At 38.3% G+C, this 144,179-nt stretch overlaps 2 protein-coding genes, 1 long non-coding RNA gene and 1 other non-coding gene across 6 annotated transcripts; 2 read left to right on the top strand and 2 right to left on the bottom strand.

Moving 5' to 3' along the window:
* Positions 1–47,172: 47,172 nt before the first annotated feature.
* Gpr180 (G protein-coupled receptor 180) lies at positions 47,173–76,406 on the bottom strand. 2 transcript variants are annotated; one of them, XM_005317043.3, is made up of 9 exons: positions 76,158–76,406; positions 73,703–73,861; positions 67,211–67,411; positions 59,446–59,626; positions 59,254–59,303; positions 56,091–56,248; positions 53,486–53,677; positions 51,396–51,473; positions 47,173–50,319 (listed from the first exon to the last, which is right to left on the bottom strand). In XM_005317043.3, exons 1-9 carry the CDS (start codon positions 76,300–76,302, stop codon positions 50,161–50,163), a joined length of 1,323 nt encoding a protein of 440 aa, XP_005317100.2. In that variant the 5' UTR covers positions 76,303–76,406; the 3' UTR covers positions 47,173–50,160. The 2 variants fall into 2 exon arrangements, with proteins under 2 accessions (XP_005317100.2, XP_077872336.1); XM_078016210.1 differs by lacking the exon at positions 47,173–50,319 and having other exon boundaries at positions 51,404–51,473; positions 53,474–53,677.
* Positions 76,407–80,571: 4,165 nt separating this feature from the next.
* On the top strand, positions 80,572–106,835 carry Tgds (TDP-glucose 4,6-dehydratase). 2 transcript variants are annotated; one of them, XR_005732183.2, is made up of 13 exons: positions 80,572–80,762; positions 82,861–82,927; positions 84,194–84,262; positions 85,473–85,563; positions 90,783–90,925; positions 94,712–94,810; positions 95,890–95,949; positions 97,385–97,428; positions 98,148–98,313; positions 98,925–98,983; positions 99,580–99,677; positions 101,292–101,426; positions 102,074–106,835. XR_005732183.2 is itself a non-coding variant. In XM_005317044.5 (12 exons), exons 1-12 carry the CDS (start codon positions 80,677–80,679, stop codon positions 101,360–101,362), a joined length of 1,053 nt encoding a protein of 350 aa, XP_005317101.2. In that variant the 5' UTR covers positions 80,572–80,676; the 3' UTR covers positions 101,363–106,835. The 2 variants fall into 2 exon arrangements, 1 of the variants encoding a protein (XP_005317101.2); XM_005317044.5 differs by having other exon boundaries at positions 101,292–106,835.
* Positions 106,836–115,986: 9,151 nt separating this feature from the next.
* LOC110598683 (uncharacterized) lies at positions 115,987–119,577 on the bottom strand. Its single transcript, XR_005732182.2, has 3 exons — positions 117,935–119,577; positions 117,091–117,220; positions 115,987–116,328 (listed from the first exon to the last, which is right to left on the bottom strand). It is a non-coding gene; the product is annotated as an uncharacterized LOC110598683 (long non-coding RNA).
* Positions 119,274–119,346, top strand: Trnaf-gaa (transfer RNA phenylalanine (anticodon GAA)). Its single transcript has one exon. It is a non-coding gene; the product is annotated as a tRNA-Phe (tRNA).
* Positions 119,578–144,179: the final 24,602 nt, after the last annotated feature.

Below are 144,179 nucleotides of genomic sequence, written 5' to 3'. Positions count from 1 at the left end.
AATCTCACTGGAGTGAGATGGTATCTTAGGGTGGTTTTGATTTGCATTTCTCTGACTGCTAGAGATGGTGAGCATTTTTTCATGTACTTGTTGATTGATTGTATGTCCTCCTCTGAGAAGTGTCTGTTCAGATCCTTGGCCCATTTGTTGATTGGGTTATTATCTTATTGTCTAATTTTTTGAGTTCTTTGTATACTCTGGATATTAGGGCTCTATGTGAAGTGTGAGGAGTAAAAATTTGTTCCCATGATGTAGGCTCCCTATTTACCTCTCTTATTGATTTCTCTTGCTGAGAAAAAACTTTTTAGTTTTAGTAAGTTCCATTTGTTGATTCTTGTTATTAACTCTTGTGCTATGGGTGTCCTATTAAGAAATTTGGAGCCCGATCCCACAGTCTGTAGATCGGAGCCAACTTTTTCTTCTATCAGACGCAGAGTCTCTGATTTGATATCAAGCTCCTTGATCCATTTTGAGTTAACTTTTGTGCATGGCGAGAGAAAGGGATTCAGTTTCATTTTGTGGCATATGGATTTCCAGTTTTCCCAGCACCATTTGTTGAAGATGCTATCCTTCCTCCATTGCATGCTTTTAGCCCCTTTATCAAATATAAGATAGTTGTAACTTTGTGGATTAGTCTCTGTGTCCTCTATTCTGTACCATTGGTCCACCTGCCTGTTTTGGTACCAGTACCATGCTGTTTTTGTTACTATTGCTCTGTAGTATAATTTGAAATCTGGTATCGCTATACTGCCTGATTCACACTTCCTGCTTAGAGTTGCTTTTGCTATTCTGGGTCTTTTATTGTTCTATATGAATTTTATGATTGCTTTATCTATTTCTACAAGAAATGTCATTGGGATTTTGATTGGCATTGCATTGAACCTATAGAGAACTTTTGGTAATATCGCCATTTTGATGATGTTAGTTCTGCTGATCCATGAACAGGGTATATTTTTCCAACTTCTAAGATCTTCTTCTATTTCTCTCTTTAGGGTTTTGTAGTTTTCATTGTATAAGTCTTTCACCTCTTTTGTTAGGTTGATTCCCAAGTATTTTTTTTTTTTTTGAGGATATTGTGAATGGGGTGTTTTTCCTCATTTCCATTTCAGAAGTTTTGTTGCTGAATCAAAGGAATGCCTTTGATTTATGCATGTTGATTTTATATCCTGCCACTTTGTTGAATTCATTTATTAATTCTAGTAGTTTCTTTGTAGACCCTTTTGGGTCTTCTAAGTATAGAATCATGTCACCTGCAAATAGTGATAATTTAAGTTCTTCTTTTCCTATTTTTATGCCTTTAATTTCTTTCGTCTGTCTAATTGCTCTGGCCAGTGTTTCGAGGACTATATTGAATAGAAGTGGTGATAGAGGGCATCCCTGTCTTGTTCCAGATTTTAGAGGGAATGCCTTCAATTTTTCTCCATTCAGAATGATGCTAGCCTGAGGCTTAGCATAGATAGCTTTTACATATCGAGGTAAGTTCCTGTTATCCCTAGTTTTTCTAGTGTTTTAAACATAAAGGGATGCTGTACTTTGTCGAATGATTTTTCTGCGTCTATCGAGATGATCATATGGTTCTTATCTTTGAGTCTATTGATGTGGTGAATAACATTTATTGATTTCTGTATATTGAACCATCCTTGCATCTCAGGGATGAATCCTACTTGATCATGGTGCACAATTTTTTTGATGTGTTTTTGTATCCGATTCACCAGAATTTTATTGAGGATTTTTGCATCCAGGTTCATTAGAGATATTGGTCTGTAGTTTTCTTTCTTTGAGGTGTCTTTGTCTGGTTTCAGAATCAGGGTGATGTTGGCCTCATAGAATGAATTTGGAAGGGCTTCCTCTTTTTCTATTTCCTGAAATAACTTGAAAAGTATTGGTTTTAATTCTTCTTTAAAGGTTTTGTAAAACTCTGCTGTATACCCATCCGGTCCTGGGCTTTTCTTGGTTGGTAGTCCTTTGATTGCTTCTTCTATTTAATTAATTGATATTGGTCTATTCAAATTGTGTGTATTCTCCTGATTCAATCTGGGCAGATCATATGACTTAAGAAATTTATCAATGTATTCTCCTGATTCAATCTGGGCAGATCATATGACTTAAGAAATTTATCGATGTCTTCACTGTCTTCTATTTTATTGGAATATAGGCTTTCAAAATAATTTCTAATTGTCTTCTGTATTTCTGTAGCATCTGTTGTGATATTTCCTTTTTCATCTCGTATGTTAGTAAATTGAGTTCTCTCTCTTCTTCTCTTTGTTAGCATGGCTAAGGGTCTGTTGATATTATTTATTTTTTCAAAGAACCAACTTTTAGTTTTGTCATTTTTTTCAATTGTTTCTTTTGTTTCAATTTTGTTGATTTCCACTCTAATTTTAATTATTTCTCGCCTTCTGCTATATTTGCTGTTGTTTTGTTCTTCCTTTTCTAGGGCTTTGAGATGAAGTGTGAGCTCATTTATTTGTTGTTTTTTTCTTTTTTTGAGGAATAACCTCCAGGCAATGAATTTCCTTCTTAAAACTGCTTTCATTGTGTCCCATGGATTCCGATATGTTGTGTCTGTATTTTCATTTGTCTCTAGGAATTTTTTTGATTTCCTCCTTTATGTCTTCTGTAACCCATTGATCATTCAGTAACATATTGTTCATTTTCCATGAGATGTATGATTTTTCCTTCCTTCTTTTATCATTGATTTCCAGTTTCATTCCATTATGATCAGATAAAATGCATGGTATTATCTCCACCCCTTTATATTTACTGAGGGTTGGCCTATGGCATAATATATGGTCTATTTTTGAGAAGGATCCATGTGCTACTGAGAAAAAAGTATATCCACTTGATGATGGTTGATATATTCTATATATGTCAGTTAAGTCTAGGTTATTGATTGTGATATTGAGTTCTATTGTTTCTTTATTCAACTTTTATTTAGAGGATCTGTCCAATGGTGAGAGAGGAGTGTTGACGTCACCCATAATTATTGTGTTGTGGTCTATTTGATTCTTGAACTTGAGGAGTGTTTGTTTTATGAATGTCGCAGCACCATTATTTGGTGCATAATTATTGATAATTGTTATGTCTTGTTGGTGAATGGTTCCTTTTAACAGTATATAATGTCCTTCCTTATCCCTTTTGATTAACTTAATTTTGAAGTCGATTTTATTCGATATGAGGATGGCCACCCCTGCTTGCTTACGAGGACCGTGTGCGTGGTATGTTTTTTCCCTACCTTTCACCTTCAGCCTGTGTATGTCTTTTCCAATCAGATGTGTCTCCTGGAGGCAGCATATTGTTGGATTTGTTTTTTTAATCCATGTTACCAGCCTATGTCGCTTTATTGGTGAGTTTAAGCCATTTACATTTAGAGTTACAATTGATATATGATTTGTATTTCCAGCCATGTTTGATTATTTATCTTTTTTTTAATTTGGTTTGTTTCTCCATGATTAGCTTTCCCCCGTTCTCTGGCTTGCTGAGGTACTTCCCACTGTTGATTTTGGTTATTGTTTTTCATTTCTTCCTCGTGTAGTGTTTTGCTCAAGATGCTTTGCAATGCTGGTTTTCTGGCTGCAAATTCTTTTAACTTTTGTTTATCATGAAAGATTTTTATTTCATTGTCAAACCTGAAGCTTAATTTTTCTGGGTACAAAATTCTTGGTTGGCATCCATTGTCTTTCAGAGTTTGAAATATGTTGTTCCAGGATCTTCTCGCTTTCAGCGTCTGTGATAAAAAATCTATTGTTAACCTTATTGGTTTACCCCTGAATGTAATCTGCCTCCTTTCTCTTGAAGCTTTTAATATTTTCTCTTTGTTCTGTATATTGGATATCTTCATAACAATGTGTCTTGGCGTTGGTCTACTGTGATTTTGTATGCTCGGTGTCCTGTATGCATCTACAATTTGTACATCCATTTCCTTTTTTATGTCTGGAAAGTTTTCTATAATTATTTCATTCAACAGGTTGTCCATTCCCTTGGTTTGAACCTGTATGCCTTCCTCTATCCCGATGACTCTTAAATTTGTTTTTTTTTTTAATGTTATCCCATATCTCTTGGATGTTTTTCTCATGATTTTTTACCTGCCTTCCTGAGTTGGCTAGACTCTTTTCAAGACGATATATTTTGTCTTCATTATCTGACGTTCTGGCTTCTACTTGCTCCACTCTGTTGGTGATACTCTCAATTGAGTTTTTAATTTGGGTTATAGTTTCCTTCATTTCTAAAATTATTGTTTGATTTTTTTATAACCTCTATCTTCTGATTTGCTTCTTTTATTTGCTTGTGTATTTCATTTTCAATGAGTTCTTTCATTCTTTGAATTTGCTGTCTCATATCCTCTCTAAGATTCTATTCCATCTGTCTAAAGTATTCTTTGAGTTCTTTATTTGGCCATTTTTCTGATGCCTCTAGGTCCTCCTGTATATTTAGACTGTCCTGCATTGTTTGTACTCCTTTTCTTCCTTGCTTTTTCATGGTGCTTATGTTACTTCTTGCTCTGTTTGACTGCTAAGTTACTGTTTACTCCTATAAATTTATTTGGTTTTGTGTGTCTCTAGGGTCTCTCTTTTGTGATGGGAGACTGTGACTAGAGATGATGAGTTTTGTTGCACTTTAATGTAGATTCATTTGTTTCCTAGACTGTGTATGGATTCTGATGGCATATAACGGTCTGCAGTTTGGTCTTAGGACTTATATTTAGGTGGAATGATGTGATGGTATTGAGGTTAGTATCTCTTGACAACCTTGGAGGGTTGCTCTACCGACGAGGGATATTAACAGGAGAATGGTCTGGAGTATTTGGGGGAAGTTAATGTCTTGGTAGCACTATATAACACCTTGGAACATTGACCTATACATATTTAGTAAATTACACATAAACAGCATTGTATTGCTTGGGAGGAAAGGTATTAGAAGGGAAGGGAAGAAGTCACTAAAGAGAATGAGAGTAAACAGATAGAATTCAAGAAAAGGGGAATAAGAAAATTGAAAAGAAATGAAAAGACAAAAGAAAAAAATAGAGAATAAAAAAGAAAAAATTTAAAAAAGTGATAGCAAAAAATAAATAAGTAATACAAAAAATATTTTAAAAAATTAAAAAAGAAAAACAATTAAAATTAAAAATTAAAAAAAAAATTAATAAATGCAGTCTTAGAGTTCGATTAACTTCTCTTCCAGTAGGTGGAGCTGTGCCCACCAGGCCAAGCTTCTCCTCTCGGTGCACGGGAACCAATCACTGTGCAGTTGCTCCTCCTCCCCGACTGGGCGAGTCTCCACTCCTGAGTGTCTGGGGCCATTTCTTGTGTCCTAATCACCTCGCCACTGGCCCCGTTCACAGGTGACGGTCACCACATTACTGGCTACACGCCAGGTCTGCTGCTCACAGGAGCCCTATCTTCTTGAACAACTGGGTACCCTATCCCTGCTTGCCAATCCCTCAGCCCCTAAGGATGTGGAGATTGGGGCTGAGAGCCCTCGGCATATTTTGCTTGCCCTCTGGTAGCCATGCCCCCAGGAGCTGGTGCAAGAGACCTCAGTTGTCTGCGCTGGTGGGAGTGGCAGCCCGGGGGTCCCGTGCGACTCCTGAATCCCTCGGTCTGACTATTGTGCTTACGGGAGAGCTGGGAGGGGCCCTTGAGGTTTCCCCGCTGTGTGTGTGGGGGGGACTAGGGGATTACACACCTGTCGCCGCTGGTATCGATGAAGTTATCTCCTCCACCGCTTTCTGATGACGTCAGATCTCTGCCGTGTTGGTATCCCATGTGAATGGCAGCATTGTGTTCCCTTTGCCGGGTGACCAAAGCAACGGGTGGGTCCTGTCCGGCCCTCTCAAGCCCCGTCTCAGTCCTGTTGCCACTGCCTATGAAGGCTCGGTTGGTATTGACCTCCACAGTATTCAGCAGGACCCGGACCGAGAAGCAGTTTCCATGGGTTCTTTAGCCCTGGGCCAGAGCAGCTCCGGGAGCCGGAATTCGGCCGCTCTGGGCTCGGTGTGTGTTCTGATAGGAGCAGGCTCCAAGAAGCAGTTTCCGCGGGTTCTTTAGCACTGAGCCTGAGTAATTTGTCTGCGAGACGCAGGCAAACGGCAGCCTGAAATTACCTGTTCTATAGCTGAATGAGCTGCGATCAGTCGAAAACAGGGCTGGTGACATCCGCTCTCCAAGATGGTGGCCACTGGCTTCCTCAGTGGTCTGACCGGTGTGGAGAACCGAATTGGACCACTTCCTCCCCCCGTCTCAAACCCAGAATTCAGCACTGAGCACAGTGAGGGCACAGCTGGCAGGAGCCCGCAGAATCCTCAGCACCGTATCTTTGCGTTGCTAGCTCCTCGTTTCCCAGTGCGCCGCAGTCTCTAGCCGCGCGGCGATTTGCTGAATAAGCAGCTTGACCCTCCGTGTGGACAAATCGCTTGCGTTTGAGCCCCCGTAGCTGATCCTTGGTTGATGGAAATCCTTCCTCTAGGTTTTGGAGTACCCCAATTTTGCTGGATATTCCTAACAAGATAGCTTTTAGCCGTTCTAACTCGTCATTCTCCTGCACAGTGACGCGGTACACGGGGGTGATGCACTCCCTTCGCCGCCATCTTCCTGCCCCTTCAGGCCAACATCATTCTAAATGGAGAAAAATTGAAGGCATTCCCTCTAAAAACGAACAAGACAGGGATGCCCTCTTTCACCACTTCTATTCAACATAGTTCTTGAAACACTGGCCAGAGCAACTAGACAGATGAAAGAAATTAAAGGAAAAGAAGAACTCAAATTGGCACTATTTGCTGATGGTATGATTCTATACCTAGAAGATCCTAAAAGTTCCACCAGAAAACTTCTAGAACTAGTAAATGAATTCAGCAAAGTAGCAGGATATAAAATCAACACCCATAAGAAAAAAGGTTTTATAGTACACAAAGTGGCAAAGTGGGGTGTCTTGAGAACTTACAGATAACAGATTCTGACCAGCATAATACAAAGGCAGATGGCAGGTTAACGATCTATATGGCATGATATCTTAAGGTAGGGAGTAAATTCAGATTCCAACATCAGAATTTATGAGACATAGTTGAGGTTTTAGAGAGGGTTGTTATCTGGTCAAAGAGACCCAGGCATGGGTGAGTTCAGAGCATGGGCGGGAATTCCAAACAAGTTTAAAATCTCATCAATTTATGGTAAATCAAAAGTTAAGTTTTCATCTCTTTGTGATGAGATGGCTCCTAGTCTTCAGATGGAATTAGGCTGGGTTCATCTAAAGGGCCTCATGAGGATTATGAGGACTCTTGCACCCTTCACCCAGAGTCACGTGGCAGTTACAGCCCTCTATGTAGACAGCACAGTCTCCACCATATCAAGGAGGAAGCGGTTCTGTAATTGAACTGAATTGGACACTAGGCTGAGCCTCCCCGAAGGAAGAAGTTCAAACATTTGGGAGTGTAATCTGGGAAATTTGGCTTTAAAAAATATTCATTTGAAATATTTGGGTGGTTTATCAAAAAGTTATTTTCCAGAGGTTTAAAATATTCTTCAAATGACCTGGATTCTTCCTTCCTGTTGATATGTGAGGACACATCCTAAAATATACACATTCTGTCATAATTGCTTAGTCAGTGAATTTCAATCCTCTCTGGGGAAAGAAGTCAGGGTGACTTTTACAAGAGAGAAGTCAGGTCCCTCCAGTGCTTTGGTCTTGCATGTCCACCCACCTACTGGACATTTGAACATGCGTGGCTCTCGTCACCCCAAAGTCCAGTCAGCCCAATGCTCTATCTGCCCTCCCCGACGAAGTCTCCCCTCCCCTCCCCATCCCCCTCTGTGGGTGTTACCCTCACTCACCACCACCCTTTTCTCTTTTGTTCCTCACAGCCTTGAGTCACCGAGGCTGGCCAGGCCTTCCCTGCACTCTCTCTCCCACCCCACCCTTCCTTTCTGTTCCCATGGCCCCCAGACCCTCCGCTGCTTCAAGCTTGGATAATTCTAATAGCATCCTAACGAATCGCTGACTTGTTTCTCTCCCTCCAATTCACTGCTGCCACAGTAATCTCCCTAAAACACCATTTAATCACGCCAAACCCTTAATTAAAAATCTTCATTATCTCTTCATTACCACCAGGATAAAGTCCAAGCGCGTTAGTTGCCTTCCACTATCTGGCCTCAATCCACATTTCCAGCTTAATGCCTACTAGTTTCCACCGTTTTCGTAGATTCCACCAAGACCCGTCTAGCCACACCATTCTCCCACCTGGAACGGTTCCTCCAGCTTCACTGAGATTTGTGTCTATTCTTTGAGGTCCCTGTCAAGTTCTTCTGCCTTGTGTGCCGCTTTGTCCCTGAATATCTGGGTCCCCCTCAGAGATCCTGGAACACTCAATGCTCTTTATCGTAGTCTGCCACGTGTCATTATTTCATTTTGAAGTTTTACTGTGTTTTCTGCCTACATAGATGATATGCGTCTTCAGATCAGAACATGTTCCAGATATATCTTTATATCTCCCTTTTGTTTACAAACACACTGCCACACTTTGCCTGCCCTCATCCTCAATAAATAACAGTGATGCTACGATTTGGTTATACGGGGTACGGAGTTTGATGGCCAAAGGAAATGACTGCTGTGGTTGTTCATGGTGGTCCTTTCATTTGAGACAATGTGTAGCAGTGATTGGCATGCCTGATTATAAAGGGAATTTTCTGGGTGTGAATGGGTGCTCAGTTAAATTTAGCCACCCCCAAAGACGTATAATTAAAGGAGAAATGCTAGGGAAAACTGTGTGTAGGGAAAGACTGTACAGATCTGAGGACAGCCTCGTGCCCAGCTGTGGAATGGCAGGGAGGCGGAGGGTGCAGTTGTGCTACCACCTGGATTAGCATTGCCATCACAGTGTTCACCCAGGTGTGGCTCTGCCCTCTTTGCACTTGGGCTGGACCATGCTGGATTGAAGCACATAGGCTGGGCATGGGGAAGCTTCAGACAGCTCTCCCAATTCTGTTTTGAATTTTAGTTCTGATTGGAATATGAGTGCCATGTCCTGAAGAGGCCTTGGTGGCTTAAAAACACAGCCAGGAACAGCTCCCTTCTCTCTGCTAGCCACGAGTGCATTTCATCTTGAGGGCCTATACTTCACCTCAACTCCCAGGACCCCTATATCTGAGGCCCTGCAGGAACTAGGAACTCTCATTGTCCCCAGGGATAGAGTGCTCATTATCTTACATCCCATGACTGTGGAGTGAGAACCTTCCTTAGTGCCATTTGAGTATAGAATACCTCCTTCCTATCTTACTCCACTTATCTTCCACTTTCTGGGGAAGAACTATGAAACAACTAAAAACTCTGTGTGTGTGTGTGTGTGTGTGTGTGTGTGTAGGCCACACCAGGTGGTTGAGAATGTTGGATTTCTTTCTTTCTTTCTGCATTTCCTCTGGGGAGCAGGAACCTGGGCCACATCTGCATTAGCACTGTCTCTGGAAGCCAGAAGTACAAACGCTTCCCTTTACAGCGCCAGGACCCTGGGCACCAGCTGGAGGCTTTCCTATGTTACTGGCGTCCCTACGAGACATTTGTCCTGTGAGGGGCCCCAGGGACTAGCAGATGTCCTCTGACTTGCTTGTCCTGTCTTTCCCAAAGGGTCTTCTGCAACAAACTATTCTTAGCTTTTTCCCAATTTAATGAGAACTGAGGTCACACTGTGCGAGACCCAGAAGATATCATGTCTAAGAGCTCCCGATGGTTCCAAGCAGGTGAATTCACACTCAAGTGACCTGAGGTTCTCTCCAGGCTAAGGCAACATAAAAATACGTACAAGCCATGCATTCTGAGTATCACAGGTGACTGAAGGAAGAAATCTGAGTTAGAAGTTGTCCTAGAAGTGGTAATCATGAGGAAAATTTAGATGCATATGAGAGAAAGTGAAGGAGAGTGGTCCACACAAACTGGGCTGGAGGGATGCCTATGAGGAGAGTGGGCTTTGACGGATACAGGTTTCTGGATGGAAGTTCATTTTCCCACCAGGCTCGAAATACAAATTTGGTCTAATCCATCTTTGCGTCAGTGGCAGCCAGCGCACAGTAGGCAGGAAATGACTGGTGAATTAAAGCATGAGAAGTTAAGTGTTGTAATGTCAAGTATGACCAATACAAGTTAATCAGCTCATTTCCTCTAATTTGGTTTAAACTTTTTCTTCTCCTACTGCCTTGGACTTGACTTTGTGATAGCCTCAAGTGGCAAGGAAGAGATGCCTAGATTATCTTAAATACACCTGTAATGCTGACCACAGGCGGGTGTAAGAGTCAGAGTGGATAAAGCTCTTGGGCTCCTTCAGAATAGAAAGACCAAGTTAATGACCAAGAAAAATATCACCAAAGGATTTAAAAGCTTTTTGCTCCTGGATGGCTGTTAAGGTCCTCCTAGGAAGGGCGACGGCACCTTCCCAATCGTTCAGGTGTGACAGGTAACTGTATACAAGAATTCAACTTTCCCTGGGTTTTCCCCAGGTCACAGCAGCAGTTCCCAGACTCCTTTCTTGCCTGGATATGAACCTTACGTAACTCTCCCGGAGTAACGAGGAAACTGCAACCATTTCACTCCCCTTGGAAGGTCATCTACAGCGCAGAGCAGAAGCCGAGTAGCACAGTCACTCTTTAGAGTGTGATCTTGGATGTCTCCATAGTGACCGCGCCTGATTGGTGATCTGCCGCCTCTGCCCACCCGGGACACTCACTCCGGGCCCTCTAGGCACTCGAGCGCCACCTAGTGAGGAAGTCCCTTTCAAAACTTTCCAACCTGAACACCACCAACTCCATTCCTTTCGCCTTCCCTTGGAAAATAATGACTTTTACTTCACACCGACGGTCCCATTGTTTTAAGTATTTTAACAAAGAGTACTGACTTTGCAGTCAGAAACTAGAGCAGACCAAATGAATTGAGAACCAAGAAATTCAAAGATTTGACCAACTCTTTGAATTATTTACAATGCGTTTCTGATTTCTTTTCAACCGTGTGTATTTTCAAAAGTTTGCTACCTTGTTTTTCAGATATAAACAAAATCTTCAAAACTCTGGAAGGAAATTCAAGAGGCAGAGGAGAGGAGTTGGGAATGGAATGGAAAGGACAAAAATGTGGACTTTTATTATATGCTGTATACTGTGTGTTTTGAACCCTATGAATGTATTACTAATAAAATAAATTTTAAAAAGAGATGCCAGCATATATTCATGTTGCAAGCAACCATTTAGTTTCAGCAAAATATAGTATCACCAGCCAGGTGTCAAGGACACATCTCTGTAATCCCAGCTGATGCAGGAGGATCACAGGTTCAAAGCCAGCCTGTGTCTCAGAATAAAAAGGGCTGGTGACATAGCTCAATGGTAGAGCATGTGAGGCCCTGGGTTCAATATCCATTACTACTACTACTACTAATAATAATAATAATGGTAATCAGTCACATTAAATTTATTTGCTAATTTGGAAAAAAAAAAAAAACAAAACTCCTTCCCATGAAACTGAGGAATTTTCTCCAAAAAAAGTACATGTCTTTAGGCTAGGGTTGTGGCTCACTGGTAAAGTGTGTGCCTAGCACATGTGAGGCACTGGGTTCAAGCCTCAGCACCACATAAAAATAAATAAATAAAACAAAGGTATTTTGTCCAATTTACAAATATTTTTTTTAAGAGAGAGAGAATTTGTTTTACTATTTATTTATTTATTTATTTATTTTTTAGTTTTCAGCAGACACATCATTTTTATTTGTATGTGGTGCTGAGGATTGAACCCAGCGCCAGGCGCATGCCAGGCAAGCACGCTACACTTGAGCCACATCCCCAGTCCCACAAATATTTTTTAAAAACTGGTTGTATTAAAAAATAATAATAAAGCAGTGCATGTCTCCTGAATGTAGACAGGTACACATATAGAATGTTCTCTCTCTCTCTCTCTCTCTCTCTCTCTCTCTCTCTCTCTCTCTCACACACACACACACACACACACACACACACACACACACCTCTCTATCTCTTCTCTGAGTTTCTTACATCGTGCATAGGTAAACATTTCAGTTATCGATTAAAAACAACACTTAAGCTAATGATACTCAACTTCTTTGAGCAAGCTCTACCAAGAACTTTACCTAATTTGATCCTTCAGTGTTCTAACAAAAAAAGCAAATGGTGTTACAAGTTACATAGAAAGCTCAAAGAATATGTCTTTGAGGTTGCCACAATTGCTGAAGGAGGACTTCCATTTATTTTCTGCAACTTGTAGAGAAGAAATGTGTGGAATCCTGTACCCAAGGTGGCATCTGTCATGACAAAGATGTGAACCCAGAAGCCATCAGCCTGGATGATACTGTCATTCCTGTGATATTCTGCCACCATAATTGAGTTCAGGAGTGGCAGACCATGTATTCCTATCTGGCACACCTCAGAAAATATGATCATTTGATCTGAGATTATTTTATAAAAAATAAAATTGTCTGATTAAAAATGGAGAGACTATCAGGTATTCTTGCAGATTTTTTTAGTCTATATTTATGGTCAAATTTTTTTCTGTCCACAGATTATTTTATGATTAGGCAAAAGACTCTGGAGACTCCAAAACTGGTTCCATTGAATAGAAATAAAACAATACACAAGCAAATGTGACAGCTTTTTATAAGCAGGTGGATACGATTTTTTTTTCAACTTGTTTTGGAACTTTTAGCCAGCTCTTCAGTGAATGAAAGCCACACCACCATCTCCATATTTTACTGCAATTTACATTTGGATGAATAGTGGAGAAATATTGCATTTCTACCACATTTAAGCATAATAACAAAAGATGAAAATATAGATTTGGGATTTTTGCATATGAACACAAATTATGATCTTAACATAATTTTACCTTAATAACACGAGTCGGTGTGCCGAATGCTAAATGTAAGTAACATCTTCTATCATATGCATGTGAATAAAACTGTAGAAAATGGTAAGTAAATTACTTCAACAATTAATGTATGACATGTGTTCGTGATTTTTCCTTAGTTACATTCCCTGAAAGTATTACATTGAATGGGAACTGACACCTAACTAATAAACAAACAAAAAGTTAAAATGAGGATGTTTGGAGATTTTAGATGTATACTGACCATGTAAGTTTGTGATTTTAGTCAAATGCTATAAAATGAGGTAGAACCAAGGAAAAGGCAGTTTATTCTACATGTAAGAGTGGACTAATGGGAGAGGACCATTGGTTTAGGTATTATTTTTAATAAAAGAAATGTATGATTAGTGTATTATTAATTAGTGTATTATGTTGATTAATATGCAGTATATAACTCTGGTTACATGACTAAAAGCTGAAAAGAAGTGAAATTAAACCATTCCCCAGTAAATTAAACTCATATAAGTGTACCACGTAAGCTGCTAATCGACCACTGTCTCTGGGTTCACCCGGCCCTAACCCACCTGTCCTAGCATTGTTCTCAGAGCAACAACAGTGATCTGACATTTAGTAATGGATCACTTAAGTAGAAAAAGAAAACCCCACAAGTCAAACAGAATTTGATACTGGGATCTCAATTCATATTGCTAGAGCTATAATCAGAAAAAAAAATCCTCTGTGGTTTTTGTAGGTATATAATTCTGAAGTTATTTTCTCTGAAAGTGGAAATTTTGTTTGCACTTTGTTGCTTGATTCTTTACAGGTGGGGAGAACTTAGCTCCTCCATGAAATATGACAACTATTTCCTGTTCTGGGTTGACTGTATGTTATGATAATACACATTTTAACAGATGCTAGATGGGTTCATATTTTTCCATGTGAATGAATTATTTGGAAGTCCTTCTCCACTTAATGGATGGGACTGCAGTTTTGTTTAATTCGACCATTGGTAGCAACTGAATTGGAGCTAATAAGCAGGAGATCCAAACAGCAGATCTATTAAGTTAGACAAAGCTATGGTTAATCTGTAATTCTTTGAACATCTACTATATAGGTGCTGCATGATCTAAGGTAGCACAACACTATCTCAGAATATTCTGTGAAAATTCCTTTAGCCCCCTGTGGAAGCTTATTTTTCTCTCAAGTCTATTTAATTCATTAGCTCTTCCATCAAATAAATTAACTAGAAATAAAGCGAGATATGGAATTTTCCTCCGTAAATCTTTCCCTGCTCCATTCATTCATTCATCCATCCAGTCAGTGAACACATATATATTATCTAATAAGTGCCAGACACTGAATATTTTAACAGCAAACAAGAGACATGATCCCTGTCTTCATAGGGAAGACAGACTTGAGTCAAACAAACACAAAAACAAAATAGAGTTATAAATCAGTGTGAGGGAGAAGGTGGAAAACAATGGTGTGGTCTGAAAAATAACAGAATAATTTACTTCGGAATAGGTCTTCTGAGAGATTTGTGTGAGGAAGTGCCATTCAATTGGCCTGAAGAATGAGCCTGAGGTAGCCAATTAATGAGCAAGGTAGGTGTAGGTAAGCAATTGATATTTTCTTAGTATAAATCTATGATATTTGAGACATACTTCCACATAAAAAATTTAGTTTGTTCCTCTGAAATTGGAATTTAATGGGGCATCCTGAATTGGATAGGCAATCTCAGGTGGACAGCTGAGCTAGAGGCCACTGGGAAGATTCTGAGGTGGGCCACGCCCAGCCACTCTGGAGGGCATGAGGCAGCTACCATGTAGTGATGGAAGAGGGGAGTAGGTGAGTTGAGGGTGGTGGCCCAGGAGCCCGAGGCTACTGCAGGGCTTACTGATGTTCTTCTTTCAGACCTTTGATTTTGCTTAATGCAAAAATTTACAGCACAATGGTCAGAGGCAAATTTCAATTTCATATGATAACTTTCCAATTCATATAAAAATCGGGGAAATATTCTCAGCAAATATAAGAACTGTAAATTCCTGCAAGATGTGCTAATTTTGTTGAAAGACAAGTTTCAACAAGGATTTAAGTAGACATAGGCCTCAACAGGTTTGCTGCTTTTCTGTTGGATCAAGGTACATGTAGGAGTCCTGGAGAATGCTCCTGTGGACTGGATGCTTGTATCCTCCCAAAACTCAGATGATGGAGCCCAAATCCTCAATATGATGGTGTTTGAAGTTGGGGCCTTTGGAAGGAATTAGGGCACAAGAGTTCCACCCTCATGAATGGAATTAGTGTCCTTCTAAGAAGAGACCTGAGACAGGAGACAGATGATCTCTCTCCTCACCAGGTGAGAACGCCATAAGAAGATGGCCTTCTGCAAACGAGGAAGGTGCTCCACCAGGCACCACAGCTCCCAAGACCTTGACCTTGGGAAATAAATTTCTGGGTTTGTTTGTTTGTTTGTTTTGTGGTGCTGGGGATTGAACCCAGGGCCTTGAGGCATGCGAGGCAAGCACTCTACCAACTGAGCTATACCCCTGGCCTAAATTTCTGATTTTGAAGTCAACCTGTCTGTTATATTCTGAATGGACGTAGCCACATGCTCTCTGGGAAAATGCACTGTACTGGCAGGCAGAGGGGCCCCACAGAGGCCTTTGACTCTGTCCATTTCAGCTCCCTCAGGTAGTCTCACATAAACCTCTCTGAGTAGCACATATAATTTAATTTTTTCAGATCTTGGAGTCAAGTAAACATACTAGCTTCTGTTGTATAATTTTCTAATCATGTAATTATATAACCCTCAAAAAAAAAGGATGTACGAGTGTCAAGTTTATTCAGGACATTTAGTTGGTAGCTTTTGGTTAATAAACAGCTAAATAATACCACAAGCCAGGCATGGAGGTACATGGTTGTAATCCCTGCTACCTGTAGGCAGAGGCAGAGGATGACAAGTTCAGGGCCAACCTGGGCAACTTAGAGAAACCCTGTCTTAAAATTAAAAAAAGAAAAAGAAAGAAAGAAAGGGACTGGGGATGTGGCTCAGTGGTAGAGTAACTCTAGGTTCAATATCTCTCTCTCTCTCTCTCTCTCTCACACACACACACACACACACACACTCACACACAAAATCTTTGATCCCACCCCTGGAATAATATAGAAAACAGTAGAAAAAGACCAAACTTTTTCTATTCTATAAAGTCCTTTTTTAAAAAATCTTTTTTTTTTTGTCTTTTTTTTTTATTTTTTATTTTTTGGAACTGGGGGTCGAACCCAGGGCTTTGCAAATGCAAGGCAGACGCTTTGCCACTGAGCTACATCCCAGCCCCTATAAAGTCCTTAAACAAAATGAATTCACTCTAGAAATCTCCCGATATGTTGTCTAGGCTCATGTGTGCCTCTAGCGTAACTCTTTTATTGACTATTTATAAAACTCTTATTTATGTGCCCTACGACATATTTTCTAGCACTTTCAAAAAGAAGGCTAACTAGGAACTTATTAAGTTTACTAAAAATATCATTCATTGAAAGTCTACTTAGATATTTATTAAATTGTATTTATTAAATTATATTTAGAAAAATAAATGAAATAATACTGGAAATTCAAAGAATCCCTGAAGCACAGAGTTGGAATTAGTACAAACTAATGGTAACAAACCTCACTGCCTTTCAGTCACCAAAGGTGCCTTCTCTAACGACATTTAAGCCTTTGACCTAAAAACTGCCCTCAACAAATGACAACGTGCATGAAGTAACACAAAAGGGAATCTGAGTTCCATATTCCTCGTTGGAGGTGTGCTTTCCTATGGCTGCTATAACAGAGAATCACAAACCAAGAGGCTTCCACCACACAAGGGTCTTGCCCCACCATTCTCGATGATGGAAGTCTGAAATCGAGGTGTTGGCAGCGTTAACTCCTTCTGCTGGCCCAGGAAGGCTCTGCTCTGTGCTCTTCCCCTGGCTGCTGGTGGTTTGCTGGAGATCACTGCTGACCCTTGGCTTGTAGATGAGCAGCCCAGTCTTCTGTCTTTGTGTGGCATTCTCCCTGTGTCCTGTCACATCTTCTTCCCTCTATGCGTGTGTGTCCAAATTTCTTCTTTTTCCAAGGCCACAGTCATACGGTGTTTGGGCTCACCCTAGTGACCTCATGTGAACTTGGTCACCTGCAAAGACCCTGTTTCCAAATCAGGTTACATTTGCAGGCAGTAGGGATCAGGACTTTAACATCTTTTAGAGCAACACAATTTAACCCCTAGCAGGGAAACCAAATAATAATCAAATTAACTCTTGTGATATATATTTTTTTTTTGAAAAAAGAAGAGAAGGAAATCATGCTAAACTGGTTTTCTTAAACTGATTCTCTTAACCTCTGTTTTGATAGTGAGGAGTCTATGTTTGAGTCCCAAAGCATCTTCATCTAAACAATTTCAGGAAGGCAAGATTCCTTATAAAGATGGGTCACCTAGACATGCAATAAAAATGATCATAAGGTTTAGAGGGAAACTGGAGCTCTGTTTTCCTGTTCTGGTTTCCCCGGGTTGTTGGTGTTTGGGGGCAGATATTAAGTTGTGTTGGTCTTAGTATCCTCGTGAGAGAGTTGGACAATGATCCCAAAGTTCCTTCTCAGGCCTGTATTAGTCACCGTGAAACACTGAAAGACCTGGTGAGGTGTGCTCAAGTGTGCCTGAGACGGGGACGAAGGAACTCTTTCTAATGCTCTCGAGTAAGATCTCCAGGGCCTCCTCCATGTGTCTACACTGTGTTCCATGTTGTCTTCACACGGGTGTTCCATTGATTTAAAAGGTATCCACCAATCGATTTGACTTTAGCTCTGACACAGTGCTACTATGGTGTGATAGAAATAACAATGCACCAGTTGCACTAAATGGAAAACCTTGGAACATCTCTTACTTGGCAGTGCATCTGTGTGCTCCTCTTTCCCCTGAATAACTTCCTCTCCACTCACTGGAGGACCTGGGGCGTCCCTGTCTGAACAGCATTATAAAGGAAATAGGAGCCAAGGACTTTGCCTTCGAAGAAGTTGGTTTGTGTGAAAGATTCAATGGTGGACATGAACTAAGAGGAGCATGAACACTCTGACAAGTATCATGCCACATGATGTTTTCTTGTGAATACGAACACCCTAATGGCAGCCATTAGCTGATCTACTTCTTTAGTATGTTCTCATAAGAACCTCAGCTCAGAGAGATTGGAAAGTGTTTTGAGAGCATCAGAAAAGACCCCAGATCTGGCTCCCTTTGAAACCTGTCTTCAAAACACACAGGACTGAACTGGACCATGGACATCTACAGATGCCTTGGTAAGTCCCTCTCCCTTCCTACGTGTGGCCAGCCTCATGCTGGGAACTTCATAAAATTGACTAGAAAACTGTTTCCTTACCTTTCTATTGACACACACCATGCTGGCAAAAGTCCATCAAGCTGCCTAATGGTCATTGCTCCAGTCGGGTGGGAGAGAGGGTAGCTTAGGTTTGGTGGTTTCTTTGAGTTATCAAGAAGTTATTTAAGGGCCTGTTTTCCTCTGGAAGTTTCTACTGGAAGATGAACCTTTTCTGAAGCCCTCTCTGATGAGAGCAGTGCCACATTTAAAGGGGCCTCTTGTTGGGCAACAGTCACGATGCTTCCAGCGTTCCCAAAAGGGAGATAATTCTTCTTTGGCTAATGTTGAGTCCGGCTTCCTGAACAGAAGGGTTTTTTGTTTTTGTTTTTGTTTTTGTTTTTTTTTCTGAGAACAAGTCATTGTCCCTGTTATAGTTTAGATTAATGTCCCCCAATAGCTCATGTGTGAGACAAAGCAAGAAAGTTTGGAGATGAAATGATTGGGTTAAAGAGGTTTGCGCTAATCAGTGCATTAAGCCCCTGATAGGGATTAACTTGGAGGTAACTGTAAGCCGGGTGTGGCGGGAGGAGGAGGGTTCCTGGGCCATGCCTTTGGGGTTTATACTTTGTCCTGGTGAGGAGAGCTCTCTCTCTCTCTCCCGCTTTCTCTGCTCCCTGGCACTATGTTCCCAGTTGTGTCCCTCCACCCCAACCTTCTGCCATGATGCTCTGCCTCACCTTGAGCCCTGAGGAATGGAGACAGCCTTCTATGGACTAAGACCTCTGAATCTGTGAGTCCCCAAATAAACTATTCCTTCTCCACAATGGTTCTTGTCAGGTCTCTTGGTTGCTGCAGTGAAAAAGCTGACATTAAAAGAGTCCCTGTTGGTTGGGCGGTTGGAATGGACAACCTCCTGTCACTCCTCTCATCAGCAAGGCTGAGGGCACCAAGTGATTTTCCCCGTCACTAATTAGTGTGCTTGCTGTGATAGAGGCTTTTCTGCACAAGGCACACTGTAGGGATCCCAGCGTTGAGTGCAGGTGTCTTCTTCCAAAAGGACATAACCTGTGTTGATAGGAAGGTGCATGGGGGAAGAGACTGCGGAGGAGCTCGCTGCAGCTCCTTCCTCAGTGGAGATCTTAAGCACATGCGAAGCAGCATGAGGTCAGGTGTGTTTTGGAATTGCAAGGGCACCTGGGCTCAATAGCCAAAAGATGGGGCCACCCCAGTGTACAGAGAAGTCCTTTACGAATCTCTGCAACTATAACTCCCTTAGCACTCTGTGAGAACAAGCTGGTGACTGTGCTTTCTTTTTCAGTTGTCATCAGCTAATTTCAGGTCCACGTGTGTACAAGCCACCATCTTTCTCCCTCAGTCACTCCGCTTATCATAGTGATGGCGGTCACTGATCATAGGTGCACTCTGGGAGTGTTTAGTCATAGAAATAGCAGCCTATAAATGTTGTTTTAGGGAGGAAGAACTCGTGGTCATTAGTGGCAAGGATAATAACCGTTGATGTAAAGAAATTCGGAGCTTATCTGAGTGAAATAGGAAATTGTCTTTTATTGCCAGCTGATCCATCCCATCAAAGACAAAGGGAGTCCTTTGGCCTGGAACATTAGAAGGGTTGTCATCTTGGCTGCCTCTCAACCCTTGCATGGCCCCATTTATCTCCTCGGCTGACATTGTCTGTGACATGAAGACTCCCCTTCACAATAGAGACTTCAAATAGGTAGGGAGGAGAATTAAGAGCTTATCAGACATCTGGGGATAGGCAACTTGGGTTTAGGCTTAGACGTTGTGGGATCTCCATTCTACAGCATCAAAATGTTCATTTTGTACAGTTTGAAATGTAACTTTCAAAGATGACCCTAATCTTAGGGGAGTAGATAGTCTATCCGACATATGGGAATTTCACTAGACAGCCAGTTTTTGCTTCCCTGTGAGGAATTAAAGTAGATATGCTAAAAGGTTGTACCTTTTTCAAAGCTAATTCTCCCTGGAAGAAAGTGTTAAACCACAGTCGGTGATGGAAATGGCTGATAAGGTGTCTAGTCGGTGCCACTGCTCCGTGGGTGGCTGCTCTTTTGACATATCTGAATTCCGAGTGAGCCACTGTCTGTAACAAAGTCTTATATACAAAATGTACGTGGTCAGAAAGGTCTGTAATATAACAAACACCCTTATCATCATGGGAATCTTTACAACAGCTTGGATGACTTTTTAATTGTGGCTTAATGCAGTTAATTATGGCAACTCGTCCCCATTTTTCAGGATGATGAATTAATATTGCAGATCATTAACATTACTAAATTGGCATAATGATACAGTAGATTTAACGTCCCAGTTACGTTAAGACCTGCTTTGTAATTTGGCTCTTTTGTTATTTGCCTTAAATAGGAAGAGCAGGCACACTGCGCTTGCTTCTTACATTAGGCTGCATATAACTACTCGTACTATTTTCCTTAATAAATTATTAATACAGAAAATCCCAAATGGAAGACTTCTTCATCTTCAGACTCTATATGAAGCCAACATTTTCTTTCTAATATCCACTTCATCAGTAATAAAAGTTAGAAAGCTCTGGCTCTTGAGCCAGGTTTTATAATTAGAGAAGGCTGTATTTTACATCTGCAAAATACTCATGCTTAGTGGGGAAAAAATGAGAAATGCGATATGTTCCATTCTGTTGCAATGGTTATACCATTTTAATCTCTTAAGTTCAATATATATCCTCTAGCAGGCTATACTTCTAGGATTTCATTTTTAGATCCTTAAGGCTGCATATATCTGTCAAACCGACATAATGAATTTAAAGTGCTAATGCCTAGAAGACCAGAAAAACATTGAAATATATCCTTGGTTGATTAAATTACCACCTCCAGCTACTTTACATCCTTATGTCCAAATAGATTTTCTTTTTACTTACCAAGTGCCGGATCTGGAAGATGTGGAAGATGTAATTTTATGGTGAAAACATGCACATGTCTTTAGACAAGAGCATTTTATTTAAGCATCTTTTTAAAGTCTGTTCAGCACCTCTGTGATAGGACTTGCAATTTGATTGTGGTTCTTTCAATTATGCTCAACCTGCAGGTTAACCTTAGGATCTAACAAGTAACTTTCAAGTGCATTCTTGGAATGGAATTTATGTTAAAAATCTGAAATGCTAATAACAATAATGAAAATATGTTAACTTGTTTTTGCAAAAATAAAGAGGCAACAGTGCATCCTAATCTTCGTGTAAAAGTTGTTCCTTTAGGAAAGGCTTAGGTTGACAGACTGACAACCCAAGGCAGCAAAAGGGACTCAGAGACACTCCTTGCTCCCAAGTGGGGTCACTTGGCCACTGAACTGTATAGTATGCCATGAGAGGGAGGTTTGGTGAAAACCTTTATTACCTCCTATAAAAGTGGTGGTCAAATTAACCCTAGAAATAAAATGCTATGGGCCCCAGTGGGGAGAATATTGGTTTTTCCATTCAACTTTTATTTTTAGAATTCAAGGTCGAATCAAAGCCAGAAGACTGTCACATCTTCCTATATACCTGTATTTGCAGGCTTATGCCACTTAACTCCACATACCTTTGTACACTTCCACCTCGTCTGGTTCATTCACTCAGAACACATGAACACTCAAGTACACAATCACAAATCTCAAATAGACACAGATTTCAATAATCATTCGAGAACAATATTTAACAGGAAGAGTAGCAGCCAACATGGTAGTAACTACATGGGACTCGGTTTCTGATGCAAGAGGGCCCATTACAAGCATCAGCTACGTGACACCCTGTCCCAAGCCATCAGGTAGAGGAAAGGACCAACTCCAACCCACTGAGAGGTTCACCGTCCACTCCAATCTGAACCCCACTAAGGGTCTGAGACAATGGTTCTGCCATGCCGCGGTCACATTTCTAGATCCTCGCAGGGCCAACATGCAATGCAAAGACAGGGAGCATCAGTGGTTAGACATCAGCATGATGCTGCGTCTGGGGGTGAAACTAAAGACTACGGTGAATGTGAAATGAAATGACAGGTATCAGAGGAAACAGGAGCAGGGAAGGAAAGCAAGAGAGCAGATTTGTAGTGCTTTGAAATGAAACGTTATAATCCTTCTGACAATCCTGTTGACTATGAGCTATAGCACTAGGAGTACAACACAGAAAAAAAGATACATTGTGGGATAAACAGCTTCTTATAAGGTAAAACTGAATGGCCCAAATAGATGAATAAGGAGACACAATGGAGGGAAAAAAGAATCGAGTCAGTAGCAATGTAAGAAAAAGGTAAAAGTGAACAGAGGACAGAAAGGCAGAAAAGAAAAAAAATGTAAATGAGTGAGACAAAAAAGCCAAAAGACGAAAAAGAAAAAGAGAACAAGAGGGGGAAAGAAGTAATATTTTCCTTGATAAAAATGCACAAAAGGGAAGATGAACTTTGTTCTTTTTCTCTTTCTACTCTCCTCTCTTTTTCTGCTTTTCGCCTCGCAGCACGCCAGCCTAAGCTGAGAGCTGTAATGTCATTAAATTGCAAATGCTTTTTCATTTCCGACACACACTGTTTACTTATCTGGCAAAAACATATGTTGGAAGGAATCCGTTAAATTCTGCCCATTGCCTTGGGTAAAAGTGCAATGGAAACGGACCCACAGAGCGTCCTCTTTCTTCTTCTTTAGCACTCCCCTTATCTACAAGACGGCTTCGCAGAAAACTGGCTAGTTCAATGAAAAATGAAGATACAGCGGGAGATTAGGGAAGAACACTGAGCACAAAATTCCTGGAGAGAGGGTCACTCCATTGCAAATGATTTCACTCCTCTAGATCTGCATAAATTACTATTTTTAAGGCATCTCCAAAGTCTGTATATTTTTCTCACTCTGTCAAACATTTAATTTCACGCCCCGTGTTCTGAATATGCTAAAATGCATATCTCTGATGCACCTTTAAGCCAGAAAAACGAATGCAAAATTGAAGATAAAATGATGTGATTTGCACTACAAGCCTATTACTTGAGGTATTTACATATAGTTTACCTCTGCAGTTCTGAGGATGATTTATTAAAAAAAAATCTGGATTAAGCTCATATAAATATGTATAAATCTTTGTTTAGAAAATAGATTTTGCAGCTGTTGTGTCAAAAAAAAAGTTCTTTAAGATTCTGTGAAGAATTTTCCTTTTAGCATGCTTTAAGAGGGGGAAAAAAAAGGGGGACAGAATTTGACATTCTGCTTGACGGGGAGGGAAAAAAGCCTATTGCACCATCCAGCAGTTATAAAGATTCCTTTTATTGCCCTTCTTTGCCCAAAGCAGCTGGCCCCTCCTTGCTTTTATTACACTTATTTAATTTTCTTTCTTTCTTTTTGTCTCCCCCACACCCCAACCTTTTCCTTGGGCCCAAACCATAGTGCCCTGGATTACTAAGCTCAAATTAAATATTGGTGTTTAATGACTGAAACAATCGTGAGCCTCTTGGATGTGTCCCCAGTTCCTTCCCTTTTCCAAGCATGCTGTCCTCCTCTGCATCCCACACGGATCCTCTCCACTGCCATCAAGCTTTGGAGCTGCCGAGGAGCTGTTGCTGTCTCCTACTTACTGATTTGAAAACAATGATTAACACAGGATAGGCAAGATGTCTCATCGTCTGGAGCAGCTGTTCTAAAAATACTGGCACTTTGTCTCAACCATCCCCACGTGTGCATTTCACCCTCTTCTTAAATTTTTGCATCTAGAATTTTGCTTTTGTCTGGGGGGGGGGGGAAACCCTTCATTTAGTCCAGTCCTTTGCATCCCCCTCTGATCCCAGTCCTTGCATAATCATTGTGGGGAAATTACTCTTTGCTATTTTCTTGTTAGGCTTTGGGTTTGGGAGAATTTAGATAACAAAAGTTGGCTAATTCCAGACTGAACACACATTGGACTCTGCAAATATAGCGCCCGCTACATGATAAGGGCAGGGCCCAGATCCTGGGCTGCACCTGCCGTGATGCTGTGGGAACAGCCGCCTCTGGAAGCAGGTAGTGAGAGCAGCTATTACTTCAAAGCCCACATTAATCCTTTCGCAATTAAAACAAGAAAGGGATGTTTACAGGCATTTGATCGCTTCAGGTGGAGATAGGCATTTGCTTACAGAGATTGAATTCCAGTTCTGGTGTGTTGGCGCCTGCTTAAAGTTGACTAATGACGATTTAAAATAACAAAATTCCAGTCATTTTCAAAAGTTAAGAGTCATTCTTTTCACACAAAATGGCTTAACAATCCCCCCTAGTGGTCTAATTCCTGTTAACGGTGATTTATGAACAATCCTTTCCAAAACTGCCCGCTCGGTTTGTTTATAGGTTCATTGCAGGAAGAAAAAAAAAAGTGCAGATAAAACCAAAGTCAGAGCATTTAGCATTGAGCAGTGGATTCCTCCTTCCTGCTTCTAGGCAGTGGCCATTCCTCCTGGAGTGGGCAGACCAACGCCTCCCATCGAGCCAGCTTTCTATCTCCGGGGTTTTCTTAAGACTAATAAACTGGGTTTCCAGTGCTCACACTCCCATCCCTGAAATCCCTGAATAGAAGGGGGGGGGGTGTGACGCACTCCATCTTTTCAATATTTCTGGTGGTGGATTTGGGTTTTTGAAGGGAAAAAAAGAGTAAATCGTAGAAACGGTCTATGCCTTTCTTTCAGGAAGATTTGGCCCAAACTGGATTATTTCAATCCTTTAGGATAGAATTACCTTTAAATGATTGAAAAACTCTATATGTTTTTCAAGTGCAACCACTAAGAAAATGCCTGGCCATCATTGCCATTCCAGTGTGTAATCCTTTCTTTTCCAAACAAAGGGTGGGCAGGGCTGTTTCCCTCAGGGTGTACAGGTGAGGTGAACTGTCCAGCATTGCCCTCTGCAGCATTCCAGGCCCCAGGCCTGCATCCCAGGCAGGCTGCATCTGAGCTGAAACCACCTATGCATTTCAAGTGGAGAATAGGCAACCGGGAGAGATCCTGTTCTCCTCAGAGCAAACTTCCCCTCCCATGGCCAAGCTCCCAGCCACATTCCTCTTCTGGAGTATTTAGTAACAGAATCTAGCACTTCCACTGATCATGGAAGAGGCTGTATAGTTGTGTCTCCTTGACAGCCCAGATAAGGACAGTATACAGATTTTTTATATTATTGGAATATGGGAGGAGATGAATATTTCCAAAATGTGCACCTCCAAAAACATGTGCAAAATAATCCGAAAGTCCTCAACCCTGACCCACAAGAAGCTTTTGATGTTAGAGAAAAGTCACATAAAATTGAATCCATTGCTAACCTCTTTGTACTACAGCCTTGAAAGCTTGAAGGTTTTTAAGTCCAGTTTCTTCCCAAATGTTTAGACTATTTGTTATCACTTGGACTTGGCTTCATTTTCTTCCTTTTAGTTTCTTCGGTCTCCATCCTGGTCCACAAAAATCATTATTTCTTGCTCAAAATATTTCCAGGTGCTCCAGTGCTTTCTTTTTATTTATTTATTTTAAACCCAGTGGCAAGAAGTATTTACCTAATCATGCAACTTTCCTTCTTACAAGTCTGCTCTAGTTCCCAGCTACATCATCATGAAACTTAATCTCCTCAGTTTTCAGGTGTCTTAAAAGGACTGAGCCTCTCCATTGAACATTTAGTTATGCAGTTATTGCCTTCCTCCATATGCTAGCTTTCATTTCCCACCCTAGTTAGTTAAACCTATCGGCTCTTCTTTGAGCCATGTCTTAGGTTTTGACACCTACATATACCTCTCCTGCAGTGGCAGATTCACCATGATACTCAAGCTTTGGAAACTTCGGGTCCCTTGCTTGCATGTGCCATTTCTAAGTCTTTACACCTACTTTTGCATTTGTTCTCTCAAGGAGGATGCTCCAAATTATAAGAGATTCAGGCCTTACAAAATCAGGACCTATACCAGCCTTTCTCCTGCATTAGTTCACTTACATGTGAGCATCTACTTAGTCCAGAATCTTCTTATGATATGCACCCATGCCTGTTCATTCTCCCTCCCTGAACTCTATATTGCACTTGTGTGTGTTGTCAGTTTTAGGAGCTTGAGAAATTTACCCCCCCCCCCGAAATTGTATTATCTTTTCCATTAGATGATATAGTAAGTCATTCTAAAATACAGAATATCTCTTATGAATATGCTGTGAGGATACTGAGGAGCAAAACAGAAGAGCACTGGTATAATGTTCTTAACATATTGAACAAAAATTCTTACCAAATTCTTCAGAGGAAATTTGAACATTATTAATTTCCTTAAACATCTCATTGAGGCTAAAATTGTAATTTCCAAATATCACGATCGTTTGCATAAAAATCAAAGCTAGCAAGTCATGGGGCGTGTTCATTGCTGAATCTTGAACCCACGCATGAGAGGGTAATAAATACTTCTTGAATAGTTCAGGACTGGGGTTAGGGATGGAGAGAGGTGCTTATTAGTTTATGTGAATGAAAAGCCAGGGGGATTTAGCTTTATCCTAAATTCTCCAGCTTGATCCAGAAATTGGTCTCTTCCCCTTTTGAGTTCTGCTTCTTTTTGCGTTAGATTCGCTCACTCAGGTCTAATTCATGCAGCTGCCTGATGACCTTAAGCACCTCTAAGCATAAATTCAATTAGATCAGAAGCTCCAGAATAAAACACAAAATGAACCTTCAGTTTCCTAAAATTTCCAGCAGAAATTGCAAAATTGTGTCTCATTGGGCAGACCTAAGACACAACGTAAGTGGTATGTCCCCTTGACTTGTGCCCAGGTACATCCAGAGCTGGGCCATGTGCAACTCTGGGGAGGGGCATGGGGCTAGATTGAGAAACTGCGGGGATTGAGAAAACACTAGGAGTCATTTCTCTAGAGGGAACTGAGGTGCTATTGCCAGTATGGAGAGCAGGTACTGGGTTGGCAGAGAGAGCTAGATGCAGTTTCCAGCCCTCACATGGTTTTTATCTATTTGGTAAGAAAAAGACACATACCTAAAACTACAAATGATAAGCTCACACAAATGAGGCTATCCTGGAGAGGTTCTGAAAAACAAATTAAAAGATACTTCAAAAGTGTAATTATACAAAGTATTTGTTATTCTAGGCTATTTCCATTTTTTATATAGAAAAATGTGAGGAATATCAGGACATGGTAGCACATGCCTATGATCCCAGTGACTCAGAAGGCTGGGGCAGAGGATCACAAGTTCAAGACCAGCTTCAGCAACTTAGATCCTAAGCAACTCAGCAAGGCTCTGTCTCAAAATGAAAAAATAATTAAAAGGGTTGGGAATATGGCTCAGTGGTAAAGCACCTGTAGTTTCAATCCCCAGTACCATCCCCCCAAAAATGTGAAGAATAATTATAAAGCAAAGGAAATCTTTACAAACTGCTGGTTGGAAAATAATTTGGTAGAACCACTACAGAAAAGAATTAGAGATCATCTTGTGAAGCTGAACACTTGTATTGTCTGTGGTCCTACCCCTCAGTGTATGCTGGAAAATTGTTTTCAAACGTGCACAAGACAGGTGAATGGTTAAATAAGTTATAGTATAATGACATGATGAAAAATGAAAGAGTTGTAGACATGCAACCGCAGGATGGATCTTGAAAATGTGACTGAAAAAGTCATTCAGGGTGACATCATGTATACAAAGCTCAAAATCACGACAAGACAGACAATATGTTGAGTAGGATGTATTTATAAAATATGACACGATAAAAGGATATAAGTGCTTTTAACCATAGCTTCAGGAATAAAAAAAAAGAAAGACAGAATATATAAACTTTAATATTTCTTTGTGCTTCCCAAATACCTGTTTATTGATTATTTTCTTTGAAAGGAAAAACTCTCTCACTTTGTTAGTCATTTAACATATTAAGAAAAGAACTAATAAAAAACAAAAAAATAATTATAATTAATTAATAAAATTTCAAAAAATGAAAAAAAAAGACTGAATAATTTTGAATATACAATGGTAGACAAACTAATACAGTAAATCACATGTGTCCATTAGCCGGCCCTAACAACGCTTGACCTATGGTAATCCTTCCCTATCCACACCTCCATCTACTACTTTACTTCCAGGTAAATTGGGGCAAATATCCATACACCATTATCATTTTGTGATATTCATAATGATATTGATATAAGGTTATTCAAAATAATATTCACCCATAACTATTTCAACATATACCTCTAAAATGACTCTTAAGGAACCCACAATACTGTTTTTACACTTTTTAAAAGTCACAATAATTCCATACTATCATAAAATATCTAGAATTCAAATGCCTCTTATGTATCAAAAGTTGTTTATATAGTTGTTTTAAAGCAGGATTCAAGCAAGGTCATACCTTTTGGTCCAGTTGATATATGTCTATTTGCTTTTTCACCCTGTCATCTTTTTCTATCTCTTTTATTTCCTTTGAATTTTTTTTGTTGAGGAAACTAGGTTCTTCTCTCCTGTAGAGTTTCTTGTATTCCACCTTTTGATGACTGTGTCCTGTGTTGAGTTTATCTGTTCCTCTGTCTTCTGGCTTTCTAATAAATTGATCAATGGAGCTAGAGACTTGGTCTTGATTCATGTTGTGTTCTTGATGCGTCAACTTTGAGTGGTTGTATCTTTCTATCAGGAGGCACACAATCGTGTGTGTGTGTGTGTGTGTGTGTGTGTGTGAGAGAGAGAGAGAGAGAGAGAGAGAGAGACACGTGAGCAGGCATTGGTGCTTAATGCCTGATCCATTTGTTTTTTGGAGCAAAATGGTGACAGCCTTTCACCCATCTCTTTCTCACTTATTTTTGTAATACGTACATAAAGAGAAACATTTCCTCATCTACTAAGAGTTTATGCAGGAAAGGCAGGGTACATGTTTGATCTGGAATTTAAAAATAGAGCGGAACCTCTATTTTTGAAATCATGGATTGATTTCCTTAAACAGCGACCCGTTTTTTGGTGTGATCATGAAGGAACATATTTAATCAGGTTTGCTGTATTTCAACCCACTGCACTTATCTCCAAGGTTTTCCACCTGGAGAACACCTTGGAGTTCCAGTTGGCTCCAGAGTCCATCAGAAAAGATTCTATTATTCTTTGATTGTTTTCTTTGCTTTCCATTTGACAAGATGCTCTTGCTTATTCTTAAATACCCGCTGCTGCTGCCAACCTGGAATCAGAGATGTCTCTTCAAGGAGCTCTGGTTCCTTCTGAGTGAGAAGTGACCCGTGAAGTTGACATGCTCCGTGCTGGAGATGCTCACGGTTCCTCGCCATTGTTTCTGGGTCTTTGCCAAAGCCAGCAATGGGAAGGCAAAGCACATCAAGAGGATGAGGATGTAGAGAGCGAGGCATGTGTATTATTCACAGGTATACCCAATGCCTACGTATGGCTGACACACTTTCTTCAGATAATGAGGTCACTGCTTACCACAGGTGTAAATGACTGGTCTTTGAAATACATGTGTAGCTTAGATCATAAATCTAAGGGCCTGATTCAATTGCTGCTCTTGAGCCTTTTTAAATATGCAGCTTGTGCTCAAGACATATTAGATTGGACCACAATGTTATAGAAAACAAAACGAACAATTCAAAATCAAAAGTCATCAAAAGAAAAATTAAACTGATCGTTTACGGAAAACTAAGCCAATGGTCATTCTGATCTCAACTCCAACAAAAATAGACTGTAAGAAAAAGAGCAATGTTCCAAGTAAATTATCCTGTACAGGCAGGAAGTGAACTGATTTCTTCTGTCATCTTTACTTACACAGATGTCTAATAGAGGAAAATCTGGCCCCTATGGAACACATTCCTAAGGCAGGATTGGGCAGCTCAATTCTAGCATTTCAACCATAACTATAAACTTGTTAGAATTCTAGTATCTACTGGAAACACTTTTGGGTAAATCTATTTTATAATATGTTATACCTCACACCTAGTGACTCTGATGACTCATTTGTTGCAATCTAGCAAAAGAAAGTGGCATTAAATTTTGTTTCTTGATAGGTGCAAGGAAAACAAACCATATATTTCTAACAAACCATTGCAAAAATGTGGAATCCAATAGTTGAACACAAAAGAAAATGAAATGAAACATATCTGAAAAGTAGCTGCTGTACTCACAAGCTAATCACACCTCAAAGCCTAACATTGTTTTTTTTTTTTAATAACAGAAGCAATAAAATCCTATTATGGATTAATCTTGTGCCAAATTTTGTTTTTTAATCAAATCTATTTTCAGCTAAAGAAAATACGAAAATGCAAATGAAGGGCCTGAGCCTCCAGATCTTGGGAACATGTAAGGGCTGATACACTTCAAAGATTTTTTTTTTAAGTCATAAATTAAGATCATCGTACAACACAGCAAAACATACTTGCAAACCTTTTAATTCTGTATTCCATGTAAAGTTTTAGCCTAATAAATACCTTTAAGAGGAGGGGGGTTTCAAGTCCTAAAATTAGGTGTTTAGTAAATAAATATTGATCTAATTCACTGTCTCGTGTATGTACATCGTCTGCAAGGTGTTTCGTGTGGCAGAGAAACACAAGCACCAACAGCAAAGCCCGTCTGTGAGAGGAGACAGTGTGTCAAATGAGCAGCCTGGTCCTTCCCAGATGCCCACATACTTGAACTCCAAGGGTGAGTGCATTCATGGAAGGGTTGTTTGTGCAGATTTCCCCTGGGTGCTTTCTCCAGCTGGAATGAAATATTCATTAGTAGACCTAAACAAACTCTTCAGAACACTTTTATCTCCAAGGGTGGAAACACTATTCAAACAGGCTGCTGATGAAGCCATCCACCATCTTGTTTGATGTGGTTCTGCAGCTGAAGAGTGCTCTAGAGGCCCCTGGCAGTGCCTGCTCTCAGCTGGCAACTGTCTTAACCTCAGGGCGGCGGGCAACTGTGCAGCTGAACAGACTTGTCCTATGAAACACCAGCCCACACGCTGGAAACGCAAAATATGACAATATTTACGGACATCCACTGTATGGCGTCGGGTATCCCATAAACCTCCTTTCCTGCTTCTTCTTAGAATTCAAAACCCGAAAGTGTTTTAGAAAGTGTGTTTAGTTTCTGTCCTGAAGCCAGAGAACCCAGAAAGCACTGGGGAAATACATACATAACTATTGATGAAATGTGTTTTTAAAAAATAGTTGGTGTGTATGCTTTCATGGAAATATCTCGCACATCACTTAGAAGCAAACATACCTACAATGGGAAGAATTTTATATATCAAGACATGTGTATTAATACAGACACGTAGAACTAGGAGGAAGATTAAAACATTCAAAATGGAAAAGTTTGCATTAAGGTTGCAATAATGCAAAGAAATTGTAAGATGCTTTTGTGATTCATCCAATCGCTACTTTTGTCCAGTTGGGTGAGTGAAATTAGGAAGATGACTTTGTAGTATTTTGCCACCATGGAATGTGTGGACAGCCTGTAGATGCTACGTAGAAAGTCACCAAATACAAAGGTTCCATCCAGATGACTCAGGCATTGCAAATCAATACCCCCCAAATTAAACTCAATACATAACCCCCATGAAATTGTCCCCCATCCTGTAATTTTCTGTTTCAATTCATGACACAGTATACATGGAAGGCAGAATTCTGACATGCCCCCCAATGACCCACACTCTTAAGTTTGGGCAGGACCTGTGAATATGATGGGCTGGCATGCTGGTGATTATTATACTACCTGGCAAAGAGGAAGGGATTTTTGCATATGTAAATGAAATCCCTAATCGTTTGATCTTAAGTTAATCAAAAGGGAGATAAACCTGGGTGGGCCTGGTCTCATCAAGTGAAACTTTTAAAGAAGATCCAGAGGTCAGACAGATTCTCCTGTTGGCACTGAAGTAAACTACAGCACTGAAAGGGGACCTATGAGAGGCAAGGATCTGGGAGCACCCTGGGAGCTAATTGTGGCCCGTGGCTGAGAACCAGCAAGTGAGGAGGGACCTCAATCTTACCACTAGAAGGAAGTAAATGCTGCCAACCAGCACTACACCTAAAAGAAGACTTCAGCTCCACCAAGGAACACGTCCCGGCTGACACCTTAGTTGTAAGGTGATGGGCAGAGGACAGGGAACCCGGGAAAACTGTGACATAACCAACGTGTGCTGTTTTAAACCATCACCAAATTTGTGGAAATTTGTTAGACAACAATAGAAAACGAACACATTATCAACGCAGCTTCTCAAAGCCAGGCAGAAATCATCCTTCCCTATTCTTCTGCTGTGACGGTCACTCATGTCAACTGCACTTCCAAAATACATTGTTCCTGCCCCCGTGGTGTTCTCAAGTCTGTTTACTTCTTACCTGGGTTTCCGTCGTAGACTCTGTAGACTCAACCCTCAACAGCCTGCATTTGAATCGGAGGCAGGATTCTCTTAGCTTCAAACTGTTCATGGCACGCCTCTCCTCAGATACTTCTGGGTAAAATCGTATCCCTTAGTCTGATATTCAAAGCACTTAGCTGGTGGCCGGTCATCTGGCTGCTCTCATTTTCTGGTGCTCTCCAACGCCTACCCTGCTCTCTGGCCTTACAGATGGCCAGATTTCCCCCCCACATGCCCATTCGGACCTCTGTGCATCGCAGCATGCTCACTTTGCATGCAATGCCCTTTGCTCATGGGCCACCTGGGAGACGGCAGCACTCACTCTCCAAGATTCCAGTGTCTTCACCTCACCCTTCATCCCCCCCATGAGCCCCTCCCTGACCACTCCAGCCTGCAGTTGCTTTCTCTGTTCAGGACTCCTTAGATACTCAACATAGCATCATTATTGGACTCAAGTCTCTTCTTTATCTGAAAGAGCTTCCTGAAGAAGACAGAACCTCCATCTCCATTTCCATTCCTGCAAATCTTCACCTCCAAGACTGCTTGGCACAGAGCAGGCAGTAAAACGTCAACACCGAAAGAAGACACAGCGGGGACTCGCCACCATGATCTAACATGACGTGAAACTTCCACGTAAGCTTGGCATTGCACCACACACTCGGCAAAGTCTAAGGGACACAGTGAGGAAAGATCATTCACTGATATCACCGATGCAGACAAACCCTACAACAAGAAGGAAACTAAAACACAAGACTAAAACAGGAATATTGTTGATTTATGCTATTAATAAATTAATACACTGGAAAGGAAGAAGATTAGTTTAGACATGAAATAGAATCCCAGAACTGGATAAGAAGGGTGGGACTCCAGGGGTTGCAGATGAAGGTCTGTGGGAGAGCACTTGCCTAGCGTGTGAGAGACCTTGGGCTCCATTCCCAGGAAGGAAGGAAAGAAGGAATGAAGGAAGGGAGGAAGGGAAGAAGAGAGGGAGGAGGGGAGGGAGGGGAAGGAAGAAGAACTTCACCAGCAGAGGAGAAAGACCATTGTCATGAAAACCAGTCCTTTCTCTCCTCATGCCTCTTCGCTGTCACTGAGGATGAGGGGTGGAAGGGTGTCCACTCCAGTGTGACAGAAGTTTTATTGAAGATTTGTTTCTGTATATACTACATTCTTTTTGGTTGAAAAAAAAGCTGCTTGCTTTTATAAACCTTTAAGAAATAAAAACTTAAGCATTGTTCATAATAATGAGAAACTGTGGAAAATTTACATACTGTTTTTGGAAGGAGTATTTTATAGCTCTTACTAATGACACATCTATTTTTTGAGGCCAAGAGCAATACCCTTTGGAGGAATTCGGGGTTATGATTGCTAAGGATTTTAAAAATATGAGAAAAAAATTAAACTTGCTAAGAATAAGATGAAGAAATATACAACTTAAAAAAATAGCTAAAGGTAAAGCAAGATTCTCATTTTCTTTGACATTCCTTCAGAAAAGTATAATACCTAATAAAAAATGAGTGATAATCTAGGTGCTGAGAAAGAGGCTGTGCTACCAATAAAAATCAGTCACATGGTGACCTGGGAGGTTTGTATACCCTCCCCCTCTCCCCCCCTTCCCAAATACAGCACAACAGCATCCCAGAAGATTCCTCCAGACCCTGTCTCCTTCCTGTTCCTTTCCCAGAGAGTCCCGCAGTGTTCTGGCAAGTCTGCCAAAGTATCTTGCAAACCTGACATGTTCTGGATATCTGTCTCTTATGCAGCACAAGACACTTCACCTGAAGTTCGTTTCAATCAAGAGAAGGAATTAGAATGTAGCAATGTCAAGCCTTAGAATCTGACACATTCTTCATTCTGTCACTTAATTGTGTAGCACTGGGTGGATTACTGAATCTACTCTACTTGAACTCATTTACTGTCAAGGTTGTTGAGAGGATAAATAATAATACGCTAAATAATCCATACTTGGCCACTGCCTCAAATTCTCAAAGTGATGAGTAAGTTGTCACTGCTAGTTTCTTAAGATTTTTCCCAAAGTTGGTAAAGTAAACATTTTTTTAAAATGCCCAAATAAGCACATAGTTAATAAATTCTGTGTACTTAATAATCACAATCGCAAATTATTTACCACTGGAGACTTTAGATTTCTTATCAGCAGAAACAATTATTTTTAGAGAATTTCTAAGACTGCTTTTTAGATCTAAGATGTTAATACTTGAATGCCAGTTCTTGCTCTGATCTCAGCCAAATGCTTAAGACAAAACATTTCACTTCCCCTCACTGCACCCTCGAGTCTGTCCAAACGAGGTGCCTGCGTAATTTCACTAATCAGAAAGCTTCTACCACACTCTCACTGCCCCGAGAAGAATATGTGACCAGTCAGAAAAAAACACCTCTGAATAGATCATTCAGAGTGTCACTCACATGACTAGGACATATGGCTTCTGAGACTTCTCAAGTTGGTCTTCTAACACATGTTCATATAAAACCATCTTCACTAGTCTCAGTCATAAGCCTTATGATTTGTTTGGTGTGTAACCATCTGGATATTAAGATTCAAGTCCTGGATACATAAGACAAGAAAACCGGGCTGGGGATGTGGCTCAAGCGGTAGCGCGCTTGCCTGGCATGTGTGCCGCCCGGGTTCGATCCTCAGCACCACATGCAAACAAAGATGTTGTGTCCGCCGAAAACTAAAGAATAAATATTAAAAAATTCTCTCTCTCTCTTTTAAAAAAGAAAACTGTCTTGTCTTTCTGTATTATCAGTTGAAGAGAATAAAGTCTTTGTTTTGTGGACTCTTAAGATGCATATATTTTTCAAATTTTAAAATCTCTGGAATTAGATGTGTCTAATGGCAAACGTTTGGAAAGCACTGTGTCATTATTTGATCAGAAGCACTTTTTCTTTCTTAGAAAGGTTAATGGTGATTCTTATCAGCAATGGAATCTTAGAACCAAATATAATAAAATTCTGTCTACCTCATACAGGATTTTTGTAGGGCTCTGGTGAAATAAATGGTCTTGGAAAAATTTTATCCATTGAACAGAGGAAAATGATTTAAATGCTGTCTTAAGTTCTTAGTCTCTGTATCTTTAGAAGTCTCATATGAATGCAAGGTCTTATGAAATTTCTTTCCTTATGCAAAATGAGTAATATGCAAAGACAAACTAAGATAAAACCATACTGGCCACTGTGGTTTGCTAGGGTTTATATGTAGTATCCTCGAAAAGCTCACGTGTGAGACAATGCAAGTTTTGGAGAAGAAATGATTGAGTTGTAGCCTTACTGTAATCAGTGAATTAATCCCTGATGGGGTTAACTGAGTGGTAACTAGAGGCAGGTGGAGTGTGGCTGGAGGAAATGGTTCACTGGAGGCGTGGCTATGGGATATATATTTGTACATGGTGAGTAGAGTCTCTCTCTGCTTCCTTATCCTCAAGTTGGCCGCTTCTGCCACAATTTTCTGCCATGTTATTCAGCCTCACCTGGAGCCCCAAGAATGGAGACTGCTGTCTGTGGATTGAGACCTCTGCAACTGTGAGCCCCCATATAAACTTTTCATCCCCTACAATTGTTCCGGTCAGGTCTTTTAATCATAGCAGCAAAATAGCTGACTAAAAGTTTCCCTATCCACCTAAGATTTCAAATGCTGAAATACATAGGTACCTTCAACCAACCTTCTCAGACAGAACAATATTTCAATCTAGGATAAGTTAATATTAAAAAGAAAGAAGTCTAGATGGCATGGTGACACACGCCTGTAATCCCAGCAGCTGGGGAGACTGAGGCAGGAGGATTGCGAGTTCAAAGCCTCAGCAAAAATGAGATGTTAAGCAACTCAGTGGGACCCTGTCTCTAAATAAAATACAAAATAGGGCTGGCAATGTGGCTCAGTGGTTGAGTGCCCCTGAGTCCAATCTGCAGTACTCCCCCCACACCACCTAAAGTCTAATAAAGTTATAGTTTAAATCAACATATGTATATAAATTGAGCATTTATTTAAAAAATGCTTATCTATTTATAAAAACATAAGCAATAAAATGGTAAAACCTATGTATGCAAGTACATGTTTTCATCTAGTAAGCTACCTTTGCAAGCTACAAATTTAATCTAATGATAATAGGCACTTCAGTATCCGATGTATTTTTTAAAATGATAACTAGAAATTAATCTGTTTTTTTAAAAAATTAACATTCTTTTTGTAACTATTTCTTCTCATTAAAAAGAGTATTACATGGTTCTTATAAAGAATTTGGAAAATGCAGAAAAGGATGAATGAGAAAATTTTTTTTTCAGTGTTTATTTACTCCTATATATAGTATGTACAGTTGGAGTTAGAGAGTATCAGCATATATAGTTTATATCCACAATGGCAGTTATGCTCACTTTATGATGACTAGTTTCATATCAGTAAATATTCTTCAAAAATATAAGGTGGATTAGAATGATTTTGAAAAAGCCAATGTTGGATTCTTGCCTGAATATTTACACAGAAGTTCTTGACTCTGTTATCACAAATTACCTGCAGAAATTCTGAAAAAAAATATAATGGTCAGACCCCATTCTCAAAGATTCTCAATGAATTATTCTGGGATGGAATTTAAGCACAATTTATTTTTTCTTATGTGATTTTAATTCATGCATCTGGATGAGACCTACTGTTTGGCTTCAAAATAAATTCCACATAGATTAAAATTAATTGAAACCATGGAATTAGTGAGAAAAAATATAAATGTAGATGTAATTTTGGAGTACTAAAGAAAGCCAAAGGCAGAAACCCTGAAGGAACATATTCATATACTTGACTACATGAAAACTTTAAAATTTCTGAATGTCAAAATGTATATTTTTATATTCACACACAAAACTGAAAAGCAAATCATAAAGTGTGGCAAATATGTCTAATATGTATTATAGACAGAGCTCTTAGAGAGTATAAAGGAAAAGATGAAGGACAAATGAAAAAGGCCAAGTGTAGGCAAATCACCTAGAAAAATAAGTCACTATATATATGGAGATAAAATGCATTTCCTTTTTAAATGACAAATGAGCTGAGCTCCACATCAGGATGTATTTCCCCTCTCCTGACTTCTGCCCTGCCCCTTCCCTGCCACCCATAACTCAGGGACTCTCCAGCAGTGTTTACATTCATGACTGTAAGCTTTACCTCATTTAAAAAGAAAAATCAAACTCAAAGCAAATATATTTAAACTAAAACATGAATACATAAAGAGGAAAGTCACTCTGACACATAAAGATCTCATAAAATCAGATTCAAAGAAACATAGCCTCACTTTATTGCTGCCAGAGTCGAGCTCTGCACAGGTTCAACTTGCAATAAAAGGAAGTCTTTTCAATCTGCTCTAGTGACTTTACCCTTATTAGAATGCATACTCATTATTTTCTGATTACCCCTCTACATAAAACACACAATTTTGTACCTGGTTTCCACACCCCCTTGTACAGTATTCATATTTTATCTCTAAAGATTGTAATAAATCACTTCAAACACAATAATCCGTTTGAGAATGGATTTTATAGGCAAAAAGGCACACCCTTAGTGATGTGATTGCAATCATCAGATGCTCCAATTCTCCTCAAGCGTGCATTACCCAGGGTGTACACAATGATGCGGCAGTGTAGAAGAGGCTATTACTGGCTGAATGAGTCAACTCAACCCTGTGTGTACTTCCTGGTTTCAGGAGGTATCCATAGGAACCCTTTGAAATGTTTTGTTTTAGTAATTTGGCTCCTTTCTAGTTTTCACTAGAGCCAACACTTTTAAGATAATGCGGTTTAGACGTGTCGTGTAGCAGCTGTGGAAACTCAGCATGAGCTTGAGCTGACAGTGGTGTATCATCAAAAACTAGAAACACCAAAACAACATTATGATAAAGAGTATACATGTGAAAAAGAAGACAATGAAGGGCAGGAAACCTTGCCTTACAGTCTTCACAGCCCTGGGGGAAAACATCTGGTTGGGAGCAAACAGTGATTCTTTTAACCTAGGGAAAGGGTCTCACTGTTAGAGTGAGTGGTCAGATCTGAGGGATAGGTTCCTGGAAGGGGAAGATCAGGCAGTGAAAGTCTACTTTTTAAAAAGTGAGCCATAAAGACCTCTAAATCTGGATGAGAGTCATAATCTGCGATTTTTGCTCTGTGTTTAAAACCTGACCTTCCTACACCAGGAGCATTTTTCCATCTTGAATTCTCAGGCTAACTTTATGAACCATCTATATGTTTTGAGGACCCATCAAAGGTAGAATTTATAGGGCTTAAAAAGATCATTAATTTGAAAATATTAAATTGTAACCACTATGGAACATCATTTATTTCCACAGACTCAATATCTTTACAAAATAAAATCAAGAATATCTGTTTGCTAGTTTGGAGAGAAACATAAATTATAACATTTTGGGGTGTTTCCAAGAAGAAACAACTTTCTACCTAAAAAAAAAATCCACCTCTCTCTTGACCACACCCCCCCCAAAACTTCTACAAATATTGAGTTCTGGGTAGTCTTAAAAACTAATCTTCTGAAGGATCTGTAAGGCTCACAGGCTAGGCAAGAGATGTAAAAGTTTATTTTGTGTGGGAGTGAGTTGGAATGCAGTTGTGTGTGAATTAGATAGAATCTTGAACATATTCCAATCACACCTACTTTCTGTTCTAACCACATATGTATGATTATTTAAAATAAACATTTCATCTCAGGGGCATTTAAATATTATCTCCATGAATGGAGAGATTAGAAATAACCTCAAGTTCACTGAAAATTTTACACACAACCCTCAGGTCTATAAATAAGAAGCATTAATTGCACTGAGTAGGCAAAAACACCATCTGTCATCTCTGCCACAATCCTGAGGTGGTAATATTAGAACCTGTCTCTCAGATTGGGCCACTGCTCTAACCTGCAGTTAACACTGGGATTCCTGTCCCCCTTTTTATTCCTGATATCTATCCCAAAGCACTCTGTACTCAAAGAATCTGTTTGCTCTGAACCAGATTCAAGATGGGAAAGTCACTGAAAACTGGCAGAGGCCGGTTTTGAAATCAGGTCTGTTGCCACAAAGTCCACGTTCTTTCCAGTACATTATAATATCTTCTAATCATGAAAAAATTTCAGTAACTTTTATTCCTCACCAGCCATCCACTGAAGCATCTGAAGTAGAAGTGATGTTATCCAGCAAAATTTCAAAATAATACAAGTGATTTTAAATATATCTTTCAAACACAAATGAGTTTTTCAACAGACCTTCTCAAGGAGTGAATTTAAATGTTCTCCAGTTGCTAAAGTTTAGACTCTACTCACATACCCCGGAGAGTTGTTTTAATTTCCTCAGTTTGAAATGGTAAAACTTCGAAGAATGGATTGAATGATACATTGGATATCAAGAAATCTATGACTACTACTTATATTACTAAAACAAAAAAAGAAAAATCATATTCTATTCTTAGGTGTTGAGGGCAGATTTAAAAACACTTTTGTGATAATGGCATTGATCTCTTGAGGAGGTTCTGCCTCATGGCCTGGTTATCTCTTAAAAGGCCCCACCCTTAAGCTAGCTACGCTGGGGATCAAGCTTCCCACAGATGAATCTGGGGGACACGTCCAAATATAGCAACTTTTCAGCTTATAAGTAGGGTAAAATCTCAAACCCCTCAGATTCTGGATATACAGTTGTTTTTAGGAGATCAGTCATTTCACCTAAATTGGCATGTACACGTTAGAAGATTTTTACTCCCTCCCCTGAACTTTTTTTGCAGTATTCCGCTGAGTTTGATATTTCCTTTGTAATTCTTAATATCAGTAATTTGTATTTTCTCTTTTTTCCTGTGTCAATCTTGCTAAAGGTTTATATAAATTTTATTGATCTTTTCAAAGAACCAGCTTTTGGTTCCATTGATCTTCCTATGGTTTTCTGTGATTAAGTTCATTAATATCTGCTCTTATCTTTATTATTACCGTCCCCTGCTTGCCTTTGAGTTTTTAGTTTTTTTATTTCCTTAAGTTGAAAGCTTATTAAGATCTTCTTTTTGATTAAAGTATTTAATGCTATAAATGTTCTCCTAAGAAATACTGTAGCTGCCCCCCCCCCGCCCAATTTTGATATGCTCTATTTTCATTTTTAGTCCATTCAAATTGTATTTGTTAAGCCACAAATACTTTTTTTTTTTTTTAAGACAGGGTCTCACTATGTTGCCCAGGCTGGCCTCCCACTCCAGTGTTCACAGGATTGTTCTACCCCAGCCTCCTGAGTAGCTGGGATTACAGATGTGTGCCACACAACTGGGTCAAGTCATGGACAATTTTTAGGTATTTGATTCTCAAGTGCTTGTAGATTTTCCAGTTTACTGATTATGAGCACAGTGCATCTTTTTATTATGATTTTGAGTTTAGATTTGTATGGTCTTTCTTGGTACTGGTTCATGTACACCTGAGCAGAATGTATATTTCCTGCTGTGGGTTGAGTGATCTTTAAATGTCAAAATACCCAGTTGATTCATAGTGCTGTTCAGTTGTTCTATATTCTAGCTGATTTTCAGTCTTTTAGTTCTACTGATTACTGAGAGAAGAGTATTGACATCTCCAATTATAATTATGGATTTGTCTATTTCTCTTTCAGTTCTGTCAGTTTTTACTGAATGTATTTTGAGGATCTGTTTGGCGTGTACATTTAACATTATTAACATCTTGGTAAATTGATGACCCTTTTATTTTTTCTTTATTGATTGTAATTTTTGTTACTCTGAACTCTACTTTGATATCAGTATAGCCATTCCAGCTTTCAGAGATCAAGCCCTCACCTGATACTGAATATGCTGGTTCCTTGATCCTGTACTTCACAGCCTCTAGAATCATAATAAATTTTTGTTTTCTATAAGTTATTTTGCTATAGCAACGTGAACAGACTGACACATAGCTACATCTTTTCCCATAATTTTATTTTTCATTTACCTACAACATATTTCAAGTGTGTGTGTGTGTGTGTGTGTGTGTGTGTGTGTCTGTGTGTGTGTGTTGGGGGGGAAATAGCATATAATTGGGTCATTTAAAAATTTTTAATTAGTGTGTTTATAACATTTACACTTAATATAATTACTGATGTATTTGGATTTAGGTGTACTGTTTTATTATTTTCTCCTTTTTTTTTTTAATTTTGTTTTACTTTAACTCAGCTCTACTTTCCTCTTTTTGGGGGGTCATTTTGATTTTTTATTAGTACATTTTGATTTTCCTATTGCAGTTTTGACAATCCCTAGTTGTACAGGTTTTTTGTTTATTTAGTTGCTGATCCAGAGAATGCAGTATACATATTTAACTTTTCAGTCCACTTGGAACCACTACATGTGGAATGTAGAAATCTTACCACCATGTACACTTATCAAAATTACTTAACATAATTATAAAGATACCAGCAATAAGGAGGAAAAATGATATAAAATGGAAAGAAAACAAAAATGATCATTATTTGAAGAGGACATAATTGTTTATCTAGAAAAGACAAGAAAACCAACTAAAAATGTCTTAAAGATATTAGGAGAATTTAGGTGATTGGGAGCAAATTAGGATATAGAAATCAATAGTATTCATGTGTAAAACAACCATATGCAAAATATAATGAAAGAAAACATTAAAATATTTAGGGGCATCAAGAAATGCACAAAATCCATAAAAAGATATCTTTAAAAGATGACTGACAAATACAAAATTACATTAAAGAAATAGGTATTTTCTATTGGTTTCTTGGATCACCATGAGAACTACCATACTTTCAGACAGTTGATATGTTTCGCCAATGGGATTAAGCTACCATCTTAAAATCTCAAAGAGGTAAATTGCTGAGGCTGGCTAGTGAGACTTTTCTATTTGGGAGATAGGTAGAACACAGGGTTTAATACCCACCATGTTAAGAAAGCCAAATCTCCTTAAATTAAAATGGAAATTTAATTCATTGCCTTAAAAATACTAAACAAGATTTTTCTTTTGAAAATCAGAAAAAAATAAATCCAAAGTTCATATGAAAAGACTATCAAAAATGACTGGAAAAGTTATGAAAAAGACGAGCACTTACAGGAAATTATCCCCAACCATAGAGTAAAGCCTATTTTAAAACTACAATAATTGAAAGACTATAGTACTAGAGCATGAATCAATGGTTTACTGGACAGCCTTAAAAGTACAGAAATGATTAGTATCAAATCAGTGAAGAAAATATGGATTACATAATACATAATGTTGTAATAAGTGGACAACCATTTGAAAAAATTAAATTGGATCTGTAATTTATATTTTATAGGAAAATTCCAGGTGGGTAAAACATAAAACATATAAAATAAAACTATAAATCTACTAGAAGAAAATATGAGGGATTTAGTCAGAATCTCAAAGAGGTAAATTGCTGAGGCTGGCTAGTGGGACTTTTCTATTTGGGAGATAGGTAGAACACAGGAATTAGAAAAAAAGAAAAAATCTGATAATTTCACTTATATTAGAAAAAAATCTACAAGGAAAAATATATCATTAGCATAGTAGAAAGATTAATGGAAAACACATTTTAAATTTATATCACAAGTGACCAATTTCTTTTATAAAGAGCTTTAATAAACCAGTAAGAAACAGACAACCAGCTCCATAGAAGAGTGGGCAAAAAACATGAAGAGATAACACACCTAGAAAGAAAATGTTTTTTAAAAATAAATTAATAGGGCTGGGGGTTTAGCTCAGTGGTAAAGTGCTTGCCTACCATGAGTGAGGTCCTGGGTTCAATTCTCAGCACCACATAAAAACAAATAAAAAATAATAATAATGCAAAGAACTATAATGAAATATTATTATTTGTCATACGGGCATCTAATATTGCACAAGGACACTTGCAATGGTTTCTATCTAACACCAACTACCTGAAATTAAAGCAAATATCAGTTTAATCCTCCATAGGACTGTCTTCACTTCAGAAACTAGCAGAATTCTGGGCATTCTAGGGCCATCCTCACTTCTGACCAATTGGCCACATGTTTGAAATTCCCACAACCCCCTCAAGTTCAAATATTCACTAGAATAAAAGGCAGTGTTATAATGCAAGAATATCTATGGCCCTTAAGTGACCACAGATATCCTCTCATTAGTTCTTGTGATCATACCAGGAAGTTTTTAGACCATCATATGTGGTAGCAGATGTGAGTTAATTAGAAGGCATAGGAAAAAGGGGAAAAGGAGCTGGCACTAAGAGAGGGGTAGTATACCCCTCCTGCCCTCCAGTTGTATTAGGGGTCCCAGGGAAGTTTCCAGAGAGTCCCAGCCAAGTCCACCTCTTGATTTTTGGCTGAGAGCAAACATGCATCAGAATTCCCAGTCCCCACTACACCTAGTCTTTCCAGGTGGAGAAGAAATTTTACTATTATAATGATATGCTAAAGATCTGAAGGCAACTCTAGGTCACTTCAGCCCACATTGATGGGTTCCTATAGATTAGAATTTGTTCCTATCGATTTTATCCTTACAGGGCTTTGCTGCTACTTCCCAGAGTTCTGGAATCTAGTCTTTCCAAGGGTCACAAAAGTCCCCCACTTCAGGGTAATTTGTTTTCTTATTACATGACAGGAACTTTTGGGCCTGCATTTCTCTTGCAGAAAACAGGTTGTTTGCTAAGGAATGAATGTAAAATATCCTATTGACTTAAGTCAGGCTGCAGGTAAATTGCTTTTAAAAAGAAAGTATGTGGGGGTCCGCACAGGAGGCCCAGTTTATGGAATTATCCCCTTAACCCCATGTTCCCATTGCTTACGTCTGTTACCTATCAACAGAACTCAGGAAAAAGCTATATGTGCAATTATAGTTTATTATAGCAAAAGAATACAAATCAAAATAACTGAAAGAAGATGTGCATAGGGTGAGGTCTGGAGGATCCAAACACAGTTTTTGTGTCTTCAGAGGCATGTTACCTTCCTAGAACATTGATGTATGACTATGCAAGTATTGCCAACCAACCTGAGAAACTCACCTGAGTTGAACTGTTGTCTATATTGGGATTCCATTATGTGCTGAGAGCCATAGCCAAGTTGGAATGCCTGGAATGCCGCATGGCATTTTTGCCAGAACCAGTGGTTGAGAGGTGACACCAGCAAGCCATTGAGATGATAATGGTTATGTTAAGCTGTGTATTCAATTGTATATTAGACCCCTGCTGTCCTCCTCAGCCTGCTACTTTGGAGTTCTCACAAGGATTCCCGGAGAGTTCCCATTGGTTGGGGAAGTGCTGGAGGAGGGATTTCCGGTTGGTGTGGGTGTGTCCTGGGAAAAGGCCACCTGTGTGGCATCCTGTTTTGAACCTACAAGGCTGTGTGGCGGCTCGGTTATTTTGTGCCCAGCCAGACTGCGGCAATTATGTAGGCAGGATTCACTGAATCACTGACCATAAAGTTCAATTCAATCTCCAGTTTCTCCCTGCTTCCTAGAGGTTGGGTTGTAATCATGTGACTCAATGCCCCAAACCTCTAATCAGATGGTTAGTATTTCTGATGTGGCTAACCCTCATCCTGTGTCATCTTACTAGTAAAAACTGTCAGGACCCACTGTGAATCACAAAGACATTCAATAATTCAGAAAATTCCAAGAAATTAGACCTGGGAACTAGATTGGAGGAAGGCTAGGAAAATTCTTGATTACATAGTCTTAAATTCAGCCTTATTGATAATAGAAGACTAAAAACACCAAAGTCCAGTAAGAGAGAACTGATACAAATGTATAATATATACAATTTAATGGAGTTCTGTGTAAATGGCCTAAGAGTCTATTGGGATACACAGGGCTGTTTTCACTCAAACTAAATGACCCCAGGTTGCTGTGATGGTATTGTCATTTTTAGTTTTCTGTCTTCTTCCAGCGACCTCCAACTTCTGTCAATATTCTTTCCTCTAGATGACTCAAAAACTTTCTTTTAAATTAGTGCTTCTAGTTGTGATGGGCAAAAAAGCCAGCCATAATGGTCCATGGAGTATTACAGAAAAATGGAAACTCCCTCGTGACAACCTGTGTCATCCTCTTATAACTGGAGAGTTTTACAGTTGAGTCTTTATAACTACTTGACTATTCCAGACTTACACACTTCCAAGTTCCATGATTTAATGGAGAACAGGTAGAATATTACTAAAGTCACTATGGACATTTCTATTATTTAACTAATGCCACATTATAAGTACATCTAGAACTTCAGGATTGTTTTCATTCATTCATTCAAATGAGTACCTGGTGTGTACCAGGGGATGTTCTAGGTGTTAGGCATACAGAGATGGACAAAACAATGGGCAAACTCCCTTAGAATTTATATTCTAATTGGAAAGAGACAACAAAGAAAAAAAAAAGGATAATATGAGAATAATTAGGATGGGAGAGCAGCATTAGATAGGATGGTGTTTTCAGGATCTGATTAGGAGAACCGTTAGAATGTAACACATACCTTTAATATTTAAAACAAAGCAATTATATGGATTTTAGGAAAGCTGTTTCTCTTTTTCTGGCACTTGGGTACGAAAGATGATATAAAATGGAAGAATCCAGGAACTTTCTAGGAAGAATAAAACCCATGGGGACTAAACAGAACTTATAAGAATGGACTGGAACTCACACCAATCTCACTTCCTTCAGTTGTCCAAAGTTAAGCACAGTGTTGTTTTGCAGAAACTAATACTGTCTGTCACAGAGTAATATACACACTTGGCCCAGGAATCACAGGCTTAAGGGGATGATCCAGCCGGAAGCTGTGTTCCTTGCTATTGTCCCATAGGCCAAGAAGATGAGTCAACAATGTGGGGTAAGCTGCAACAGTGCCTAGTGCCTTGCTTGGACCTTCTAATTACAGAGAGTCTGGACCTGACTGCTGCTTTACTTCCACCTTCTAAATCTCCTCTATCAATTGCTTTTTGTGGACTGTATTGTCTTAGAGTTACATAGGGACAAAAACTCGGGAACTTAATTGGCCCCATCAAATCTATCACAGATGGTTGAGGTGTCTGAAAAGGCATTTGTACAGAGAATTTGAAGGATGAGGATTTGGTCATGCAACCAGGATTTGGAAGAGAATATCCTAGGCAGAAGAAATGGCTAGTGCCAATTTAGGGACATAAGAGGGGTGCTTTTAGATGAAGAACAATGAGGTTGAGGTATGGTGGAAGGGAGAGTGATACAAATTAATAAAATCACATATAGAGGTAGGGATTAACTAGACCCTATGGGGACTTGCAGAAAACATGGTAATACATGGGCACTTCTTTTTTCTAAGTACAATGAGAGGCAAATAGAGTTATCAGGGCTGTAGTAGTTGGATCTGATTTAAATATTTTTTAAATGTTTTATTTTGAAATAATTTCAAATTTCCAAAAAAGTCATAAGATTAGCACAAAGAATTCCTGGATGCCCGCTGTATGGCTGATTTGTCTTTAAGAGGGTATTTTGGCTGCACAGTGGAGAATGCCTACAGTGGCAGGGCTGTCTTCCCACACCTCCAGGCTTCACTGCATTCCTGCAGCCCAGTGTGCACAAAGCTTTTGGAGCTAGCAGAAGGCTGCCCAGGTGTGGAGGCAGCAATGTTACTCACAAGCCACTACAAAAGTTCAAGCTATAGGGCTTCCACACTGGTGTCCAGACCTCATAGGAAAATCAATCCTTTATTGTCTCAATTCAGAAATCCATTCTGGAAGACAAAGTGGCACTAACCCTTCCGATCTGACCTCTAACCAACTGGATGTTTCTAATGAGCATGACAATTCTCAAAACAAAAACAAAATCCCCAATGATTTGACACCACAGAAGCTATGTAAAAGAGTGGGTTTTACAAGTAATTTCAGGTTTCTAAAAAATTTCCAGAGAATGTGCAGTCTCCCAAGGGAGAGAAGGGGTTCATGTTCTTGCTGATATACAGATTCTAGGCTTATTGGAGGTGACCTTAGACTTGTATCACTTCTAGCTTCATGAGAATTGGCTTAACTTTACTTGAGATTATGAAAAATTTCCCTCAAGTAAGCTCTTCTGCCTGGATTAATTCTCCCTGCTAGCAATACAGTCTGGCTGAAAGCCAGGTTCAAATTCTGAAGTACTGAGTTCTTTTCATTTCAGATTTCAGCACAATTCTGGATTTAATGTTCAAATCAACAGTAAAATTAACATGGATAACCATTCATTCTCACTAAAACCATACACACTGAATACATGCTCATTAAATCGTGAGGGTAGAGTAGAAAAACTCAATGGATGGATGACCTTAGAGGAAACAGTCTCCTACTCAGTTCATTGGGAGCTTGGGTATTGCAACAGGGCTTAGTGATAATGAAGGTTAAGTGCCTGATGCAGGCATTCTTACTATTATGCATGTCAATAAGGAAAGAATTTTTTCTTCCCAAAGAAAAAAAAATTTGCTTCCCAAAAGGGGCAGGAGTGGCAGAACATTTATCCCAAGAAAAATTGTAAAAGTGGATAAAAAAGAATTATCTGACAGAGGAAAAGAAGTTTTTATATTTCATTAGAGTTTGCACTATATGCTTATCTTCCTGTAATCTGTAGTGAAGAATCTCCATGTAAACATTCAGAAAGAAAAAGAGATGCTGTGTCATGACTTACAAACTATAAATTTTGTCCCTGATTACTAACCAAGGACAGTTTTATATATTTATTAAAAACTGTTTTCCTTCATTTAACAATGGCTTTTGAATAACAAAATAAATTATCTGCAATTTCAGCTACACTTAAAAAAAATAAACAAAAACTTTTGAAGTTAAATAAATGCAAGTATAGTAATACATTTCACATGTTGATTATAGTTACTGTGTTCTTTATATAAAATAATACAAATAATTATTCCTTTCCCATTGTTGCAATTTCACAAATTATATGAAAAAATTTTTCTCACTCTTTTAGATTAATTAACTGTGACTCAGTTGAACATAGCAGACATTAACTGGTTGTTATTAGTGATATGATAAAAGAAAAAGTTATGACCACTCAGCAGATCCTGTAAACCTAAAACATTCTTCAGACTTTCTAGTCTTAACCTGCAGCACTCATTTATTAAATGATAGACAAAGAACTATTAGGGAGATGATTTAATCAGTGGGTTGAGCTTTGTTACTGTGCCATTTTGCTAGTCACACACAAAAATATTTTGCCTTTAGAATAAAGTAGAATACTATTCATTTCCAGTGAGACTATGTGCCAGGGAAAAACACAGACAAAGCCATAGATATTCTTAAGTTGAGCTACATCATTTTAACTAATTTACAAGTTTAATTATTAGATCATTGCACCATTTCCTGTTTTAAAATGTAATAAGCAGATAAAAATATTTTTAAATAACCAGAAATAAAAATAAAAAGGCCTGAACAACTTGACAAACAGCAACAGAATTATTTCCAGTCAGTTACTATGAATGGGAATATTCACTTTATACAGCAGACAGTGACAACCATCTAGCAATTCTTTAATCAGGCACTTGATGGAGTATTTTTAAACTAGTGTACTCAACAGAAGGGCATCTTTCTTTCTCTCTCTCTCTCTCTCTCTCACACACACACACACACACACCAAAACACAAATATGGCTTTATTACAAAGGATTCAAGATGGCAACTACTTAGAATCCAGTGCCAACACGGATTATAACAAACCCAGTGAGTATTTTGTTTTTCAATTATTCATAGAAAATTTAATCCTGATTAAGTATCCTTGGGCAGGAATTCATGGGTAGTTGATGACTGAAACCAACATTTATGTGAAATGCTTCTGTTAATTTAATCTGGGTATATGGCTTAATTATGACTGAGGATTCAATGTAAGAGAAATGAATTATATCAGGATTAAAATTTTAGTACCATATCACATAGTACCTTTTCCTTTTTTCTTTTCAGACACATAAACCTTTTTGTCCCTTTACCTAAGTGCTCAAATTTTAAAATCCTTTGTCCTTAAAACCTATGTAAAGTGTCTAGGTTTTATTTTTCATAAATTTGTCAAAAATCCTTTGCTAATCAAGCTAAACCTGAACTAGAGCCAAAAATGAAAGAATTGGCAAATAAACCCACCCACAAGTAAACAAAATCTTATTTAGGTAGCTGAATATATTTTATATTCATTTCCTGAAGTAATCTCATTTTCAAATTCTTTAAACTCTAACATGAAATACATTTTCTTTAAAGCATTAAAATGAAGCAGTTTTTTCAATCAATGTATTACACTGATTTCATAACTGGACTAGTTTAGATATGTATATGCAAGTAATCATTTAACTGATTACTTTTTAAAATACTATCAAACCTGAGTTAACTATTGATATGAGGCATTATAATTGGTGAATATCTTACCAAACTATCATATAGTTCTTTTTCACATTTATTCCATATGGAAATTGCTTTAATCACCTTATAACAACACTCTTTCTTGAAAGTTTATTGTTTAAGTTTCTTCCAAAACATTTGACTTATTACCTTTTTGATTTTGGTACTGCTTAAATGCAGTTATATAAATAACATGCTCTGGTTTCAAAGTTCAATTTTTCATACCAAATGTATGAAAAAAGAGTCACTGTATTTGGATCCTTATTGCACTCCTTTAACCAATTCACTTTTTCTTTCAACAAAAATCAAGTATCAGAAATGAGGGCGACTTTTGTGTCCAGATGATATGGTCAGTGGTAGTGTTACTGAGGAAAGAGAAGAGACTTCCCAGTATAGACTGTGGGATAGGAAAAGTCTGTAGAGAATAACCATGGAAACAGACTGGCAAAGGATAACACCTATTGTAATAACCTGAAAAGAAAGGAAAGAATGCTTTTACTGCAAGCAGAAACAGAAAATATATTCTATTTATCATGAACACGTATATGCTTTTTATATACAGTACTCTATCCTTCATCTTTACCACATGTACATTTTATCAAAGAAATCTTCAACAGGAAAATATGACTTATGTTATGAACTGTAATTGTTCAAGGGAAAAATCCCTCCAACAGTTTACAGATGCCAAGTAAGACACAAAAGAAAAACTTGCTAAAACATTCTCTCCTAAGGGTGTGCACATAAGAGTATAGACAAGAGTAGTAACTCACAGGAAAAACCAGGTTCCTGGCTAATAGGAATTAAGCATGCCACTACCAAATGCCAGAGTGCTCTAAAGCCCTTTCAGAGATTTTCAAGTCACTTCCCTATTTCTATATACTACCTTCCTACTTATTTACCCTAGTGAATACCTCAGGCTCAATAAACATTTGTGCATTCAAGCACATAGTGCACTGCTTTGTAAGGGGCTCCTGGCAGAACTCCACTCTCAAGTGATGGAGCAGTTCGTCCAGGAGGGGAGGAATCAACACAATCAAGACTCGGCATACTTGAGCATGGCACTCCAGACTGTAGTCTGTTACAGAAACTAGACTGATTTTTATGAATCTATCATGATTTTTACCATTATGGAGCAAAAAATTTAATCTTTTTTTTTTTAACAAAGATGTATTATAAATTCTATACTATGTGGCTGGGTATGTAGTTCAAAGTAAAACACTTGCCCAGCATACACAAGGCCCTGGGTTTGACGCCTAGCACTGGGGGCGGGAGGAGATATATATATATATATATTACATATTTAATATATATAACATTATTTTGAAGAAGGCTGAATTAAGAACAAAAGATATTTCCATCATTTTGCTTATAAACTAAATTTCTAAAAATCATTTTATATTTTAAACAATCACAAGTTCAATATTTTGTCAGCTGTAAAGAACTAATAAGAAACTTCTGAATCAACAGGCCTCTCCTACCTCAATATTTTTCAAAAAAAAAAGGACTACATTTTCATTTAAAACGACTAGTTTGATTATATTACTTACCTTATCTCTTTGGTAGTCACTGAAAAGGATAGAAATGCATGTAAGAACAGGATGGCATAAAAACCACAGGATACAACCCTGAAACAAATGAATAATAAGTCAATAAGTACAGCTTTGTCTTTATTTACAGATTGTACCAGATAAAAACATTGTTACTAGCACTGAATTCCCGATTGGCCTCAACTGGCCTTTAGGATAAAGCTTGCAATAAAATGTAGAAAAAATTTACTGTTGCTGTCATATTAATACTGTTCCTAACCAAATGTGTTTTAAAAGAGTATTTATAACCTTCTATTTGTAAATCTGTTATCTATACAAATTTTGATAATACTTATAAATACATTAATATAAGCAACAATAATTGAGAAAAAGCAAGGTACAAATGTAGAATATTTCTGTAAAAAAACATAAAAATGCACATTCATATGTGAATGTAGATACACAAAGAAACTTTGTAAAAATACACACCAAAAACTGATTAATAGTGGTTACCTATTTGGAGGTAATATGGAGGAGGGGGAACTGGGCAGGTAAGAATGGAAAACTGTTTATATTATACTTTCCAAACATCTTTTTCTGGTTTTCCTTGAACTATTTCAGCATATTCGGTTTTCCAAAAATTAAATTTGAAACAAGTAAGTTAATATATAGCTGTTGTGGGGTACACTGAAGATTTAAGGATTAAAAAGATGTAGAAAAAGTTTTTGGTACACTTTTACATGAATGAAAATGGAGGAAACTATATGTAGAAATAAATAAAATTCTCTGGGAGGATAAATTAGGAACTCCTATCAATGATGATATGAGGAGATGGTGGTAACTGCATAGAAGGAAGCAAGGTAAGAAGTACTTTTTGCTACTCTTTGAATACTTTTAGATTTTTGACCCTATTCAAAAAGTTATATTAAAAACTAAAAATAATTTTTATTTAAGTTCAAATAAAAACATTTAATACTGTTTTGAACAAAAAAAGGGCCCAAACATCTCAAATATATATGAACTTATCAAACAATATCCACTCCTTCCCCTGTGAAAAATCCAAAAGCAAAATGGCAATTTCTTGCCCTTTTGGTACTCTGCAGTGGCCCTAGAACCCAGTCTGAAGCTGGGTTCTAGGGCCACTGCAGCAGCTTTGCAAAGTTCAACACCAGAAATAGGGAGGAATTTGGCTCTTCTGCCATACATGCCTCAGAATGCTGGTGGACCAGGCTGGATCTACTGCACACAGGAATGAAGGGACACAGATTTTTGCAACCTGACAGAAAAACAGAACCTCTATGGAAGGAAGGTTTCTGTGAGTTACTGCTCCAACACTTCTCTTGACAATCTTTCCTTTGACTAACTAGGTATAGGGAGAATAAAACAAACAAACAAACAAACAAACAAACAAAAAATATGTATTTTTAAAGATCTCTCAGGCCTAAGAGTGATATACAAAGGGGGACTAAAGGGCTGGGGATATAGCTCAGTTGGTAGAGTGATTGCCTAGCATGCATAAAGCCCCTAAGTCAATACTCAGCACAACAAAAAACAAATAAACAACCAAAAAAATACAACAATAAAGAAAGGGGGAATAAAATGGACATGATTTTATATGGGTGAAGTAGCTGAAACACAATAGGTACTCAGCCACCTGACTTCATCTGCTTATGCTACAGGATAGCTCCTCAAATGTTATAAAACACTGCATAACTCTGAGACAAACAGTTCAGCTAATTAATAAACTGTTGAAAAATTGCAAACTGTATTCTAATTAGAATGATAAATTAGAATATCATTAAAAAATTAAAAAATATTCTGTTACCACAGAGAAAATGCAAAATCCCTATTGATATAAGAAACTATAATACAGGCAAAGTTGACAAAGATTACATGGAAAATACTACTCCACAGGTTCTCTAAAATTGGGAAGATAATGCCCACAGCATTATGGTTGTGAAGATTAAATGAGTAATGCAAATAAAGGGCTTACAGTAGGCTCCTAACACATAATAAGTAAACAGAAGTTAGCATGTGGATTTTATTAACTTCCCACAGAAATCAGAACAACATTCATAATCAGAATAATCACTTTTTACCCCAGCTCATACTTTGGCAAATGTGATGTAGAACTCTCTTTTGAGTGTGCTTCTCTCCACTGTGATGATTTGATAGAGTCCACATCCTAAAGACAATGCTAGGCAAATTCTTAAAATGATTAGGAGAATCCCTGCTAAGTTGTGGTGCGAATGGTAGCTGTGATGACTAGTATCTTCAAACTGTTCCCAAAGTAGTAAAATACTCTGCAAAAAAATTTTAAAAATTTAAACATTACATTTAGAGAAGAAAAAAAATGATACCTCCCTAAAATATTTTTTTTCAACTTTTGCAAACTTTCCCTTTAACATTATATAAACATTCCTAAGAGATGTAAAGATGTAATAGATTATAAAGCCTGTTAAATAATAAAGTACAGGCATAGTTTTTTCTTTGCTCTGATAACAACTAAGTCAGAGAAAATGAATTTTTATCAAGCGAGACCCAGTTTTAAAAACAAAACAAAACAAAACAAAAAAACAAACTAGTGCTATCCTGATTCAGATATGACATCTCTAAAGATAGAAATATATTGAAAAGGTTAAGTGAATAAATGTAAACTTTCTTCTAAATCCATCCTCTTCTTACTTCAGTATTGTCAATAAAAATCAAACTGTTCTGCATTAGTCTATTATCTCAAGGTAACTCTCAAATGTCTCAAGATCTTTTGTAATCTAGAATTAACAAGTCAGAGTTGTTGATTTCAGACTTCACTTTTTCATGGTAACCTCATAGCTAAAAGAAAACACATCTTTCATGTTCACTGTAAGTGCCCAGGGCACTGTTACACACCCTTATGTTGTCTGTTGACCTTTTCTCCCATATAGTTATTTCAACAGTGAAAAGCGCAGCAAGTTCTCATTATGCAATTCTGTTTACTGCCATTCAGTAGAAATCAGTGTCCATCTTTCCTCTATCCTTACCAAACATCAACTGCTTAAATTACTGTAATATTTTTAGCATCAAACATACCTTTGGGCTTCATTTATTTGTCAACTCAACCCACAGAACTGAGTCTTTAGTGACTTCCAAAGAGTTTAGATAAATCTCACTATGAAATTCAATTCTTAGATTTTATGGGTTTATCAGCAACCTCTTCCTTTCCTCATTCTCACAGTTCTACCCTAATTTTATTACTGCTAGTACTCTTAGTAAGTGAACTTTGTCATCCTGCACATGTAAAATTTTCTTTAGGAGCTTAAATTTTGCTATTACTGAAAGTGTTATTCCTTCCATAAAATTATGCCTATCTGATTTCTTAACCACATTTCTAAACTTAAATTTTACACCACAAGTACTATTATAGAATTACTATTTTTCATGTTTCACATTTTTATAATTTGAACTCCCTATTTTCATACACATATGCCAATATGTGATCTGTATGATATATGTATTTATGTAGTCTTTGGTTGCCTGTCTCATCAACCTTGTCTGGCTGCTGAGGATCAGGGCTTTATCTAATGCATTCTTCCTAAATGCCCTTTTAAACTCTAGGGTAGGGTCAAAATCTTAATTTTCAGTTTGTATTTGTCTATGATAATGAATTAAAATTATAACAAAATGATTAATGAAAACTGAGTTTTTAAAAGAGCTATGAATTTAGAAATGAGAATTTTAAAAGAAATTAATAATATTCTCCATATATCCTGGATCAAAAACATTAAGTTGGTCTTACTTTATTTTAATCACTTCTAATTGAATTCATAGGCCCTTTCCTGGTACTCTCTACTTTCAAAATATCACCCACTAGGAAATAATCTTTCTCAAATCAATCATGTAAATTCAATACTCCTACGTCACTCAGCACCTACTATACTTTACTAATACTATGGAAAAAGATGAATACAGCACTGGCTCCACCATTGATTAGTGAATTTTCAATTTATTTAATGCATTAAAACCTACATCATAATGCCCTTTACAGAGCCCACATTCATATTTCATTATTATCTGTAGTTAATGCTGGCCACAGACTCAGTATAAATTTTTGTTCACACCTTTCTTTCTTCCTAATTTTTATAAATCCATTGCACATAGGCATAGAGATATCTTAGAATACAGTCAATACTACTAATATAGAGGAAAAGGAAAAAATTAAAGGACCTATGTTTTGCTATTACTGAAAATCCTCAAAACTTATGTCCTCTATATAAGACCAGATCTGTTTTTATATTTGTTTCCAAAAAATAGACCCCATTCTATCTTATTCCATATTGTGCCTTTTAATTAATCTCCTATAGTTACTCAAATATTTTTATGTATAAAGTAACCAACTGTAAAGATCCTTGTCAATAGAATAAAATCTCAAATTCATTGAATCACTCATTAAATGGTCAGTACTTACCATGTAATAAAGAAATATGAAAGAAAGCTATTATTAAATAGGAAACATTACACTTAGAAAAGCTGGTAGGATGCTCAAATCCAGGTAAGTTACAATTAAATCCCACAAACTATATATATTATCACCTGGAAGGTTAACAGATTATTTGATCTTTAAATCCATACTTCAAAATGATACAAATTCCTCATGGGTCCCAAATTTCAATTCTGAAATACGTTGGCATTTCTAAATATTGTTAAGCATAAAACTGGGTCTCAGCACTCAGCACTCACCTGTGTTATAACAATGAACACGGCAATGCCAGTGGATGCAGGAGTAGAATCCCACTGGAGAGGTCTGCTTTGAGACTTCTTCATTCTGACTATAGTCCAACCCATGCATAGACTCAGAAGTAGGTATAACATGTGAATTTGAGAAGCAATGTCAAAAACTAAAGGGAAATAAAAATTGAAGTTAACCAAGTTTTCATAATACACAGAATTTGGTACTTTTTGCATTGAGATAAAATTACCTTTTCTTTTATTTTGTAAGCCACAAAAGTACAGGCATTTTTTTAAAGAGATGCTAAGGAAATTCAATTAGAGATATTCATGTATGATAATTCTAAAGGATCACAAAAATTTCCGAAAAATGTGTAATGTTTATAAAAACAGTTAAAACAGTGGTAATACTACTTTAAAATGTATACATATATATATATATATATACACATACCCATATATATATGTATACATATATATATATACACGCACATATATATACATGTATATAGATATATATACACACACATACCCATATCATATCTCTATTAAGTTTAACCTTAAAGACATACATATTTTCCATTTTTCTAAGCTTTCATAACCATAGATAATCTGATCAAAAGAATCAAATTTCAAATATAATTTGTGCAGTGTACAAAATATTAATACCTTTTATTCTGGGTTGTTAATTTTTTTGATGACTAAACTATATTGTAAATAGCATTTTCTAAAATTATTAGTAAGAAACACTATGACAATAAAGTACATAGCCACTGTGACATCCAATTATGTCAGTTTTAGTTTCAAAGTGCTGAAGACAAATGGAAAGCTTGGTGAATTAGTGCAATGTGCCACCAGGTGGCTATCACTTGAACTGCAGGGGAAGCCTGCTACTTTTAAAAAACAGTAACAAAATCACCTGTATCCAGTTCAGCAGTATAGGGAAACAAAATCTATAAATACTTCAAGTTCCACCTATATTTATATAAACTAGTAGTGATTGATTTTTTAAGGGCTACAATTTTTCATAGTGGTGTGTTCTGATGTGCATTTTGGAATAAATTTATGATAATTTAACGGAGTGCGACACAGAAACTCTGATATTCATAAATTTTACTTCTTTTATGTAAGGATATTATAAAAACAGAGAAAACTAGCTCTAGTATATAAAGGCTCATGTTTAAAAACTGCAAGCTAAAAATATATTTCTAATACACCTTTTCAAATATATTTTTACAGATTTTCCCCTTTCATCTAAATTAAAACTGGCTACTCTACATTTATACTAATGTATCTGTGGTAGTGAATTCTGATAATTGCCACTACATTTGAATAATATAAAATGTTATGGCAAATCACATCAAGAACACTTTCTTTTCATCATAGTGATTTTTTAATCACTGTGATATCAATTAATTTTATTAAACATTTCACAAATACACATTCATTTAATTACATAAAGAAGCTAAAGGAATATTCCTACATAAGCTGCTAAGTAGCTTATGTAGAAATTGATTCACTCATTCAGTGTACTTACCGTGCAATAGAAAATATGAAAGAAAGCTATTATTAAGCAAGAAATAATACATAAGCTGCTAAGTAGCAAAAACAAATACCTGGAAAACCCCCCTAATATTCTGGCTCATTTCTTTATGTACTAAGTAATACACAGATGGATATGAGACTATAACTGGATAGGTAGAAGACAGCTCATTTGTTGTTGGAAAGTAATTAATTTCATATAGAATACACAGATCACACAAAAACTCCATTCTGTCTTGAATTTTAATTACTTTAACTAACTAAACCTTTTGCTGTAGGAAGCATCAAAAATCAGCAACATCAATTTATTGCCATTCTAAACACACACACATACACACACACACACACACACACACACACAAATTTTTGTTTCTCAGCCTTCCATAAAAATGCAAGACTAACACTGTTCTATATATAGCAGACACTCACAAATATTCATCAGTCCTTCATTTTAGTAACAGCTTTGCCACTAATTGGCTCTGTGTGCTTTGCCCCTTTGAATGTCAATTTCTTCATCTAAAATGCATAAGCTGAATTATTTCTAAGGTTCTGTCCAGCTTTAACAATCTACAATTCCATTAAATATTTGAAAGACTTCCAAAAGGGAGAAGCAGAGCTCTAGACAATGTTCAGAAAGGATAAGCCCCTCCTGCTTGTGTACAGGAGGTGCACTGAACATATCCCCTTCACAAGGAGAATGAAAGGGTTTTCAAGTTTCAAAATCTTGAAACAGGTGGCAAGGTCTGGATGAGTGGGTCCAAAGATGATTAGTGGTAATACCCTAAAAGAGCAATGAGACTAGAAGAGAAATGTGGAAATATAAAGAAAAGTAAATCCTAGTAGTAAATCCAAAGATAAAATGAGTTTCATATTAAAAATCTGTTTTGTAGAGCAAATCTTAAATAGTTTTCCAATATTAAGAGTGGCATAAAACTTAATGTCCCTTTGCAGTTCTCTAAAATGTCATGATTACAGGACCTTTTAAATATTTTTTTCTATCATGCTTAATTGAAAAATTACTTCATAAAAGTTTCTCTTATAAATAAAAGAAGAAAGATGTGCGATCAGCTCAATTATAGATGTACATATGGCCTAGTGTCAGAAACAGAAAAAAAGTTGGTGCAACAGAAAATGGAATTACAATAGGGAAAAAATATTCTGCATTGGGGTCAGACCTCTACTGCTCAATAGCTGACTGACATATGAAAACATGCTTCATGACACTGAGTCCAGATTCTTTATCTGCAAAATAGGGATAAGCATATCTACTTTTTGGTGAGGATAAAATCAGAGAATATATATGTAAATATGCTCTCAAAATAATGAAGAGTTACACATATTATTAAGAAGAAACTAGGGAGGATAAATGAGAACTAAATCTGTAACCTTGTTTTCAGTCAATATGAGTTCTAACCAACCTTGGGCATAAAAACTGTACTATGTTAAAAAATTACATATTTATGTGGTTTTTGCAATGCTGGGGATTAAACCCAAGGCCTCACACCTGCTAGGCATGTGCTCTTCCACTGAGCTTTTTTCCCCAATACAAAATAATTTTTAAAAGGGGAAAATGAACAAGCAGATAGCAAGTTTATCTTAAAAAAAATTAAACAGTGCTCAGAACAATACTCACATTCTGCCAAACTTCCCATAAAAGGTACCCCTATTCCATCCTTGGAATACCTGAGGAATTGAAAAGGAACATATTAGTGTAAATTACAAATGTGAAAAAAAGTGTTCATAATCAAAGCAAGCATAATTGTGGTGCACTAATTAGGATTAATTAGACGTAATGATGAACACAGTTTTAGTGGTTTTGAGTTACCTGGAGAAATGAATGTAATTAGCTAAAGCTGAACCAGCTTGTAACAGCAATGCAGTTGTCAGAACCTTTAAAATCATGTGCATGGGTCCTCCTTTCTTAATAGCCTGCCACAATGATTGAGCATAAATGCAAGCAATCACAAAGTACACTAGGACTAGGAGGAAAAAGAACTCATGTAACCCTGCGAAGAGAAGAAAGGGAGTTTGCTTCAGTAAAACAAAGCCAGTGCAGTGTTGGGCTGCTTTCAAGTCTTCCTGTCAATATATATCTAGACTTTTAAAACTGAAGTCACAGCATTTATTTTTGTGAGAAAATAAAGAGGTAAATTATTTAAAAACCAATTTTTTACTTTAGGCCAAAGTTTTAACTATAAAAAAGTAGATTAAACCAACTACTTAAAGTCAATCTATTAAAAAAAAAAATACAGTCAAGGAAGCCCAAAGATTCACCATAAAATCACACTTTAGTTTGAAAACAGCAAATGAAAACAAAGATTTCAATATTCAGTTAGATATACTTTTTACCCTAAAAGTGGATTCTTTTGTGAGAAGTTTAGAAATAGATCTATTTAGTCATTAATAGTTTGCTATACCTGGATGATGCTCCTCCAAGTGTCGCCCCTTGGCCAGCAGCATCACCACAGAACTTGTTGAAAATGAAATACCTTAGGCCCCACTTCAGATCTACTGAATCAGAATCCCTGAAGGTGGAACTCATTAATATGTGTTTTAGTAAGTCTTAGGGTGATTCTGATACCACTAACATGTTCTGGAATGCTCCATTACTTTAAATTTCCATTTGGATAAAACTTTAAAACACCTGTTATAGCCAAAGTCACTTTCTGAAGTAAACTTTGTGTAGCTCTTGCCAAAGAGGAAATCCTATGGAGATCAAATGACTGCTCTACGATTAACTGGAATTGTGATACTAAATAACTGGCCACCAATTCAAGTTGCCAACAACATAACTTTGTTCTCAAAGGCAAGATAGGTCAGTCATATATTTTTTGGGAATTCAAACAACAAAATATGAAAAGGGAAGTAGTCCATAAAAGACTTGATGCTAGGACAGGCCAGAAGAGTCAAACTAGGCTACAAATGAAATAAAATTTTGAATGAGCAGAAATTATGAGCAAAGAGCGCTGATTGGCAAAGATGAGAACAAAGTGCAGATGCTATATTAAAAAGGATGCCAGTCATTATAGCGACCTCTAGTTCCAAAAAGCAGCTCTTCTCCATAGTCTTCACGTAACTTCATGATCAACACCACCTTTTCTGGGTTACTTGCAATCTTTTTCTGAGTGTTCCTCTTCCAGAAATTTTAGAATTTTTTTTTATAATAAGTCAGAAGATGTACTGAGGTTTATTGCTTACATTTACAGGCATCCCTCAGTAACCAAAGAGGACTGGTTCCAGGATACCACTGGGATACCAAAATATACGGAGTCCTTCATATAAAATGGTATTTTATTTGAATAAAGCTAGGCACATGCTCCTATATACTCCAAATCATCTCTAGATTACTTATTATACCAATACAATGTAAATCCATGTTAACTAGATGTTATGCTGTATTGTTTAGTGAATACTGACAAGAAAAAAGTCTGCATATGTTCAGTACAATTTTTTCCACAATATATTTGATCTGGTACCCATGAAAATAGAACCTGTGGATATAAAGGGCCAATAGTACTTGGTTACACTCAAGACAGTCCCTAATATAGAGCTTTTAAATTCTAACTAATATTAGAATGTCATGAAGCAGCTGAGATTAGAGCCATCTCCACAGAATCTGTGGATGAAGAATGTAAATTACACTCACTCCCCTTCCAATTGTGAACACTGAGCCTGCTCCAATTTCCCTCGAGGAAAACTCCAGTTAATGAGCAGAAAAGGAATCTTTACATTATGTGGAAAATAATTTTGGAAAAGATATAGAAGACACAAATAAAAGGGAAAAAGTCAAATAGTTCAATCTCAATCACTTTAGGGGCATGGTTAGGAAGAAAAAACAAAAAGGCAGCAAGAAGTTTTTCTCCACTGGGTGTCTCTCCTGCTCTACCTATATAAATATAAAGACAGTCACTTTCTAGAGCAGGTGAAAAAGTATGTTTAGACTTCAGGAAGAGAAGATCAAATAACAGAAGGGGCATACTTCCTTTTTAAATTCCTTACATAGAAAAGCACTGCAGCTTTAGAAATAATGGGACCATAATCCTCAGATTACTGTAGGACTGGAACAATACAAAACACAAATGCTAACCATATTATAACAGCTGTGGGTCAGTAAAATTCCTTATACTATTCTGTGTATTAGATCTTAGTTTTTACCTTTCCTTCTTTGTATTAAGGAATAAAGTATTCTATTTAAAGTTTTATTTATAATACTTTATAGAATATCTATTACAGAATAAAGTTTCAGGCTCCATTAGGGTACAAATCTACCATGAAAAGAAAATCCTCAGACTAAGAGATCAGAATAATGTGGGAGGGGGATACTTTTAAAAATAAGACACCTATCATCAGCAAAAGAAAAAAAAAAAAAAGCCTGAGGATTATTCAATGTTAAATGTGTCTCTCAGAAAGGACCAATTTTATAGCCAACAAAGCAAATTGTTTCACTGAAATAATATATTAAATGAACCAAACTAAGATACTTTGTTCACTAAATTTTAGGTAAATGATTCTTTCCTTGAGGCATCATGAGCTACTTTAAAGATAAAAGGGTGTGTTGTGTCTACACTGTTTTAAAATTTTTTAATGTTTTTAATGAGTATGTTATAGTTCTATATAATATATATAGAATCACACACACATGGGATATAATTTGCTTCATTTCAGTCCCCATCACTTCCTCTTTTCTCTTCCTCCTTCCTGCTTTTCCCCTTCCTCTACCTACTGGGCTTCCCTCCATTTTATTGTTTTTAAAATTGATACTTTACAGAAGCTAGAGCAAAATAAGGGGAAAAAAAACAAAAACAACAACAACAACGGTGCAGGGGGGGGGGGAGTCCCACAAAAAAGGAAAGGAGATAAGTGGAGTGGAGGAAGAAGATAAAGGAGGTGAAGGAGGGCAAGAAGAGAGGAACTCTGGAATGAAACAAACCAAAATATGCTATGTACATACATAAATGTCCACAGTGTATATCTACAAAGCACTGTTTTTTAAAAAAACAAATCACTCCCCCAAAAGTCTGATTTTTTTCCTCTTCAGTTACCAATTATACTTTTTTTATGCCACCAAGCTTCACAAGACCAAAACAATCTGTGTTTGTTCACACTGAAATTAAAATCTAAAAACAGATGAATACAAAGTGTTACTTGTCCTACTTAAAACAACATTCACTAAAGAAGAAACACATTCTTAAATGAACATGTAACTGTGGTGACACAGGTTATAAGGAAATGTATAGGTTGTAAGGCAAGTTCAAATGAAGAACTGGCAAAATCAAGTAGGAAGAAAACTTAGAGAAGAGCTTCAATAACTTCAGCCCCACCTAAATGATGGGAGAGCAGAGGATAAGAAAAGCAGAAAGAATCCTTGAGCCATGGAGCATCACTTGCAGCAGATCTGCCTGCCTGTCCACCATCCTTCCTGTCTTGGTCCCAATATGTACCCTCTCTCCTATGCCACAACAGCAATCAGAAATTCCAATACCCTTGCCAGCAGGAGGTAAACCTAGCCCCTTAGACAGATTTTTTTACCTTTATCATCTTTCTGGTATGGAAACTAACATTTCTCTTATAATGCAAAGATATATGACCTAGTTCTAGCCAATGAAATGTGATGGGAGCTTCTGGGAAAGATTCCCTTGCTATTAAGAAGAGATACCAAAATTTGCCAATACCTAGATGGAATGTCCAGAACAACTATAGCTAAACCTATGGGGAGCCAACCTAAAGACAAAGGTGACAGAGGCTACCAGGGCAGAGAGACACTCAATAATCCACTCTGGAAAAGCCTTAGATCCTTTTCTTGTTTAAGATAATTAAGTATACCACTTGCCTTAGGATTTTCTATTACTTTAAGCTTAAAACATTTACTAATAAAACATGTTACCAGTGCAACATTAAGATCTAACCCATTATCTTTTGGAACATAGAGGAAAAAAGCGAAAACAGAAAAGCATGAACATGTATGCTAAAATTAAATACAGTGAGATGGCAGATGTGAAAGCCTATAATATTCCAATGAAAACCAGTCTATCTGCCTTAGGTAATAACGCTCTTGGCATCCTAGGTGCTTCTTTTGGTCTCTAACAAGAGCATGAATACAGTTAACAAGGATTTTAATCTTTTTACAAAGCAGTTTCATTTGATTCTACCTTAAAGCATTATGCTCCTATTTAGTACACTGTCCAGTGGCATCAAACTTGCCTCAGTTCATTTTGTAAAATTAGACTGTATAGAATAGAGGATTAACCAAAGTCTGTTAGATATAAAAACACTAATTGTTTTGAAAGAAAACAAATTATAAAATTTAACCAGATTTAACCAGATTAACATGTAACATTAATTGCAGCAATTATCAGCAGGTTATTCTAATTCAAACCTCCCAGACATACGGAAATAGTAAATTCTTAATAAATAAAGCCATAGCAAATCAATTCTCCTTACTTGGAGCAGATAACGAGATAAGTGACCAAGTTTCTGAAATGAACTAATTGGAGATTATTCCCTGAAAACAAATACCTGAGAATAAAAGAATCCCTTTTAAGCCTTTACTTTAAAAAACTAACACATCACCAAAACAATGTGGAGTAGAGACTTTTAGGTCAGTGGTCCTGACAACAAACAGAATCAACTTCAGCGCTCTGAACCAATCTGGATTTTTAAAAATAGCTTCTCTAGCCATAAACACAGTAATAGGCTGCAAACCATCAATTTGGACTGGAATGACAAAGAATTGCAGGCATTTTAATCAATACAATGATATGATCTTTAGGAATAAAACTAGTCAAAAATTAAGGTTGAGTACTTTTGGGTACTTTTGGCACTTTTTAATAATCAATCCCTGAAGGTTAGTCCTGCACAGAATCATGCTTAATGAAAATACACATTACAGTGAGGTTTTATTCCTTGTTTAAGCATTGTCAGTTACATAACCAATGTAACTTTACACATTTTAGAATAAGAAAGAACTTTAAGATATCAGAGTGAGCATCAAACCAACATCACTGACAACATTAAGAAAAGTTAGAATGAGTCAGAACTAAGAAGCAAAGCAGAATGTAAATCCTAAAAAGCTAGCTATAACTCCAGATGTTAAGGAAAACACTAGAAGATATGGGCAAGGTTCAGGACAAGGCAGGTGGGTGTGGGTGGCATTCATTGGCCCAAGCACACAGCACAGGGCAGAGATGTAATTGCATAAAGGTATGGGTTCAAAGTTCAGATATGAAATTGGAATGAGGGAAGAGAGCAGAAATGGAAGCCTGGAAAAGGAGGCAAGAAAAAAGCATATCAGGACTCTCAAGTCCCAGAGAGCCACACAATAAATAAGACAACCTCTTGAGCCAAAGGTCTACTGCCTAGAAGGCAGGAGGGGAAAGGACAGCGCATCTGGACTCCACTAGAGGCAGTGGGGCTGGCATATAAAGGATTACTTCCTAGTAAGCCCTTGCCTGGCCCTAAAAATTGGTGTTAAATGAAATAATGAAATCATACAGTAAAGTGATCTTTCTTTCCCATATCTTTTTAAAACAGCTTTACTAAGGGGGCATAACTGATGTATATCATAAAACGCACTCAAGGTTAGTATATGATGATTTTTGGTATAGTTATACAGTTGTGCAACAACCACAATTCAGTTTTTTTTTTGGTAGTACTGGGGATTGAACTCAGGGCCTTGAATATGCTAGGCAAGTGTTCCCCACTGAGCTATAGTCCCAGCCCACAATTCAGTTCTAAAACATTTCCACTTCTTCCAAAAGCCCCTGGTTCGTGTTTGCAGTAATTCTCATAGCTACTCTCAACTCCAAGCAACTATCAACTTTTTAAAAGTGTCTTTATTAGTGGATTATAGCTATACATAATAGTGAGGTTCATTTTGACATAACACATGCATGGAATATAATTTATTCCATTTCAGTGTCCATCTCCTCCTCTATTCCGTTGTTCTCCCCCATCTCTATTACTGTTCTTATAAATTGGTACTTCATAGATACACATAAAGGTGGAATTTACCATGGTACATTCACACATGCACACAGTATAATTTGGTCAACATCATTCTGCTATTCCTTTCCCTTCCCTTCCCTCCCCTGTCCCTTTCAAACCACACCCCCACCCCATTGATCTCCCTTCCATTTTCATGGTGCTGTTGAAAGGGATCTTAAAAGTAATTTAGTCCAGGGCTGGGGATGTGGCTCAAGCGGTAACATGCATGCGCGGGGTGCTGGGTTCGATCCTCAGCATCACATAAAATAAAATAAAGATGTTGTGTCCACCGAAAACTGAAAAATAAATATTAAAAAATTCCCTCTCTAAAAATAAGTAATTTAGTCCAAATCAGTCATCCAATGCTATCAGATTTGGATTTCACCAATGCCTTTTCAAAATATGGAAAATAAATGTCAACATCTTTTATAAAGATAAAACAAATGACAAGACTAGCTTTCAATAATGATCCACACTGTTCTAAGGTTATCATTAGTGAAATCTGACCTTTAAGTTCATCTGCATTCAAAAACAACCTGAGTGGCTTAGACTCTCATTTCCCTCACAGAAAGAACTTTTAAAACTATCTATTTTAAAACATTAGCATCCCATTGACTCTATAAACTTTTTCAAACCAATGGATATTATAATAATTCATTCTTTATACATTCATTTGTGACCTATTACAAATGCTCTTTGACTTGCTTTTCTAGCTGTGGCAAATTTACACTTTGAACTAAACATTGGTTAAGTCTAACACGGCCTCATTTTTGTCCCACCCTCCACCCATCCTCTTTATGGCCGATGAGATGCAATGGAATTAAATTCTTCTCTAAGTAAACTGACTTTTTCAAATGGGCAAATAACTCATGAAGTCATCACTTTTCTTTGACAGATGGCCTACATAAATCCTTTTATAACTCTTGACATGTTACTCCAACAAGTCTATTCTACTTCATACTGGGTTTATCGAAATCACAAGAATCCTTTAATTTTTGTTGAGGCTAGGAATCTCACTTCAATAGAGCCGGGCATAGTCACCTAACATTTGGTAAAAATGTGTCTTTATGGAAGTAAATTTGACTCCAGAAAGCATTACGGATTCTGATCATTCCTATGTACCAATAAAGGCAGTCCCTAAATCTGTTCAAACAACCTAGCAAAAGGATAGCCTTGGAAAATAATTCAGTTTCTAAGCTAAAATGCTGAAATATCAATTTAAATTGCTTTATTAACATTTTTGTTTATAAATATAATTCTAAGATGTCATAAAACAATAAAAAGAGGTAGACCACACAGAGCAGACTAAACACTATACATCTCTACCATTCAGAAAAGAAACCTATTATTTTTGTGATTTTTAAAAATTCATTCTCTGCATTTTTAAATACACTTGAAGTCATGCAATATAAAATTCAGTGTTCTGCCTTTTAAACTTAGTATTATAGCTATCAAAATGTTATCAAAAGATTCATTCAGCCATATCCCAAATGCTAAACACATAGATGGCTTTAAATTTTTAATATTCTAAAAACACAACATGAAGGTGTTTTTTATGTCTTTTTTTTTTTTTTGTATTTAGGATATATTTAAATAGGTATTCTTACCAGATTCTCTAGCACTAAAATGGTCAAATGGATTTCCTTCAGCGTCTGGGTTTAGTAACACCATTTCAAAGGGGATATCTTCCACCTGAGAATTCTCCTTGTCATCTCTGCATGTATACTTGTCTGCATAAAACACGTGCCATGTTTGTGGAGATGGAATCTGGGACACTGTCAGATTATGTTCAGTCTGGTTCATTGTCACTTTAAAGAGAAAGAAAACAACACCTTTCAAAGCGAAACTCTTTTTTAATTATTTATATGTGACAGTGGAATGCATTACAATTCTTATTACACATATACAGCACAATTTTTCATATCTCTGGATGTATATAAATTATATTCACTCCAATTCGTGTCTTCATACATGTACTTTGGATAATAATGATCATCAACATTCCATCATCATTAATAACCCCATGCCCCTTCCTGTCCTCTCCAACCCCTCTGCCCTGTCTAGAGTTCGTCTATTCCTCCCATGCTCCCTTTCCCTATCCCACTATGAACAGCCTCCTTATATCAAAGAAAACATTTGGCATTTGTTTTTTTGGGATTGGCTAACTTTACTTAGCATCATCTTCTCTAACTCCATCCATTTACCTGCAAATGCCATGATTTTATTCTCTTTTATTGCTGAGTAATATTCCATTATATATATATATGCCAAATTTTTTTATCCATTTATCTATTGAAGGACATCTAGGTTGGTTCCATAGTTTAGCTATTGTGAATTGTGCTGCTATAAACATTGATGTGGCTGTGTCCCTGTAGCATGCTGTTTTTAAGACCTTTGGGTGCGGAGTGAGGAGAGGGATAGCTGAGTCGAATGGTAGTTCCATTCCCAATTTTCCAAGAAATTGGTGAGGATGTGGGGAAAAGGTACACTCATACGCTGCTAGTAGGACTGCAAATTGGTGCAGCTAAAACAAAACTTTTAAATATGCTCACTGTTTTAGTTGTATAATCAATCTAGGGATTAGAATCCTTTTTTTGCCTCAAAAACTCAGGCCTGGGTGTAGTACTGGAATAAAGTATGTAAAGTATAAAGCAGATTAAAATGATGCATTTTATACCAAGAAATCACTATTAAAATACTGAAATACCACAAATGAAAACGGTTTCACTGAAACTTTGAATTTACTGTGATAAGAAAAAAAAGATACACAATTTTATCATTTTAACCACTTTTAAGAGAACAGTCCACGACACTAAGCACATTCACAATGCTGTGTAGTAACTGCTGTGACATTTGACATTTTTAAGTTACTTGAGTTAAATTTTAAAAGGAGCATTCAACTAATTAAGAAAATCATTATTATATCTAAAAATTATGATTGACAAATAGTTTTTCAAAAAATTTTTCCAAAACATTTTTCTGACTGGTCGTTCTTAAAAGCAGTACTGGGCTAAAGGTACAGCTCCATGAGACAGTGCTTGCTTGGGCCCTGGGACTGATTCCTAGCACCCATATCAAAACAAAACAAAACAAAAAAAAACAAACAAAACATCAAAAGGCACTTCAAAGTAAAAAAAAAAAAAAAGAAAAGAAATACAGAAGATGTGGAGCCAACCTAGATGCCCCTCTGTAGATGAATGGATAAAAAAAAGTGTGGCATATATATACACAATGGAATATTACTCAGCAATAAAAGAGAATAAAATCATGGCATTTGCAGGTAAATGGATGGCATTGGAGAATATAATGCTAAGTGAAGTTAGCCAATTCCAAAAAACCAAATGCCGAATGTTTTCTCTGATATAAGGAAGCTGATTCATAGTGGGGTAGGGAGGGGGAATATGGGAAAAATAGACGATCTCTATGTTGGAGGGGAATGGAGGGGGAAGGGGGTTAGCAAGAATTGTGGAACGTAATAGACATCATCATCCAAAGTACATATATGAAGACATGAATTGGTATCAACATACTTTGTATACAACCAGAGATATGAAATATTGTGCTGTATATGTGTAATAAGAATTGTAATGCATTCTGCTGTCATTTATTTTTTTTTAAAAAATCAATAAAAAAAGGAATACAGAAGATGAAAGTTACACTGGTTCAGGTCCATATAAGGTAATATGACATAGTGGGGGAAAACTCATGAAAGTTGGCATCAAATGGATCTGTATATATACAATAACACTCACTTTCTTCATTTGTAAAATGAAGATAATACCTATAGCAAAGAACTGATGTAAGGACTAACTTATATGAGTCACCCGGCATGGTATTTGTCAAAGTAGTTGCTCAACAAATTAATTTTCCTTCTCCTCTCTTTAATACAAGGTTTTATACTAATCACAGTTCTCAAATCAGGGTAATCCTGCTTCCCTTTAGGGCATTTTGAAAATGTGTGGGGACAATTTTGTTGTCATACTAGCTGTGAAAAACTTTGAGGGAAGCTGTGCTAAATCTCATGTAAGCTAGGGAAAGTCACATAGCAAAAAACTGTTCCTCCCTAAAATGCCACAGTTCCCTCTTTTGAGAAGTACAAAATAATGTCTATGATCTTTTCCAGATCTAAGACCGTGATTCTGCCCTAAGAGGCATTAAATAATGCTACCTGAAGCTGTGGGGAAGCTGTGGGAAAGTGGTGTCTCAGACTCCAGACACTATTCCAAACAGTGGAGTTAACAGAGCAAGCCTTGGCTTTGTGTAATTCAGCAAATAAATTACATTTTATAAATTTGCTTCTTCAACAGTATAATGGAAGTTACCTGCCCTATCTAGCTCAGAATTCTTCAGAGGACAAATGAGACACATGAAAAATCCTATATTAAGATATATGGTTTTATACAAAGTAGAGTATTCTTAACGCATAAAATTACATTGTTGGTCATACTTTACTTTGAACTTTTCTGTACACTCGAAATTTTTCCTGATAGAAAATTGAGGAAATGTTATGTATAGGATGGCTTGATAAATGAGATACAGATGTACCTAACCTAGTCAAGATTCAAATTTTAAGGACCTAGAATTTACAACTGGAAATTCTACCTATTATGAATTAAAATGAACAAGAGGATTTGATTCACAACAACACAGCATTGCTTTTTTGGCTATTGTAGATTAGCAGACTTTATATTACTTCTTTTTTACAATTATACAGTCGCTAAAAAAAAATGCAGCTAAGATTTCAGTTTCTGTTAAATTTTTGAAGACCTTTAGTAAAAATATAGTCAATCAATAGTTCAGGAATGAGACTGTTCAAATGTGAGGCTTGCAATTATATAATCTGGACCTCATTATATAAAGGTTCTGCTGTGTCTCTATCACTTGCACTTTTTCTCTTAGATAAGACAATACAAAAACTCATTATTATATTTTCATCAATATACTTTTTGGTGTTTCATTTTAAATTACATGGATCTACAGAGACAAAAATGTGCTTCATAAAGTGATACTGGCCTTTAGTTTTTGTCTGTCTCTTTTCAGCAAGCCTGGTAAGTGAGCCTCTTGACAAAACTGTATGTTTATTGTTTGTGAGACAAAAGACTAAAGCACAGCATGCATATTGTATGCTGGTATAATTAGTACCTCAAATATTAACAAAAATTGAATTGCGGTGAATGGTGCTGAATGGCTAATTGCCTAGTCATATTATAAAAGAAAATGAATATTATTAACCAAAATACACAGAATAAAATACTAATATATTTAAATGATTTTAATACACCAAATACACAAAAAATATAAAATATCAAAATGTTTTACATACAATATGTGTAGCTATTATAATCTAACAGCAAATTATCCTGAATCTCACTAGATTTCTTTTAGATAGAAAGAAAAACTCACCATTTTCTGTGCTTGTAGGTGTTCAGTTTGCTTGCTTTAAAACCAAAATAGTTCTTGTCATTAAAAAAAAAAAAAAAAAAATCTGGCCTGGAGACACAACTCAGTGTAGGGCACTTGCCTTGTATGCACAAGGCCCTGGATTTGATCCCTACCACCATTCACACATATGCACAAAAGAAAAAAAAAAAAGAAAGGAAAAAAGAAAGAAATGTGATGTGCTATGAAATTCAAGAACAAAAGAAGACTGAAAAAATAATTTCTCAAACATTAATCTGAGTGAATCAAGCAACATTCAGTACCTAGAGATTTTTCAAATCTACTAGTCTCTTCACAATGAGTAGCAACAGAAAAGTTTTACATAGGAGTTGTACATCATTAATGAGTTCATTCCAAATAGGTGAAAGGCTATTAATTCCTAAAAGTCTTATTGATAGGAAATCTACGTTCTAAAAGATTATTTTTAAGTATGTGGTACTATTACAGTGTCATAAGTTTAAAAATATGCTTTGGTTTCAATGTACCCAAGCACCTATATAATAATATACTACAAATATGACAACTACTATATAAAAGTTCAAGACAGATTTTCTTAATATTTGGATTTTGTTACTGGGAAAAGAATTAATAAAATCTATAAATCTGTATCTATTTATATCAATATATATTAAGTACTTAATTTATTTCAGGCACAAATATTAACAAAAACAATTTTCATTGTTCTAAAATTCCTGTTTCCTGATATCTTCCATTCCATAATTACAAAGAATACTTTTGTACTTCACAGAATAGAGAAAAGAAAATAGGAAAAGACACAGCAGCAAAAGGCTTCCTTAAATTATACTCCTACATATAACTGTATCCTGGAGTAACCTTTAGAGTTGCAGCATCTTAGGATGGTCAGGACACTAGAAACAGTCCAACTTATTTATAGAACACATAAGTGAGGCTCAAAACAAGCCCTTTTATAAGTTACTAGCAGGGATTCCCAGTGTCGTGGATTTCCTACTGCAATATACTTTCTCCCTGTGTATAGAAGGTCTGGGAATGCAGGAATATGAATCATGAAAATGATGTTTTTTAAGAGTATATCATACATGGCATAATACTGACCATGTGATAACAAGAAAATAAATTGGTATTCTTATAGCCCAAAGCTTTAAACTGCCTAACAAAGTTTGTTTTGTTCTTAAGGAAAAAAATTGTAGGAAAACGTCTTTAATAGCTACTTTATATTTTTAGGTTAAAAAAAAAAACTTAAAACAGATATAAAGCTTTTAAATAATTAAATTTAACCATATTTAAAACTAACCAATTTAAAATTATGTACAGACAGACAATAAATAAATACCATAAACAACATTAAAAGAGAAACCAGAGACTGGGGAAAAAAATCTATTCAGATTTGTGTCCAAAATACATGAAGAATTCTTACTAATCAATAATAAACAGCAAAATAATTCCAAATGGACAAGGTAATAAATAAACTATTAGCATAAGGGAAACCCAAATGGTTAATAACATAATTCAACTAAACTCCAAGATAATATGTTCCTCAACTTTAAATACAGGGTATTACATGGTTCATAACTGGCTCTTCCTGGAAGCCTGATAAATTTTTACTAGAGAGAGAAAGAAGTCTTTGCAGTGCCCAAAACAAAAAGTAGTTCAAATCTGCTATTTAGAAAGAGCACTCTGGTTACAGAAGGGGGACCATCATGGCTACGGAGTGGCCAGGTGGGAGCAATTTCAACAGTACAGGCAAAGGACTACGCAATGGATGGCAGACTGGGGACCTTTACTTTTATCCCTATCCTGACTGGCTGCCTTATGAGGGAACCAGATGGCTAATAGGAATGGATGTTTAGAAAGGGGAGTGTTTTACTTGCCTAGACAAAAAGAAGAATCTACCACATCCCTACTTATGGATGAGTCTCTGAATAATAGGGGGATAAAGAGGGAAGAAGGTAATTCCTACTTTTTCTCAGGGATGATTCACATTTCTCATCTCCTACAGTCGGTTAACTTCCAAGGGGTAAAATGGGTAGAAGGGCACATAGGCTTCATTTCTAAATTATAAAAGCTTTCACTTGCTTTTTTTTCTGGATGGCTATCACCACAACCACCAGACAATGTTGAGGAAAATGGATGAGAGCAAGGATTCAAGCCACTAGATAAGGATAAGGGAAATCAAGCCTCACCAGAGGCAAACCCTGGGTTTTACAATGACTTGGTGCTGGTACCTCCCAAAGTTAAGTATTTTGTCACCATATGACTAAGTCAATGACATGAAATGGCATCACTTGGGCTAAGTTTTATAATTAACTAACATACATGTTAGTGTGTTATCTCAGTGCTGGCAGAAATATGCTTTCAAAAAATACTATCATTGGTTCCATGCTGACACTGGGTAAAAATATATTTGTCATATTAACATAAATTATATGAATAATAAAGGGTCTGAATGAAAGGACTCCTTTATAAATTATCTGGATTTTTTAAAAAAATTTGAATGATAAAGGCAGGGAGAGGCATTACATATTTTAAATAAGGAAAAGGTTATTTTCCTTAAAATTCAGCTTAAAATGTACCAAAGTGTTATCACAGTGTGATATAGGCAAACATGAAATATCTTAAATACTTCAAACATAAGGAAAAAAAAACATATCTAATGGTCAAAGAAAAAAGGATATACTCACTTGTCAACTGAGCTCTGGATAATTTTTCACTACAACTATAACCATGACTGCTTTCCTGCAGTTTTAGCCATTCCTGGGCTTGGAACAGGTAAAGTTTAGCTTCTTTTCCAATAGCTACTGCTATGTTGTTGATTCTGACACACAGAAGAGCATGGTCACCTTAATATTAAAACAAAAATGATCAACTCATTTGGTCTTATATGAAACTGAGATAATAGGACAATTGAATACTTTCACTTAAAAAAAACACAATTTTTTATATTTAAAAACATATTTCAAAAACAATTTTTAACTTTTTTTTTTGCCTCACTTTACAATCACTATACATCTTTTATATTGTTCATAATCAATAGAAATTTCCTGCCAAAATTTCTTTTGTTTTTTAACATGGGTTTAATATTTCAATTTATTCTTAATGTAAAAAAATAAGCCTAGGAAATAGCAAGAAAGATTAAAGAAATGTGTTTTGAGGTATATATTTTACATCTAAGACAAAATTTTACATATCAGACTTTTACAAAAAAAAAAACCTTTCATAACAATATATGTTAAGTCATTAATAATCGAATGAGCCTAGTTGCACACAATAACAACAGTGAAGACCTGGAACAGAAATGGCATAAAGTAGTTGATTCTAAGAATGGAGACACTAGGTGACGAGAGGTAAAGCAGGAGACTCTTTTTCACCTTAAAATCTTCTTTAAAAAATTGTTATTAGAATTATCATTTTGACAATATATCATTTTGATTATAATATATATTTGTGTGTAGTATACATAATGAATGTCTAAGTCTCTTGCATAAATTGGTTACCTTATAAATTGTCAAATCATAAAACTGACTATAAAGCCCTGTTAACACCTTAAATTGCATTCTGAGTTATAGGCTGTTTTTTCAATATATTTTTAGTATCATTTTACTGAAGTGTAATTCACTGAAAAATTGGTAATAACAAAATATATATGAGAATATAATTACATATTTTTATATGTGTATGTGTGTACACACACACACACACACACAGAGAAGGAGAAAATGTATTTGGAACACCCTATATCCAATCTGTCTTGAGAAATTTAGACTGTTTTAAGTATATGTTTCTCTCCCATGTTTACCAGGTAAAAACCAGGTTGTCTTCTAAGTCTGCAAATCTGCTGGTACAGCATCCACACACTCTAGATTTTTCAGCACTATTCAGTTGTGCCATTTATTATAGTGATATTACTATCACTATTAATACTCAAAGTATTGTTACAGTGAGTTAAAAAATGAAAATCTGACAAAATAATAATAAAACTATTTAATTAAAAACTATTTAATTAAACTGTTTCTCCTTTATTCACCAAAAGTATATATTCATATTGGATTTTTTCCTTTCTCAGCTAGGTTCAAAAACTATAGATTTTTTAAAAATCAGGTTTCCCTGCCTTTATATCACCAATTCTTTAATCTCTCAGGACTTTAAATTCCTTTCCCACACCAAAACCACTTTTCATTTCTATTATCTTCTTCCTAAGAATCCCTTTTAGGCCAATATTCTGATCTCCATAGTTGTATCTTTTAATGCAACTAAAAGTTATTTAGACTAAAGATCATAAGTTCACCAAGGACAAATTATTTGAAATAACAATACTAGAGAAATAAAGAGTTTCAAGAAAATATCTGAAATTTTGAGGGTACAAGTAAATGCAACAAAAATTAGAGTCAACTGCAAGTTCATTCATTATAGGGAGACCAGACTGTACAAATCAAAGGCAACTCTGATTTCAAATGGGCCAAAGAGAATATCAATAATGAAATTTCCGGGACACTATACACTATGAAGTTTCCATTGAATTAACTCTAGGCCTTAAGATCCATAGTAAATCACCCAAGTAACCAAACTGTTCTGGCAGTAATGGTAATTAGATTACAACCCCTCTGCTCCAAGAGGCTTTACCACCCTGGTCTTTAAAAATAAAAGAATAAAGGAAAAAAAAAGATATCTAAGTTCCTGGGCTTACATTCACCCTTAATAAGGCCCATATGAATGTAATCAGGCCCAGTCCGGAATGGACAAAAGATGCTTGTTTAGGGGAAGGATCTCAAAAAGATACAGCGATCAGATCAGTCATTTGTGTATTCTTTTGCAAGGAGAGGGCTAGGAAATGGACACGGGCTTTCAGGTGCAGAACACAACCTCTATGCGCCAGAGGCTGCAGACAAGCTTGGGACAGCAACTGCGGGGCTGCCAACGCCTGCCGAGATCCCGGCTAGTTGCGGAGGGGGCAGGGCCGAGGCGACGGTGAAGTGCAGGTGAGGCTGGCGAAGTCGCCCGGCTGGCCCAACGTGGCAGGGAGGGGCAGGGTGCCGCCCGCCCTCGGCCTACTCCCAGAGGCGGGGAGGAGCGGTCTGCGAGCCGTGCTGGAGCGATGGCCCGCGCGCCTCCATCCCTCTCCCCGCCCCCGGGACCTACCGTGGAACTCGAAGTGGCCGATGCTCTGGCCCTGAGTGTCTCGGGCCGCGGCGCTGCTGAAGCTGCCCCGCACGGTTTTACCCTGGCTGCCCTGCGGCCACCAGCAGCACGTCAGGGCCACTGCCAGCAGCCGCAAACCCCCCATCCTCGCCTCCCGTTCGGCACCCGCACCCGGGGCCCTAACCGCCTGCGGCCGTCAGCCCCACGTCGGCAGCCGGAGGATGGGTGGGGCCAGGGCAGCGAGCCCGCCCCTCTGGAGACCAACAGCCAATGAGGTGAGGTTTTCGCCACGAGCCAAGCATATTCACCAATCAGAGGCAGAAGTGGGTAGGGCGTGTAGATCCGCGCGTCCCATCACTTCCCAGGCTTTTGGCTAGTTCCCGCCTTTTTTTAATGGAGAATTTGGAAGATGTTGCTTCGGGTTACTGAAAGCTTTTGCCCTTGGTGCCCCAGCGCATGGTGTCAATACGCATGCGCGCGCTGCGCAGGTCCAAGGCACCTTGGAGCGGCTCTTGGAATTAGGAAATTGCTAATAAAACACGACAAGAGCATTCCCGTCAAAAAAAGAAAACTCCCTTATATTTGGAACCATGTTCTTTTTCTCCTGAATGCCTATATAATTTACTGAGCATGTCCACTTTAATGTTTCAAAGACACTTACATGTCTACAGTATAAAACATGAGTCTGGCACCCAACTGATTTTTCATCCCTAAGTTTCCTCTTTAATTATATCATCACTTAGCCATCCCTAGGTTTCCTCTTTAATTATATCATCACTTAGCATGCCAGAGGGCTGAGAAATGGAGTTCTCTTTACTCCCTCATATCCCATGAATTCAATTGCAAATCTCTTCTGGTGACAGTAGGAAGCAGCAGCCTATGGCAGCGGACCTTCCTCCACTCTTCTCTAACAGGCTACAGTCCACCTCTTCCTTAGAACCACAGAAAACTTTAGGAAACAATATGATTGAATCACTTTCTTCAAAGGCTCTCAGCTGCCTTTAGCACACAATACAAACTCTTTAGAATATGGCTCTCTAGTCACTCAAATTTTAGTCTTTCTACTGATCTCCATCGTTATCATTGTCAGTCTACAAACACCTCAATTTCTCCCCTCTAGACCTTTGTCATTTGCAAATCCCTTTGACTGGAATAATTCTGTTTATCCTACCACTCAACCCTGTGTCTCACCTTCTATATCCCCCTCACCTCCCAACCCTGTCAGTTTAAGAAGCCTCTGTGTTAGTTGTCCCTAGGTCTGAAATCCCTCACTTCCTTATCAGGGAACTTACTACACTATATGGTGTATGACTTGACTTATCTGAATCCCTCACTACATTGTTAGGTCCAGTGGGTCAGAGACTATTCCTGTCTTAGTGAAAGTAGGAACTCAAATATTGTTTCATGAATAAGTGCATATAAATTATTCTCATTCCAAAACACACTTTAAAAACGTATAGATAAGTTCTCACAACACATCTCACAATTTAGAAAAGAAACTAGGGTAATACCTACTATGGTATACATAGCATTTTCAGTATCTCTGGCTGACCAGGAAAAAACTGGAGGTATTAATATTTGGGTATTTTAAAAACTGCACTAGTTTTTTTTATTATAAAAGAAATTCATGCAGCTTAGAAAAATTCACGGTAAAATTAAAGTAAAACTTAAAGTTTCTATTTCCTCCTTTCCCCTCCCATATCCAATACCCAAAGATTACCCTTGTTAGTAGTTTAGAGTGGATCCTTTTAGACCAGTTGTTATAAATAATATGGTGTTAAATTAAATTAAATTAGACCTGAAGCTACCTTCAATCTTTGAGTTAATACATGGAGAACTGCAACTTAATTTAGTATATAAATGAACAGCAACTTAAGCAGAAGTATAGTCTTCTAACAAGTAACTGAGTCTCAATTATTGCAGGCGGGATTCAGCCAAACGTAGGCTGCCAACTGATCAGAAGACAACCATATCTGGCTGATGTGTTGTCATATCAAGTCCTGATAAGGCAAAATTGGAGATGTAACCAATTAAGCTGTTTCTGAATATCACTTCCTTCTTCTTTGCGAACTTCGTCTTTGAATATTTCCTGCCCATGTTGCTGGGTAGAGCTAAACTCTCTGAACCTTTCTTTCTTCTGAGTCTGCCCAACTCATGAATCACTCTTTGTTCAAATATATGCTGCTAAATTTGTCCGAATTGTCTTTTAATAGTGTAACTTGTAAGTCAAAGAAAGGGATACAATTGGTGCCAAAGGAGAAGCCGAACCTGAGCCTTGAATGCTGGGGGACTTTCTCTCTCTCTCTCTCTCTCTCTCTCTCTTCTCTCTCTCTCTCTCTCTCTCTCTCTCTCTCTCTCTCTCTCTCTCTCTCTCTCTCTTTTAATTTAGTTATAGTTGGACACAACACCTTTATTTTATTTATCCTCATGTGGTGATGAGGATCGAACCCAGGGCCCCGAATGTGTTAGGCAAGTGCTCCACAGCTGAGCCACAATCCCAACCCTGGGGGACTTCTCTTTTTGTCTCTTATTTTCTTCCCTTCTTGATCAGCTTTGTTTTTTCTCTCCCTCTGAAGGCAGGTTTTCTGGTTCCTCAGTTCATTTAAAAGAATATGGCCACTAATAAGTCCCAAATTTGTAGGTCCTCAGAATTCATGAACAACCAGACTATTGTAGAACCTTAGTCCAATTTGACATCCCAGGAAGAGGCTTCAATTGGCCTACGATGAGTCAGATCCCCATCCTTTGGCAGTGGATCAACTCGTGGAAATCATAAAGGGCAAGGTATTTAGGTCAGAAAAAAACTATAAGTATTTACGTCAATATATTTTGGTCAATATTTTCAATTATATCATATATTCCATGATAGTACAATCTTTTTAAAGTCTATGTAGCAGTCCATTGTACTTAAAAAGTTAGGCAATCTTACAGATTGTGTCTGTTTTTCCTTATTAAATAATTCAGCAGTGAACAATTATCTATATTATACATCATGAAATTTGGGGGGCACAGACTATGTACACTTTAGATTTTCATTTATATTACCACTTTACCCTCAAAACAAAAAGTTTGTAGCAAATAACACTTCCATAGACAGTGAATGTTCTTTTGTTGCTGTTGTTGTCTTTGCTAAAATACCATGTAGGGGGAAAAAAAGACATTTCCTATTTTTACTAATTGTTTATTTTATGTCAGGCCTGGTCTTAGAGATTTGGAATTATCACAGTAAACAAAAAGGCCCTACCCTCATGGAAAAGAAGCAATGAACAATTCATCGAAGTATGTGTTGATGACTGCTATAGCAGCACAATTCACAATAGCTAAACTGTGGAACCAACATAGATGCCCTTCAGTAGATGAATGGATAAAGAAAATGTGGTATATATACACAATGGAATATTATTCCGCAATAAAAGAGAATAAAATCATGGCACTTGCAGGTAAATGGATGGCGTTGGAGAAGATAATGATAAGTGAAATTAACCAATATCAAAAAACCAAATGCCAAATGATTTCTCTGATTTAAGGATGCTGATCCATAGTATGCTGGCGGGAGGGGGTGGGCGGAGTGGGAGGATTAAATGAACTCTAAATAGGGCAAAAGGGAAAAGGGGAGGGGAGGGAAGGGAAGAGAGTTTGTATAGGGGTAGGAAAGACCGTGGAATGAATGGTCATCATTACCCTAAGTACACATAAGACGACCCGAAGGATGTGACTCTACTTTGTGTACAACCAGAGATATGAAGAATTGTGCTCTATACATGTAATATAAGTTGTAATGCATTCTGGTGTCATATATAACAAATCAAAAATTTAAAAATAAATAAAATAAAACAGAGTAAGATGGTTCTATAGGGCTAGGATAGAGCTTGCTATTTTAATTGGGGTGGTCAGGAAAAGGACTCTAGTAGGATGACATTCGAGCTAAGAAATAAAGAAATAAAAACTAGGCACAGATGGGAGGAAAGTGCATTCAGGCTGGGGTGGAGTAAGCAAGAAGGGAGAATATTAGGATAATACCTAAGAGTAAGGCCTAGGGAACATCTTTATTATGATTGCAAGTAGTCTCCTATCTATCTTATTAATAATAACGATAAAAAATAAATTTGCAGTTGCAACCTCCTATTTCCATATTGCAAGAAGAGAACTCTGGAGTTCTCAGCTTAACTGGTGCGTAATCTCTGAAGATGGGTGAAGTGCAAGAGCTGAAAGAAGGCACTTCTTCAAAACTCTGAACTTCCGTGTTTTAAGTAAAGCATAACTCGGGCTAGCAACAGTTGCCTGGAAGACGTTCCACACACTGCTCTGCCCCAACTCCCTCAATTACTCGCATTAGGTCTGGCTTTGGCCCAGAGGACCTGCGCCTGCGCGGTAGCCCTATGCGGCCGCTCCGGAAGCTGCGCCGACTTCTCTGTAACGTGTCAGTGGAACTAGGTGTGTCGCAAAAAGTCGCGGTGATACTTTCCTCTGGTCTTCAGACCCCGGCGCTTTACGGTGCTAGGCTCTGCCGCGCTGGGAGATGTCGGCGGAGGGCAGGGCGGAATCCCACGATGCTCCCGGCAGCTTTGCGAAGCGGGTCCTGGTGACCGGGGGTGCTGGTTTCATGTAGGTATCAGCGCCGTCAGTTTCTCCCCGGAAACCCCAACCTTTTTCTGCGACTCTGCTTGCCGTTGGCAATTTGAGCCCAGCTTTGGGTGGGTCTCCCATAGGGGAGGTCCTAATGCACCTCCGGGAGCATCCTTCCCTTTCCTCTTTCCCTGGCTTGTGAGGACGTGGCTCTTTTGAAACTGTGACTTCTACCAAACGCCTGCCTCCCGAAGCAAGAGTACTGTAGTAACGTCCCCGCTTCTGCCTTGTCTGAGATGGACCTCCTGTCGCTGCCTGAAGTGTGCACAAGTTAGTTAAGCTGTCGCCCACGGCTTCCCATGCGCACCCCCAGCCTGACCCCAACTTCCATCACCACCAAGCACAGGCCTTTACGTATAGGCGCCTCCAAAATGATTGGGGATTATGATAGGACTTATTTATTGTGCAAACTTCTAAAAATCCTTGGTTGCTGCTGACCTGCCCTAGATGTTTGATCAGGTCCTTTCTCCTAATTCCAAAGTGTGTCCTCGATGTTACCACTTCTCACACTCCCCGCCTTCCACCCTAGTCCTCATTACCCGCTCCCCCCCCCCCACCTTTTGCCTAGACTACTCTTGATTGGTTTTACTGCTTCCGCTCTTGTTCCCTTAGAGTGTTCCTCACGCAGAGGTCAGTGTTTCACTAAGTCAGATCATGTTAGTGCATAGAATTTTACTCCAATGGTTCCTGCCCACTTTAAAGTAAAAACTTATTACCATATCTACAGGCTTATTTGGCCAAGCCTTACTTTTCCAACCTGATCTCTTGCTTTTCTATTCCTGGCATGCTTACCCTCTTACGATTCTTGGAGCACACCAGGCTGGTGCCCCCTTATATCTTGAGGCGTTTGCACTTGCTTCTCCTTCATTTCAGCTGCCTGTATCACTCAATTTGGGTTTTTACTTGGATATCACTTCTTCAAAGAGTTCTTGCCTGACCACACTATCTAAAATAACCCCTTTCCCAACTAACATACTTATCCTGCCTGATATTATATTGCATATTTGTGTTTCCTTGATTATTGCCTGCATCCCCATTCTAGAATGTAAACTCCATGAGGGCAGAGACTACTGTTCACTAAGCACTTGGCAGAATATCTGACCCATTTTCTGAAGGTCTTCAGTGATTGTTGTATGGATGAATGCAAGAATAATGAACAGGAAACTCCTACCCTCAAGAAACTCAGTGTCTAGTGGAAGAAGAGGAAATATGGGGATTGATTCTTATTTATTGCCTATTAGCATATTAATCATCCCTTCTAATCTGATGGTCACTTGGTGGAGAGTAGCAGGCATGCAAATTTCACTTATGAGAAGAGTATGAACATGTGAGAGTGCTGGTCCAGGAATGGTATGACCTAGAAAATGCTGTGAAAGAACTACCAGTGCACATCTTGATTTTATAATTTGGTCAATGCTTGCCGCTGTTCCGGAGGCCCCAGCATTTTAAGTGTTATAAAATTGGGTAGATCTTCCACTGAAATATGCCTCAGGTTCTACTGCAGGGCCCTCTGAAACCCAGAGGCAAACGGGTTGGTTTCAATTGTTATTAGCCTGGGAAACCTACATTTTTTTCAGGGACCCCCTTGAGAATTGTGGCTTATAACACCAAACTCTTGTACCAAGACACAGGAATTGCAGAAGTTACTATAAACAGACAAATGACTGCTCATATTGATTTAATTTTTATGTAATCACATCTACAGTTCCTGAACAGGCACATTATAATTTCAGTGTAGTCACTCTGAGTAGCACCATTATGTTTTTCATCCAGCATTAACTTTCACACTCTAAAAGATGCATGAACAGTATAATTTGCTGAACTGATTTTTTTTCTTTATATCCAGAAACACTAAATTCTCTATTCTACATAGCATAAAGGGAGCGTAAGAGTCAGTTTGTAGATGTTGTTGGTGAAAAGTGTACATGTGTGTATATTGATGTTGTTTCTGTTTTCTTGAAAACATTTAAAGTTATCTTTGATTATTTTCATAATAGTCAACAGCATAAGAAAATATTCAAGAGTCTAAAGGGGTTGAAATTTTCCACTCACAAGATGTCTTTTTTTTTCCTTATAGTGCATCACATGTGATTGTCTCTTTAGTAGAAGATTATCCAAATTATATGATCATAAATCTAGACAAGGTGAGTTTCATAAAAATAAGCTTCATGCACTGAAATTACAGTTCAATTTAATTACATTTTTTTTTAAAGTACCAGAATCCTGTTAGTTTTTTATTTAGTCTTTAGCTACTTGGGGGTCTGTATGGTCATGTGCTCATGCTGAATCTTTGGAAACTTTTACTTGTTATGCTAAGCCATAAAGTCAATGTTTTTTTGTTTTTTTTTTTTTTGTACTTGGGATCAAACCCAAGAACCCCATGCATGCTAGGCAAGTGCTCTATCACTGAGCCACATTCTCAGCCCTTATGTGCAGTATTTTTACCAGAAGAAAACTTTCACTCTTTCTAAATTCAGTATTTAGTAAAATGTGACTACCAGTTTTTTCTTGGTGTTGACGTGCTTTATTTGATTTAATTATTTAACTATGTAGTTTTATAATTATCATCACCTAGAAAATTGTACATGTTTATTTTACAAAATAAAATTTAGTTAAATTAATTTGGTTTTGTTGAGAATTCTGCAGTAATAATTGGAGTCTCCTTAAAGAATCTGAAAGCCCTAGTTGGAAATCATAGATTTTTTTTAATCTGAGCAAATACAAATGGCACAGATACAAATGGTTACCTTAATTTCCTAAAACACAATAGTTAAGAAGTACAGATAAAGAATAATCCTTAACTCTTAGGATTTTTTTTTTTACTGTGTTACTAGTGAATAAGAATTCTTTTTTCCCTCATCTGTACACTGACTTACCAATAGTTAACTCAGGAACTCAGGACCAGGTATAATGAACTGTAGTATGTATAAAACAGGCATCATTTTTGATGACTAGTAACTTTTCTGTCAGGAGTAGTAAACTTTTTTAAACACCAGTGGCCACAGGCAAATTTGGGTAGGAACATATTTTAAAGTACACATTTATAAAAAGGCTTTTTTTTTTGGAGTCCGGTATTTTGAAAAGGTATCACATTACTTGTTTTTGTTTGTTTGTTTTTTGTTCAGTTTTTACTTGTAAGATGTCAGAAGCTGGGATGGGGATTAGTTGTAAAGTGCTTGCCTAGCATGCATCATGCATAAGGCCTAGGATTTGGTTCTCTAGCACCTCGATCAATGTATGTCAGAAGCTTAGAATGTGTAAAAGCATAGAGGAAACACACTTGAAGAGAATATGTTCTTGTATTACAATCATTAACATCTATAGTTTTAAAAATAAATTGGTATTTTATAGGAAGAGCTAATATTATCACTTTTTGTGTTGCCCCTGGCCATCCTCTCTTTTTTTTTAAGCTGGATTACTGTGCAAGCTTAAAGAATCTTGAAACCATTTCTAACAAACAAAACTACAAATTCATAAAGGTATGGAAGTCTTCTTATAATTATTGAACTGTGCCTCTTTAGTCATACAGAGATTATAATAGCTTCCTACTTACAAGCTTGTGTGTAAAGGGCTTGGCAGGCACACTTACTAAAGGCCTTTTAAAAGACCAAATAGTTAATTTCCAGAAGTACCACATGCTCTAGAGAATTCTACTTTTAGATATACCACATAAAAAATTGCATGTCATTTTTGATACCTTAGAAAATCTATGAGTAGCTGGGTGAATTTGTGTGGTTTTTAATTTTAAGTCCTCACTAGCCTGTTTAATAGTGCCTACCTGGGATTCAGAGTGGTTGGGGTGAAGTGTGGTGTCCTCCTGAAAGGCTAGCCAGACCATGAAGCACATGAGATAGTCTCTCCCCATGAGGGCACATGGCCTCTGGAAGGCTGGTTCTTAACTCACCACTCTTCAACAAGTCCCAAGTATAAACCAGAGCAGATCCTTTATTTGCAAAGGGAAATGTTTCTTTCCAATGAAACTATGTTGTGATTTTATGTTCTTTTCTTTTAAAAATGATTTTACAGGGGCTGAGGTTGTGGCTCAGGGTAGAGCGCTCACCTAACATGGGCGAGGCCCTGGGTTCCATCCTCAGTACCACATAAAATAAATAAATAAAGATTTTGTGTCCAACTATGACTAAAAAATAAATATTTTTTTAAAAAAGTGATTTTACAAACTCTCTTTTAACCACAAAAAACACAAAAACATATTGAGCAATTAGTTCATAATTCTGTTCTGTGTAAAAGTATTTTCTTCAGTTACTAAAGGTTTTTTGAGAATATGTTTTTTCAGAAGAATTAAACCATAACTTTACTATTATTTTCCAATGTTCATTCCAGTTGTTATACTTACTTTAGATATATTTCAGTAATGGTTCTTTCAAATTTTTTAATACTATTTTCCTTTTTAATATACTAATCTTAGATTGTCAAGAATATAATGAAAAAATGTAGAAGTAGTTGGGTGGTCAATAAAATATTGTTTTATACTTATTTGCAAAAAATGCTTTGAATCGAATATCTGGAGAAATATATCACTACTGAACTTGTCTGACCATGTGGTTGAATGTTCAAGATATTCTCTATTGAACTGGGAAGTGGGAGATGGGGTGTGTTATAGCAAAAATGGTTTTGATGATGACAGTGCTCAGAGAAACCTAGTGTTTTCATGTTTGCTTTCTCATATAGGGTGACATTTGTGATTCTCACTTTGTGAAACTGCTTTTTGAAACAGAGAAAATAGATATAGTACTACATTTTGCTGCACAAACACATGTAGGTAAGCATTGTCTTATGCTCTAGTTGTGACTGGCATTTCTTTTTCCTCTTGTGGCTAACTAGACTAAATCCAAAGTCCAGAAGTAGAACTAAATAAATGGTTATCTAATATACATCTTTGTAAGAGGATATACATGTTACACCAGAAAAACAAGACTTTTGCTATGTCATTGATATATTTGGCACTTTTTAGATCACTTTTATTAGTGTGGGTTGAAATATAACCCTGAATAGATCTTAAAACTTTGAATCGAACCAAATTCAAACTGGTGATTACTTGTGAAAGGTAGGAATGAGGAAATGGGTCTTCAGCTGTAATTTTTATGTTGTTTTTCTTAAATTGGGTGGTGGATACACAGATGAATATTATGTTGTTATCTGTACTATTTTATGCATTTGAGATATTTTCTAATAATTTTCTGATATTGTTACAGTGAATACAACATATATTCAAAAGAATTTAGAAGTGAAATAAATAATGGTAATGTGAACACCCATGTAGCCATCATCCAAACAAAAATCAGAGTGTTGTCAGATCCTCTTTGGAATTGCACTGCTATTGCCTGCTGTCTGATTTATTTCCTTTGCTTTTCTCTGTAGTTTTTCTATTTATATTCTTTTCCCTAAGCATTATAAGTTTTGGCTTTTTAAATTTTATTTAAAAAACATATAAGGTGGTATGTAGATTTTTTTTCTTTCTTTTTAAAAATCCATTTAGATTCATCTATCCATTTGGGTATAGGTATAGTTTGTTCGTTTTCAGTACTGTATAACATTCTAATTTAAGAATTGGCACAGTTTACTTAGATATTTCACTCCTGGCGGAAATTTGGGTTGTTTATGCTTTAGGGCAATTTTGAACAGTACTACTGTGAGCATTCTTACGCATATGTCATGGTACACATACGTACACATTCTGATACATAATTAGGATCATAAGATTTGTCTGTTTCAACATAAAAATATCAAACTGTTTTCCAGAGTATATTAATTTCTACTCCTCCAGTAATATGTAACTTCCTATTGCTCTAGATCTCAGCAAAATTTAGTTTTGTCAGATTTTTCCATTATTTCCAATCTCAGCAATGTGTGATTTGTCTTTTATTATATTTTAAATTTGTATTTTCCATAATTGCTAATAAATTTGAGTATTTTTAATGTTTTTTTAATGTTTTTTGGTATTTTTAATGTTTAATGCTGTTGAAATCTTTTGTCCAGTTTTTAATTTTGTGGTTTATCTTTTTCCTCATCGAAAAAGATGTTTCCAGAATTAGTAATCATTTTGGGTGGTTGAACCATTTATCTTTTTTTTTTTTTTAAATTTTAATATTTATTTATTTTTTTAGTTCTCGGCAGACCCAACATCTTTGTTGGTATGTGGTGCTGAGGATCGAACCCAGGCCGCACACATGCCAGGCGAGCACGCTACCGCTTGAGCCACATCCCCAGCCCCTATCTTTTTTTTTTAATATATTTTTTTTTAGTTGTAGATGGACACAATATCTTTATTTATTCATTTTTATGCGGTGCTGAGGATCGAACGCAGTGCCTCACATGGAAGGCAGGTGCTCTACCACTGAGCCACACCCCCGCCCCTGAACCATTTATTTAGGAAGTCATTTTCTTAAATGATGTATACACTTTGAAGTCCATTTCATTTGACATTGATGTGACTGTATCACTTTCTTGTGTATCTTTTTTTATTAGTGCATTAAAGTTATACATCACATGTCTTTTTCCATTCTCTTTTTTTCAACCCTTCTGGCTTTATGGCTTATCTGTTTCTTAAAAACAATGTGTATTTGGATCATAATTTTTATTTTAATTACTTTGAACATCCTTGATATTCATCCTCTTGCTTGCTTTTTAAAGGACTTAACTAAGAAATTGTTCTCTTTTTCTCCCTCTACTACTTTGGAAGATATATATTCTTTGTATTCTTTGAGTGGTTACCTTAGGAATTACACATGTATAATTAGCTTATTTAAGTGTAAAGTCCATAAAACCTTTGCCCTCCTCCCAGGTATGCATTTTAACACCATTTATTTATTCCCAACTGTATTTATCTAGAATTTTAAGTCTATCTTATTTTTCAATCCCATTACATATTTATTCCTACTATTTTGTGTAATCAGTATTACTATTTTGTTTTAGCAATATTCATTTTTAGAGGCTTGTAGATAATATTCAAATTATGTCATTTATTATTATTATTTTTTTTATTTTATATCTTCATACAAGTAGGTTTTCCACATAAATTATTAGGATGATTTAAGTGATACTGAAAAGCCAGGTTAACTGCTTGATACCTTTTGTTTATGTGGTAAGCTTTATTTGACTTGGTTTTTTACCACTCTCTTACTTTCTTTTTTCATTTTTTTTTTGTACAATTATGAATTCATAGAGTTGAACACTTTTGATTCTTTGTTTGTTTGTTTTAATCAATTTCAGTTTATATTCAAATTGACCCACTACTAGCCACAGAGAGCCAGAGTTGCTTCCTGGGTCCTTAGTAGTCCTTGTTGCTGTCTTATTCTTTGGTGTAGCAGGATGTTCTAGGTTTATCTTCAAGGTTTCTTCCAAGGATCTGGAAGCAACCCTTCTTCTAAGGACTGAGGTTCCTTTTAGTGGGAATAGTAGTTACAGGCCTCAGTCTGGGTATGTTCACTGTTACCAATTGGACATTGTTTCTAGGCTTTTTCAGTTAACTTCAGAGCTAAGGAATATTTATTTATTTGCCTACTTAAGATAAAATACATCATGAGTTCACAATGCATGAGTGCCTAACTCAAAGTTGTTATTAACCCCATGGGTCTTATATTTTCTTTCCCTTATCCTGAATACTTTGGTTCTCAATAGCACCATAATAATTTCTCATTTTCTTTTCTATTTCCCATTTCTTGGTACTGGGGATTGAACCTAGGGATGCTTTATCCCTAAGCTACATCCCAGGCTATTTTTATTTTATATTTTGAAGCAGGATCTCATTAAGTTGCTGAAGCTGGTCTTCAATTTGCAATCCTCCTGCCTCAGCCTCCAGAGTCTCTGCGAGTGCAGCTGTCTAACACTGCATTCATTTGTCATTTTTTAAAAATCCCATTACACAACAAAATAAGAATAACAATAGCAACATTTTCTGAAATGACAATGGTTTTTTTTGTTTTGTTTTGTTTTGTTCTTAGTAGTTTCCCACTAGGTCTATAGTCAAATTATTTTGTTTTATAGGTACTCAAAGCATGGTTATATAACTAAGTAAATTCATTGTTTGATTCATATTTTCCATCTTGCTTTTGAGTTTTAGAATTACTTTCTTTTTAATTGTTTTTCAGTTATGAAAAATATAAAATAGTTCCAAAGTCAAATCTACCATATAAGGAATATTTTTATAAGTCTGTCTTTGGCCCCTGCTCTTCTGTGTTCTACTCTCCCCTGTAGAACACTTTATATACATTTTAGTTTATTCTTTCTTTTAAAAGAATAGATATTCTGTGCCCCTCTTAGAGAAGTCATAATCTCGAACATACAGCTCTCTCCCTCTTGCCTTTTTTATTTGACAGTATATCTAGGACATCAGTCTATATGTACAGTGGTTAAGTTTACTTCCCACTGTTTTAAATAATGCTGGAGTAGATGGCTTTGTACTTGTGTCTTTTTGTATATTTTTAACTGATGTTGGGAAGATATGCCTAGAAGTTGAATTGCTGGGGGCATTAATCTTCTAGAATTGCCAGAACAAAGTACCACAGACTGAGGGCTTAGAGAACAAATTTATTTGCATTCTGGGGCCTGGGAGTCCAAGGTCAAGGTGTTGCCAGGCTTAATTTCCTCTGAGGCCACCTGCTGGGCTTACAGCTCCTTTGCATTTACTCTTTGCTCACAGGACCTTTCCTCTGTGTGCATTCCTGGCACCTCTTTTTAGGTGCAGATTCCTCTATACTAGGTAAATTGGACTGGGGTTCACCTTCAAGGCCTCATTTTAACTTAATCACATCTTTAAGGGCCCTAACTCCAAATATGCTCACATTCTGAAATATTGGCCAGGTATAGGGAGGTCAGGTGTCACTATACATTTTATGTAACAGTTCAGTTTATATATTTGGGTTGGGGGATAAATGCATATTAATTTGGTTGGAAATTGCCAAATTTCCTTCCTTAGGGTTGTAAGCATTTTGCATACTCATTCCCAGTGTGCAGAATTAAGTCCCCCACACGCCACAAAGCCTCAGCAACAAAACATTTTGTTAAATTTTTTATTTTTTGTCATTGTGAGAAGTTATAAGTGGCATTCTCTGAGTTTGAAACTTGGGTTTTCCTTATAAATGAGGTTGAGCATCATAAGCTTAAGGACTATTTATATTTTTATATCTAAACTGTTTTGTATCCATTTTACTGTAGGATTGTTCTTATTTAGTTCTACAAGGTATTTATAGGTTGAATATATTAATGTTTTGTCTCTAGTAAGTTCAAATGTTTTTCCCAGTTTGTCTTTTTTATTTTGTTTCTAGTCTAGTTTTTTTTTTTTTTGGAGGGGGCAGGGGTTGACAATGAAAGATTTTTTTACAAGGTAAAATTTATTAATCTCTTCCTTTATTGTATGTGAATTGTGAGTCATAGTTAGGGAAGTTACCCCATTCCCTGGTAAAGCAGATGATTTATTCAACATTTATTGATTTATTCAACATTTATTATTTTTATCAGTAACAAGTTGCTCTGAAATGCATAGCCCTCAAATCGTAGAAACTGGAAGTTTCAAAAATTTTTAAAATTTGAATACTTGAATTTTTAAATTTAGATGCATCATTTTGTATTTCCTTCTTTTTAGGATAAAATGTTTTTTGAAAATTTAACAGATTGTTTTCTAGCTTTTAAAATATTTATACATACTATATAATATAGGCTTACAGAAATAAATATCAATGCATATATATGTTATTTCCAAAACTATTTAATTATGATGAGTAAAGAGAAGGGAATAGTACTCTCTTAAAACCAGAATTGAGGGACTGGGGATGTAGCTCAGTGGTAGAGGGCTTGCCTAGCACGTGTGAAACACTGGGTTCCATCCTCAGCATTACATAAAAATAAATAAGTAAAATAAAGGTTTGTGTTCATCTACAACTAAAATAAAAAAAATTTAAAAAACAAACGAACTGGAATTGATTGTTTGGTATTTGTTTTGTCCTTGGGTGAAATTGTTCTAGTTTTTTTCTCTTCTTTTAGATTTGTCATTTGTCCGGGCCTTTGAGTTTACCTACGTTAATGTTTATGGCACTCATGTTTTGGTAAGTGCTGCTCATGAAGCCAGAGTGGAGAAGTTTATTTATGTCAGCACAGATGAAGTATATGGAGGCAGTCTCGATAAGGTAAATAATTTACCTTTTCTAAGTTTACCTTAGAAAATCTACAACACCTGTTTACTTATCATGTACCATGATGCAGATCCGTCTTATTAAACCTGTTCTGCACTCTTCTCATCCTCACTCTCCAGAATTTTATACCATGGTCTCTTCTGTTCAAATCAAATACCATCCTAAATGGAGAACAGCCTAGTCTCCTATAGATTTATTCATAATTTGCCTGACAGATTACAAGACAGCAGCAAATATAACATTTTTTGTCTCAACCTCACAAACATGTAAGTTTACCAAGATGGCTTCAGAGTGGACAAACCGAAGCAGGAGTATGATAGGCTGCAGCAGGTTCCTATGTACCATTCTCTGCCAATCGGCAAACACATTGGAATATCCAGGGGCAAGTGTGAAATCATTGTAGAAAGTGGAATCTATTTTTTATCATTTCTAAATATTATACTTTTTTTGCACCAAAAGATGACTCCATTCTTCACAATTTATGTATTTTTTCTTTTCTCTTGTTTTTTGGGGAGATAAATATCTATGCTACTAGATACAGTGGCACTGAAATTAGGAAGGTACTAAAGGGAAATCTCAAAAGAATATGTATAAGTACCAATTATTGGATATTAACTGTTAAAGGTTATTAACTCTTTTAAGGTCATTCTCTGTACAATTGACATTTGAGGATGGTTGTGTGATCTTGTGTCATATTTAAAGGAAAACTGCAGGTAACATGAAATTATGTGGAAAAAATGTAGTTCCTCATATTTCTATAGTTTTAATCTCCAAATAACTACTGTGGCTGACCTATAGACCTCTAAAGACCCACCAACCTTACCCAGTAAAAACTGTAGTTTTCCTTTATGGTAAGCCTATTTTTATGTTAGTTGAATTTTTTACTAGTACTTGTCATTTTAAAAAAGGTCTCTCAGATGCTTCTAATCTTTAGACCTGTGAGGGGTCATCAGACTGCTACTGGTTTCTACTCTGGCAGAGCTTTGAACTTGCATTGTGATAGAAGGATTCAGCATTATCTGGATAGGGGGTAAGGAAAGTCCAAATCTCTTCCAGTTCCAAATATTGTCATTTCATTCAAGAGACTTAAATTATTTGTTGATTATACATTATAATGGAGGAGACAAAAATATCATTCCCATGAGTCACTTATCTAGTGCCATTATTTAATTTAGATATATTGCATAGGATGTGCCCACAATCCTTTTTACCACCAAATAATTCTCTGATTTTGCTTGGGTGACCCTTACGCTGGTGAACTGCAGAATGTCCCAACAGTTACTATCAGTTCAGCTACACCAAGATTTCTAGAGGCTTCTCCAAGCAGATTGTAAATTAATTTCAAATGAAATCTGGCATCACCCTGGGGGAATTCTTACTTCACACTGTTGGGGAAGTTTACCAAGATGGCTTCAAAGTAGACTAACTTTAGACAGTGCAGTTAAAAGACACACTTTTTACATTTAGCAATCAGCATGGACACAACAAAAAAGAAAAGCTACATTAAAACCCTGGGTTGGAATGCTTCATATTTTCCATAAAACAGAAACTAAAATAACCTGTTACAGAGTTCTCAGGTTTTTTTTTTTTTTTTCCTGTACATGAGAATTATCTAAACATCTTTGTAGTAACCAGGACCTGCCAGTACTGTGCTTTACTTGAGTTCACAGATCTGCTGTAACCTGCAGCTTCCCTGTCCCTTCTCTGCCTCTCCTCTCCTACTAAGCTTTGTTTTCTGGCAGGCAGTAAAATATTCTGTCACCACCACAGCTCCTGCTGCTGCTGGAACCTCATGGCCACCTTGGGTTTATGGTTTGACAAAGTATTGGCTGTTACAATGGGTGATAATATTGAATGTTTCTATCACAGTGCAAGTTCAAAGCCCTGCCAGGAGGAGAAACAGCAGCTGGCTGATGCCACTCCACAGGTCCCCAGATCAGAAGTGTCTGGGAGAGGGCTGGGGTTGTGGCTCAGCAGTAGGATGCTCACCTAGCACGTGCAAGGCACTAGGTGCGATCCTCAGCACCACATAAAAATAAATAAAATAAAGATATAAAAAATATTTTTTAAAAAGTGTCTGGAAGACCTTTTTCAAAATGACCAAGGTTCCTCCCTTCTTAGATCCCAAATTTGAAGATTGATTGTTGCATTTGCCAAAATCATTGTTGCTCCCACTACCTCCAGAATTGCTTCTGTCTTTACCAGATCCATATAGATATCCCCACTACCACAATATTTGCCACCACCATGGCTACTATAAAAGTCACCATGACCACTGAATTTTCCTCCATGACCAGTGTTGTAACTATCACGAAAATTATTTCCATGGCCACCACCAGAGTTTCCAGATCCACTTCAGCCTCTTGGCTTGATGAAGCAGTAGCCATCTTGTTTCCAAAGGGCTTTCCTCCTCTCAGAGTGTCCATTCCCAGAGGAGTATTTCTCAGTGACAGACTGACTCACAGACATGGCTGCCAGAGGTTATCAAAGCAAAGCGCTTTTTCTAGCCATTGCCTCAGTCAGTCCTGATTTCAGTTGCTTCAGTTTTCCCACATTGTTCAAAGTTATCTCTTAGGTCATATTCTTCAGTGTCTTTTATAATGCTGCCCACAAAGATCTTTTCCACAGTCATGTGGGCTCCTGGTCTTGGAGAATCTTCTCTTGAGACAGCTTTCTAAGGTTCCACAATCCCATCTCCTTTGTACGGCCTCACATTCATGGCTGCACCCACCTCCTCCACAGAGGAGTAAGTGGCAAGCCCAGAGCCCCTGGAGTGTGTGGTGTTTGTATCTCTCATTACCACACAGTCTGAGTGTTCCACATCGTTCAGAATGGCTCCTCCAACTCCCATAGGTTGTTTCAAAAGTGCAGGCCTCCAGTGATCTCCAGGAGACCGTGACTTAGACATGGCTTCATGAGAAGAGAGACTTAATAGTGCTTAATTAGTGGCATCCATGGGCAGAAAGCTCTGTTTTTCACAGTCAGTTTTTATAGGGAACTCATTTTGTCTATATACACACACACACACACATATATGTGTGTTTTGGTTAAAACAGTGTGTGTGTGTGTGTGTGTGTGTGTATGGAACTCATTTTGTCTTATTTTATATACACACACACACATATGTGTGTGTATATAAAATAAGACAAAATAATGAGTTCCATATATATATTTTTAAGCCAAAACACACACACTGAAAAAAAAAAGTCAAAAGTTTAAAAAGACCTCTAGTGAGAAAAAGGAGACCCTGACCACTTGTGGATCCCTAGTCCTCTGAGAAGTAGCCACTTTCAACTCTCTGCAGTTTTTATCAAACTTCTTCCTTCTAATTCCCTTTCCACTCTCTATCAGATCTGGCACAGTAGCCAGAATGATTCTTAAAATAGAAATCAGGTCATGGCGTTATTCTGTTCAAAATCTGTCAGTGTTTTCACAGTGACCTTCCAGGGTTCAGGGTACTATTCTGCCGTCCGTCCAGCTCTCTGAGCTCATCTCCCATCTCTCTTCCTGAACAGCAGCTTTCCTGCAGGTCCTTTGGACATTCTTCTGTCTTAAAGCTTTTGTACTTGTTCTTCTCTCTGCCTGCCTTACAGGGTTTTTGTGATCACTAAAGAAGTTACTGTGGGTGCATGTAAAGATTCAGATACACAGTGTTCAAGAAATGGTGTTTTTTAAAAAATGCTATAGTAAACAATTCAAGATCAAGTTTGTAATATGTTTTCTACTTAGAAAGTATATGTAGTACTTATTTTTTATCATAATATATCTTTTTAACATTAGGAATTTGATGAATCATCACCCAAACAACCTACAAATCCTTACGCATCATCCAAAGCAGCTGCTGAGTGTTTTGTACAGTCTTACTGGGAACGATACAAGGTAAGAACTGATTGCCGAAACTCTTGTACCATTTTATTATGGACTTAAGTGTTAAAATTCCAACTCAACTCTAGCAGCATTTTAGTTATCGGGTAGAAGACAGCTTGAGAAAATGTAGTACTAAGGAATGTAAGATAATTGATTTGTGTGTGTGTGTGTGTGTGAGTGTGTGTGTGTGTGTGTGTGTGTGGTGCTGGGGATTGAAACCAGGACCTTGTGCATGCTAGGCAAGCACTCAACCGACTGAGCTATATCCCCAGCCCAAGATTAATAGATTTTTATATTGTGTGGCCAAGATATGACTTAACTTTTCTTGTTCAGTTCATTATTAAAGGAATAGTTTGAATACATATTTTTTCCTATTTCAGTAATAGGTAGAGTGTTACAGGTATAGTGAAGGCCCTGTTGGAAACCCATGAGTAGAGGAAGACAGAGAGAGGGAGGACAGATTCCCTTCCCTGCCACATACTTCTCTGCTTGGTTCAGCACTCTTGGTTTCTCATGAATGGGAGATAGACCTTCCCCTGGTGCTCTGACAGTGTTGCTGTGGGAGCCTTAGCCAGTAGGATCATCATCTTGAGGCCAGTATCTTTGACTTCACACTGATCTTTGAGTTTTTAGGGGCTAGATTAGAAAGGCATTCAAGATCCTCTTGCTTTTTATGTTTTAGTAGCATTGGTCCTCTTCCCTTTTGTGGTAGCTCTAAAGGGTTGATACAGTGGAGAGAGCCAACTTGGTTACCATCTAGCTAAGCTTAGAGTCCTAGAGTTGGTTCTTGAAATGGTCAGATGGAAGAGTCCTCAGTATTCTGCTGGCAGAATTACAAACCTGCCTCCATCTGTGCCCATTCTCCCCTGTCCCAGTGAGGAGAATTGTCTTCATCCCCCTTTTGGACCCTTTGCTCTTATTGGAACCTCATCCTCTCCTGCCTTTCTAAGAACCGTACGTTAGAAACAGTCTCTTCGTTCTGTCTTCATGACATGTGGAATTATTTAAGCAAAGGTGCTTCTTTTTAAAAATTCTGTGTAGCTTTCTAATAATCACTATTATAATTGCCTTAATGTTGAATATTCTTTAAGTTTCCAGTTGTCATCACAAGGAGCAGTAATGTTTATGGACCACATCAGTATCCAGAAAAGGTAATTTTATTCCGAATTCATGGTGGTTGTTTTAGTGATTGTAATTTTTCTTTGTTTAAAATATCTTCTCATCATTTCTTTGTCCAAAAAATTTATGCTGTAATTATACATAATTATTCTGCACAGGCCATAGAATTAGGCAAATCTTCTCAGACTTTGAGTTTGAAGACTTGAATTTAAGTATCAACTTGATGCTCTCCAGCTGCCATGACCTAAGGCTCTTTGAGCATTGTCTTTAAATTGAGGGATAATGAAAATGCTTAGGAGTTTGAAGGATTCAGGTGATATATATGAAAATACCCTGTACTTCCTAGGACTACAGAATTTTCCCACTGCAGCCACCATGCTGCAGTTAAGGCTCTCAGTTTGCAATCTCCCCAGTACGTCAGGATGTATGGAAAGTTGAAAGCTAATTATTGATGCAGGAAGCTTATAGGTAAATTTGTATTATATCATTGGGTTAACTGTGCCCCAGCTCTTTTTTTTTTTTTTCTTTCCAGAACTGAGTATTGTATCAGTTCTGGAAAGAAAAAAAAAAGTATCCAGGCCCCTTTACCATCTGTGCTATATCCCCAGACCATTTTATTTTAAATTTTGAGACAGGGTCTCACTAACTGTCCCAGGCTGGCCTTGAACATGCCATCCTGCCTCAGCCTTCTGGGCAGTGCTGTGATCACAAGTGGTGAGCACCACTGTGCCCAGCTCCCAACTCTTTTTGATTGTGATGTGCCTGAATGTCTTCCAGAAAGTAATAAGTAGAGAATAAAGAAATGTGCTAGATGGCTGGGAATCCCTGTGCTGTTGGTTCTGTGTCAGTAAGCCTGCTTTTAGGTAACTGTTGTCTGCTATGCCTAAATTTGGAGTCTGGGTTTTCTCACTTCCAAGCTGGTTGTTTTGATCTGTTTGCCCAAAGAAAAGGGCCATTTCATGGTGTGCTGGTGTTCATATTCATATTGCTTAATTTTTGGAGTATCCTTATAAGTTTAATATAAATTTAGTAATTTCTTGCTTGCTATGTTTAACATAAGTTTTTTTTTAATTCAAGGGTACTGTAATTTTTTATAAATCCCACAAGCACTTATTGAGTGAGTGGTTACATGTAAAGTGATAAATAAGATTCAATTCCTGCCTTTAGAAATCAACACAAAAGTGAACTTTGTGATGACAGAAAACTGTCCATGAAGACTTTCTCAGGTTCTTCCACTGTTGAAATAATTTTATCTTCAGAGAACTGGTTTTTGTGAAATAGCAAGCTATCTCGGAGTTCTCTCACTTATTGAGTATTTAGGTGTTTTTCATGAGTTCCTGGTAAAAAGAATTCAATTTTTTCCATATGTATGGTTTTCTAGTAATTATTTTTAATATATCATGAGTTCAGATTCATGTTAATGAGTAAATATTTGATGTTTAAAATGAATCTTAAATATTCTTTTAGGTCATTCCAAAATTTATATCTCTACTGCAACACAACAGAAAATGGTATGTTGTTTACCTTTGTACTGTATGCTTTTCTGATATGTTGATAGTATTTGGTAACAGTCTCTCTTGAAAATCAGTCTTAGAGTTGGAGGCCATGAGTTGAATGTCCCACCAAATTTAAGAGTTCCTTCTTCATTTAGTGTGGTAGTTTTTTGAATAATTATAAGCTATAATTCATTTCCATTATTTACTAAAATAATTTGTTTTTAAATGGCTTATTATAGATCTTTGAGCCATAGCATTAAAATTTGGTATCTGTCTTTACATAATTTTACTTTTTCAAAGGATTAATTTATATAGAACTATAGACATTTCTTTAAAATGAACTTGTAGTATAAAATTGACAAATATTTATCATGGGCCCATGTTTTCTGATTTTTTATTGAATAACCTCAGATGCTTTGGACATCATTGAAGAACTAAGGTTAAAATTTAAAAGAGCTGGGCTTGGATTGTGGCTCAGTTGGCAGAGTGCTTGCCCGGCACATGTGAGGCACTGGGTTCGATCCCCGGCACCACATAAAAATAAAATAAAGGCATGTGTCCATCTACTTGAAAAATATTTTTAAAGAGCTATTCATATTTTTGTGTTTTCAGTAAAAGGTTTTCAGGCTCTCTGTGGGAATTGTCTTCTCTTTACTTGTACCCAGGTGTTTTATCCTGTTTAGGAGCGCTTACATTTTTACATTTGATGATTCTGCTTCATTTAATCTGTTCAGCTGCATTCATGGATCAGGGCTTCAAACAAGAAATTTCCTTTATGCTACTGATGTAGTAGAAGCATTTCTTACTGTCCTCAAAAAGGGAAAACCAGGTGAAATTTACAACATTGGAACCAATTTTGAAATGTCAGTTGTCCAGCTCGCCAAAGAACTAATACAACTGGTACGTATCTTTTGTAAAAAGGTGGTGTTTACACAACTGTAACTAATCACTAATTTAGTCAGTAGTAGTTTACATTGATTTAATTTTAAAGTGAGTAAATGGAAAATGAAATTCATAATTATAGGTATCCCATATATGTCTTCACTTGAAGCTTTAGCATTCATTTAGTAACATTTTTTGAAAAAAGATAACTCATTAAATGTACCTGCCCTAATTGTAAGATACCTCAATTTTGTAAATATAGACTGTGTCTTAGAACCAAAGAATACTGATATGTAAAATAACTATGGTTATGACTATACATATATGTGAGGCAATATCAATTATAAATTATAGAGTTTAGTAGAAAGGGGAACCAAGTAATACCAAGTAATAACTAAAGGTCAGGAAAATTTGTTTTCTCCCATGATTTATACAATGTGTATTATTTTTGAACTTCAGGTAAAATTTAGGTTATGAAGTATAGGAAGCATATGTAAAGTATAAAAAGTATTTTTGCTGTCTCCCCTGCTTTGGGCAATTGTTTTTCTTGTCTTTTTAATCACCTATTAAATACCATTGTTATTCTCTAGTCTCATAGTTTGACTCAATAGCCTTCTGCATTTTGACAGATCAAAGAGACCAATTCAGAGTCTGAAATGGAAAATTGGGTTGATTATGTTAATGATAGGTGAGTAACAAGTGAAAACATTGGGAAAAGGTTGTGAAATCTTAGGTATTATAAATTATATGGGCTTAACTGAGAACTAGTTTATCTGTTTTGAATTTTCTGGTAAAATATTTTTTTTCCTAATTTTAAGTGTTACACAGATTAGGCACAGCACTGTTACTAGCTATGTGACTTAAAGAAGTTATCCAAGTCTGAGGTGTCCTTCATTGTGAAATAGGGATAATATTATCTTACTTATAATGATATTTTAAGGTTTAATTATGTATATAAAATACTTGGATCAGAGCCTGGCACATAAATGTATGCATTTATTTTTTCATTCATCACACATTTCATAAGTTCCTTCTGTGTGCTAGGCACTGGAATTAAATTGTGGCTGAAATAAATCACAAAAAGTCTAAACCACAGAGAGGGTTAAGTGTTGGGGATTATGGTTTTTTTAATAACAAATTTTCTACAATAAGCATATCATTAGAGGGAATTATTCTAAACTTTAATTATGGTAAAGATGCATGAAAACATATTATCTCTCTTAATATTTAAATTTGTAAATATTTAGTTACAATGTTATTTTAAATCTCTTTTGTTTTTCTAAGACCTACCAATGATATGAGGTATCCAATGAAGTCAGAAAAAATTCATGGATTAGGATGGAAACCTAAAGTGCCTTGGAATGAAGGAATAAAGAAAACAAGTATGTTATAACTGGATATTTGGGGGGAAATTCAGAAAAATTAAAAGGAAAAGTGATGCATTTTTAGAACACCACACAAATTCAGCAGACTCTTCAAATTGTAACATTTAATATACTTCTCTAACAACACTACTATTTCCTGAGCATTTTGAATTTCAAAGTCTTTCTTTCTCTTATCATTAATCAAATACCTATTTAATTGATTCTGAAATACACAATTTTTCTTTCTTCATATCTGTGATAGGTATTTGTTTTATAATTGCTGATGTCTTATGATTATTATTGCAGCTTTCTTTCTCTTAGTAATATTTTAAATAAGTATCCATCTAGTATGGTCAGTGGTATTTTAGATTTCATGTAATGTAAATACTTGTAATCCTTGAGTGTCTTGTCATTTTATATTGAAACAAATACAAAGCAAATTCAGATATGCAGAAAAATCTATTAAAATAAATAGAAAATCTGTATGTGTTAAAAGTCTATTTAGAAATGTACTCATGAGAAAAGATCTATCCAAATGTAGAAAAAAGTCTTTATTAAGAACATGATCCTGGGCTGGGTTGTGACTCAGTGGTAGAGTGCTCGCCTTGCATGTGTGAAGCCCTGGGTTCAATCCTCAGCACCACATAAAAATAAATTAAATAAAGGTATCATGTCCATCTATAACTAAAAAAAATTTTTAAAAAAGCATGTGATCCTATGTTCATACATAAATACATGACCAGTGTAACTCCACTTCATATATAACCACAAGAATGGGAAGTTATACTCCATGTATGTATGATATGTCAAAATACATTGTACAGTTATGAACTAAAAAGAACAAATAAATTTTTTTAAAATAGCAAATAGCAAGGCATGGTGGTACACACCTATAACTCTAGTTCCCATAGGCTGAGGTAAGAGGATAGCAGGTTCAAGGCCAGCCTGCACAACTAAGCAAGACCCTGTCTCAACATAAAATATAAAGGATTTGGAATGTAAGTCAGTGATAGAGAGTGTCCGTGGTCAATCCCCAGTAAAAACAATAAGAACAACAACAACAAAAAAAAAACTTGAAATATAATAAACTTGGATTGAATATTAAAAAGCAAAATCAAAGAAAACGTTCAACTATTAGATTTTCTTTTAACTTTTAAAAAAATGCTTCTTGTGATAGTATGGCATGAAATAATTTCATATATTAATAGAAGGAAGCTCACCGATCTCACTCTGCCTGTGATGCAGTATTACCATATTTATATGACCAAAGAGTACACTTTTTTATAAAATAACTTGTAAAAACCAGTACAAATGACCTGTCCCTCTCACCTCAAATTCCTTAAAATTAAAATGTCTTAAACAATTGTTATCAGCAGGTTCAGTATTGTAGAGCTTTTTAAAGAAAAAAAAAAAGAAAATGAAGGATTGATTTTAAATTCTCATATTTTCAGCCAATAAAATGTCTTCTAACTTCATTAAGTTCAAAATCAGCTTATGTCAATGTACATACAGTCTTTGTCTGTTGCCCAGCTGATGAGCAAAACTTCTTATGTAGCAGGAACTCAGTTGTTTGTTGATTAATTGATGTTTAGTTTTTCATTTTTTATTTTTTTCTTTTGTTTTTCCTACCAGTTGAGTGGTACAGAGAGAATTTTCACAACTGGAAGAATGCAGAAAAGGCACTAGAACCCTTTCCTGTATAGCCAGCATTCATATACTTGGCATTGTTTTTCAGAGAAGAAGAAAATTATCCTACCTCAACAAATGGTATGAAATCAAGTGACCAAATGAAGTGCCCTCTTTTCATTTGGAATTAGATTCATCACTTTTTGTATTAAATTTAAATACAAAGTGCCTCATTCTTTGGAAGATTGTCAATTGGCACAGGATTTAAATGTCAGAATTCTTTCAGAAAACATCTTCTGGAAATTAGGAAGTAGTAGGCATAGACAGATATATCTAGGGGTGGGCCAGGAAGGAATCTCCTGGTTCTGAGAACAGCGCTGGGTGGATTGCAGCCTTGGCTGGCTTGGACCTCAGTTGGCTTCCCAGCCTTTACCAGTGCATAGAAGTCTTTTAAGTTTTTATTTATAGGAGAAGTAGGATGAGTATTATGCTGTAATTCAGCTTTTTTTTTTTTCAAGGAATGATATTGTGCTTTAAAAATGGAACAAAATGAATGCATATTTAGCACTTTTTAGCTTTGGGTAATTTTGTAAAATGCTTTTTTAAAACAGAATTTAAAAGTTTTGTATTTTCAAAATCAGTTGTTGACCCCTATATAACCTGTATCAGAGAACTTTTATCACATGTTTACTGTTTATAATTATTTTATTTATAAAATTACCAGTATTTTAATATATTTAATGTAGAATGAGACATTTTAAGTAATGTATATTTTTATTTTGCTCTAGAGGAAATTTTTAAAATACTTGATTATGTATTATTTAATCACTCTGTCCTAAAGACTGTAAGTTGACTTGAAAAGTAACTGACTGGACACTGGGCTGAGAAAGTGAGAGAAAGCTGGTTTACCCCTCTGATTATCAAGAATACAGATTTCAAAGCTTGTCGCCTTGGGTCACTGGAGATACGGGCTGGAGCAGTTTCCCTCTATGTGGATTGTGTTGTTGCTAGAACCTCGGAGACTACGGGGCACCACTTTCTTCTTTGTGGAAGAGGATGTCAGAAACGGCAATTTGACTTTTACTTTGGAGGGCATGTCCTGGCACACCCTGATCATCAGACTCCTAAAAACTTTATTGAAATAGCAAGCCTCTGAATCATCATCAGGGTGAAAGAGAATTATCAGTGCCACCAGTGTGCTCTCCTCTTCCTCTTAATCTTGCCTGGTCAGCCTGATGCCATCAATGTGATAGATCCATGTGACACTCTACAGGATATTCAGAAAATTCAAGTCTCCCAGGAAAACAGAACTAGTTCATGCAGCCCTTAGGTGAAACTGAGTGCAACTGTCTCCTTATCTTTTGTGATCAAGATGGAAATGTACACATTCACCAAGTCATTGGTGGAATACCATGTATCCTCATTAAGAAGATGCCCTGTGGGCACCACAGCCACCTGGGGATTTGCTGCTTGTTTCAGCCGGCAGTTGTCTGCAGTTGCTCTCCAGGCTACCCACTTTCATTGGGGACCAGATAAATGAGTTAAATAGAGATGTGGTGGGGACCCACCTCTGCATCCTTGAGAGCCTCAAGGGTGACCTCATCCTCATCATCTCCAAGATATAATTTTGTTATTGATTTACTATCTTGGCCATTAGAGTGGCCAGTTGGGGCAAGGCTGTCAAGTTAAGGTCAGGGCACTGATTGTGAAAACTTAGGACTCTGACATGAGCTTGGAAATATCTGGGTGGATGTCTTTAAAGATTTGACTCTGAAGTTTTTAACTATTAAGTCCTGAGTTTGGTCTTGGACTTTGTCTTTTCTCTACCTCGGGTGATAAGGTACTCATTTAATTGTCACTTGTTTGTTAATTACACTCAGCTTTTCCTTTCCTTCCCTTCCTTTCCCTTCTGTAGGTACTAGTACAGCATATTAAAGACCAATCAATGCCATTTTTCTGTATGACTTGTTCACCTGAGCTTTTCAAAATCCCAAATTATACCAAGCATGGCAGGACATTCTCCCTAGTCACCGTACATGGGAGTTTTAGTGATGAGGTAACTGCTTTGCATAAGGGAATGGTGCTCATGACCAGCAAGGCAGGAAGTGTTTCAGTTCCAAATCTGTCTTACCAGCTGCCCTGCTGGATCACTCTCAGAACCAGCTATGTCATTTGGATCCTCTGGAAAGCAGGGACTGAGACAGAGGGGCACAAGAAGTTTAAGGGGGAATGTTTAATGGGCAGAAGAAATTGTGAGGCACAGTACAGACCTCACAGCTGTAAAGAGAAGGGAGAGGAAGTAGGGCTGGTAGAGAAAGCCTCCAGCTGTGGTGCGGATCTGACAGGATGTCAGCTAACCCAACAGGGGCTCCAGAGTAAGATCACTTGTAGGAGAATCTCCCTACTGGGCAGAAAGGGCCAGGCTCCTGGATATGCTCATTGATGGTCAAGTGAGCTCAGCAACAGCCGAGGGGAATCCAGAAGGCATTGCAAGGTGAGGCTGTTAGCCAACTGCGTTCTTGGCAGCGGAGTGACAAGCTCTCTCCGAGGGAATCCTGCATAATTGCCACCTGTCTGTTTACAGTAGCAAAGGGGGTCTTGGGATTTAATTGCTCTCAGTACAGATTTTCAACTAAACCACTGCCTTTAGTCCAATCCCTTACTCTCCTGAGCCTCTCTGGCATTCTGTTAGGTTACTAGCCTAATCTAGAGGCTCCCAGAAGGTTTTCTGGAGATGAAATTCAAAGTGGGTTGTAACGGATGGAAGGAAGTTAGTAGAGGAAGCTGAGGGTGAGTCAAGGCAGAGGGATTGGCAGAGTGAACGTGTTAAGTGGTGAATAATACTGTTGAGGGGATGGTGGATCCTCACTGTTACTCTAGCAGTCATTCTCAAAATGTGTCCCCAGGTCATTAGGAAATGCAAATTGAAAATATAGCACTTCACACTCACAAGGACGGTGAACTGCATTCTTGGCAGTAAGGACATAAGAAATTAGAACCCCGATGTACTGCTGGTGGGAAGGTCAAGTGATGTAGCCACCATGGAAAATCATGTTGTGGTTCCCAAAAAGTTAAGTTGAATTACCACATCCTCTTGCAGTTTCACTTGGCATAGTTGAAGGAAGTATGTCATTATGGGGACCATGGGGGACTATATCTTGTCTCTGACTCCTTTCTTCCCCTGTTTGCTTCATGAGTGCCATGAGCTGAGCAGCCCCCTATACCCTTCGGCCATGATGGTCTATATCCAAAAGAATTGAAAACAGAGACCCAAATATACATGTGCACCGGGGGTTATACCATTGTCACTCACAATTAGTTACAAGGTGGAAATCACACAAGTTTCCATGGGTAAATAGAATGGATAAATAAATGTAGAGACAAAGGGAATATCGTTCGACCTGGAATTTCTACACATGCAAAAACATGGAGGAACTATGAGCAACTTAGGAACATTATTCATAAGCCAGACCCAAAGAGCAATACAGCATGATTCCTCTCCTATGAGCTACCTAGAGTAAGCAAATGCATAGAGACAGAGAATATGATAGGAGTTTACTAGGGCTCAGAGGGAGAAACGGGGGATTGCTTAATGTGTACAGAGGTTTTGCTAGGGAAAATGAAAAAAAAGTTCTAAAAGTGGAAAATCGTGATGTTTGTACAATTTGTGAAGGCATTTAATGCCACTGAATTATACACTTAAAAGTGGTTAAAATGGTAAATTTTACATCATGTACATTTTACCACAGTAATAATTGTAAAGAATGTGTTCCCAAACCAAAATCACCTGCATCTCCAGGGAACCAATTAGGAAGGCAAATTCTTGGGCCACACCTTAGACAATCAGAACCTCTGGAAGTAGGGCTTAGTAACCGAGATGCATGATGTCTGAGAGCCTCTGCTCTGTGATGTAAGATGGGGAGAAAAGGCTGGAGGGGAATTAGTAGTAAGATGCTTGGACCTTATCTTGCCAGTGAGGAGCTGATTCTGGATTTTAAGGAAGAAATTGACATTGTCAGATTTGTGGATTTATCTTTTTTCTAATAAGCAAATGCTTCTTGCAGAAATCTTGGAAAATTAAACAAAAATCTGAAAGCCATTGTAATGGTTTGGACCTGTAACATCCCCCAGATTTCATGGGTTGAAGCCATGGTCTCCAGTGCAGTAATTATGTCCAGAGGCGGGACTTCTAGGAGTGGGTCATAAGGGCTCTGACCTTTTGAAAGGATTACTAGATGGTAACTGTAGGCAAGTGGGCATAGTTGAAGGAAGTATATCATTGGGGGGACCCTGAGGGACTACATCTTGTCTCTGACTCCTTCCTTCCCCTCTCTTTGCTTCCTGAGTGCCATGAGCTGAGCAGCCCCCCTCTGCTACCCACTTTGGCCATGGTGTCCAGCCTCACCTCAGGCAGGCCCAAAGCAATGGAGCCAGCTGACCGTGGACTGAACCTCTAAAATCATGACCCAGAATAAGTCTTTCCTACTCCGAAGTTGTTTTGTCAGGTATTTTGGTCAGTGATGAAAAGTTGACTAACACAGTCATCCTTAATCTACCCCTGGAAGGTAACCTCTGTGATTATTTTGGTGTACTCCATTTCATTTTCGGTGCATTTGTGCACATTTTTAAAAACCCAATATGGGATCATTGTAGACATACTGGTTTGGAACCTGCCTTTTTTTCCCTTAGCAATACATCATGAACATTTTTACATGTTATAAGAACTTTTGCCATTTTTATTGACTGCAGAATTACATTTTGATAGCTTATTCTGGGAACAGTATGGAAGATGAATTTAAGGAAGAAAAGATTGAACTCCTGCAGGGATCCAACTTATGAAGCCATTGCAGTAAATCAAGCTAGCCATGATAAGGCCTAAAGCGCAACACTACAAATGGGGATAGAGCTGGGGACAGATGTGAGAACTTTTAGATTAAAAAACTTATTGATTGATGGTACATGGAGGTGATGTTTCTTGACTTGGGTGGTATTTTAAGATTTTGAATGTTGAATTGGAAAAAGTGGAGAATGGTAAGTTTAGAAGATGCTGAGCTTTGGAAAATGTTTAGTCTGAGGGGTCTGTGGGACATCCAAGTGTCAAATATAGGAATCAAGCTCAATCTGGCAAGGGTTGAGATTTATATATAAATATATGTATATATATATATATACATATATTTATAGTTAAATAAATATATATATATTTATAGTTAAATAAATATATATTTGGGAATTAAATGGTTTATCAACACCTAAGAGTGGAACCTTTAAGAGACAAGACCTAGTGGGAGGCCGTTAAGTAATGAGGGGTACACCCTCATGGTAATCTGGTTGGTTTCCACAATAGTGAGTTGTTATAAAAAGAGTAAGCCTCTGAAAGTGCTCCCTGAATCCCCTCTCTGGCTTTTTGTCTCACCATATGATCTGCACATATGCCTGCCATTGTGATGACATCTGCCACAAGGCCCTTAACAGAGGCCCAAACGCAGTTATCTTCTCTTGGACTTTTAACCCCTATAACTGAGCTAAATAAATCTCTGCTTTATAAGATGTCTGGCCTCAGGTATTTTGTTATAGCAACAGAAAACAGATTAAAATATTTGGCCTCACCTGCAGATGTTGAGGTTCTACCATCTGTATTAACCTTACTTTATGAGTATGATTTGTGTGCTTATAATTTGTGTGCCCTGTTAGACTTGGGAGTGTAATCATCTCTGCATCCCTAGGCCTGGATGCGCAGCATCTCAATTCATGTGTAGGTTTGTAAAGGAGCGGGGGCTTTGTTGTTACCTGTCTAGGTTTCTCTCTGCCTCTTTCTCTATCCTTGCTCCTAATAAGCTCATCTCCCCAAATAACCCTACCACAGGCAGAGGCCTTTGCTTTTCTACACACCACTGTGTACACAAAGCTCAGTTTCTTCCTTAAACCTTTCATTTCATGAAGGAGATCAACCAGTTTAGCAAGTCTTATGCTTGCTTCTGATTTCATTTAGGCCTATTTGTTTTTTTATTATTTAGAAAGACTGTTCTCCCTTTGGGGCTTCTTTGTGGAAACTTCTTTGAGTGATTCTTATTTGATCCTTTCTTACCTTTTTGTATTTCTAATACTGCTGTGTTGGTAGCTAAACTTGCTATGTTCTAACTGACAGTTTTAAAAGGGGGTTTTCTCAATGACAGAAGATTTCTCTTTGACCAACGTAACCTTTCTTCCCTAAATTCGGAAAGCAGGAAGCCCCCTTTCATCTTCTTGACTTAAGTCAATTTAGAGGAGCCCAAGAAGCATTTTTTTTTTTTTTTTTTAGTTGTCGATAGACCTTTTTTTATTTGTTTACATGTGGTGCTGAGAATCAAACCCAGTGCTTCACACATGCCAGGCAAGTGTGCTACTGCTGAGCAACAGCCACAGCCCTGCGAGAAGCAATTTTAATTCTTGGTTTCTTTCCTTTGACTCTAAAATACTGGAAAGCCTTCCAAATCAATGTTTCGTAACAGTTCTGCACTTTGCTTAGTCCCTCATCTATTGATTTGGAATGAAAACATTGCTCTCTTAATGAAGATGGTTGTGAGAAATATAAATATATGGGTGTAAGGGGAGGGAAAGCCCATTTCCAGATTAAACTGCTGAATAAAAATAATAGAGGTATTAAATAAATATTATATAAGCCCTTGAGAAACATGTATTTCTAGAAAAAATATAAACTTGAATCATTGACTCTATAGTTTCATCCACATTTTTAAAAAATAAAATTAGGTGAAAATACAAAGCAATTTTTCTTTACCCAGAAAAAAATACCCTCCAAAGCAAAATGTTTATTTGAGCTATCTGGTTATTACATATCAAATGAAAATTCCAAGCGAAATGTACATTTCCCTTAAGTTAATATACTATTCTGCAGATTTTCCTATTGTCCTTGTAACATTCTAAATAAGTATACTACCTCTGACTAACTGCAAATATTTCAGTTATCATAAAAAAGAATAGTGTACTGCACAGCTAAAATTAAATCAGTTTAAAATTCTCAGGAGTTGGGATTGTGGTTGCTTTAGTTAATGGACTAATCAAACCATAGTTTTAGATGATGTTACTGCAGTATTCTAATTACTGCAATCTGATTTCCCTTAGTAATTGTGAAGGTCAAAACTGAATGCTTGATTCAAATAGGAAATTAAAAGTTAAGAATAAAAGACAAGACATTTTTATACCCAACATATGTCATGATAGATTATTATGTTGACCTTGTAAAGTTAAATATTTCACTATAAATTACATTGGAGTTGACTACAAAGTATGGAAACTCTGTTTCCAAATCCTTGAGAGAGTATATGTCATTAAATTGTGTTATTTTTCAAGAAAGATGATTCATTTTGTGTTAAAAGCTATGTATACATTTTTATTTTATGCTTTTGTAAGATTTTCAAAGTAAAAACAGAAGCAAGAAATTTTTTGTCATATTCTGATCTGATGATTTAAAAAATATGGCTTTTTAGGTACATACCAAATCTTAGCAATAAATTTATAAAGAGGCTACCAAGACTGACTATTTTAGGAAAGAACTCTTACAAAATCCCTGGTTACTTTCCTGTGCCTAAAATCCTATTAATAGGAAACAGTGTTCGTCAGTCTTTAATGAAAAATAGTATTAAAATTCAGAAATTTCCAGAGGCTATGATTGTAGCTTAGTGGTAGAGTCCTTGACTAGCTCATGTGAGGCACTGGATTCACATCTCAGCACCACATTAAAATAAACTGAAGGTATTGTGTCCGTCTATAACTAAGAACGTTTTTTAAAAAAACTCCTGGATGTTATGTTATTGTTTCTAGAGGATTTTGCTGAAGTGTTTTGAGTTGAACTGTCACATCTATCACTTACTTTCAAATCACTCTCTCCTATTTAGAGATAAAAGTCAATATAGCAAAATGTCAACGTTGTTGTATCTAGCTGGAAACTATATCTCCCAATTTTTCTATATTGCTAGGATCTGTAAGATATGACTAATATTTTAATATTTGTCTTTTTTCAAAAAACATATTTTTGATAGTGCTGGAGACTGAACCCAGGACCTTGCATGTACTAGGCAAGTGCTCTATCACTGAGTTACATGCCCAGCCCTTTGAAAAGAATTTTTTAAATTTTTGATCTTGCTAATTTGCCCAGGCTAGACTCAAACTTGAAGTCTTGCCTCAGCCTTCCCAGTAGCTGGCATTATGGGTATGAACTTCCACACTTGGCTATTTTCTCAAATTTTATTATGACAAATTTAAAACATACAGAAAAATTGGGAGATATAGTTTCCACCTAGACGCAACAACATTGACATTTTGCTGTATTGACTTTTATCTCTATATATGAGAGAGTGATTTGAAAGTAAGTGATAGATGTGACAGTTCAACTCAAAACACTTCAGCAAAATCCTCTAGAAACAATAAATAAATAATGACCATGTCATTTTCATTCTTAAGAAATTAAATCATTTCCTGCTATTCAATACATAGGTTCAAATCTCCCCATATTCCCCTCAAAGTCTCTCATTTGTTTTTCCCCCCCCCTACACATTATCCAATAATGATCCACACCTTACAGTAGGTGATGTCTTTTAGACAATTAAATATAAAAACTATCTTTCCATTTTTTGATGTTTTAGTTTTTTTCCATGACATTGACTTTTTTTTTTTTTTTTTTTTTTAAGTTTTGGCTGTGCTGGGGATGGGACCTAGGGCTTCACACATGCTGGGCAAGCACTCTACCACCAAGCCACACTCCCAACCCAACCTTGATGTTTTGTAGACAAATAGGCCAGGGATCTTAGAGAATGTCATATTCTGGGTATATCTGGTCATTTCGTCATGGTTTCATCAATCTCATTTCTCCATTTTCTAAATTTCTTACCAGTTGGAAGTCAGGTCTACCTGGAGGCTCAAGTGGCTTCAGGTCAAACATTTTCAACCAGAACCCTTCATAGGTGGCACTGGGCGTGTTACGAGAACACCTCCAGAGGCCCACAGAGTCAGCGTGAAGGACTTCTACTTATACTGACATATAAACCATTCTTAGCAGGTCCCTTTTTAGGGCCAGACTTTCATTTGAAAGCAGTTAGGCCTCAAGATTCTCAAAGTTGGCATAGAAGTTCTTTAGGGGCTCAGGGACTTTGCCAGTTTAGTGTAAGTAGCAAGACTTGAGGACTGAGTAAGGTCATGACAACTGCCTCAAGACCCAACACGGATGGCAGCTGAGGGACATTGGTTCCAGGACCTCTGAGGATCTGAGGCTACTTAGGTCTCTGATATAAAATGTTACACTGAATACAGCTGATATACATTGTATACTTTAAATCATCTCTAGATTATTTGTAATACAATGTAAATGCTGTGTAAATAGTTATCATACTGTAACATTTATGGACAAATGACAAGAAAATGTACATGTTCAGCATAGACAGGCTTTTAAAAAATTTTTCAATCTGTGGTTGGTTGAATTCAAGGAAATTGAACCCTCAGATATAAAGGACTGACTATTCCTTAAATGTCTATTGATCAGAGATTTAAACAAACCTGTATTCTGACAAGGCTGGTCTCAGATAGGGACAGGCATGGTGCAGTATAGCAGCTTTGACCTGGGACCTGAAACCTAGTTCTAGCCCTACCTCTGTCACCAAAAACTGTTACTGAGAATCATTTGTTTCTCTGGGCTTTCATGGATTCCCAGTTAGGGTAGAAGTCCTGTCTCAGCTGATCTAAGCTCCCGTATGTTTTATAAATATTACTCTAGCACCAATACTTGGTGTGTGTGTGTGTGTGTGTGTGTGTGTGTGTGTGTGTGTGTGTGTTTATTTTAGTGACGTAAAGAATAGCACTTTGATTTTGCTTGTTGTATTCCTTATGGAACAAACAAGAAAGCATCCATTATTTTCCTTCGGAAGCATTGCTCTTTATCCAGCTATCTAGACACTTACTGCCATCAGGGAGGGCAGAATGTGTTGTCAGAAGAGGGGCTCTTGTCTGTGGCATGACCTGCCTCCCAGGAAAGGATCAGACCTTGCGTCATCCATGGGAAAAACAGAATGATGGGGCTGGGCTGCAGGTTTATTCCCTTTGGAAATGTATGCAACTTTCTGTGATTGGGAAAAAAATGTAAGCTAACTTTTCCAATTATTAATGTTTGTACCGGGCTGGAATGTGAAGGGGGGAATCTGAGGTTAGGGCCCTGCTTTCCAACCCCCTAATCTGGGAAAGCTCTGGGCCAGTGTCCTGACCTCTCCAACTTCAGAAGGAAAGTGGGTCTGTGAGGCTCCCGCCTCACCCTGCAGTCCTGCAAAAGTCCTGACCACAGGAAGCAGAAAAGCTTCGCCCTTCCTTGCTCTCACCCATCCCACCCATCCACTCACATCCCCTTGATAAACTCTGGCTCTGTGTGCAAGGGTAGGGAAGAGCTGGCTTGTCTCTGTTCTTTTTTTATAACAAATTCTACATTCTGAGTGCAGGCGTAAGAGGGTTTAAGCATTGGCTAATGGGAGGAGATGGAGTTGGGGAATAAGGATACAGAAAGATAAACCTGGAGAAGAAAATGAAAGTAGTGGAAAGTGTTGTTGTGAGAATTTTCCTCCTACTAATTTAGGGTCCAGTGGTGGAGGTTGCAAATTAACTCACAATACATGGATTAATGGAGAAAATTGTAATTCACATGCATGTAGGATCATTCAAATGTAGAGAATGGCTGAACAGCTAAGGACAAAAGTTTGTGCACAAACTTAATAAGGAGACAGGAAGAGAAACAAACAGCTTTTAGGTGAATAAATGAGAAGTACTACCATTTGGTTGATGCAATTTCTTACCCAGCTGCTCTTAGTCTCCTTTCTTGCTGGAAGTTCCCCAGAGAGGAGACTTAGGGCAGCTTTACTTCTTGGAAGGCTACATAAGGGAAGCTCAGAAAAGGTTTCTTTCTGCATTCATTGTATTTCAAACGTGGTTAGTTTTAAGTAATTTTTAGACCATTTTAGGGTTGTGAGACCCTACAAGTCAAGAATGTGAGGCACCTGTAAGGTCAAAAGGGAAACAGAGTTTCCTTTTCTGAGCTTCCAGCCAATGTGTTAGGGAACCGACAGATGTAAATAGTGTGAACACGTGGTTAATAGAGTAATTCCATAAAATGGGCCCACTGTGCTGATGCCCATAAGCTTTTTTTTTTTTTTAATTCCCAAGAAGCGAACAGGATTATGTCACATTTTTCAGCAAAATACCAGTTAACTGCAGGAGAAATTGCAGGCTTGAGATAATATCAACAGAAGGAACCCAGGAGATTTTGTGACCAGATTCTGAAACTCAGAGAGATACGAATAATTTCTCCTAACAACAGAATCTGTAAAGAATGTATGGTTAAGAATCCAATTAGAACCAGTTAGCACGGGCCAAGGTGACCAAGAGTTGCCATGGCAGTGGGTATTTGAAAGTCCCATGTCATCTTGCTGTCAGTCAAAAGTCAAGAGGTGGACCTGGGAGGGACCCTCTGGAAACTTCCCCAGGATGCCCAGTAAAACTGAAGTGCAGGGGAGGCACATTGTCCCTCTCCTCTCTGAGACGACCCACTCTTTCCCTTGAGAATGTCCCCTTCCCCTTTTCCTATTCCTTCAACAAACGTCCACCTATACCTCTGAGCGACATGTCTGAAATTTTTCTGACATGGTTACAAGAATTGGGGTATGACAGGGGGACATTGCGTTGCCTCAGGTTCTCAGAAGGCCCCAGGTCTGTAACAATTGAATACTATCTTGCCCCACCTTCACTGGGGCAAAAGAAAATACTGATTTATTTGTAGTTTCTACCATTTAAAAAAAATCAAGGGATTTAGGAAACTTCTATATTAAGTTTATTTCATTTGATTTCTTTGGGTGAATAATCAGGCCGTATCCTTAGTCACTGGATGAGGGTGGGCAGATGGAGGGATGAGGACAGTTGGAGGAATACAGTTGGGAGCCTGGCCCACTGCATCAAAAGGGAGAGACAAGCAATTAAACTAAGCAGTGTTTAAAGAGCACTGAGTCTCTGAAATTTAAGTTCTGGAATCCAAGTTTTCTGGCCTTTAGGGCATTGAGCAAAATCTACATGGTTAGTTAGGCGTTTGGTAGATGGACGTGGGAGGATTGGATTAGAACATAAAAAAAGCTTGGTAAGTTGTTCTTGAGTATAATTTACTTAATTGTTTCTGGCCTGGTAAGTATACCCAGAGGCTTTATATTGATGCATGTGATTCAACAAAAACAAAAAACAATAAGATCTTCATCGACTTGTGGTTTAATGGCTTTAAATAAATTAACTTCTTTTGGATCAATTCAGCACACTGATGATATTTGCAATCTATTAACTTTTTTATAATACTTTCCCCCTAAGACACAACTTCAATATGTAACTTTGGAGAAATCATTTTACATCCATCAAGCAAAGGTATTGTTTTCTACATGCAGAGAACTTCAAAATGCATAATCATGCACATAAAAAAAAAGCATCTATAAAAAAGGCTGGGCCCCAGCCCCAGATTCCAATTTGAGAGTTAGACTCTCATGCCAATTATCAATTGAAATAGAGTCTGTTTTATAAAAAAAAAAAAAAAAGAAAGAAAGAAAGAAAGGAATTTGATGAAAGGTGAAGAGTATGTTTTATGGGTGAGCAGTCAGTTGTGTATCAATTGTGTAACTACTATAGATTGGATTGTGTCCCCCACATGCCCAGTGCATATATCTCAACCCTCAATGTGATTATTTTTGGAAGATAGGGCTATAGGAGGTAATTAAGGTTAAAGAGGTGGTAAAAGTGGGGTACTGATCCAGTAGGAATGCATGTTCTCATACATGCATGGAAGGAGAGAAGGCACTGTTGGCAAGTCAGGAAGAGAGCCCACACCAGAAACCCAATCATCTGGCTCCTTGATCTTGGACTTCCTAACCTCTGAACTGTGAAAATATTAACTTCTGATTGTCAATTTTAGTCTATGATATTTTGTTATGGCAGCTCAAGCAGACTAATACAGTAAATCGCAGCAAGTTACTCAGTGTTTCTGGACCTCCATATCCTAATATGTAAAACTTGTGGATCAGGCTAAATAAGCCTCAGTTTTCTTCATGCTCTAACTGAAATAGTTTTGGCTTCAGAAGACAGTCAAAAATATTTGTATTTTCTTTTTAAACTTGAGTTTCAAATTCTCAGAAAAGTTACAAGATGGCAAAGATAAAGAAGTTCAACACAGATTTTACCCAGATTCATCAACTTTTAATATTTTCCCTATTTGTTGTTTCATATTTTCTTTCTCTGTGTATGTATTTATGTATATTACACACACATTTATTTATTTTCTGAACCATTTAAGAGTTGATTATCCTTGAATACTTTAGTATTTCCTAAAAATAGACAGTTTTTTGCCCATGGCTGCCAACTTCATGCAACTTAACAATGATATAACATTTATCTGATCTACAACCCATGCTCCAGTTTCAAGAATTGTCCCAATAATATCCTTTAAGACATTTCCCTCCGGAGTAAAACCAGTACAGGTTGAGACACTGCAATGGGCTGTCATGTCTCTTTAGCCAGCTTTCAGAGGGGGCAGGTCCTCAGCTTTGCTTTCATGATCTTAATACTTTTTGGTGAATACAGGCTAAAATGACCTTTATTTGGGTTTTGTTTGATGTTACCTCCTGATTAAATTCAGCTTTTGTACCCCTGGCTGGATACTCTTAAGTGTATGTCCTTTTTAGGGCATCACATTAGGAAGTGCATGCTATTTTTTTTTTTTTTTGGACCAGAGATTAAACTCCACAGGGGTGCTTAACCACTGAGCCACAACCCCAGTCCTTTTTTTTTGGCGAGGTGGATATTGGAGTTTGAATTCAGGGGCACTCAAACACTGAGCCACATTCCCAGCCCTATTTTGTATTTTATTCAGAGACAGTGCCTCACTGTTGCTGAGGCTGGCTTTGAACTTGCAATCCTCCTGTCTCAGTCTCCACAGCCACTGGGATTACAGGTATGCACCACTTGCTGGGGGTTTTGTTGTTGTTGTTGTTGTTTGTTTTTGAGACAGGGTCCTGCTAAATTTCTTAGGGTCTGGCCAAATTGCTGAGGCTGGCTTTGAGCTTGCAATCCTCCCGCCTCAGCCTCCAGAGCCACTGGGATACAGGCATGAGCCACCATGACTCCCCCTTGTAGTTATTAAACAAACTATGGAGAGACACCTTGGAGCCATGAGCTGATGGCCTCATAAAAACTTCCTACCCCAGACTTAACATCCACTGATGATTCTTGGATGAATCAATCTTTACTGGTGTTTGGAAAATGGTGATTTCCAGAGCCATCACTCCCTCCACATTTATCATTTGACCCAACTCAGTCAGGTACAAGCAAAAGCCCTCACTTGGCCCTCACCTCCCTTCCTAGATATTGCACTTGTACTCATGGGTTGATTCTCATTTTACTTAATCCCTTTATTCTCCTTGTTTATTGTGATGTTCAGAAAGTCCCAGTTTGGGCCCACAGGAGCCATTTAAACTGACTCTTTGTCCTTTTCATATACCTACATCATATTTTTAACCCTTTTGAGAAATACTGAATAATTAATAGCAGAGACAAATAAAAATAAGTGCTCTGTGTGTCTACATGCTATGGGGTCCCAGGAGCAAAGTTAAGGGCAGATAATAAGTTGACAGCAGTTCAAAAGTTGATCAGATGTTTTACCCATATACAATGTACTCTCTTTACTTTTATTAGATCTACATAGTTAGTTCTCATAATTAGTTTTCATAGTTCTCATAGGTAATTAGGTTGGAGCTGGCCAAAATCCTTGGGCTAATTGGGAAGACAGAACTGCAGCTTACAGAAAGTTTTTTTTTTTCTTCAACTTGGCGTCTTCTTCAATATTCTTACCCTTATTTTGAATGCCAACATCTTTATCATCTGACCCTTCTTACTGTGACACATGTGCCCACATTTTTGCTTCACTTAGCGCGTGATACTTGGTCTCCACAGATGCTCTGGTAGGTACCTCTTCTTGCCTCTGCAACTGAGTAAAGCAAAGTTTTCTCCCCAACTCTAACAATTTTCATTCACGAACTTTCTGTGCTCACAATGTTCTTAGTGTCTTGGTATTTTTCCTAATGCCCCCAGGCCAAAAGAAATACCCAACACTTCCTTTTATTAAGAACTTGGGCCCAAACAGCTTAATAAGTATTTATGTCCCACAGCTATGTAGCCTCTTGAAAAAAAATTATACACATAAATTGAAAGAAATGTTGTATTTTCATTCAATTCTTAACCACAATTACTTATCATTGGGATGTGTGTGCACCTTGGGTGCAAAACTTCTCAGGCCAATTTCACAATTTCTCAAGGAAAAAGATTTGCTACCTCAACTTGAATTTCCTAATTTCCATTGGTTTTCATGGGCACTTGCTCTTTATCGTGACTGTAGACAGCCTAGCTTTTGCAAAGAGATGGCATCCCCGAAAGAAATGTAGAGTGACCGATTGCTGAAGCTATCAATTGCCTGAAACTTTGCAGTGTCCCCAAGGTGTTGAATATGGCTGTTTTTGTAAGGTATTCTGTAGAATCCCTGTGGATTTACTGCAGTAATCCAGGACACATGGCTAAATAGTTTGAGAACTGCTATAGTTTCAACCTATGGTATTCCCCAAAGACACATGTGTTAAAGGCTTGTTCCCCAAAATGGAGCTATTGGGAAGTGATAGACCTATAAGAGGCAGGGCCTAGAGAGAGGTCTTCTGGTCATTGGCAACCTACCCTTTAAGAGAATAGTGAGACCCACCTCTTCATCATGGTCATGAGGTAAATGGGCTTCCTCTTCATGTGCTCCCACCATAATGCACTGCCACTCCCAAAGCCATGAGTCCACCAACCATGCACTGAAACTTCCAATAATGTCCGCCAAAATAAACCTTTTTGTTTTAAAGAGAGAGAGAGAATTTTTTAATATTTATTTTTTAGTTTTCGGTGGACACAACATCTTTATTTGTATGTGGGCTGAGGATTGAACCCAGCACCGCACATGGCAGGCAATCATGCTACCGCTTGAGCCACATCCCCAGCCCCACAGGGCTAAGTCCCAGAAACTTTCAGTTTCCTTTGTAAAATAACAACAGCAAATATTTGCTTGGTATTAAAAATCTTTGAGCTGATCATGAAACCTGTGTAGTTCATTGTATGATAGCAAACTGAAGCTCTTTTCCACAGTGTTTATAAATCAGCCCACTATACTATTTATGTTCTGGTCATTCCAGGGCATTTTAAACTTTTAACAGTGAAAGGGGCACTACCATAGTGGGATTCTGGGACAATACATGTAATAAGGAATATCCTGGGAAAACCAGGACACTGTAGCACCCAGCTTACCCATGACATGCAACACAACCTTACATTCTGAAATCAACCTTTACTCAGCATATGATCCCTATTACAATGTAGTTTCTATTGTTTCATAATTTGCCACAGGATCTTATTAAATTGTAAAGACAATGTTATTGGTTACACCTTTTCTTCTTCATGAGTCTCTTACTCCTGTTCCTCCATTTCCCCTTAGACCAAGCACTTTTTCTTACCCCCTGTTCCCACCCCAAATCCCATCTAAAGTTACCTGCCACTTTCTTAGTTACCTAGGGTTTGATTTTCCAGCTACTGATTTGCTTGTGTGGCTAGCAGATCAAGAAAGGGCAACACTATGACCTGGATCTCATGTCTATTATTGACCCCGTCCATTGACATTCATCCAAATACATATTTTCAGGAGAGACTTCCTAGATTAGATGTTAACCTGAAGACATGAATTATAAAATCTAAGAAGTTCAGGTACGCATGATTCAATCCAGGCAGGCAGTTAACAGTAAAGAGTCGCCAACTGGGAACCCAAAGAGTCATTGAAAATAATTCAAGTCTTTCCTGCAGTATTTTCAGAATGTGAAGGGGACATTGTGAACATGTAAGAAAACCTGTAAAACTCTTCTTTCTCTGCTTCCTTTTAAATGTAGGATATTAAGGCGACTACCCCAGACTTCTTCCACTCTACAGCTCCCTAAACCTCTGAACTTCTCTAGCTCCAAATTCTCTTGGGTCTCTCCCGCCTTTACCCACTGACTTCTAAATCTCAGGCTCTTTGTGTTTGGATATGGCACAACCAAGGAACTCAGAGAGAGACTCTTTTCCAGAAGGGGAGGAGAACTGGTGGTAACAACAGAGACTGCAGACGCTTCCAATTTACTTTTTCTTTCCCCTTTGAATCCATCCATCCATTCATCCAAATTGGTTGAGAAGCTTCCACTTTAATGCAAAGCTCTAATGAGCAGGTTAAAAGGGCGGTAAAGTGAAAGATCCTCGCCTTGAGATAAATCCAATTTAATTGGAGAGGATGAAAAACAGAACATAACAACAGGATGTTGGGAGTTGCAGAATGTCCTAGCTTGGCACTTAATGGGTACTTGAGGAATATTTGCGACTTGCGTTAAGAAGTAGCACTGACATTTGAGTACTCGCCCTCCGTGAGCTGCGCTAGCTTTTGCCAAGCAGGCTCCACTCAAAGAGATGATAATTAAGGCGGGCGCTCCCGCATCCAGGTGCACCAGAGGGTGCAAACTCCGCACCAGAGGCGGGCGGGCCGCTATTCTTGCCTCTGAGGCCCTGTCCACTCCATACAATAGTTTTGCGCCAACACCGCTCGTCGGGGGGACCCTGGAACTTTCCCGCACGGTGACGCACGTGTAGCAGGGAATCGGCTCCCTGAGACCCCCAGTTCCAGTCCCCGGGAGCCATCGCCGGGGCTGCGGGCGCGGAGGTGGAGCGCGTCGGATCCGGGCTGGGGAATGGCGGGCGGGAGGGCGGTTACCGTGGAGCAGGACAAAGAAATCGCGGAACTTTGCAAGTGCTCATTAGAAAATGCAAGTGTGATAATTGGACGTGGAGTGCTCAGTAATAGCTTAGCCCAAGAGCCCTGCGGAAGGCGCCGAAATAGCTCAGTTGGGAGAGCGTTAGACTGAAGATCTAAAGGTCCCTGGTTCGATCCCGGGTTTCGGCAGTCGGGTTTTTAGTTTTAATCTGAAAGACTCAAATTTCATAAAACCCCCACGTCCAGAGTGTCCCGGTGTATTCATTCCAGTCTGCGAAAGAATGAGGACGAGAGGGCGGCAGAGAAACAGACACCGCGGTTCTCACCCAGGAGGAACGGCAGCCCCTCGGCACCGCCACTTCCGGGTCCCTCTTCGCGGCGTCGGAGGCACTGGCGCGCGTGCGCGGTGGGGAGCCCCGGCGCCGTTAGGGCGGCCCCTCTGCTCGGGAGACCCGGACGTCCCGCCCCCTGGCGCGCGCCGCCGCCGCCCGGCCCTGGCCTCGGGCGCGCGCGTGGATCGACGGGGCGGACTGGACGGGGCGGACTGGACGGGGCGGACTGGACGGGGCGGACTGGACGGGGTGGGCTGGCAGGTGCTAGGAAGGAAGCCCCGTCTGAGTGAGTTCGCACTGTAGGCTGGGGCGACAGGACAGCTGCGTCCCCAATTTCATTCCATTCCGTTCCCGGAAAGCATCTGCCTTTGAAGAAACAGCCAAACCCTCCCGCACACTCAAAGGGGCCCTCTGGCCTGGCCCAGGAAGGGGACCCGATTCTGGCTAGAGGGCCGGGAGGTCTGGCTTTGGTGGCCTAACCACATATACTCGTCCAGTGGTAAAAGAGTGGCAGCTCCACAGCCCCTGACCCCTTTTTTCCCCTCTTTTTAAGAGAGAGAGAGAGAGAGAGAGAGAGAGAGAGAGAGAGAGAGAGAGAGAGAGAGAGAGAGAGAGGGAGAGAGAGAGAGAGAGAGAGAATATTTTTTGATATTTATTTTCTAGTTTTAAGCGGACACAACATCTTTGTTGGTATGTGGTGCTGAGGATCGAATCCCGGCCGCTCGCATGCCAGGAGAGCGCGCTCCCGCTTGAGCCACATCCCAGCCCCCGACCTTTTAAACTAAGCAGAACCAGAGATTCTTTAAAGTGTGAGCAGCAACAGCAGCAAGAGGAGCAGCAGTAGCAGCAAGAGCAGCAGCAGCAGCAGCAGCAGCAGGAGCAGCAGCAGCAAGAGCAGCAGCAGCAGCAGCAGCAGCAGCAGCAGCAGCAGCAGCACCGCCTGGGAACTAGTTAGAAATGTGAAATCTGGGCCCTGTACCTGGCATACTAAACCTGTACCCAACATCAGGTGTTCAAACCAATTCACTAGGGAGTTCTCATGTAGCTCAAGTTTGAGATCCACTGATCCACACTTTCCTTTTTATACTAGCATTTTCGTTTGCTGTCCTTTGTGCTACAAGTGTGAAATAAAACTCGGATGCACACTTTTTATGAGTGTTTTACCTTTAACTTTGTGTGGGAAGCCGGTACGGTACACGAGGGCATCAACTTCCCCAGCTATCCCATAGGAGCCCACACCCCAGGACAAAACAGGAGTTGAGAAGTAAACTGGAAGCGTAGCTCTTAATTTTATGTTGTGTGACCCGGGAACTGAGCCAGGATCCAAGGACAGAAATTGCAGGGATGTAGATTTGAATTAAAGGAAGAGGAAATTTCAATCTATTGGAATCACTAGAAAATGAACTAATTGGGTGAGCAGATGTAGATGAAAGATAGTCAGTTATGGGATTTATGCAATGGACGGGCTTATTTTCTGTTTTGTTGTTTTGAAAGATTTACGAAGTACCATGTGCTCTCTGCCATTCATTCCCTCATTAATTGACCACGACCTCCAGATATGTGCTGGGCATTATTTGCTGTCACTACCAGCCTGTGCAGTAGTTGTCATCGTCCTCATTGTACATATAACAGCCATTCTGGAACTGCAAGGATTAAACCTGTGTTAATCAGTTTTTTGTGCTCTGATGAGAACAACTTAGAAGAGGAAAGGTTTATTTTGGCTAATGGTTTCAGAGGTTCCATCCATGGTTGGAAACATCATGGCAGAAGGGTGTGGCAGAGTAAAGCTGCTCACCTCAACATAGCCAGGTGAAAAGTTTGTGAGTAACTAGGGACAACAGATAGCCCCCAAGTACACATCCTCAGTAACCTATATCCTGCAACCCTGCTCCCCCTGCCTATAGTTACCATACAATAGTCTACTCCAATGATTAATCCATCAAATGGATTAATACACTGGGGAGATTACAGCTCTCATGATTCAGTCTTTTCACTTCTGAAATTTTCACTGCATTGACTAACATGTGAACTTCTTGGGGGAACATTCTTATTTCCAAACCATAACATAACATAATACACTTCTGGTATCTTAATTGCTGCTACCTCCTGAATGATTCCATATGTAATTAGTTGTAGGAATGGGAAGTTAAGGCCTGTGTGCTTCAACTTGAGGGTAGTTACACAAGAGGACTACAAGCCTTTGGTTAATCAGAGAGGGTTTTATGGGGGAGTGGGTCTTGACTAGTGGGTCTTCTCACACAGAGAAAGATTTCTTAAATATGGAAAAACTTAACTGCAATGCAACTGGCTACCAGGGGTCTAACAGTGGGAGCTGAGGGTGACAGGTCCTGTTCCTTTCAGACAACCAAACAGGCCTAAGCACCCTGGCTGAGAGATTATGTAAGACCAGGCACTAGCTACTGGTGTTATGGGGGAAGGCTGCAGGCATGCACCTGGTTTTGTCAAAGATAAACAAAGCCAGACACTAGTTAATCTGTAAGGACAGCTTTTAATCAGTAATAATAATAATTACATAAGCAATAATAATTGCAGTAAAGAAGAGGGTCTGGCAGGGAACTGAACTCCCACTTTTACAGAGGTGACAGCGCCTTTTAAAAGAGAGAATGAAGGATTAGGGGAAAGGACTAGGGGAAGCTTAGGCAATCAGGGAAGTGAAAAATTTCAAAGGGTTGGTCACTGTAAATGCTGATTAGGGCAGCTGTGTCTGTTGGATGGTAATTATTGAGGTTAGGATTCAATCCTCCCACAGAGACTGAGAGAGACAGGCCCTATCCTTGTGGAGGATACATTTCAAAGGAATGGCTTTCAGGTCCTTGAGAAAGACATTCTCTGAGTAGTGCAGATACGCAAACATCTCAAAGGGACAGAGGAAGGATTCACAATTGTAAGCCCTTTTTAGTTAAAGCTCTGAGAAAATGATCTGGGGCCTAGTTCCGATGTTGGATCGATTTTTTTTTTTTCCTCCCAGCAACCTTGGGTTTCCTGGCACTGTAAGGGGTTAGGGTCATCCTAGGGATTTGGCCTTGAGCTCTTAGAAACTACATTAGTCTTTTCATGTAGGAGGAAGGCGGTAGACAAAATCATTTGTTCTGAGAGTGGGTAGTTTAAAGACCAGGTTGAGGCCTGGTGGGGAAGCCTGACTGGTGTTTAGGAGAGAATCTTTATCGTTAGAAGTCTGAGGAGGGGCGAAGGCAGGTGGTTAGGCAGGCCTCCACGGGAAGAGTGGAGGTGAAGGGTTTCTTAAGGCCATGTGACAGGGAGGAATGAATGATCAGAAAGCAGGTCGCTAGCATCACACACACACACACAGGCAAAATAAAGGAAGACCAACCAAAGCAATACAAAAGCAAAGACTGCTGTTTAAGTGGGTCATAGCCTGACCTAAAGGCTGTAGCATGGGGACCGCCACCATCACTTGAATTTGGCAAGATTTAAAGGTGGGCAGGAGAGTGGGAGAGCACAGGTATAAAAGGGGCAACTTCAGGAAGCTCTTGGCCTGGGGAAACTGAGGCGGCTTAGTAGAAGCAGGGCAGCCTCTTTGATTGGTTAGAGGAGCATATTTGGCTCTCTCTAACTGGTCCTGAATTGGAAGTGGGAACAGAAATTAGGAAAGCTGTGGGTTATTGATCTAATTCTGTCCATTTGGGGCCAATTGTTGCAGAAATCTTTTGTTTCACCTCCTGAATTACTGTTGGAGGTGATAACATGGCTCCCTGCAAGGCTGACTTCCAGGGCTGGGTTTTGTAGATACGGCATGGTGGTGTGTGTCCTAAGCAGGCTGCTCTAGATTGTGTCAGAGTTCTATTTTTATAGACTATTTTATAGTGTGACCATGGCCCATTTCTCTACTCAGTCTCTCAATACATATTTTATGAAGAGGTAATGTCTAAAAATGTAATCTGATAATTTTTTTTTTCTTTCCCTGTGGTATGGCCTGCGCTGGTAGATATCAAACACTGTCACCTCTCAGAAGAAAGGACCAAAAAAGATGGAACTGAGGCAGGAGTTAAGCAGAAATGGGGACCTTGGAGAATGGGCTCCCACCACCCCAGATCAACACCCTCGGTTAAGGCCTGTCTTATTGTTTGATTTTGGCTGTCTTACTGGAGGGCCCCTCTCACTCTTGGATGCCCATAAATTCTGTTGTCATCTCAGGTTTCCTGGACTACCCTAACAGTCAACCCTAGAGAGTTGTTTTGAACCCAAGCAATTCTTTTGTTTTAAGGAACAAATATAGGACAAACTCTGGCTAACATTAGACCATCTCATTATGGGTCCTTAAATTTCATACTTTTAATTGAGTCAGAAAAAGAAAACAATCAAGATATACTTTCCAATGAAAGGTTAATTCCTCATCAAACAGTATAAAAATCCAGACAGCTACCAACTCTTTGGGACCTCTGTCATGCGATAGGTACTTTCCTTGCTGGCTTCTAATAAATATGCTACTGAATTCTCACCCTCTGTCGTCTGTGTACTTCATTCTTCAGGTGCATGCAAACAAGAACCCTCCAGGGCTCATAGGACCCTGTGTTACAGAATGTCACATGTCCCCCAGGAGCCCCACTGACGCCATGCAGCTCTGCCATAGTGCTTTGTAACTGAGGAAGCTGTGAAGGGTGGAAGTGTAGAGTCAGCTCTGACTTTAGAAGAGACAAGCTTTCAGTGGAAAGAACACCACTGTCATTAAACATTCATAGGTGTTAATGCTCAGCTCAGCTAGTTTATCAGCAGGAGGGTAGTGACCGCTTCCGCTTGCTTTGGTCAGTTTATCCAGGGTTGAAGAGGGTTAAAATCTCCTTAAATTTCCTTACAAAGCTTTTTAGAAAGAAACCTGGGACATCTGGCTCACCTAAAGAATTTCTAAGGCAACATGCAAGCATATCCCTGAGTAAATGTTTCCTTCTTCATCATTCTGGGTTCTTTATTCATTTTAAGCCAGAGCTATGATACAGTGAAGCCATTATAATTGTTACACACAGTAAAACTAGATGAGCATTTAATTATTCATTGAGGCCCTTCATGTAATAATGTGTACATACATTAATGCCCATTTTATTAGTCTTGGATCACAGTTCTACTCTTTAAAATGAATCATGGTTTAGAGTCATTTACCTTCATGCTATAATATTTGTCATATCTCAGATTTGTTTGATATGAGAAACTTAGCTAGAAATACAACTCCCACTTGGATTTGTCTCAGATTCCAGGAACAGGGCTGTGGTTGTGGCTCAGTGGTAGAGCACTTGCCTAGCATGTGTGAGGCACTGGGTTTGATTCTTAGCACAACATATAGATAAATATGTAAATAAATGGTCCAGCGATAACTAAAAAAAAAATAATAAAAAAATTCCAAGAGTATATGAATTCTGCACCATCATCCTTAATATGTGGTACTGGTAGATTACCTCATTTCTGGCTGCTCACTAATCCAACTGGTGATCTGGTGGACCTTTACTGTATTTATTTATTTATATGTAGTGCTGAGAATCAAACCCAGTGCCTCACACATGCTAGGTAAGCACTCTACCAGTGAGCTACAACTCCGGCCCCCAGCTGGTGATCTGGGAGGTGTGTTTGCAGGCGCTGCTTAATATTTGGAAGAGAGCCAGCTGATAGCCTGGGGAATAATTCCAGATACCCTGAGTAAGGGCCAGGCTTCTCAGACTGGAGCACCAAGTCATTAGTTGCATAAATTTCAATTTTCATGTAATGAATTATCTTAAAGCAGGGCTCAGTGGTAGTCTACTCTTTTCTGATGAAATATATTTTACAATATATCTCAAACAAGCCCTGTCCCCTATATATCCTATGTCCAAAATATCAAGAATAATGATGGGTACCATTTATGGGGTGCTCTTTATGGGCCAGACATTCTAACAACTTTCCATACATAATCCCATATCCTTACCAGGTAGGAAGCAGAGTTGAATATAAATTTAAAAATAACATGCTACACACCAGTGCTGTTGTGAAAAGCCAGCACAATTCTGAGATGTATTAAAATGAAGTATGAGCCATGACATTGAAGTCCTAGTTCTTTTATACACTGCTTAAGTGAGATCCACTGGAGAGCATTTTGTTCAGGTTTTGATTAATTTTGATTAGCTATAAGAGGGTTAACAAAAAAATAAAAGCATGATTAAGGAAGAGGAGATTAATTTTTAAAGAACAACAATAAATGAGCATGAAGTAGATTTACTAAGAAAAAAGAAGCTAAGGGGAAACTGATGAGTGTTTTCAAATTATTGTTTAGGAGTAGGTAATTTTCAGGAAGATAGTGCAAGTATAAATGAACTTGGATGAAAGTTGGAGAGATTTTTGTTAGATTAAGACAGGAGATGCTTGGCTGGAATGATAGGACATTTGATCTAGTTTTCTGATGGATAGTTTCTATCCTGGGGTAAATGAGAAAATTGCCATTGAGTGGATTTGAACGTATAGGGCCTCTAGCCAACTTTTGGTACTTTTAAAAATCTTTATGTTGGGCTGGGGATATGGCCTAAGTGGTAGCACGCTCGCCTGGCATGCATGGGGCGCTGGTTTGATCCTCAGCACCACATAAAAAAATAAAAATAAAGATGTTGTGTCCACCGAAAACTAAAAAATAAATATTAAAAAAAATTCTCTCTCTCTCTCTCTCTCTCTCTCTCTCTCTCTCTCTCTCTCTCTCTCTCTCTTCTCTCTTGTGGTTGTTGCTACTGATAGTTTGGGAAGGAAGGAGATGGGATGGCATAGTGTGTGGACAGTGGGGGCAGAGATTGCACAATAGTCTCACTGAAGTGAATCCTGTTATCTTGTGTGTCTTAGCACTAAGTACTGCTGTATGCTGTGTAACAACATTTTGGTTAGCGATGGACTGCCTCTGAAAAAGTGATCCTTAGTGATGCTACAGTCATCTCAGTTGATTTACACCAACTCTGTGATGCTGGCACAATGATGAAATCATGTAACAACATATTCCTAAAATCTTATCTCTATAGTTAGTGATGTATGACCAATGCCCAGAAACAAATCTGACATCTTTTCCCAGGGCTGTGGCGAATTAGTGTGCACCTCACAGTCATGTACCTCATTGAGGTACAAAAGCACAAAAATCAAAACAAAAAAGCACTTTGCATCGTGAGTTTAACCAAGAGAAACCTTCCCATAGGATCTCCCTGTCCGGTTAGGGTCCCCCCAAAAAAATGAAACCACAAGTCTTTTCTGAAAGAGATTGATTCTTTCATCAGTATTTTATTCATATTCAGTGTTGTAGATAAGTGATGATCATTGTAGAGAAAATGCTGTGACAGAATTGCTATTTTCTGACCAGAAACACTGTTGACAAAGTAACATTGTTCATCTGTGTGTAGTTGTGGACATGTTTTGATTTTCTGGCTTATCTCAGAAGTTCTTAATTGTTTTTGTTGTGTGTTTACTAGTCTTTCAAAAGCCTGGACTGGACTCCCTTGTTAAACATGTGTGCAACTGAGTTACTTTTTGCTCGGCCCAGTGCATTTCCCAGAGCTGGTCTCAATGCCAAATATCTGCTTAAAGACGGCCTCAGTGGTAGAAAAGTAAAAATCTGGGATCTTCAATTGAGTTTCAGGCAAATGGAAACTAGGGGAATTGAATGCATGAGGTAGGAAGCAGTATGTGTGAGAGTTCAGATTTAAATTAAAAAAAAAAACAAAAACCAAACATAGTGCCATCTCATAATAGCTGGTGACCTTGAGTGAAGAGAGTAGGCATTTAAAGATGGAATGCTGCCAAGCACAGTGGCTCACACCTGTGACTCAGGAGGCTGAGGCAGGAAGATCACAAATTCAAGGTCAGCTCAGCAATTTAGTGAGACCCTGGAGCAATGTAGGAAGACCCTGTGTCAAAAAATTTTTAAAAAAGAGTTTGGGGATGTAGCTCAGTAGTAAAGCACCCCTGTCCCAGTAGAAAGGAAGGGAGGGAGGAGAAAAACCCTTGAGAATTCTTGGTAGGTTTGGAGACCTGGCAATGTTCAAAGTGCGTGGGTAGTAATGCATGTTGTTTGGTAGTGAAGGGGAGGCATACCTGTTGCTAGTCTCTTCCCTGTTATTATTTATGATTACCTGGAGGGAAAATTGGTCAAACAGGACTCCATCGTATTGATTCAGGTGTGGACATTCACCATCCAGAAGGCAAATGAAGCTGCAGTGGTTTTCTAAAATCCAGAGCCCTCCTCTGGACTCTGTTCAGCTGCAATGGCCCCATGCAAGACAGGCAGAGCCCTTCCTCCACGGTTCTGTGGTTCTCTTTGAAATTTGAATCCTCCTATGATATTTCTGCTTTTCACAAATACTCTCTGTGTGTGTGTGTGTGTGTGTGTGTGTGTGTGTTGTGCGTGTGTGTTGTTGACTCTGCTCCTCAGTCCAGTCCCAGGGCAGGGGTCTTTCCCACACTTGGACCAAGTGAACAGAGGATTCCTTTTTACAACCCTTGGTACCCAGAGCCGAGCAGCTGCTTCACGCTTTCTCCTTTTCTTCCTCCCATTCTGTCTTCTTTTATCTTTCTTTCCCAATCCAGAGAGTCTAATCTCACATTTAAGCATTGAAAATTCAAAAAATTATTTTAAATTTTTATTATTTTTAAATTTGTTATTCTCACTTATTGTTTTTCAGGATTTTTCCAAAGCCATGAAACTATAGAAGAATATGAACTTTAATGGATGTATAGCATTCCATAAAATATGTATTACAAATAATTTTGTAACAAATTTCTAGATTAAATATATACTCAAATTTTGGTTATTATGAATAATCTTATCATAAAAAATCAGTAAAGCCAGATAATTTTCAGTACCTCTGGTAATTTATTCTGGATAAATACCTAGAAGGCATTAATTAAACAGTCATATATTTACATATACATACACACTATGCATATTAATAATTCTTTTTATAAAACACATTTTTATTTTAGATAACATATAAAGTACAAAGAATAAAAGTAAAAAAATTATTACCCACAACCCAGAGAAAATATTGTAAATGTATTTATTATTATATAATAAGCAGATCTTATGCACATGCTATTTTTTTAAAATTGTTTTATTAAAAATAGGTCCTAATCATTATTATATGTCATTTATTAATTTTCTCCAACATAATTTCTATATTTATATTCCTTTGTATAAATTTTCCTCCCTGCTTCATTAAGATAGTTGACAAATAAAAATTATAGATATTTAAGGTATACAATTCTTAATTTATTTTTTAATTAGTGCATTACAGTTATACTTTAAAATGGAATTAATTGTGATATGTCACAGAGCATAGTTTGGTTAATTTCACTCTGCTGTTTCTCCCCTTTGCCATACCTCCTGCTTCCCCCTGGATCTCCTTCCTCTACTCCACACTGACTTCCTTTCTATCTTATGAGGTATGATTCCCCCCACCCCATCCAGCTATTAAATTCTTTATTTCTCTATAGCTTCCCTCTAGTTCCATCCAGCAAATGACATGATTTCATTCTTCTTTATGGTTGAGTAAAATTTCATTGTGTATATATACCACATTTTCTTATCCAATTGTGTATTGATGGACACCTAGGCTGCTTTCATAACTTGTTTATTGTGAATTGTGCAGCTATAAACTTTGGTGTGCATGTATCACTATAGTATGCTGATTTTAGTTTTTTTGGTTAAATACCAAGGAGTGGAGTAGTTGGTTCAGACTCTCCATATTGTTTTCCACAGTGGATATAATTTGCACTCCCGCCAACAATAGATAAGTGTACCTTTTCCCCCACATCCTTACCAGCATTTATGATTATTATTATTAGTTTGGTACTGGAGATTTAACCAGTGGTGCTTTACCACTGAGCTACATCTAGCAGTCCTTTTTATTTTATTTTTTAAATTTTGAGATAGGCTCTTACTAAATTGCTGAGGCTGGCCTTGAACTTGCCATTCTCCTGTCTCAGCCTCCCAAGTTGCTGGGATTACAGATGTGCATCACCATGCCTGGCTTATTATTTGTATTTTTATGATTGCTAGTCCAACTAGAGTGAGATGAAATCTCAGTGTAGTTTTGATTTACATTTCCCTGATTGCTAAGGATGTTGAACATTTTTTCATATATTTGTTGGCCATTTACATTTCTTCTTTTGAGAACTGTCTCTTTAGTTTTTTGCCCATTTGTTGATTGAGTCTTTGATTGTTTTTGGAGTTCTTTATATATTCTGGTCGGAGGAGCAAAGGGCAATAATGTTCTCCCATTCTGTAAGCTCTCTCTTCATGCTCTTAATTTTTTTTCTATGCAGAAGCTTTTTAATTAGAAGCCATCCCATTTGATTTTTGGTTTTATTTCTTGGGCTTTAGGAGTCTTATTAAGGAAGTAGGTGCCTGTACCAATATGTTGGACTGGTGACCCTATGTTTTCTTCTAGCAAAAGCAGTGTTTCTTATCTAATTTCAAGGTCTCTAATACAATTTGAGTTGATTTTTGTCCAGGGTCAGAGATAGGGGTCTAGTTTCATTTTTGTGCATATGGACACCCCAGGTTTTCCAGCATTATTTGTTAAAACTGCTATCTTTTTTTCCCAATGTGTTTTTGTCACCTTTGAGGAGGATCAGATGACTGTATCTATGTGGGTTTGTCTCTGTGTCTTCTATTCTATTCCATTGGTCCTCCTGTCTGTTTCGATGCCTGTATCATGCTGTTTTTGTTACTATAGCTCTGCAGTATAACTTGAGATCAGGTATTGTGATGCCTCTATTGTTTTGGCTATTTTGGGTCTTCTATTCTTCCATATAAATTTTAGGATTGCCTTTTCTAGTTCCATGAAGACTGTCATTGGTATTTTGATGGAGGTAGCATTGAATCTCTTATAACTATCTCTATTTGCTGATGACATGATTCCATTCTTAGAAGATCTAAAATACTCCACCAAAAGACTTCTAGAATTGATAATAAAATCAACAAAATAGCAGCACCCAAGAGAAACATACAAAAACCAATAACATTCCTGTATTCATTAATGAATCTGCTGAAAAACAATTTCATTCACAATAGCCTAAACAACAACAAAATCCACTTGGGAATAAATCTAACCAAGGAGGTGAAAGACAGCTATGTTGAAAATTATAGAACACTGAAGAGAGAAATCGAATGAAGACCTTAGAAGCTGGAAAGACCTACCGTGCTCTTGGGAAGGCAGAATTACTATTGTCAAAATGGCCATTTTTACATTTCCTTTTTTAGAATTATTATTTGAAGTATATTCAATTGGAAAGGTGGTATAAAATGAAAAAAAAAAAACACAAAAAGGTGTCCCTTTTCGCTCTGTGCCTAAGTTCTCTTATGCAGAAATAACTTTTGTTGTTTCTGGTGTGTTGTCTGTAATTTTTATATGTATATGTGCATACATTCATATATGTATGAATTCCATCTTTACTTGTGCACACTGTTGTAAAGCTTTTTTCCTAATGATGTTCATTCTATTCACACAACAACATCAACTTCCTTTTTTTCTCCCTTCACCACCTATTTTAAACCCTTTTTAACTATATTTTGTATTCAACTGTAATCTCAACCAGTAGCAACTCTGTGTTTGAATCAAATTCTAAAGATAATGTTGTGAAGGAATTGAATATGAAATCCACAAGTTGTATTTAAATTTTAATACCCTGATCTATTTTTTCAGGAATAATTAATTCAAGAAAATTTGGTTTATTTCTTATACAAAAGGAAGGGCTGATCAGTTGTATGGGCTCATCGATGGCCTGTGCAGGTGAAATCCAGGTGTGCCATAATATAGGAATACTTCTTTTTTTAAGAATCTTCTATGTCAAGTTGGTGAACTGCTCATAAAATAATTTAAGCAGATGCCCATTTATTGCATGTCTTATTTTCTTGTGTCTCAATTCATACCCATCTTTCAGGTTCTTTCAAGTTTTGCATCCTCATCTTTTAAGTTTTACTATAGTTGAAGCTAATATTGATTCCTCCCCACCTTGACCCCCTGAGTGCTGGACATTGCATCCCTGTCCACTCTGCAATGGGCCTGTGATCCTGTCCTATGTTTTACACTTCATTTTGGGTGTGTTCTCTTTTTCATTGACCAAATGTTATATCTCCCCAGAGGTGCTTTTGGCCTCGGGGAGGAATACTCCATTGTGCATGCTATAGCAATAAAGAGGGAGTTTTTGTAACTGAGAGTTCAACTGAGCCTCAAGATCATGGGATTGTCTTGGTCTAGCAGAAGACAAGTTGAGGCATTATGGGGACCATGATCTGCCAGGGCACTAACCCAGGTTAATTTAGGTTGTAAACCCACAAACCAGGATCATAGCCATACATTGTACGGTTGACAGTCAATTAATGCCTTAATGACACAACAGAATTCTCTCCATTTTTCAAGTCACCTAAGATGTTCTGACTGCTATTTTTAAAAGTAAGGTTCAAAGAACTGTCTAAATAAACAGTGTTTTGAAAAGCTTTCAGATATAACTGAGAGATTAAAAACTAAATGAAAGTTTTGTGTTCAGAGAAATATAAAGAAACCAAACAGCCCAACACAAATAGAAATGTGTACATAGAAACATTTGACTTAATCCACCAATTATTAATTGAGTTGCTCTTGTAGGAGTGCTAGGTGTGCAGGTGCTGGTCTTCAGCAGGTGTTCTGGGGAGGTTTGTCTTCTGAAGAGCAGCTGCTGGGCACCACAGGCCTCAGCAGCTCCCAGAACAATGTTCTGCCCAATGTCTATGTTAAATAATCAGGCCCCAGCCATTAGACACATGGAATCTTTGGATCTGTCAACCCTGGATCCTAGACTGTGTCTACCATTGGCCTGTGGTTTCTGCCATGTTTCTAAGCAAATCCTTTGTCTGCTGGATCTTAAAGAGAGGGCTCAGTTTTTCTAGATCTGGAACTTTTGGGTTGTTTCCTGGCTTCTGAGCTGATTCTTGAGACCATTTCGGAAGCACAGGCAACTCTTTCGCTGAGTCGGGGTTTGGCTATTTCCATCCTCTTTGGGATGCTTGATGAGGAGCTGGGTTGACTTTCGTTATACTCTTCAAAGGAAACCTCCCAAGCACACTCACTGAAGATCTCTGTTGGGTGTCAGGAGACGTTTTTCCTTAAAGATGGAAATAGGCTGGGCTATGTCATTTAGAATACAGTGTATTTTTACTGCTTGTGTGAAGTATACCATGCCCATGAGAGTGTAGATGGGGTCATGGTACTGGGAACAAGTCATAGTTTTCTAACTTTTGACCCGACTATTTACTGAGGACCTCAACAACCAGAAAGCATGCCACACTCACCTGCCTGGGGGTGTTCCACAGGTCTGTTCTTCACGCTCTGCTTGATCTCAAGGGCCCTGCCACAGTTCTGGCATTGTCTAGAAGCAGCTCCCGAAGCTGGACCAAGAAAGGATCCTATTATGTCTAGGGGAAGAAAGCAAGTGAGTCGCACATGAGCTCTAAATAGAACAAATTTCTTTTTTCACTAAAGCAGAGTCACAGAGCAGCCAGCACCTTAACACAGACTCTGCTTAAATGCTGTCACTTCCTTGCAGGGACTCTGAGCCCAACTACTGGAACGGTACCAAGGCCAGTGGCAAAGTGAGGGCCTGGGCTTCCCTCATACTGCTAAGAGCCGACAGGCCAGTGACGATGGCCAAAGGCTGGCCTGGCTCAGGATTCTCCATGAATGGAGAACCTCCTCATCCTGAGCAGACAGCAGGCAGTGCACACAGCAGACTGCCTGGCGTCCCTGTCATGCCTGGGACAGTGCTCTTACTATTCATTCACAAGGCACCACAGCCCTTGGAGATTGGTGCTGGGTTCTGAGAGAAGTGGAATTCTACCGGGAATTCTTGTTCCAGAGGCCAACCTTCCATATCCCAGTCCCAACGGGTTCGAGTTTAGCAGTTTTCCTGTATGGAGCAGTCTGGAAGGACTTGTCTTGTCCTGATAGAAAGAGGGGGATATTAACTCACTTGCTGAATTTAAATCCACAGAGGAATATAGAGCCCTTTTGCCCTCTTCCTCTTCTACTTCCAGTGTGGCTTCCAGATTTTGTCTGTATGCCTTACACCCTAGAGTTGGGCACATGAATGGTTAATATGGTAAAAACTGGAAAGTATAATAATTTTGGATCATTTCTCCTTAGCTCAGGGTGCAAGGACATTGAATCCCAGGAGGGACCACACTGCTGTACACATTTGCAGCCGAGTGTTGGGGTTTCAACGAGGGATTCAAAGGCAGAAGGAACTGTTTCTCCCCCATTAGCCAGGGAGGAGTCTGTCTGATCAGTTGTGCTGCTTAGAAATGGCATAGTTGTCAAACCTCACACAGGGATTTAGCCAGGAGGCTATGAAGAGGGAAGATTTAACAGAGGAAGGCTTTGCTTCTCCAAGAAGTAAGTCATCCCTAGTAGAAGCTGTGATACATTCACTTTAAGGTTGGAAAATCAGGTCCCCTTCCTCATGCTATCTAGTTCCTGGTGACTGCATTTTGCTGGCAAATGGAGGTCATGAAGCTCTTATCTACTCTCAGCTTTCTCCAGACACAAAGAGCACATCCCCAATACCACAGATCTCCACACTCAACTGTGGACAGCATGATGGTCACTGCAGCTCACCTGTATTACAAAACACAGGGACTCAACTCAGAAGGTCATAGTTTGAGTCCCAGGTCTACAGGTAACCAAATAGCAATGCAACTTTTACTGACTCCTAACTTCTCTGGCATCATCTTTAAAATGTAAAACACCTCCACTTGAGATTGTTGTGAATTGTATATGAAATCACTCATGTTCAAAGAAAACAGCTCCAAACTGATGTCAATTTGTACCACATGTTATTACTCTTTTACTAATTAGATTTGGATTTAAAATTACTCTACCAAAAAAGAAGAGCCGTGGAGAGGTAAAAATGTAGTATTTCTAAACAAGAGAATATTATTCAGCCAAAAAAAGGAATAAAGTCCTGATACATGTGTAACATGCGTGCTTGAAGACATTGGCTAAGTGAAAGAAGCCAGTCACAAAACCCCACAAGTTATATGGTTCCATTTATCTGAATGCCCAGAATAGGTAAATCTGTGGAGACAGAAAGTAGACTAGTAGTTACTTAGGGCTGGAGGAATAGAGGGACTGGGAAATTATAATTAATGGGTATAGTTTCTTTTTTCAATAATTAAAATGTTCTAAAACAACTCTGAGTATACTAAAAATCATTGAAGTGTACACTTGGAGTGAATTGTGTGGCATATGAATGACATCTCAATAAAGCCATTACCTTTCTCCTGACAAAAAAGGAAAAAAGCAATTGTAATTACCAAAGTGTTCTTCAACATGAAATAGTATTTTTTCTCTCTTTGAGACTCATTAAAGATACTTGGATTCCTCTTTTGATAATAATGGTAATGGTCTTGGCCCATTTTTGTGCTGCTATAATAAAACCTAAGACTGGGTAATTTATAATGAATGGAAATATTTTTTTTGGCTCATAGTTTTGGATGCTGGGAATCCAAGACTGGGGTTCTGGTCTCAGTAAGGGCCTTCTTAACACATCATCCTGTGGAGGGCATCACATGGTAGAAAGGCAAAGAGACATTGAGAGAGGAGAGCCAAGAGGGTGAACTTGCAGCCTCAAGTCCTGTTGAGGCTCACGAGGGTAGAGCCTTCATGACCTAAACAGCTCCCATCAGGCCCCACCTCCCAACCCTGCTGCATTGGAAATCCAGTTTCCAACCCATAGATTTGGGGCATACGTTCAAACCCCCATTGTGGCTAGCTTTCACAAGCCCTCATGACGTGCTAGGTACAAAGCCAGGCCCAACGCCAGCATTCTCTGCTTCATTCTCACAACAGGTTTTTGCTCTTGTTTTAGAGGTTCATAGCATAATCTCAGAAAGGTTAAACAACTTGCCCTAGATCACATAGCTAGTGAGTTGTCTGTCAGGGTTTGAGACCAGGCAGATGGACCCACTGCCTCTATCCTAACCATTGCCCAGGTCTACCTTGGGTCTTCCTCGAGAACCTGTGTGGAACTATCTTTACCTGCTCAGCAGAGAGTCAGGCCTTCTGACTCTATTCAAAGCCTGTGTATAGACTTGTTTCCAGGCGGGTGGGGGAAGTGGGCTAGAATGATTGTTCCAGGGAATCATTTAACATTTTCATCAGATATCTGGGGCCCAGGATTTGTGTTAGAGCTGGCTGTGAATACAAAAGACACAGCGGATGCGCAGTGTCTCCGCACGCCAGCCAGCGCCTTCCCCTTTGACGCAGGGTCAGATGCTGTTCCCAGCCCCGTGGCAGGCCTTGCCACCAGAATAGATTAATTTTGTCATTACCCTTTCTCAATTTCTGCCTTTGACCAGAAAAAAGAGGTTAATTGTGTGCCGTTTCTCAGGAGAACGAGGTATCAGCATTTTAATTCCTGATATTTTATGAATTGTGGGCAGCTAATTAAAACTTAAAGATTAGAGGAGCTATTTTAGCTAAGAGGCCATTTGCAGGAGTGTGAAATGAAGAGAACAAAGGGTTGTCTTTTCTTTTTATTCTGCAGTTTAAATGAAACTTCATACTGAAATGGAGACTTGAATTGTTTTGCATACTGAGTATTCATTGTATTGATTCTAATTTTAATTTTGCAGCAGATGACACAATATCCAAAAGCTACTGAGGAGTTAACACAGAGATCGTTGGGAATGTTAAATAGCAAGATTCATGTTCTAAGGCTCCGTTTGCCCCTTTTGGACCTCAGAGAGACATCTTAAAGTCAGATAGGGACCACTTAAAGATTCCATTAGATGTCCTTAATTACCATCTCAGAACTCACTGGGTATTTAGGTCTTCTCCTCTGCTCACCCTCTCAGTTAACTGTTGAGTTGCTCCATAGCGAGCGGATCAATGGACTCCAACAATGGTTTTTTTCTTGGTTTTTCTACTAGCTGGTTTTCTTTGGGCATCACTGAAATCATCAAGTATCCCTGCCTTTGAGATGTGAATCCAGTCAGCCACCAGCCCCTACTGCATCTTTGTACAAATTAGAAAAAAAAAGACATCTTCAGCTGATGCAGGGGTTTTGGGAGAACATAATTAGCAGAGCTGACCTCATCAGGATTATCATGGAAGGTTTCTTGGCAAAATGACATTTATGCTGGAACTTAAAAGATAAAGATGGAGAAGAAGATAATTTCATCCAAATAGAAGAGTGCGGGCAAAGACCCTGAAGCTAGAAAGAACTGGTGTAATCTAAGCATTGAAATAAAGACAGAAAGAATGAAGCCCTAAGGGAATTGGGCCAGATCCTGGGGGCCTGGAGTCTGTGCTTGGGTTTGGAAATTTCTCCAATCAGGAACTGGAATCTATTTGGATATTCGGTTTTAAGCAGAAATCTAAAGCTGTTAAACTTGTATTTTAATGATTACTCTGGCCATGAGGAATGAACCAAACAAAGGGGGTCAAGGTGAGAAGCAGAGATCTATGCAGAGGCTTTTGCCTCAGCTCAGGCAATCGAAGATGGCGAGCTGAAGGAGGCATTGGTAAAAAGTGGGGAAGTGGAAATGGTTTTGAGAAACCTCAAGATAGTGAAGTCAGCAGGAATTGGTGACAGATTGGCCAAGGGGATGAGAAAAAATGTTCTGGCAAGAATAACATCCTCTTGGAGCGTCTTCACGTGGGCAAAAGAGGTGGAGGGAGCTTCCTTTTGTGGGGCACTATTCCCATTCTTGAGGACTCCATCCTCATGACCTAGCTAGCTTCTGAAAGCTCCACCTCCTGATACGGTTACAGGGGGTTTGGGATTCCAACTGATTCATTTGGGTGGGATGTGAGGTGCGGTGGGCACGCTCAGTCTGTACCAAACTCAATTTTATTTTTTTACCCTGTCACCAGATTAATCTTTCTAAAATACAACTCTGATGATGTTACATCCTATCCTAAAATCCTACAAGCTCCTCACTGTCTCAGTCCAACTTCCAGTCTTCTTTGCTTGCCGTACAAGGCCATCTAGCATATTCCCAGGTCTCTATTCACCCCGTAGTGAGGTCCCAAATTAAGGTCCAACCATATTCATGGTTCAAGTTTCCTCTTCGGGCCTTCCTGCATTCCCTTCCCTGCCTAGGTGCTCCATGCTCTGCCTGGTCCACTCCTATTTATCCTTTGAGAGTGAGCATAGCCTCTCCAAGGCTACCCTGAAGCCTGGGCTCATGCTTCATCCTGTGCTGTTGCAGCCCCGAACACAGAAATTTCGGGTTACTCAGCTCAGCCAGGGTGTCCCAACTCACAGACTCCAGGGCACCAGCCAGTGACTTTGCCGACTTCCTGACTCTGCAGTGTCCCCCTTCTGAGGGAGGAAGGGTGTTTTCGTCAGCTTTTTGGCTGCTGCTGTTATCAAAAGACCTAACAAGAACAATTAGAAGAGAAAAAAATGTGTTTGGGGGCTCACGGTTTCAGAGGTCTCAGTCCATAGACAGCCAACCTCATTCCTCAGGGCCTGAGCTGAGGCAGAAAACATCATGGCGGAAACGTGATGGAGGAAAGGAGCTGGGAACATAGCACCAGGAAGCAGAGAGATAAAGCTCTGCTCAAGAAGGACAAAATATAAACCCCAAAGACAGGTCCCCAACGGCCACCTCCTCCAGCCACACCCTACCTGCCTTCAGCTACCATCCAGTTAATCCCTGTCAGTGGATTAACACACTGATTAGGTTAAGGCTCTCATAGCTCAATTATTTCACCTCTAAACCCTTTTGACTCACACATGAGCTTTTGGGGGACATCTTATATCTAAAACCTAACAAAGGGGAACAAGAAGATGTGGTTCAGCAAGTCGGCTTGAACTCAAGTGTATTGAGCCCATGGACCACTCCTGCAAGGAAGGTTTGGGATGAGCACCACAAGTTTGTCATATAAATCCTGTTTTGCACCTCCTGCTCCTCTGCCAGGCAACTCACAAACTTTTCACATCAGGTTTCTTTCTGGTTTTTCTTCAGAACTGAAAATGGTAGAAGTACACGGCTCTGTAGGCAGGTGGGGATTTGACTTTGAGGCTAGTCCTCAGAGGTAAGTGTAGGTTTTTTTTTTTTTTTTTTCCTTGTCTCTGGTCCCATTTCTTGTCTCTGTCCCAGCACCCTGGGTGTCCTGTCTTCCATCCTTGGTCAATAGGAGAGATGGCATAACTTGGTTCATCCTTCAGCCTGACTCCTTGGTAAAGTTTTTAGGGCCAGCCTACCCACAATTGGTGGGTCTAGGGTCAGACAATGTCTTCATCCAGGTGGATTTGTCTCCCTGTAACAGCACACCCCCAGCAATCTCAGAAATATAAAGCACATTCTTAATGAGAACTGCCCATCTGTTGAGAGCCACAGCCAAAGGGGCCCCAGCAAACTTCCAGCTGCCAGCAAACTTCCAGCTGCCGCCTGATGATTGGCTCACAGCGGCCCCAGCAACATCTAGCTGATTGGCTCCTCCACGGAGCTGCTCATTGGGGGACTTCTTTGGCTCCGCCCATGCGGACCCAGCCAATCGGCCTCAAGAGCAGGAGGATTGTGGGAAGTGGTGAGGCTTGTGTGGGGGAGAGGCTTGTGGAAGCCGGTGGTGGCAGTTGGGCTGTGAGGGTTTTTTCCTGAGGAGCTGTTTTGTTTGGCGTTTGTAGTTCTAAAAATAAAGTTAGTTTCTTTTGACAAGTGTCTCCTGAATTGTGCCCAGACAGACTGTGGCACCCATCATTTTATGTAGTATTTCTGATTAGAAAAAAACAACAACAACAGATGATTGGAGGTTGCTGTATTGATTGCTGGGTGTGCTAACTGTATATTAAGCTCAGGACTATTTCACAGACTCCAATAAAATCATAACAAACTGTAGTTATTCCTTAATGAGATAAATTCAGGTGCTCCATGAAGCTCCTTGAGTGAAAGAGTAAGTTAGGTGCCCAGGTAGACCCAGTGTATAAATCCACCAGCCAACCACAGTGTGGAATGAGAACTGGGAAGTAGCTGGTTGACATCTCAATGGAGATAGGAAGGTGATGCCACTGGTTTCCTCTCTGAAGGTGGGAAGGAGCTGTGGCCTTGGGCAGGACTTCCATTCATGGGGCACATTCTTTCACAGGTAACACAGGAATCCAGACCAGAATCAGAAGAAATGAGGAAACCAACCCTTTGTTGTTTTTAAAGACTTGGGTAAGAAGTAGCTTAACAGACCTGCACGTTTCCTGAACATGCTTGCAGCCTCTTCCTGGATCTTGCTCATGCCGTTTCCTCTGTCTGCAAAGCCCTTCTTTCTATCTTCTGGACATTTGACCTCCCACATGTTCTCTTCAAATCTCATTTCCTGCAGAGAAGGGGCATGAGGTTACAGTGATCCATGCTGATCTCTTCCTATCCTGGCGTTCCAATGGGCTGGGCTTCTTAGCTTGGCTTTGTTGTCTTAGCATCTCATGAGTTTCTTTATAGTTCCTGCTTACTTTCACAAATATACACATAGCTGAGTGTGTATATATGTGTAGGAATGTGTGCCTATTTGCTGTTACTCTGTGTGGCTATACTCATATGACATATATATGAAAAGCTGACTTGCACACATTCTCTATGATGAATATTACATAATTTTTGAAAACTTTTTTAGTTGTAGTTGGACACAATGCCTTTATTTTATATGTTTATTTTTATGTGGTGTTGAGGATTGAACCCAGGGCCTTGCATATGCGAGGCGAGCGCTCTACCTGAGCCACAACCCCAACCCTAACTAATTTTTTTGAATTGATAAATTAACATGGACTATGTGAGACTGGGTGGAACATCCCATAGGCCAATTTAGCATTTTGGTGAATGAAGCCGTATTATAGAGAAAGTTTTGGTTTCACTGAATAGTTTGCATCCTTTCCTTACTTCTGGTTTCTCAACTGTTCATAATAATTAAAACCCCACTGATATGTTTTTATTTTTAGATGCCAAGAGAAACACTTTCTTTAATAAATTTGAAGTCTTTTTTGAATGGTGTCTTTCTTTGGGTGGTAGTATTATTTGAAAGAATCATAAACCATTACTGTTTTTTTGATGTTATTTCAATTCCTTTAGATTAGAGAACATGCTCCTTAGAGTATCATGATATTTAGCACAGTGTGGGCACATGCTTTAATGTTATTATTTTAGGAAATGTTTATAAAGTTTATATTAACAGGCAATAGCTGTGAAGCAGAGTGCAGTTTCTGACAAGTGGCAATTAATCCATCCCTGCTGTTATTTTAGCATTTTTTTTCATTGCTCTTACTATGTATCTGGCACTGGGTAGGGCACTAGGGAAACAGATGGATCAGGAATGGTACTGCCTTCACCAGACTCATGGTCGATGAGAAAAGTAGACGAAGCAACAAGACAGTGACAATGCTGCACCTTGAGGTGGGTGATGGGAGGGGACATAGGCAGCTATTAGAGCATGGGAGGGGGGACCCATGCAGAGTGAAGGGTTGCCTGGTTGGGGCAGGCTTCACAGGGAGGAAGGAACCTGGGAGTCCCGAATTAGGAAACCATGCAGTTGCAGGGGAATAGGCAGGGAGCACAGTGTGGCAAAGATCCTCAGCCCCGAGCAAGCCTGGGCAGCTCCATCAGCTGGAGGGACAGGCGCAGTTCCCAGGTCCAGCCTGGGAGAGAGAGGGCAGCATCCTGTCATGGCCTGATGGACAAGTTAGGACTTTGGCACTTATCTTCAAGGCCACTGGGAGCAAGGAAAGATTTTTAAGCAGAGGAGATCTGCGTTCCTCTGCAATAGATTACAGAGGAGCTGGGGAGGCTATTAAAAGGAGGTGGGGATAGAGATCCTGTAAACAGAGAACAGTGGGGGCGGGTAGGGTACAAGAGAGATTTAGTAAGGAGAATGTGGAGGAGTTAGTCCCTATGGTTTGGAGAAGAGGAGGGAATTGAAAGCTTTTATTTGTGAACCAGTAGATGTTCACAAATGCTACACAGACAACTAGGGTTGGAAAAAAACCCCCAATTTTGTGAAGATGTTATGTTTGTTTTGGACACAGAAATAGGTGCTGGAGAAACACTATTCAAGGGTTAGAAGTATACGGGTGGGAAAAGCCATGAGCAGGCCGGGGTCACTCTGGGAGTATGGTAGCAGTTCCAGCTAGTAAGAATGTAATACAAGCCACAGAGGCCAAGTAGTTTTTAAAGAACTGCATTTTTAAAAAGCACTAATAAATAGGGAAACTTAGTTTTAATGATATCTTATTTTACTCAATATATCAAAAATATCATCATTTCAATGTGTGCTCAATATAAAAGTTATGAACAAATTAGTCCACTTGCTTTTTTTCATACTAGTCTTTGCAAGCAGGTTGGTATCTTATACTTCAGCACATCTTGATCTGGGCTTACCACAATGCTAGCACAGAATGGCCTCATGTGTCCAGGGATCACTGTGCTGGACAGAGCAGGTGCACAGCAATACTTCTCCCCTTTGGTTGCACTGGGAAACCTTTGACTCTCCTGATGCTAAGGATGCCCTCTGGTCTAATCATATCAGGATTCCTATGGTTGGCCTACAAAGCAGGTATGCTAATTACCTATTCAAGAGAGGATGCCCCCTGTGTGAAGAAGAGCAACCCTCAGAAACAGGAGTCCATACACAGAAGCCCATTGCAGCCTGGTCTACTGTTTAGGTCCACTGTGGACGGTTACTAGTTTGTCTGAGTTTGGAGAGAGAGAACACAACTCACAACTACATACAGCAACTTATGCAAAGTGGACTTATTACTTACAGATAGGTAGAAGGGAACAAAAAAGCTTAGGATCTATTGTGACCTGGTACCACAAGGCTCAAGAAAGCTGCCCAGGGCTGATGGAACATGACTGTGAATGAGCCACTTGGTACTTACACTGCAGCTGAGGGACTGTGAAAGGCAGCCCTCCCTGGGCTGTATATCTTACGATCAGTGGGGCTTACTGGGCACAGCCTTGACATCCTGATTCCAGGGGAGAGAGGAATAAAGCTCAGGGTGTCCCAGGCAGGTTCTTCCTAACAGTAGATGTTACTTCCCTAGGAGGGATAGGAACAAAGCCCTGGCTATTCTAGGCAGTTCCTTCTCATCTTGTGATATTCCACTCCCAGAACATTCTACAGTTATATTACTAAGAACTACACATAAGAAAGTGGGGAGAACAGCCTAGCCCAAGGCCACCTGAAGAACTGTCCTATCAAACCCATGCATTAGGATTTCTTCAAAGCCACCCAGTGATTCTAATGTGAAGAGAGCCAGAGAATCTAAGTCTGGAGAATGTCTTTATAGGGGTAGAAAGAAAATGGAAAGGAGATCAAAGAGCGCTCAGAGAACCAGGAGGAAGCCAGTCAAGAGTGATTTCCAAGGGGGAATTTCAAGGAGGAAGCTGGCACCAGCAAGGTTACGCTGAATATTATTCATTGGTTTGGCACCAGCATGGAATGTTCTTCTCAAGAACAACTAAATTTATTTTTCCCACAAATTGTTATTGAGTACCTACAGTGGAGCTTGTGATGTAGAGGTAATAGTCAATAACATTTTCGAGCATTTCCTTAGAAGCTAGGCACAGTGTTAATTTTGAATGAATGAACTCTCTCACTGGATTCTCACAGCAGTCTACAAGATGAATGCTGTTATTATTCAATTTTATAGATGAGAAGTCTAAGGTTTAGAGTTAAATAATTGGCTTGAGCCTGCATATCAGTCAGGGTAGGCTAAGTTATGCTGATGTAACAATGCAGATCAAATTTAAGTGGCTTAATATAACAAGATTTATTTCTTATTGCTGATGTACATCCATCATACTTGCTAGGGGCTATGATCTGCATTAACCTCATTTTGAGACCAGGTTGAAAATTATACTGATTTTACTTCTTTCATTTCACTAGCCAGAGTAAATCACATGGCCACCTGTGAGTGAGTGTGTGTGTGTGTGTGCGCGCGCGTATGTGTGTGTGTGTCTCCAAGCCTACCATGCAGGAGAAAAGTTCCAGAGATATTTAGGTGAAGAGCACCAATGATTTCCCCACATCCAGGAGAGGGGAAACCAGGATTTGTACCCAGAATGACTAACTCTGGAGCTATATTACCTGTCACACTGCATGGCCTCTCACTTATAGGTAAGGACTGGCCAGGATCTTCAGGGAGCAAATTTTAGAAAGGTAAGAGTCTTCCAAATTTTAGACCTCATATAGGTCTCTTGGCACTGAAAGACTTTGATAGAACTTTACCAATAGTCTAAATCAGCCCCAATCCTCAAATTCCCCAAATCCCAAATCCCAAATCCCTCTCAATCCAAATCCTCAGTCATTTTTTAAGAGTAAGAAGGAGCCATCTCAGAAGGGCTGATGCAGTGAAAAGCAGAAGCTAAGAATTCTTCATAGGCAATCCTAGCTAGAAGGGACTTTCAAGGTCATCCAGTTTAAATACTCATCCCCAGATTTGAGAGCTAGTCTTCCAGTATCCCCTGTAGCACTCTGGGGACCAGCATCTCCCCAAGCTCTCAGGCAGTCACTCCATAACTGGGCCACCAAATTAGGAAGTGTTTCTTAATGGTAGCTGAATCATGTCTCTGTAAACTTCCACCTGGTGGTCTCCAGCCTTCCTTCTCAAAACACCCAATCCTAACTCCCACCTTTCAAACAGCCCTTCTCGTTTGGAAGAAAGTCTTCTGGTTTCTCCTGAGTCTTTCTC

Source organism: Ictidomys tridecemlineatus, chromosome 6 (assembly GCF_052094955.1).
Source record: "Ictidomys tridecemlineatus isolate mIctTri1 chromosome 6, mIctTri1.hap1, whole genome shotgun sequence".
Lineage (NCBI taxonomy): Eukaryota > Metazoa > Chordata > Mammalia > Rodentia > Sciuridae > Ictidomys > Ictidomys tridecemlineatus.
This window is presented reverse-complemented; position numbering and strand designations above follow the sequence as displayed.

Bases quoted from the DNA above. Each gene is read 5' to 3' on its own strand.
- Gpr180 (XM_005317043.3), bottom strand. From the start codon at position 76,302: ATGGGGGGTTTGCGGCTGCTGGCAGTGGCCCTGACGTGCTGCTGGTGG. The intron at 53,678-56,090 runs GTGAGTGCTGAG...ATTTTTTTGCAG, and splicing joins TGTTCATTGTTATAACACAG to AGTATTTTACTACTTTGGGA. The intron at 51,474-53,485 runs GTATGAGCTGGG...CATTTGTTTCAG, and splicing joins TCTACATCACATTTGCCAAA to GGTTGTATCCTGTGGTTTTT.
- Tgds (XM_005317044.5), top strand. From the start codon at position 80,677: ATGTCGGCGGAGGGCAGGGCGGAATCCCACGATGCTCCCGGCAGCTTT. The intron at 80,763-82,860 runs GTAGGTATCAGC...TTTTCCTTATAG, and splicing joins ACCGGGGGTGCTGGTTTCAT to TGCATCACATGTGATTGTCT. The intron at 84,263-85,472 runs GTATGGAAGTCT...TTTCTCATATAG, and splicing joins AAAACTACAAATTCATAAAG to GGTGACATTTGTGATTCTCA.